Source organism: Propithecus coquereli, unplaced genomic scaffold, assembly GCF_000956105.1.
Source record: "Propithecus coquereli isolate 6110/MARCELLA unplaced genomic scaffold, Pcoq_1.0 Scaffold14, whole genome shotgun sequence".
In the NCBI taxonomy this organism is placed as follows: Eukaryota; Metazoa; Chordata; class Mammalia; order Primates; family Indriidae; genus Propithecus; species Propithecus coquereli.
The window spans coordinates 15,737,739-15,879,538 of NW_012138302.1; the positions used below are offsets into that span (position 1 = coordinate 15,737,739).

Genomic DNA, 141,800 nt, shown 5'->3' on the forward strand with positions numbered 1-141,800 from the left:
AGGTCTGACATTCACTAGCCATGTGACCCTAGGAAAGTTACTTAAACTTCGTGCCTCAATTTTCTCATCTGTAAAATGGATTAATAAGAGTATCTACCTCATAGGGTTGTTATAAGGATCAATATTTGTAAAGTACTTACAATAGTGCTTGGTATGTATATTAATAGCAAATACTTATAGCAATTCTCAAGTCCCATATACTGTTTTGAGCTCTTTAAGATATTCATTTATTTAATCCTTGTAGCAACTCTATGAGGCGGGTGCTATTACCCTTGTTTTACAGTGGAGGAAACATTTCACAGGTAGGGAAAATTGCTTAACTTGCCCAGAGTCACAGTTAGTAAGTGGTAGAACTAGGATTCAGGGAGTCCAAGTCCAGAGTCCATGCTCTTAACCACTACATGATACTGCTTAATAAATATTTATTTATTGAAATAATAATGAATAGTGAATAACTGATGAAAGAGAAAAATCTCTCAGTTTATCTATAAATGTCTATTTTGCCCTTGTTTTTGAAAGATAGTTTTGCTGGATACATAATTCTAAGTTTAGAGTTTTGTGTTTTTTTCCCCAGCATTTCAAAGATGACATTCTGCTGTCTTCTGATTTCTATTGTTCCTGTCAGTCTAATTATTGATCATTTATAGGAAATATATCATTTCTCTCTGAGTGCTTTTAAAATCTTCTCATTGTTTTTGTTGCCGTGCAGTTTTACAACACTTAAGTGTTCATGTATTTTGTTTTTATAATTTATCTCAATTAGTACACATTATGAAGAAATCTGCAGATTCATGTTTTATCTTGTTCTTGAAAATCGTCAGCCATTATCTCTTCAAATATGTCTTTTTTCTTCATCTTTTCATTCTGAGACTCCAAGTTTATGTTTATTAGACTTTCTCAATCTACTCCATATCTCCTGGCCTCTCCTTCATAATTCCCATCTCCTTGTCTCTTGGTGTTGCATTCTGAATAACTTTTTCTGATCTTTCTCTCTACCTCTCTCTTTTTTTAAAAATTCAAACTATCCATTGAATGTTTAAAAAATTGATAGACTTTACAGCTCTAGGTCTACAGAAAAATTAAGTAGAAAATACAGAGTTCCTGTATATGCCCTTCCCCCATCCCTCCCCCACTTCTCCTATTAACATTTTGCATTAATGTGGTACATTTATTATAATTGATATGTTATTATTTAATATTAACTCAAGTCCCTAGTTTACATTAGGGTTCACTCTTGGCGTTTGTGCATTCTATGGGTTTTGACAAATATATAAGGATGTATGTATTAGTTTGCTAGAGCTGCCATAACAAATACCATAGACTGGATGGCTTAAAAAACAGAATTTTATTTTCTTACAGTTATGGAGGCTGGAAGTCCAAGATCAAGATCTTGTTTGGCAGAGTTGGTTTCTTCTGATGGCTGTAGTCTCTCTGTGTCTTCACAGGGTCTTCCCTGTGTGTATGTGTCTGTGTCCTAATCTCCTCTTCTTTGAAGGATTGGGGCTCACCCAAATGATCTCATTTTACCTTAATTGCCTATTTAAAGTCTCTTATCTTCAAATACAGTCACATACTGAAGTACTGGTGGTTAGGACTTCAACTATGAATCTGGGGGTTTAGGGGACACAATTCTGGCCATAATAACATATATCTACTGTTGATATATATGGTATCAGACAGAATAGTTTCTCTGCTGTAAAAATACCCTACGCTCCACTTATTCATCTCTCTCTGTCCCACAGACCCCTGGCAACCACTGTCATTTTACTATCGCCATAATTTTGGTTTTCCAGAATGTCATGTAATTGAAATTATATAGTATGTAGCCCTTTCACATTGGTTTCTTCCACTTAGCAATGTACATTTAAGGTTCTTTCATGCCTTTTTGTGGCTTGATTGCTCATTTCCTTTTTTCACTGAATATCTATTCACTTTGTAGTTCAACAGTTCTATTTTTAATTTCTAGAAGTTCTATTTGGTGCCTTCACAGATTTGCCTATTTATTTTGTATATTGCATGCCTGTTTTTGTGATTCCGTGTATTATTTCTTTAAATATTTCATGCATAGTTATTTTTGTATTCTGTGGCAGATAGTTCTAATATCTGAAGTTCTCAGAGTCTAAATATGTTTGTGGCTTCTGCTCATGTGGTGACTTGTTTTCTTACATTTTTGGTGCTCTAGGATTGTGAGTTCATAATGGTTGTTCATCATCACTGGCTACTATCCTGGAGGCCTAAAGTGAAGAATGCTTTCCTCCAGAAATATTCGGCATTCGATTCACATAGAAACCAGGGGGTTCCACTGGCCTGGAATCACATTAGTCACTTTTGAGGGTTGGGTTAATATGGGAGTGTCAGGTTCATCTCCATTTTGCCACATCATAATGGACGTTGGCTTTCAGGGCTGCCTTACCTTTTGCTTGTTGCTCACTGTTTTTCATCTGGTTTTAGCTTACTTTGTGTAAGCTTTCTGTTATTACTGAGTCTAGTGAGTACATTCTGAAAGTCTGTTTTATCTAAGACTTCATTATTTTGTAGGTGCATATCCCTTTTAAACTGTATAGTTGGGCATCTCACCAAAGCAGGATTCAGTTGCCCAAGTTTAGGTATTGACGGATAGAATGATGTTGATCATGTTAAACACCTTTAAGTTCTCCTGAGCATCCTCCCATTTTCACTCTCACTCATTCACTCTTCAGGATCAAACTTTGAGCCCTAGGCAAGTGACACATTTTCTCTTGACCAGCAGCCCATGCTGTTGGGAATGAAAAGTGGTGATGGTTAGTTTGGCTGTTGTCTCTGTGTGCTAAGCTGGATGACCTTTTGTTTCCCTGTGGTAGCACTGCTAAAAATCAGATTTGAATTTACTTCTGGGAAAGAAAGGTCTGGAAGACAGGTATAGTTACTGAAAAGGCACAGGATTGATGTTTACATCTCAGCTTGGCCATTTAGCAATTATGTGATCTGCTACAGATTATTATGTAACTTCTCTTAGCCTCCGAAGTCTCATCTGTAAAGAATAACAAAAGCTTCTACTTAACTGATCACTTACAATATACTAAACATTATGCTAAGTTTTTTGCATATATTTCTTATTTAATATTCAGTAACAACCTTATGAGATATAGTTATTATGCCTATTTTAATGATGAGAAAACTGAAGTGTAGAGAGGTTAAGTAAAATTGGGTTAATATTAAGGCCAAATTAAATACTTATTTACTTATTTTTAGAGATGGAGTCTCATTGTGTTATCCAGGCTGGCTTCGAACTCCTGGGCTCAATTAATCCTCCGCCCTCAACCTCCTGAGTAGCTGGGACTATAGGCACGCACCACCATGGCATGTTAAGACCAAATTTAAATGAGATAACACGTGTAGTATGCTGTGTACATATAAAGTGGTCAATACATAGCAATTGGGATTATTATGATTATTAACATTTTTTGAATATAAAATTAAGTCTTTTATATAATATGGCCTAAATAAGATTCATTCGCTAATAAATATTTTATGGAGCACTTACTATGGCCATGTGTATTGCTAATGCTAGAGAAACAGGAGAGAATAAAACAGATATGGTCCCAGCACTTAGGGAACTCCCCTTGGAGTGAGGGAGATGGATACATAAACATTTACAGTTTAGCCTGGGAAATGCTGTGATGGAACAAGAATAGGGTGCTTTGAGAGTCAAGGAAGATAAACCAGAAGAAATGCCCTTTAGGCTTAGACCTGAAAAATGAGTTGGAGGTAAGAGTGGGGAGGAAAGGCACAGGTAGCAGTGATAATGAAAGTCTGGAGGGGAGAGAATGCATGCTGTGTTTAAAGAAGTGAAAGTATTTTTGTTTATAGCCTCTTAGGAAAAGTACAGAAAGTGAGGCTGGAGAGGTGGGCAGGTGCCATATTCTGAAAGGCTTTGTAGGCCCTGCTGCAAGAGTTGGACCTTTGTACTTAGGGCACTGGAAAGCCTCTGAAAGTTGTTTACCTAGCAGTGATGTGATTTAAAAAGATCATTCTGGCTGAATTGTTGGAATAACAAAAACAATAGCTTTAAATCCTTACTTGGAGGTAAGTATTACTATCTTGATTTTATAGATGAAGAAATTAGAACTTAGAGAGCTTACTTCACTCACAAAAATTCACACATTTAATAAGAAATGGAATCATGGAACCACGTCTTTCTAAATCTAAAGCTGTATTTTGCTGTATCACCTTTAACTAGTTATGATTTGTTATTGCTTTATTTTTAGTCTGTGAAAAATTCTTACTCTTATAAGTATTGGCATACTCTGTGATAGTTTACAAAGCATTTCACATCATTATTTAATTTAATCTCCTTAAAACTATGAATTAGGTGGTGTTATCTCCATTTTACAGGTATGAAACTGAGGCTTGAGGTACGGAACCATCCATGGCCCCACATACCTAGAAAGTGACAGAGGTGGGACTTGAACACCAGGCTCTTAAAAGATGAAAACCTTTTTAAAAAAATTTTTTTTTTAATTTGTAAGAAATTTTTTTTAGTGGGTATCTTGTGAACATGCCACACTTTTTCTTGGGTTTGTGCGAATGTTTTATAAGGTTCTTTATTCATTGTGTGAATGTTTATAAGGTTCTTTCCTTCCAGGTTTTGGAGATCATATTCATTGGAGGACACTAGAAGATGGAAAGAAAGAAGCGGCTGCCAGGTACAAAACATGGTTTTAGGTCATTTATGGTGGCAAAACACTTTCCAGTTACCAACTTTAGATTAAGTTTAGGTGAAGGGCTATGCCAAGGCAGAGTAGGAGCTAAATAGTTGCCTGATAACAACAATAATACTAGCTAACATTTATAGTTGATGTTTGAACAATACAGGTTTGAACTGTACAGGTCCACTTATATGTGGATTTTCTTCAATAAATATATCGAAAAATATTTTGAAGAATTTTGGCAATTTGAAAATACTTGCAAGATGAACCATGTAGCCTAGAAATATAAAAAACATTAAGAAAAAGTTAGGTATGTCATGAATATATAAAATATATGTAGAAAATAGTCTATTTTATCATTTACTACCATAAAATATATACAAATCTATTATAAAAAGTTACAATTTATGCACACAAATACTTATAGACCACATATGGTGCCATTTGTAGTTAAGAGAAATGTAAACAAACATAAAGATATAATATTAAATCATAACTGCATAAAATTAACTGTAGTATGTACTGTACTACTGTAATAATTTCATAGCCACCTCCTGTTGCTATTGCAGTGAGCTCAAGTGTTTCAGAGTATCTGCTTAAAACATCATGTGATACTAATCTCCATGTGAGTAGTTTCTCTAGTAAATAGAATGTCACAGTAAAATGTGATCTCTCTCAGTTTTCATGTATTTTTCATGCTAAGTTTAGTGAAATACCATAAACCTAGAATAACATCATAGAACCCACACAAAGTGCCACCAGTGATGCCAGAAGTGCTCCCAAGAAGCAGAAAAAAGTCATGACATTACGAAAAAAAAGTTGAATTGCTTGATATGTACCATAGACTGAGGTCTACAGAGGTGGTTGCCACCCACCATTTCAAGAAGAATAAATCCAGCGTAAGGACCATTGTAAAAAAAGAAAAGGAAATTCACGAAGCTGTCACTGCAGCTACACCAGCAGGCACAAAAACCTTACAGTTTTTACGAAGTATCTTTTTATCTCATATTGAAAATGCAGCTTTTATGTGGGTACAGGATTGCTATAAGAAAGGCATACCTATAGACTCTAATTTGAGAAAAAAATGAAGTCATTATATGACAAAAAGAAGGTGAAGTATCTAAAGCTGGAAAATTTAATGCCAACAAGGGATGGTTTGGCAATTTTAGAAAGAGGATTGTCTTAAAAAATATCAAGATAAAAGAAGCAGCTTCTGCTGACCAAGAGGCAGCAGACAAGTTCCCAGACACCATTAAGAAAATCACTGAGGAGAAGAGATATCTGTTTGAACAGGTTTTTAATGCAAATGAAAATGCCCTATTCTGGAAAAAAGTGCCACAAAGGACGTTTATTAGTAAGGAAGAGAAGTGAGCACCAGGATTGAAGGCAGGAAGGGATAGGCTAACTCTACTGTTTTGTGCAAATGCAGTCAGGTTTATGATCAGAATTAACCTTATCTGGAAAGCTGCTAACTCCTAAGCCTTGAAGGGAAAAGATAAACACCAGCTACCAGTCTTTTGGTTATACAATAAGAGGACCTGGATGACAGGAACACTTTTTCTGGATTGGTTCTATCAATGCTTTGTTCCTAAAGTCAGGAAATACCTTGAAAGTTCTTTTGATATTAGACAATGTCTGGGTCCTTTAGAGCCCTATGAATTCAACACCAAAGGCATCAAAGTGGTCTACTTGCCCCCAGACACAGCATCTCTAACACAGCCTCTACACTAGGGGTCAAAGGACCTTTAAGGCTCATTACACATGGTACTCTATGGAAAGGATTGTTAATGCTATGGAAGAGAACCCTGATAGAACATCATCAAAATCTGGAAAGATTACACCATCGAAGATGGTGTCGTTGTTATAGAAAAATTTGAAAGCCATCAAGCCTGAAAGAGTAAATTCCTGCTGGAGAAAACTGTGTCCAGATGTTGTGTGTGACTTCACGGGATTTATAACACAGATAATCAAGGAAATCGTGAAAGAGATTGTGGCTATGGCAAAAATAATGGGGGGTGAAGGGTTTCAAGATATGGATCTTGGAGAAACTCAAATGCTAATAGACACCATACTGGAGGAATTAACAGAACACAACTTGATACAGATGAGTGCTTCCAAAATAGGGCCAGATGATGAGGAAGAAGACATAGAAGAAGCAGTGCCAGAAGAAAAAAAAAGTTAGACAAACCTAGCGGAAGTGTTCCTATTATTCAAGAGTGCTTTTGACTTTTTTTTTTTTTTTTTTTTGAGACAAAGTCTCACTGTGTTGCCCGGGCTAGAGTGCCGTGGCGTCAGCCTAGCTCACAGCAACCTCAAACTCCTGGGCTCAAGCGATCCTTCTGCCTCAGCCTCCCGAGTAGCTGGGACTACAGGCGTGTGCCACCATGCCCGGCTAATTTTTATATATATATTTTTAGTTGTCCAGATCATTTCTTTCTACGTTTCAGTAGAGATGGGGTCTCGCTCTTGCTCAGGCTGGTCTTGAACTCCTGACCTTGAGCGATCCACCTGCCTTAGCTTCCCAGACTGCTAGGATTACAGGTGTGAGCCACTGCGCCCGGCCAACAGTAGGCTATTAGTAGTTAAGTTTTTGGTGAGTCAAAAGTTATTTTCAAGTATGTGGGAGTCAACACCCCTAACCCCCACATTGTTCAAGGGTCAACTGCCCTAAGTGCTTACTGTGCACCAGACATTAAATTACGTGAATTAACTAATTTAATTCACACAACTCTCTGAAGTGTTACTGTTATCTTCATTTCAGAGATGACAAAACTAAAGCAGAGTTTTCTAAGGTAACTTGCCCAAGATCACATAGCTAGTTAAGCGGCAGAGTCAAGGCAGACCCAGGCACTCTGGGTTTGGAGCCTGCACTCTCCACCAGTATACCATACTGCCTGCTAGACTCATGTTGAATAGTCTCAAGTCCCAAGTAGGTTTAGTGTATGCACAATTTAGTGCGTAAGGAAAGGGAAAAGGCAGGGGAGGGGAAGGAAGGCTAAGCACTAGTCTAAGTGTTTTACACGCATTGATTTATTTAATCCTTACAACAACCTATTAGGTTGGTACACCTATGAAGTAATTGCTGTTATTTTACAGAAGAGGAAATTGAAATACAGAAGAGTTAAATAACTTGCCAGTATTTACAATGTTAGCAAGTGGCAGAGCCAAGATTTGAACGTTTTCTACTATACTGTCCTGGAGAGATACAAAGACCTACACCCCAATATATATGCAACTACATTATACACACACATACTTGTACGGACACACTCACACTTCTGCATTTACCAAACTGAAGTGCTTGGTGTTCCCAGAACAGAGCCTACAATTTCATGACTCTGGGTCTCAAACCTTCTGTAGGAGTAGCGTTGCCAAATTTAACAAACAAAAATGAAGGATTCCCAGTTAAATTTGAATTTTAGATAAATAGCAATTTTAAATATGTCCATGGGACATTTGGGACATATTTATACTAAAAAAACTTTTTGTTGTTGATCTGAAATTCAAATTTAACTGGGCATCCTGTATTTTATCTGGCAAATCTAGCCAGGGGAAAAATTCCTGTTAGTCATTCAAGCTCTAAATCAAATGACTATTCCTGGATTATTTCTCTGGGCAGTTTGTTTTTCTCTTCTGTTCTTTTATAACCGCACCTACATCTATCCGTTATAGCGTTTATTACTCTGATTGTAGGAGCTTGATTCTTCCCATTCAGACACTTGATCTCCTGTGGGAAAGCTGTTTTATGTTCATCTCTGAATTCCCAAACGTGGGAGATGTTCAATGATTGAAATAGTTATTGAATAAACATTTACTGAGAGCCAGTAAGTTTAGGAGGAGGAGTGAAGAACTAGCATTTATGAATTGCCTTCTGTATGTTAAATATACTGCTGATTGTTGTACAGTATTTAATGCTCACCAAGGCCTCAATAGGTTATAGTCTTTGGCCGCAGGGAGATCACATTCTCCTGAGGCCTATAGCCATTTGGCACAAATAACTGATGGCATTTCAGTCTCTGCATCTCTTTCCTGAGAAAGCTGGACCTGGGCCTAGTAGGCGTCTCTTGTTTCTATAGAAACAGGAGGTTCTGTACGAGTGAAAGGAGGCAGGAAGTGCAATGTGCACTTCCGGCTTACGCCAGTGTCGCAGGCAACCCGGAAGTTGGCGCCGCGCAATTGCATATGGTGGCTCCCTGAGAGGATGCCTCTCGTGGTGTTTTGCGGACTGCCGTACAGCGGCAAGAGCCGGCGTGCTGAAGAACTGCGCGAGGCGCTGGCGACCGAGGGCCGCTCGGTGTACGTGGTGGACGACGCAGCGGTGTTGGGCGCGGAGGACGCAACCGTGTACGGCGACTCTGCCCGTGAGAAAGCGTTGCGCGGAGCGCTGCGAGCCGCGGTGGAACGGCAGCTGAGTCGCCAAGACGTGGTCATCGTGGACTCGCTTAACTACATCAAGGGCTTCCGCTACGAGCTCTACTGCCTAGCGCGGGCGGCGCGCACCCCGCTCTGCCTGGTCTACTGCGTACGGCCCGGCGGTCCGAGCAGGGGACCTCAGGTGGCGGGCGCGGAGGAAAACAAGGGCCGGAATGTCAGTGTGAGTTGGAGGCCACGCTTTGAGGGCCGGAGACCTCAGGCGGCGGACACTGGTGTCCTCAGGGAACTGGATGCAGCGAACTCCGTAGTAAACGGGAGAGCCCAGACTGACGTACTTAAGGAACAGGTGCCAGACGAAACTGGGGCAACAGATTCTCCAGCTTTCGTGACTCCGCAGACCGAAAAATCTGCAAAGCCTGTGTCTAGTAGTGCCTTTTATCCTCCCGAACTGCTGGAGGCCCTAACGCTGCGCTTTGAGGCTCCCGACTCTCGGAACCGCTGGGACCGACCTTTGTTCACCTTGGTTGGCTTAGAGGAGCCGTTGCCCCTGGCGGCGATCCAGGCTGCCCTGTTTGAGAACCGAGCCCCCCCACCCCACCAGTCTACACAGTCCCAGCCCCTCGCCTCGGGCAGCTTTCTGCACCAGTTGGACCAGGTCACCAGCCAAGTGTTGGCCGGGCTGATGGAAGCGCAAAAGAACGCTGTCCCCGGGGATTTGCTGACGCTTCCTGGCACCACGGAGCACCTGCGGTTTACCCGGCACTTGACGATGGCAGAACTGAGTCGCCTCCGTCGCCAGTTCATTTCCTACACTAAAATGCATCCTAACAATGAGAACTTGCCTCAACTGGCCAATATGTTTCTTCAGTATCTGAGCCAGAGCCTGCACTAACCAGTGTGGGTAGGGGAAAGCCATGACTCCTAACTTCCACTGTGTTTTGTATCTCTGGGAAGAATAGTATGAGGGTCTGCAGAGCATATTGATATAGTACTGTACTAGAGCTGTTGTGAGTGATTCGCACAAACTTTCCTGACTGTCTCTGTGCTAGGCCTTGCGTTTACAGCATAAGGTGAGAATGGAGAACTAGCTTGGAGTATCCTGGCAAATTCCTTCAGAGGACAGAGTTCAGGTGAACAGAGGTTGCTTAGAGTGGATTCTACTTGGGCTGTCACACGCCATTGTTTTCCCCTGAGTTGTGGGAGAGCAGACTGGATGGATGAGAATTGCTTTAAAACAATTGTAAACAGAAACTGAAGATGGCGCAGTTCTGTGTCTGCACCTGCCCTTTTTTCATACCAAACATTTTTTTAGTACCATACTTTTTGCTAGTCTCTGTCCTGGGACTGAGTGCACAGATAGATCCATTGGTTTCTGTCCTTGGGAGGCTTTGATTTTGTGAAACTGAAAACATAACCACCAGATTATTTCCTCTAATAAAATCTTTTAAAGTAGATTGTGTGCTGGAATCTCTTTCATGTAATGTAACTTAATGTTCTCCATGTTACTTATTTAATGAAACATTTTAGACACATGTATCATTGTTATGCCTTAGAAATAGTATTTTGATAGTGCTCAGTGAAGACTAGCACTAGTTTTGGTCTAACCTAGAGTAATTATATTATGACAACTCCCATAACTATTGTGCTTCATTCTGTATTTCAAGGCAAATGTCACTAAGCTTGTCTTTCATTCTTCATTGATTTCTAGTGCCTGTGATTTTCAAAAATTGGGTACAGTCTTTGCCTTTGAGGAATTGCTGAGAAATACAAGTAAACAGATGATTATAGGATGAAAAGGGCTGGTCAGAGAATGATGACAAAATGCTCTGGGAGCCCAAAAGAGAGCAACATGGTTTTGGAAAGGCTTTAAAGGGAATTTTAACATGGGAACCATCACTCTAGAATAATGGTCAGCAAAGGGCCAAATAGTAAATGTTGTTTAGGTTTTGTGGGCTATAGGGTCTCTGTTGCACTTAAAGTAAGTAAACAAATGAGCATGAATGTGTTTTAATTAAAACTATGAATTACATTTAAGATTAACATGTCACAAGGAGTCTTTAGATTTGCTTTTCAACAACGGAAAAATGTAAAAAATATATAATGCTTTTAAAAGAGCCAAAAAATAAAATATTTGTATATCATGGGCCGTACAGAAGCAGGCAGTGGGCTGATTTGGCTCACAGACCACAGTTTGCTGATCCCTGCTGGAGAAGGATAAATAGGAGTTTGCCAGGGAGGAAAGAGGAAGCAAAACATTTAAAAATGTGCATGCTCTGAAACTGCATGGAGCTATTGGGTAGATAGGCTGCCTTGCTCGATGGTGTATTCCTTGTTCATCTGGTAATCTGGACCACCTTTTGTTTCTGGTAAACAGAGAGGATTGATGTGTGGTACGGAGATTTGGACTAGGCAACCTCAAAGGCCTTTTCTAACCTTCACTTTCTGATTCTAAGCTATTAATAGTTGCTTATTGGTGGAGCTGGGTTTAAACCCATGGACTCTGGACTTCCATTCTAAATTGAAGTCGACTGTAATGGTTAGAAAAAACATTGGTTTTGGAGTTAGACTTCTGAGTTAGCTAGTAAGTGGCAGAACCTGGATTCTATGTGGCTAAATATTTAACCTCTTGGGACTCTGTTTTCTCATTTCCATTGTGAGACCACTAATAGTATCTACCTTAGGGTTATTTTGAGGATTTAATGAGATAATGCATGTAAAGCATAGCACAATGTCATATAATAAACATTGACTACATTTTGGCTATTATGGTTACTTAGATCCCACTACCCACCTAAACTTGCCCTGCTCATTTGATTTGCAAGCTTTCACAAGTATCGGAGACACAAATCTATCCTAGTTTTGAGGTAGGCGTAAGATGAGGTAGCTGAATAATTTATTTGACACTTACTGAATAAGTTAATTTATGTATATTTAGAATAGTGCCTGGCCAATAGTAAATGATATATAAATAATATATATATAAAATGATAAGTGTTTGCTATCAATAATACTGTATACGTCAGACATAAGAGATACAAAATAGTGAAGAGTTCTTTTTCTTAGGAAGCTCCAAGTCCAGTGGAGGGAAATGGATAAATAATAGATACGAATCAATATGCCGAATGCAGTAATAGCTATTATACAGCGTATGTTGTTATGGTGATACAGGGGGTTGTGTGATGGAGAAAGCCAATGGCTAAGGGCCCTTCTACTAGTTGTCATGTGAGCCTTGAGAGTTTAAGAGCTTCATCTGGCCAATCTGGTAAGGTGGGTTATGTTACTCATTATTTTTAAAAACACTTTCTTCCCTCATTATAAAGATTATATGGTAGAAAAATTGGAAAATACAGAAGTATAGGAAAACATCCACAGTCCCAATTGTTAGATAACTGCTATTATGTTTTGGTGCATTTCCTTTTATCTTCTTTTCTCTATACATATTTGTATAATCAAAAGCAGACTATACCAGCCTGAGCAAGAGCAAGACCCTGTCTCTACAAAAATAGAAAATTTAGTTCCCATCAATACATGAGTGGATTAATAAAATGTGGTATATGTGTACCATCTCAGCCATTAAAAAAATGGTGAACTAATACCTCTTGTATTAACCTGGATAGAACAGGGGACCATTCTTCTAAGTAAATATCACAAGAATGGAGAAACAAACACCACATGTACTCATCATTAACTTGGAACTAATCAATCAACACTTATGTGCACACATGAAAATAATATTCATCAGAAATCAAACAGGTGGGAGGGGGGAAGAGGGGTTAGGTAAATTCACACCTAACGGGTACAGTGCATACTATCTTGGTGATGGGCACACTTATAACCTTGACTCAAACGGTACAAAAGCAATTTATGTAACCAAAACATTTGTGCCCCCATAATATTCTGGAATAAAAAAAGAAAAAGAAAATTTAGCTGGTGTGGTAGCTCGAGCCTGTAGTCCCACCTACTCAGGAGGCTGAGGCAGAAGGATTGCTTGAACCCAGGCGTTTGAGGTTACAGGGAACTATGATGATGCCACTACACTCTAGCCCAGGGAAAAGAGATCCTGTGTCCAGGGGAAAAAAATAAGCAGCCTATAGATAATTGTGTACCCTAGTTTTTTATATAACATTATACCATTGAAAATTTTTCATTAACATTTTCAGTGATCATATAATAGTAATCATTTAGAAGTACCATAACGTTTAGAAGTATTATAATTTGATGTTTTCTTCTATTCTACAATCTTTTCTCCCTAGCTTTAAAACCCAAATGTGTGGAATTTACAGAAATGTCAGACTTTACCAATAATTTTATTAGGGCAATAATCTATTATTATTGAATATTTAGGTTGTCTTAAGATTTTCCCAGTTGAAATTGTACTACGTGAATGTACGTTAATTAAACTGGTCATTTTATTAGAATAGATTTTAAGAAGTGGAATTACTAGATTATAACTTCTTTGTTTTGCTTTTAAGTGGATTGCCCCTGATGGTGATTATCCACAAGTCGTGGTGTGGAGCTTGCAAAGGTAAGTGTAAGTGCTCAATCTAAGTTCAAACCTCAGATATGTTGTCAAATGTTAATATTTAACAAAAGTTAGCACTGACTCTGACCTGGTACTACTGATTGCTTTAAGGAATACCAAAGAAATACAGTTGTATTTTATGGGGTGAGCTGATTAAGATACAGTTATGTAGAGTATGAGATTAAGTGCTAAAATGCCATATGGACAATAAATATTAGAGGAAGCTGAAATCATGTACAGAGAGAGACATGAGGTTAGGGCAGTCTTCCTGGAGGAGGTGGGAACCAAATTATTAGAATTATTAATAGAGCCAAAGGTTATCTGACACTGTGGCATATGTTCTTTCTGCTGTACCACCTTGACATTTTCCCAATGAGTTTTTTTCCTTGCATTTGGTATGTTACACTTAAAAAAATTCTAGTTGGAAAAAGAGTGTAAAATTAATGGAAATTATTAGTGTAATTTTATATACATTAGTGACAGTGTTATTACTGTATTGTCTATTGCTTCAATAGAAGTTATTAAAATGTAACTATAAAAAGCAAATAATAATACTTTAAAAAAATTTGTATGGCATTATCCTTATTTTATAAATGAGGTAAAAGCTTCGGAGAAATGAAGTAAGTCACTCAAGGTCACATAAGTATGCAAATAAGTGGCAGAAGCAGGATCAGAATTCAGGTATCCAGATTCTGGTTTTTTAGAGTATTAAAAAAAAAGTTATATGAATAAACACAGCCTGAACTACCAAAGAGAAATAGTGATGCTCATGTTAATTAGGCTTTGGGTATGATAATGATGTTTTCTTCTATTTCAAAATCTTTCTTTCCCCCTCTAGCTTTAAAGCCCAAGTTTGCAGAATCTACAGAAATTTCAGAACTTTCCCATAATTTTGTTATGGTGAATCTTGAGGTAAGATTGAGAGTTTCTCCTTTTTGCTATGATTTTAAGACTTTACTGTTTTAGAGTTAGCATTATTAATGATATAAAATCATATTCAGCAGAGCTGTTTACTTGTATGTATGTGTTTTTCTCTTGACCTCTGATACTAAGGCTTGCGTCAGATATTTTAGAAAGCCATCCAGCATCTACTTCAGGGTGGTAGAAGGAAAGGAGAGATTGAATATAATGATGAAATTTTAAGGTCCTTTCATCCTTAGTTTATGATTATGACATGTTTTACGTCTTTGTATAGCTGGACTAAAGGTATAGTTATATATTCAGGTCAAAACTCCCTGCAAAATGTGAGTCAGTTAAGCACCTGCTCTGTGCTGAGCTTATATGGACCACCTTCCTGTTTCCTCATGAGATATCCTTTATAGACTTCATATGGACTCCAGGTCTTGGAATGCTGAGTCATAGAATATCAGATCTTAGAATTAGAAAGGATTTTTAGGCCATTGGTGCTATCCCCATTTTACAGAAAAGAACATCTTAGGCTTGAAGGAGATATGTGATTTGGTCAAGGTCGTAGAGCCTAATAAGTGATAAGAATAGGTACTCTGACCTAGCTGTGCTCCCTTTTAGGTGCTTTATGATGATACTTCTAGCCATAAGTTTCCGTAAAGATAGTGTTTACTTAAACCTAGGATTGGGAATCTTCCAAACACATTAACAGTTAACATTGAGGCACCTAAACAGTTGTTTACATAGGTAATGGATAGCCTGAATGCTAACCACTCACCAAGGCAAAGTTATATTACAGTTCGAAGAAATGACCCCATTTATCCCCTGAAATGGGAACCACACCATAAATTATAAAGTTATTGTTGATTTCCCATGCACATGAACTGCTTACGACTTTCTATGATAAATTAGGATTCCTCCTCAAAGGAGACAGAAATAACATCTTTAGTGAGCATTCGCTAACTTCAGAAATTTCTTAAAAAGAAAACCAACTGTGTGGTTTTATCTCCTGGGAGGACCATGACTTCACAAGTGTAGCTAGAATGCCAGTCTTGTTAATTCATTCATTCAAGAAATACTACATGCAAGTCAGTGATGTAGGTACTGACAATACAGCAGTGAGCAAAACAGACAAAATTCCCTCATCAAAATAACAGACTAATGTGGGGAGACAGACTAACAAATAAGTAAAATAAACCACATCAGATAGTGGTAAATTCTGTGGCTAAAAATGAAGGGTGGAGGGGATGACTACAGCTTTAAATAGGTGGTTAGAAAAGGGCCGGGCGTGGTGGCTCACGCCTGTAATCCTAGCACTCTGGGAGGCCGAGGCGGGTGGATTGTTTGAGCTGAGGAGTTCCAGACCAGCCTGAGCAAGAGCGAGACCCTGTCTCTACCAAAAAAATAGAAAGAAATTATCTGGACAACTAAAAATATATAGAAAAAATTAGCCGGGCATGCTGGCGCATGCCTGTAGTCCCAGCTTCTTGGGAGGCTGAGGCAGGAGGATCACTTGAGCCCAGGATTTTGAGGTTGCTGTGAGCTAGGCTGATGCCACGACACTCTAGCCCGGGCAACAGAGTGAGACTCTGTCTCCAAAGGAAAAAAAAAAAAGAAAGAAAAGAAAGTGACATTTGAACAAAGGTCTGATGCTGAAAAGGGAGTGAGCCATGTGGATAATGGGGGAAGTGGGTGCAGGCAGAAGGTAAGAGCAAGTCCAAAAGCCTGAGACAAGGGGGAGGACATGCAGTTAGAGAAGTGACTAGGTGGCAGATCATGTAGGGCATTGTAGGCCACTGCAAGGACTTGGGGATTTGGCCTGAGCAAGGAGGAAGCCACTGGAAGGTTTTGAGGAAAAGGAGGACACGACCTGGCTTAAGGTTTACATTTAACCTTAATAGGATGAAGAGGAACCAAAAGATGAAGATTTCAGCCCTGATGGGGGTTATATTCCACGAATCCTTTTCCTGGGTAAGGCACAAGATCTTAATTTGGGGATCCATGATGTGGATGGAGAGAGATATGAATGACGGCACTCATTCTACCTGGTGAAACTATACTAGGATGGCCAAAACCAAAAACAAACGAAAACCAGTTTCAGGAGAGAGTGGGGGAGGTGTGAATGCCAGAATTACAAGTTTGAAGGGAAACTTTTCTCATTAACTAACTACTTTTGTGAGCAATGACAAGAATTTGATCATCTATTTATTCATTCAGCAATCATTTGAGCATCGCCATATGTCAGGCACTATGCTAGGCACTACAGGGACAGAGATGACCCACAATTCCCACCCTGTCCTATGGTGTAGCTGAGGCAATGGAATAGCATAACCAGACAAATGTCTTTCCATGAACAATTTTATAAGATATTTAATGACCAGTAATCTTTGCTCAGTATTCTGCTAGATTTTATGGGGGCTATAAATAAAAATGTATGATCCCACCATTATCAAGTAGAAAAGGAAGCAGAAATGCAAGGGGTAGTAGGGTGGTGATATGACGGGCTGCAAAGAGGAGGAAGCCTCATTTCCCATAGGGCCTAGTGTACCATATAGTGTTGAAAGTACCTGTCTATTGTAATTACTGCAAACCCCTGTGCCATTTTGTCTATAACAGATCCCAGTGGCAAGGTGCGTCCTGAAATCATCAATGAGAGTGGAAATCCCAGCTACAAGTATTTCTACATCAATGCCGAGCAAGGTACAGTTATGCTGAGAGAAAGGAGGATGGGTTGTTGCTAGATTTAACTAGGATGGACAACATGCAAAATCTGTGATAGGAAACTCAATTCAACATGCCAGCTGAGCTTCTCCTTCCTGTCTAGTTTTTGGCTAGATCCTACGTAGGATATAGGAGAAAGATAAAACTGAGCTCTTTCCCCCAACCACTTACAGTCCAGTGGAAGAGCTGACTGACCCACAGGAAACTGAGGCTCACAGAGAAAGTCACTTGCCCATGGTCTCACAGTTAATAAGTCGCAGAGCCAGGATTTGAATCCAGAACTTATACCACTGCAGTAATACTATTCTTCCTATATGAATTCAGAGGAAGGGGGAATACTGTTAGCTGAACAGGTCTAAAGGTTTCATAAGTATTAAACTTTAATTGGACCTAGAGGAATAAGATTTTGTCTCTGGATGGATATGAGGAGGACATTTCAAGCTATAGAAGTGAGAAGGAAGGGGGATGTAGCCCAACAGAGAGCTGGTCAGGCTTGCTAGAGGAAGTGATAACTGGATTGAGTCTTGAAGAATGAGACCTAGTGAGCAGCAGAATGGGGAAAGCATGTTCCAGACAGAGAGAATAGCATCAGCACAAACAGGTGAAGGAAGTTGAAATCACATCAGTTGTGCTTTTTGTTTTCTAATCCTTGTGCACAGTCATTCTGGAGGCAACGGTTGGAATTTATGCCATGTATTGTCGCTGTTTTTTTTCCTTTTTCCCCTAATCGATAAAAAAGAGGGGTGTTTGCTAAGTTGCTGTATGTCCTCTATTACTATGCTGCCGGGTTGTCGATCACTTTATGTTTTGAGTCTTTGAAACTCCTATTTTCAGAATGGGGGGGGAAGAGATCTGGAAATGTTATCAACTCTTTCCCATGGATAAAGGAATGTCATGTTCCTTAACCAAATGCAGATCACTGTAGACTGACATTAGAGGGAAATTTTCTGCATGGAGAAGGGTAGCTGGGTTTTAGGCTCCCAATCCTTGTACTTTGAGATTCACCTTCCCTTTAGAATATCATCCAAGTTAGAACTGCCATCTCCACACTGGCATAGTCCTGATGTGAACACAGGACCCTTCCCTGAATCCCCCACAGCTCAGCTGACGTGAAACTAGAACATTTAAACCTGACTTTACTAAAGTCATAGGCAAAACAAAAGGGAAATAACAGATGATATTATCTGGCTTTTATGAGCTTATGGGTTTGTTTTTCAAGATTTACAGACTCTGGCTCAACCCAGCACCTGGCCTGCCATTGATAGGGGTGCTGTTGCAGAACCACGACTCAGGAGCCTATAGCTGTCCTTCTTGAAGTCTGAATCCATAAGAGGGATGCCCCAAGATAGACAAGAAGTTTCATCTGCAGTTCTACCTAAGGCCCTCCTTCTAGGTTTCTCCCTTTTTTTGCCTAACAACTTGGCTTCTCCCATGTATAGTTGATACTGGAAATGACCAACCCCACTCCCAGGACAGACACACACACACACACACACACACACACACACACACACACACACATACACACATACACATACACATCATTGTAACCTGTAACCACAGGAAGTGACATAAATGTAACATTCATCCAAAAGATACAATGGGATGATAGGAATGGGTTCCCTCTTCCTTAGGGTCAAGTGAGTATCCATAGTTGGCCAAGATCAGCTCTAACTTAGAGGGTAAGCCAAAGCAACTGCTAACATTTTTATAGGACTTCATAGTTAATAAAGCACTGTTGTTATCCCTTCTCTCATTTAATTTTTATAATAATCCAGTGTGAAGCAAGTCACATGATCTCATTTTATAAATGACACAAATTCAAAGAGATAAATGACTTGCCAGGGCTAAAATCCAGAACTAGATCTCGAGTCCAGATCTTGCACTCCTCTCATATTTCTCCTAAAACATTTAGAAGTCTACACTGGTTGGCAGATGTCAAATATTAAAGATGTCCTTCATACTTTTTCCCCCCCAACTTTTATTTCACAGTTGTTCAGGGGATGAAGGAAGCTCAGGAACGGCTGACGGGTGGTGCCTTCAGAGAGAAACATCTTGAACATGAGTTGTAACATGAATGTATCCCTTCTTTCATCAAAGTTAGTGTTCTGGAAAGAAAGCAGCAGGGGAGGGAACATTGAGGAATCACCCAGAACAATTAAACTGACCAGGAAACTTTGCTCCTGTCTACACCAGAAGGAGCTCTCACTGTGGAAGAGTTCTGCTAACGGAAGCTGGTCTACATGTTCGTGGATCCAGCAGAGTGTGGCAGACTTTCTTCTCTTGCTCCCTCTCACCTAAATGTCAGTTTGTCATTGAATGTAAAGAATGAAACCTTTTGACACAAAACTTGAGCCACTTGGAGGTTTACTCCTCAGAGTTGAGTATTTGAGTCTTTTCCCATTTCCTCCCACTTTATTCACCTGAGTGGTGAAAGGGAAGACCAGTAGCATCTTTTCTACAATGTTGAAATTGCAGAAATACCTTATCAATTTTTTTTAAAAAACAATAAATCCTAAATGTAAATCAGTAAATCTATTGCCTACATAGGAGACCAGCCTGTTTTTTCTCCTGGGAATAATTGTGCACTTCTTTTCAAATCCCTGCAACCCCCCTCCTCTCCTCCTGCTTGGGCTTCCCTGTTTGCATGCATGGCTGTGTGCTTGGACTCAGCTCCAGCTGGAAGCATGCTTTCCCTTGTTAATGTTGGAGAATCTCACACCTTCAAGCCCTAGGTGTAGCCATTTTGTCAAGTCATCAACTGTATTTTTGTACTGAGGTTAATAAGAAAAAAGATAAAATATTGTTCCATTAAACTTTAATAAAACTGTAAAAGGAAGTGTGCTGTGATGGCCTTTTTGTTATTGCAGAATGGAGGGAGGGATGGAGATCACTTCAGGAAGAAAACTAACTTAGAGGTCCTAAGATAAGAGTCCTAACCCGGGACTCCTCCTCCTCCTGGACCTTCCACGTTGAAATGAGCGCCAGGGCTCATCTCTTTTACCTTTTAAATACCTGAATTTCCTCTGTCCTCACTATCACTGTTTTAGGACGAGACAGGTTTTTTCTCTTTCCTAGACCATTTATTGCTCCAGCCCCTCAACTGGCCTACTGCCTCTAATAATCTCTCCTCCTAAAATCCATCCTCCTTGCTCCCTGTGGAGTAATCTTTTCAAAACACAAATGTGACCACATCACTCCCCTGTTTAAAACCTGTCCTTGTACGTTTAAGATAATAATGTTAGGAAATTATCAGGCCTTGGTATGTGCCAGGTGCTCTTCTAAGTGCTTTCTATGTATTATCCTATTTAGTTTCCCTTTAGTCCTCCTCACAGCCCTGCGAGAAAGGTACTATTGTAATCCCCATTTTACAGAAGAAGAATTTGAAACGTGAGGAAACCAAGGTGCAGGATAAAGTCAAGGTCTTTGCCATGGCCTTTAAGAAGCTGCCTACTTCTTCAACCTCATTTTTCCCATTCATGTCTCTGCATTTTTGTTGTGGTGACACCAAATTGCTTTGAGTTTCCCTGAAAACATGCTGTTTTATGCTTTTGTGTCTTGCTCATCTGTTTCCTCAGCCTAAAACATGTTTTCTTTCTATTCTTCCTTCACAACCCATTTTGAGCCACCTCTTCCAGAGAGCCTTCCCTGACCTTCTCATGAGGGTAAAATGTCATCCCCAGCACATCTGTCCCAGCCTTGTACCACTTGATGTTGAAATAACCTAGTTGCACATCTGTGGCTGTCATCAGGTGGCCATTCTCCTCTAGGGCAGAGGCTACTCTTCTGTCCTGTGTATCAAGGTCCTGAAACTGTACTTTCAGGTGACTTGCCAGACTCTATGCTAGTTTCTTGTTTCATCTATTTTCTCAGTACTATCAATAAGGCCAGGCATGGTGGCTTGATCCTGTAATCCCAGTAGTTTGGGAGGCCAAGATGAGAGGATCACTTGAGCCTAGGAGTTTGAGGCCAGCTTGGGCATCATAGTGACACCCTGTCTCTGCAAAAAATTTAAAAATTAGCTAGGTGTGATGGCGCATGCCTTTAGTCCTAGCTGCTTGGGAGGCTGAGGCAGGAGGATTGCTTGGGCCCAGGAATTCAAGGTTACAGTGAGCTATGATCAGGCCGCTGTACTCCATCCAGCCTGAGACACAGCTAGACCCTGTCTCTTAAAGAAAAATTTTAAAAAATAAATACAACCAACCAATGGTCCTGTGATAGGTATTGTTACCTCATTTTATAGAAAAGAGAACTTCAGAGAAGGAAGTGACTAGCCCTTGGATTGGAGACTAAGTAAATACTGGATTCTAACCACTGTCTGATCCCAAACTCATGCTTTCCCCACCACATTACTTCCTTTAATGTTCCGAAGTGTGATTTGCTGGAACAGAAGTTTTAATCCGGGGTACATAAAGACTTCACAAGGAATATATAGGCACAAAAACTTTAATGAATTTATTTCTAGATCTTCATCTTTCTTCAAGTGATTTCCCAGGGTTCTTCAAAAAATTAAACATAGAATTACGATATGATGTGGCAATTCCACTTACAGGTATGGACTCCAAAGAATTAAAAATGGGATCTTGAACAGATAATTTGTACACCCAAGTTCATAGCAGCATTATTGACAATAGCCAAAAGGTGGAAGCAACCCAAGTGGCCATTGATAGACAAATTGGTAAATGTAATATGTATGTGCAATGGAATATTATTAGTTTTAAAAAGGAAGGAAATGCTGATACGTGTTACAGCGTGGATGAACCTTGAAGACATGCTAAGTGAAATAAGTCAGACACAAAAGGACAAATATTGTATGATTCCACTTATGAGCTACCTAAAATAGAATTATAGAAAGTAGAATGGTGGTTGCCAGGGGCTGAGGGGAGGGTAAATGGAGAGTTAGTGTTGAATGGGTACAGAGTTTCAGTTTGAGTTGTGATGGCTCACGCCTGTAATCCTAGCACTCTGGGAGGCCAAGGTGGGAGGGTTGCTTGAGGTCAGGAGTTCGAGACCAGAGTTTCAGTTTGGGAAAATGAAAAAGTTCTGGACATGGAAGATGGTAATGGTTGCATCATAATGTGAATATATTTAGCACCACTGAACTTACACTTAAAAATGGTTAAAATGGTAAATTTTATATATATTTTACCAAAATTCAACTGATTTCCCAAAAAATGTCATGAAGAGAGTTCATTCCCACCCTCCTAGTCACTATTCACCTTTTCCCACTTTACAGAAAAAAAGGCATACTTCTTACCCTGAATTTTAATATGGTGCATTGCCCCATTATGTAAAAACCTCTGGGCGTCACAGGGAAACTGAAATATTACCATGCTTCCTTGATTAGAGGCTTTTTGTCTTGCACATAGTTCTGTCCTAAGCATAGTTCTGTGAAGAGCAAAACCTGACATTAGAAATGGGGCAGTTTGCATCATTTGAGGATGTTTCAAATTCAGACATAGTAAAGTGGAAGTGAGGAAAATTTGCTTCTTCCAATCCCTAACTATTATTTAAGAAGGCATCTCTCCTGAGGGAAAGTTCTAAGAGGGCATAGAAAAAATTTTGAAGTCATCCATTTCTGACAAGGCTTGACCTCCTAGAATTAGAATTTGGAATATTTTAGGATTAGCATTTGGAACAAAGTTATCATAGGGATTCATGTTAATGTGTTTATTTGCACTGAGAGATGAAGTGTTATGATGTTGCCTCTGGGCAAAATCTTGAACTTCCCAAAACAAGATATATGATTGGCTAATAAGCACATGAAAATGTGTGATATTATTAGACATCAAATAAATGCAGATTAAAACTACAATGAAATACTATTTCCCACCTATTATTAGAATTGCTAAATTGAAAAAAAAAAACCTGATGATACCAAGTGTTGGAGAGGATGTGGAACAACCGGAACTGTATATTGCTGTTGAGAGTGTAAAATGGTTCAGCTACTTTGGAAAACAGTTTGGCAGTGTTTTGTAAAGCTAAATATACACTTACTAGGTAACCCAGAAATTCCAGAATTATATGACTATGTGGATTATGTGAAACATAGGAACACACACACGCACATGCACAAGCTTGTATAAGAATGTTCATGGCAACTTTATTCATAATATCTGAAAAACTGGAATCAACCTAAATTCCTATCAACAAATAAATGGATAAATTGTGGTATAGTCACACAAAGGGGTACTACTCAGAATAAAAAAGAAGAAACTGCTGACACTTGCAACAACATGAATGAATCTCAAAAACAAGCTGAGTGAAAAGACAGGCTAAAAAAAGTACATTTATAGAAGATTTTGGAACAGGCAAAACCTATCTATAGTGTAAGAAAGCAGATCAGTGATTATCTGGTGTTGGGGATAGGAGTGAGAAGGAATTAACTGCAAAGACACAGGAGGGAACTTTCTGTGGTGATGGAAATCCTGATGGTGATGGTTACACAGGTAACCATTTGTCAAACCTCACTGAACTGTAAACTAAACATATGAGCATTTTATTATATGAATTTGTGCCTCAATTTATTTGATTTCAAAACACTTATTTCAACTCTCCAAAATGAAGTCTTTTTGAAATAAACTCTAACTTAACTAATTGATTTTACAGTGAAGACTGGGTTGGCCAATTAGATAATATATAAAGCTTTTCCATAAATTAAGTGAAAGCCAAGTATTGATTAACATATACTTAAAACACATGATAAGATAAATGCATTTTGTCAAAGCATATTATATTGGCAAAGATTTTCTTAGCACTTTCTGAGGAATTTGGATTATACAAGGTACCTCTTAGGCAAGTAAAAAAGTCTGAGATGCAGTTAATAAGTTTTTGATAAGTTTTTGTGATATACTTGCCAGAAATTGAAAAAGAGAATGACTCTAATGAATGGGTAGCAAGTTCTTTTACAAATTAGAAGCTTTCTATTTCTTTGCTTACAATGTGATTGAAAGAGGACCTAATTGAATTATCAATGAATATATCATTAAATTTTTTTATATTAGATCATTGTGATTTTTTTGGCATATAACTCAGAAAATTTGAAGAATTTAATGCCATTGCAATAATGAAGCTCCTTCCATCCCCATATACTTATTTATGTGAACATTATTTCTCAGCACTTATATCTCTAAAAGTAATAACTGGCATTAAGAAAAATTGTTCAGAACTTTGAATGTCATTTTAGAGCACTGTTGTAACAGGCTTGCCTAAGGAGTTATCTGACTTTCCAAGAAAATATGACTTAATTTGATTTACTATTTACTATTAATTAAGGTCCAGACATTTTACAACTCCATAGAATTGGATGTTAACTTGTAGAAAACTGGTAAGAGGCAAATGATTTCTTTCCCAATGAGAAGATAATCTCAAAGATTATGACTTTATTGCCCAGAAGTCATTAATCACTTTGTTTATTTGTTTTCTGAGACAGGGTCTTGCTCTGTTGCCCTGGCTAGAGTGTAGTGGCATCACCATAGCTCACTGCAACCTCAAACTCCTGGGCTTGTGTGATCCTCCTGCCTCAGCCTCCCAAGTAGCTGGGAGGTGTGTGCTACCACACCCGGCTAATTTTTGTATTTTTATGGAGACAGGGTCTTGCTCTTGCTCAGGGTGGTCTTGAACTCCTGACCTCAAGTGATCTTCCCGCCTCAGCCTCCCAAAGTGCTAGGATTACAGGCATGAACCAGCACGCCCAACCCATTAACCAGTTTTATATCTGATTTAGCAATCTTATTTCAGTATTCCTTTTTGTCACTGACAATGTATAATGTATGTAAGGTTTTTTTATCCTCACTTGAATTGGTTTGTTATCCTGCTGGTCCTCATTATGAATTAATCAAAACTTTGACATGTGCTCAGAATCTGACAGTGAAGTTTTTAACATTTTGAGAATTACTTTTGACATTAAAAAAGGGGGTTGGCTGGGTGCGGTGGCTCACACCTGTAATCCTAGCACTCTGGGAGGCCAAGGTGGGAGGATTGCTTGAGGTCAGGAGTTTGAGACCAGCCTGAATGAAAGTGAGACCCCATCTATACTAAAAATAGAAAAAATTAGCCGGGCATGATGGTGCACGCCTGTAGTCCCAGCTACTTGGGAGGCTGAGGCAGGAGGATCTCTTGAGCCCAAGAGTTTGAGGTTGCTATGAGCTAGGCTGACACCATGGCACTCTAGCTCAGGCAATGGAGTGAGACTCTGTCTCAAAAAATAAATAAATAAATAAATAAATAAGAGGGTTAACGCTGAATCCTATCTCTTTCTAGCCATAAGGAACATTCTTGACATGAACCAAAATTTTTAAAAGCCTCATGTCATTAAGAGATATGTTTTCAATATAATTTTACTTTTTATGTTTAACAATTAACATTTGTAATGTTTGTTGTTTAGATTGGCATAGTAATAATTCTTGCGATGATAACTGAATCTGGAAGAAAAATTTTAACTCTATGCTTTAGCTTAGGTTCTCCAAAAAGTAGGGGCTTAGATAAGGCCTTCTGTACAGGTCGTATATTTTGGGAAGACCTTCTAGGAGGGAACAGAGTGAAGGACAGGGAGCGTGAGCCCAGGATGGGTAGCCAAAATAGGGTTTATTATTGAGCTGGTTATCCTGATTGGTCAAGGAATGCCCTAAAGGAGTTAATTTCCTAAGAGAACATACACACAGAGGTCAAAGAGAGCCCCTGAGCCAGAAAGCAAGAGATAAAATAGTGTAGCTATAGGGAGGTGTCCTTAGGATACAAATGTTGTTGGTTACCACAGAGATGGCCCAAGCTAGGGGGAAAAGCCAAGAGATTGGAAAATAGGGTATGAAATTGTTGTCCAACATAACTTAGATTCTTATAGTAAAAGGAAATTTTAACATTTTTATTCCAATTAAATACATATTTTTACTATAGAGAGTATGACATCATGATCAATAAGAGAATTTTGAGCATATAAATGCTTTACACTAGGTTAAAATTCTGTGGCTAGAGTGAAAAAAATACAAGTTCAAAGAGAAACAGAATGATGTGAAATTTTCAACTATTAGGAAGAGCTTGTGCATGTATTAGTTTTAAATGGATGATGTGGGTATCAAATTTCTATGGTACTTAGATCATAGCGGATACATTTTAAAAAATGACGTAACAGTTTTATTTTAAATGTTAATATTTACAGCATGCCAGAAATTATGTTCTTTGCAGTTATTTAAATGATGAGACTTTGAAAGGTCAACTTAAAAGTGTGTGAAGGGGTACATAGCTTTCCAAAATTCTTTCTGGGATCATGTAAGCAAAGAAGTTTCAAGACAACTGATTTCAAACATTCCTCACTTCATAATGCAAACATTTAAATAGCACTATGTGCCAGGAATTGTTCTAAACCCTCCACTTTTATTAATCCTAATGAGCTGAATGAATTTGGTTCTATTACCATCATCATCTCTGTTCTACAGATAGGGAAACTGAGGCACACAACAGGTAAATAATTTACCTAAGCTAGCAGGTATTAGAGCTAGGATTTGAACATGGACAGTTGGCTTCTAAATCCTTTTTTTTGAGACAGGATCTTGCTCTGTTGCCTGGGCTACAGTGTAGTGGCATCACCATAGCTCACAGTAACCTCAAACTCCTGGGCTCAAGCAATCCTCCTGCCTCAGCCTCCTGAGCAGCTAGGACTACAGGCGCATGCCACCGCGCCTGGCTAATTTTTGAAGTTTTTTTGTGGAGATGGGATCTTGCTGTTGCCAAGTCTGGTCTTGAACTCCTGGCTTCAAGCAATCCTCCTGCCTCAGCCTCCCAAAGTGCTAGGATTATAGGTGTGAGCCATGGTGCCTGGCTTGAATCCATGCTTTTAACCACTATATGCAATTTGTATTCAAATCAACTAACTGAGGAATAGCCTCAATGCCTTATGCTGGGTAACAGGCACAAATTTTCAAGTCAACTAATACAATTACAAGAAAAGAAACATAATTGTATATTTCAATAACAAATCTTTTCAAACGCCTACTGTGCATGAAGACAGAGAAACCCTTTGAGTTACTTGAGGTTTAAACTCAGTTGACTTCAGGATTTTTTCTCTACCTCCTCCTCCTCCTCTGCGTGGTGTTTAAATCTCAGAGAATTGTACAGTATCATGACATCACCCAGGAGACATTGCCCATGCTGGTGGCATCTGCTGAGATGTAATGTGTCCTACTTAGTCCTGGCACATCCTTCCATGAGGGCACCCGCTGAGATGTATGTTTTTCTATCAATCTCCAGTGGTCACTCCACTCACTCTGTCCCTTTCTCCTGCCAGCAAGGCTCTCTCAGGTCTCTCAGCCCCTCTATGCCACTTCTATTCCCTTCATCGGGCAGGAAAATTTGACTGTTCTCTTGTGCCCCTCTGGGCCATGAGAAGCAGTACAGCATCAGGACCACCCACTCACCTGGTGTCATTTTGTTATAACTTAAAACTGTTCCACATCTGCAGTCTCAAATTCAGAAATTCCATTCTCTGACCACAGCTCAGCTGATTAACATCCTCCATTGCACTGACTATAAGCAGATCTAATGTAACTCCTTCAATTTTCCACTGGTAAATCTACAGACATCCCTATATCTGTCCCATCTTCTCTCTCTTTCCTTTCGCCCCAGTGGAGGAGATGCCTCCTACTTCTCAGAGGCTGATCCTTCCACTGAGCTCCAGAGCCATCCCCTCCTTGTCTTCAGATTTTTTTTTTTATCACAAATGTTCCTTTCTCTCTCTTTTATATCACCAACTATCTCTATTAGATCATTTCTATGCAAATTTAAACAAGCACTAAGATTTCTCATTTTTAAACAAACCATTTATGGGCTTTATGTGTCTCTCCAGCTTGACCTCGCCTCTCACTCTTTCTTTAACCTTTTACCTGCTCCACTCTGGCTTCTGCCTCCACACCTCCACCCACATGGTTCCTCTTACGGTAATGGGAGAAGCTACAGGATTTGGAAGTGAGTGAGAGAAGTTTGGCTGGTAAAATAATTTTTGAAAGTTCTCTTTCTAATTCACACTTGCATGGATAATGCTTGATCCAGACCCCCAGACATATTGGATACCATATGCCAATTAATATCCTGATACGCTGCTGGCCAAACTATGTATTTTTGTACATTGTTTTGGGACCCCTAAAGGACAACTAGTGAAAAAGAGGAAATGGTCCTGGTGGTCCTATCTGTGATCTGTCTTGCAGCATTTCTTATCAAGTAAGCAAATACCACCACCTCATATGCCAGAAACCTGAGACCCATCCTTGACATCTCCTTTTAGCCTCATCCCTTAATCATCAATTACTGTTCATTTTTTCTCCTAAATATTTAAAAAAATTCACCCACTCCTTGTTATGGATGAAATGTGTCCCCACCCCATTCATATGTTGAAGTCCTAACACCCAGCACCTTCGAATGTGACTATATTTAGAAGTAGGGTCTTTAAAGAGGTAATTAAGTTAAAGTAAAGCCATTTAGGTGGGCCCTAGTCCAATACCACTAGTGTCTTTATAAGAGAAGAGATTATAACATAGACACACACACAAGGAAGACTATGTGAAGACACAGAGAGAGGATGGTCATCTAAAAGTCAAGGAGTGAAGCCTCAGAAGAAACCAACCATGATCTCAGACTTCAAGCCTCCAGACTGTGGGAAAATAAACTTCTGTTGTTTAAGCCACCCAACCTAGTCTGTGGTACTTTGTTATAGCAGGTCTAGCAAACTCATTCACTCCTCTTCATTCCCACCATCACTGCCATGATCTAAACCATCACCATTTGTTGCCTATACTTCCACAGTGCAGGGTCCATCAAGGCAGGGCTTTTATCTGTCTTCTGGTTCACTGCTGCATCTTCAAAGCCTACTATAGAACCCAGTGTGTGCTCTCTCTCTCTATATATATATGTTTGTGTGTATATAAAATTATATATGTATATATATATATGTATAGTCTAAGGTCCAGAAGTAGTATAAAGGAAGGAGTGATTAAATTCTCTCCAAGTAAGAAGGATGGGATGGCAGGATAAGTAGGAAGGAGTTTTCTAGATAAAGGAAGAATATTGAAGAAGGCACCTGAGGAAGAGAAAAAGCTGGTGCAAAAATGCTGAGGTATAAAGCAGTTTCTGGAAACTCTAAATCATTCTGTGTGGCCAGAGCACAAGGACCAAGGGGGTTAGTGGTTGGAGATAAAGCTGGAGATAAAATGATTTGATCAAATCTGCTAAGGAGGTTGGATTTTATCTTGTAGTGCAGTAAATATCACTGATTTTTCCAGTTCTTCCCTTGGTTTAGGTCTGTTTTGTCTCTTACTATCCATGGATACTTGGAAAGTTCACTTAACCTTGCTGAGCTTCAGTTTTCTCTTTTATTGAATGGTTGAGAGACATGAGATAATGTATGGAAGTAACCTCAGAAAGTTCCTGGAATAAGCCATGCATAGCGGCTGCCTGTAGTCCTAGCACTTTGGGAGGCCAGGCCCAGGTAGGAGGATTGCTTAAGGCCAGGAGTTCTAGACAAGCCTGAGCAAAATAGCGAGACCTCATCTCTACCAAAAATACAAAAATTAGTTGGGCGTGGTGGCACGCACCTGTAGTCCCAGCTACTTGGAAGGCTGAGGCAGGAGGATTGCTTGAGTCCAGGAATTTGAGGTTGCAGTAAGTTATAATGATGCCACTTCACGTTAGCATGGGAAACGGAGTGAGACTCTGTCTCAAGAAAAAAAAAAAAAAGTCCTGGAACATAGTAGGTGCTTATCAAATGTTAGTTCCCTTCCATTTAGCCCCTATACCCAGGCTGATTTCAGCACCATGGCTACCGGTCAGTCCAGAGGGTGCAGTTCCCATTTATAACACAAGAGGGAGGATGAGACTGTACCTTTGCCAAAGGTCACGTGTTTGAAGGGGACCTCATTGGCAAGTACGATGTACTTAGTTCTGAGTTATCAGATGCCTTAAAGTAGCTGATGTTATTGAATATTCTATTATGCATCACTTATTTTATATACATTATCACTGTTCATTTAACTCAAAGAGTCGATGAAATAATTCTCATTCCCATTTTACACATGAGCAACCTGTAATCTAGAGAAATTCAATCATGTAATTAACACACGGTGAAAATTGGATTTGAACCCAGACCTGTCTGATTCCAAAGCTAATATTTATTATATTCATTTTAATTCAGTTCCCTCATTTAACAGAGGTGGTCCAGAAAGGGGACTGACCAGTGTTAGGTGATAACTTATGAGACCAAGGGAGAACTTTGTGCCTAGGGTGAGCTCATGGACACTGAGGACCCTGACCACAGACCATAGTTGTGTCTCAGCCACTGCGGTATAAACACACTGCAAGGGAGGAAAGACTTGAACCATTGTCTCTAATTCATTTAACCATTGTCTCACCCTGGGAAAGTCACCTGTCCTTTCTGCACCTTAATTTCCTCATCTCTAAAATGATTCCTTCTCATCCATCAGGTCTCAATTCAAATGTCACTTTCTCAGAGAGGGTGTCCCATTTTACTAAAATAGCCTCCTCCCCTAGTCATTTTCTATCCCATCATCTTGTTGGAATATTTCCTTCGATATGCTTATCTTATGTATTTGTGTACTTATTGTTTGTCCTCTCTCCTAGGATACATAACTTCTGGGTGAGCAGGTGTTCTGTTTAGTTCATGTTTGTGTACTCTGTGCCCAGAACAATGCTTGGCACATACTAAGTGATCAAATCTTTGTGGAATGAATGAAGAATGATATAATGATGAAGAACTCAGAGGGCAGAAGCTACAAACAGGCAGATTTTAGCAAAGAGAACTTTCCTAACAAGAAGAGTTATCCAAAGACAAAGCAGTCTTCCCTATAGGAGGTGATCTCCCCATCCTTGGAAGTGAGCATGTCTTGCATTGGTGGGGGAGAGATGATTTGAGATTATTTTGGCTCCTCAGTAAAACCATAATTAAGTTTTTTTAATCACTTTAGTGAGGTCTGATTGACATACAGAAAGCTGCATATATTTAATGTATATAACACAATGAGTTTGGAAATAGGCATACATCCATGAAACCCTCACCACAATCTATGTCACAAACATATTCATCGCCTCCAACAATTTCCTCCCACCCTCCTTGTTTATTATTATTCTTTTTATATTTCAAAGTATTACAGGGTACAAATAATTTTGGTTACATGAATTGTTTTTATAATGCTTGAGTCATGGTTATAAGAGTGCAGGTCACCCAGGTAGTGTTCATTGTACCCATTAGGTAGGTTTTTGCTCTTCCCCTCCTCCCCCCTCCCCATAATTAAGTTCTGAACTAAAACCCTGACAACAGGGTGCTGGCTAGTTATTGTCTGTGTTGAATTATGGAATGGGCATTCTCTCTCTTTAATAACTGGATAAAGACAGGCCCAGAGAGTGGGGTGGGCAGAGACAAGGGAACTGACAGTGCTAGTTTCTGCTTCTGGGCTCTGTGGGAGAGGCCTAATTGAGATGCTTGTGGGCTTGATTAGATTTGAATAAAATAAATGAAGACAATTATGAATAGTCATTGCCAGAGCAGTTACTGCTTTTGCCACTGTTCCCCTTCTTCAGGGCCCCACTGCCCCTAGGACTATCTCTTCTGTTCCCTTTCTCACAGGGAATGCCACTGCCCAAGTTACAAGGCTCTCCTAGTTGCCTCAATTTCCTTTCTCCCCATCTACATCCAATCAGTCACCAAATCTTTTCCCTTTCGTGTCCCACTGCCTCTCCCAGTCAGGTCTTATAATCTCTTTTGAGTCACTTGCCAGCATTTTCTCTGGTCTCCCTCCCCCCAGTGTCTTGGACCTCCAATCCATTCCCTATTGTGCAGGTTAAAATCTTTCTAAAATATAAATTTGTCCAAATCTTCCCCCTGGATAAAGACCTATAACAGCTGTGCACTGCCCTGATCATGAAGTCTATCATCCCTAGCATGGGCCCACAGGCCTCGGCTGACCTCTGGCTCTGATCTACCTCTCCCACCTCACTCATCACCTGCTACTCTGCCCATTATGCCTGCAATTCCAGAGGCTCAAAGTTCTCTAAAGTTCTCTGAAGACTTATCATTTGACACCTTTGGGCCTTTGCTCATGCTGGTCCATCTCCCTTCTGCATGCGTTTAACTCCTACTTATCTCGAAGGCTCAATTTAAGTTTTAAGTCTGCATCCCAGGACCTAGCAGGGGGCCAGGCTTAACATCTCAGGCTCCTTCCTGCTGACCTGTCCCACAGTGAGAAAACAGCCATTAATGTGGCTTGCCAAATCCATTAATGTGGCTAATTCGAGTCCTGGCTTTCCCTGCTTTCAATAGCTAAGAAACCATGGGCTAGTTCTTTCTTGCTCATATCTAAGATGATATGAATCAGTCCCCACTTCATAGGTTCATTGTGAAAGTTAAATGGGATGGTGGATGTGAGAAATCCTTTGTTAATATTTATATATCTGTTTTTTCAGCAAATATCCCCCGAGCCCTTCTAAGAATGATTCAGGAGGCACCATGTTGGGTAGTAGTGTAGCCTTTTCTCTTGTGGAGTTCAGATTAGTAGATCTTATGGTTTGATATCCTGCACCAGACACTGAGTTCCTTTGGGTCAGGGACCCTAGGTTATTCACCCCTGTGCATAGTAGGTGCTCAGGAGATATTTGCTGGTTGGGTAAGAGAATGAAGGAGTGAATGAGTGAATAGCATTCGAGGTAGAGAGAAAAACTGATGCAAATTCATGAAGATGTTATGGAGCAGGTCACATTCAAAGGACTGCCAGTAGTTTAATGTTGTTGCATCTCAGAGAATGAGGAGTGTGTGACCAGCAGTGAGGCTGGAGGGTAGATGGGGCCAGACAACCAGGGGCCATGTGTACCTATTAAACAGATAAGCTTCCAAGAAGGGAAATGGGGGATTGTAAATTGGGTTTAGGAAGAGTCCTCTGCTGCCGTGTGGAGTGTGGATTAAGAGAAGATTGGAGGCTACTGTGGGAGTAGGATGGTGAGGAGACTGTGGCTGTGGAATGGAATGGAGAACTCCTGGGAGGAAAAATGGACCAGTATTGGTGAAGGACTGGCAGGGTGGGTGAAAGAGAGGGAGGAGTGGTGGCTGGTACCTGGGTTCTGACCACTCACATGTTGAATATTTCCCATGTGTGTGTCTCAGATTCCACTCCTGCTGACAGTGGTGTGCCCTGGTGATGGGGCAGTGTCCTCAGTGTGCATTTTTTTTTTGGGACAGAGTCTCACTGCTAGAGTGCAGTGGCATAATAATAGCTCACTGCCGCCTCAAACTGCCCCGGCTCAAGTGATCCTCCTGCCTAAGCCTCCCCAGTGGCTGGGACTACAGGTGTGTGCTACTGCGCCTGGCTAATTTTTCTATTTTTAGTAGAGATGGGGTCTCACTCTTGTTCAGGCTAGTCTCGAACTCCCGAGCTCAAGCAATCCTCCTACCTTGACCTCCTAGAATGCTAGGATTACAGGTGTGAGCCACCACACCTGGCCTACCCATTGTTTATTTTCACTAATTTCACCTCATAGAAAGAGGCAGGTGTGGGGAGTGGACTTGCATGTTTGTTCATTTTAAAAATGAAGAAACTGAAGCACAGAGAAGAAAGAAGAGATGATTAGTGCATGAGGTGGTATTTGAGATACTCAGTTTTTCTCATTACCTAAATTTGTTTCCACTCCTGTAGTAGTTTGGTTGAAGGCCATGGATTCCTTCCTTTCCTCTATCTGTGCCTCTTGGTGATGTGACTTTGTTTTTCTTCCCAATCAAAGGTGGAGTTTATTTCTTCATCTTCTTGAATCTGGGCTGAGCTTGTAACTTGATTTGGTCACTAGAATGCAGCAAATGTGAAGTTATATGATTTCTGATGCTTGGCCTTAAGAGATTGTATTTTTTGCCTTTACCCTCTTGGAACACTGCCCTGAGACCACTGTGAAGCTGGTCTAGCCTACTAGTGGATGAGAAGTCATGTCAAGAAAAACCATAGTGTCCAGCCCTCAGCTAGCACTGACTGCCAGACCTATGAGTGAGGACATCTTAGACCTCTGTGCCAGCTGACCTTCCCAATGAATGTAGCTCATAAGTGATCCCATATGAAACTAGCAAAGGAGCCATTCAATTGCCCAGAGAAATGTGAGAAGTAATAAATTATTGCTTTTTTGAGCCACTGAATTTTTGGGAGTGGTTTGTTTTTCAGCAAGAGATAACAGAAGCAACTTCTGTGCTCTGTATATCAGCACATGGCTTCACTATTTACCTGTGGTGTGCATCTATAGTCCCAGCTACTCAGGAGGCTGAGGCAGGAGGATTGCTTGAGCCCAGGAGTTTGAGGTTGCTGTGAGCTATGATGACACCACCACACTCTAACCAGGGCAACAGAGTGAGACCCTGTCTCAGAAAAACAAACAAACAAAAAAACATCAATTTTATACTTCACGTAAAAACTAGGAGCTAGACAAGGCTTATTACTCTGGCGATTATGAGAGGAAATTTTGTTTGTAGGAGTAGGACTCTTAATCACAATGGTGTTCACTGAGCAACCAAAATACTGAGGTCTAATAGAAAGACCCCGGCCTCGGAATCAGACAGACCTGGTTATCTGGCTCTGCCAGTTACCAGATGTGTGACCTTGGGCAAGTCACTTAAACTTTCTAACCTCTGTTTTCTTATCAATAAAAGGGAAATATAATCTATACTTTGCACGATTATGTTAAGGATTGAATGAGATAAAAGATGTGAATGATCCTAGTATATTTTAAGGACTCAATGATTATAATTGTTAGCCAATCTGACCAAATAAAAGGTAGAATTTTCTCTTCTTTTCCATTCTTACTTGGGCATCTGGATCTGGAAGTGAAGACAGTCCAATATAACTTGATATTTTTTGCTCTTCCCTTTGATGGCCACCTGATAGTCAATAAAGAGGTCGCTATTGGGGGTGTAATGATACAATCCAAATGTCAGAGGTGACCTCTTTGCCCCTTTGGGATCTAAATGCAATGGGCTTGAACCTCGACATTCACATTTCCTAACTCTTGTAAGTATAAAGTCCTCCCTAAGATTTTTTCAAATTCTACGAGGGCTTGTGCTTTCAGTTCCCTCTGCCTCATGTCTCCTGTTTTAACGGAGACCTAACAAAGTGCAGTGCTCAACTCCCTGCACATGCACTCTCACATTTCCTCTCCCAAAAAACATGCCTGGGTGTAATAGCCTTTTCTGAAGTCTTGGGAGTCACAGAGGTGGTCAAATCATATGTATGACAAACAACTTATCCCATTTTAGACATTATAGTGTTTAAACACCCTTTAGTCCATCTACCATGGGCAGATTTCTTCCGACTCTTATGCATGTAACACTTACCCTTACACTGATTTTCCTGCTCATCTTTTTCCTTTCGCCTTCCATCTCTCTTATTAACTCTCCCTCCCATTTTGCCAAGTAAATTCCAAATTTTTCTCCCTTTATTTTTACATAGAGCAATTAGGTGCTTTCCCTTCTCTTCCAAAACTTACATATCCACATTCATCAAGACCCAAATCAGACAAAAGGAGCTTTTGTTCCTTAGGATCTATTCTTCCTAGAAGGCAGTTGTGGTTAAAAATAGCATTTTTCTGTTATAATAACCACAGTGTTTTGTTTTTCTTTTTTTCTTTTTGAGACAATCTCCCTCCATCACCTTGGATAGCGTACGTGGCATCATCATAGTTCACAGCAACCTCAAACTCCTGGGCTCAAGCGATCCTCCTGCCTTAGCCTCCCCAGTAGCTGGGACTATAGTCGTGCACCACCACACCTGGCTAATTTTTCTATTTTTAGTAGAGACAGTGTCTCGCTCTTGCTCAGGCTGGTTTTGAACTCTGGAGCTCAAGCGTTCCTCCCACCTCGACCTCCCAGAGTGTTAGGATTACGAGTGTGAGCCACCACGCCCAGCCTAACCAATGTTTTCTATTTATTGAGTGCTTACTGTGTGCCTGGCACTCTATCATGTGCTTTCCAGTAACTCATTTCCTTACTCAATCTTCACAAGTCTGGGAGGTAGCTCTCATTATTACTCTTTCTACAAATGAGGAAGGGGCATGTGTGTCAGAAAAATGAGGTAATTGGCATAAGATCACACAGCAAGCAAATGGTGGAACACGGATTGAAAACCAGGTCAGTCTGGCCCCAGGCCTGTGCTCTTTCTACTTTACCACATGGCCTTTCAGGGGAGGGAGAAGGAAAAAGCAATCAGAAGACCTGAGGCTACATAAAAGCAATGCCATCTGTTCTCATATTGTTTCACAAATGTAAAAGGATAGTTTTACAAGCTATCTTATTATTTCTGTGAAGAATGAATAATCATTATCATCTCACCCATTTTAAAATGAGGAAACTAGGGCCTTGTGGGAGAAGGGGAGTGAGGGAGCAGTTCAGTGTAGGATGTTTGATTTTGTGACTACAGAGGCACCAGCAGGGAGTGATGAAGAGGTTCAAGAGTGACCATGCGAACTGGTGGCCAAGGTGATGTGAAATGGAGGCCGAGGACTGAGGGACCAGGAAGCCCCGTAGCTACTGAAGTCATCAGGAGGATGGCAGGACAGGGACTAGTGAGGATGACAACGAGCCAGAGCCCACAATCTTTAATGCATAAGGAGCAATTGGGGGTCAGTGATGAGGAGGGGTAGAAGGTGGATGTCTGGAGAACAAAGGAGAAGGAATTTTTGTACGAGGGTGGAAGTGGCAATGCTGACCCCACCCCATGATTTTATAGTGTGTGGGGAGTGGGAAAATGAGAGGCCTTCTTCCAGAAGGCTACCAGAGAGGCAGGGTCCTGGAGGAGGGTCAGGTTTCAAAAAGGGCAAGGAAGTAACCTGGGTATTCTGAAGAAGCAGAGGGTGTAGAAGAGTTTGTTGACAAAGGAACAGGGTTCTAGAGGGCACAGGGGAAAGGGCTGGCAGCGTGGTGGGTGGTGGGATGATAAGTGAAAGGGCTAGGCAAGAAGCTCAGAGCAGTATAAGGATGAGTCTGAGGGAGAGGCCAGAGAAGCAGAAGAGCTGTCAGTCTGGGTGCTTTCTTAGGCTGGAGAGACACACTGTAGACAGGGTCATAATTGAACTTGAGGAAAAAATGGTTTGGGCATCTGATTCAGACCAAGATTCGTGTTGGGGGAGGAGTGTGGGGAAGGACAACAATTTTAGACCAAAGCTGTCAGCCAGCTCCTGCGACCTCAGGAAGACTGGAAGCAAGGTCGACATCAGAATTTGAGGGTGGGGTGCTAATTACGTCCTGTACCTGCCTCCCCGGCAGAACGGGGACTTCCTTATGCCAAGTGGGAACATTTCCCCATTCCACTTGACGGCCTCCGAGTTACTACTGGTAATGGGGAACCATTGAAGGCTTTTTTGGTTTTTGTTTTGTTTTGTTTTAAACAATGTTGATGGTAACATGGTGACATTTAAAAAGGTTACTCAGGCTGCTGCTGTAGAGGATGGATTGGAGAATGAAAGCAGGAATTGGGAAGCTCTTGCATTAGTCCGGGCAAGAAGTGACGAGGCCTAAACCAGGGTAAGGGCCGTGGAGACAGAGAGGACCGGCAGACAGGCGGCGTTGTTACCAGACTGATGGGATGTGGGTTGTGAAGGATAGAGGACAATGCCTAGGTTTCTGGCTTAGTTTGCACTTGCAGTCCGCAGTCCAGGTTGGGCTCCCAGCCTTGGGCTTTTGTGAGGATGTACCGCACAGGAAAGCGGTTTGGAAATGGCAAAGCTGCTACCCGTCGTAATCTACATTATCATCAAAGCTCTCTGATCACCCCAGTAAGTTCGGTCTATGGAACGAGGTGTGAGAATTAAGATAAATCACGATAGTCGCCCAGATATGGGGACCTGGGGGCCCTAAGGTACCTCGGATTCCCCGCACCTGCCCGGAGCTGGGGGGCGGGACGAACACAGACCCCGCCCCTGGGCGGGGCCCGGACGCGGCCAGAGCCGAGCCCAGCTGGAGCCCGAACCTCAGCGCCAAGTCGCCTCGGCGAGGACCAGACCCGCCCCGCCCAGCCCCGCACCGCCCAGCTCCGCGAACCCCGCCGCGCCGTCCCGCCGCGCTGTCCAGGAGCGAGCCCCTCGTGCCGCGCTCGGGGTCCGAGGTAAGGGGCGCGGCCGCGGCATTCGGAGGAGCGGGGACCGGTACCGAGCGGGCGCTGGGGACAGTGAGCCGGCTCTGAGGAGCGCCGGGCAGCGGAGGGGACGCGTAGACGGGGTTGGGGGGGGCCGCAGCGGCGAAGGAGGCGCTCGTCTCGGGAGGGGGCTCAGAGGGTCTCCCCGGGCCGCGGGCCGCAGGGGGAGCTTCAAGGGCAGGGGGCAGCGGGAGGGGGAGCAAGAAAGAGGGCGCCGGGGCTGGGGGGAGAGGATGGGCGCCAACTGGAGGGCGGTGGGGGGTCGCTGGGGAAACCGGGGCTCCGGGGGCGGGGGAGCTGTGAGGAACCAGCTGAGGCGGGCGGTGTGGGAAGAGGGTACCCGGCAGTGAAGGGGGTGCTGAAGGGAGAGGATTCGCGGGGAGCGAGGGCAGGGGGAGGCGCGGAGGGGAAGAGCTGAGGGGAGGGACTGGGTCGGCGGCGGTCGTGTGGAGTTGGAGAGGGCAGGGGCGCCCGGCAGGAGGGGCATCTGGTCGGGGGAGGGTCGGGAGGCGGGGACGTGAGAGCCGGGAGCGGGGAGCGGGAAGGTGCGGAGCGGAGCCCAGCTAGACACCAGCGCGGTGGGTAAGCGTGCGGGGAGGGCGACGGGCGGGGCTCGGGGCGGGAGCTGGGAAGGATAGGAAAGTGGGAGCCAGGCTGGGTCTGCCCCGACTGCTCAGGAAGGGGCGGGAGCTGGTGGAGGGAGGGTGCCGTGGCCCTGGGTGCGGGCAGGGGGCGCCTGCGTTCTGGTCGGGCGTGGGAAGGAGGCGCTGGCAGAGGGCAGGGTCTGGTGGATGAAGTGGAGGAACCATGAGGGAACTTGGAGAGTTTAGTTAGGGTGGGATGCTGGGTCAGGTTGGGGAGGAGGTCGGGTGTGGGTCGTGGCGTGAGGGTGGAAAGATAACGGGGGCTGGAGTGGAGCCCAGGTGCTCGCTGAGTTTTGGCTCCTCAGGAGACTGAGGAGAGGGCGCAGCCCCTGAACCCTGTTACACTTCTACCTGGGATCACAGACAAGAAGATAATCTGGACAGAAAATTCATCCACAGGCCGACTCTGTTCTGGAGTCCAAGCACGGGAGGAACTTTGGGGCGGGCCGAGTGGCTAAGAGAGATACCGTGAGGGGTGGGAGAGAGATGGGCCCTCTACCCAGCTTTCTGGAATCCGGTTGGAAGGGGGTTGGGGACAGTGAAAGGGGTGGATGTGTGTGTGTGCATGTGTGTGTGTGCACAGGTGGAGGCTCACCTGTTCTGTGCCTATAAACGGAGGAAGACAATGGAAGTTATGAAAGGTCCCATCTATAGTAGTGGGAAGCCCTGATGCTGTGGAAGCCAGAGGAGTGGTATTTTGGAGAAGGTGGGTGGATCACTGAAGGCTTCTTAATCATGAAGGATTAAGCTAGCCCTGGAGGAAAGTGTGTTCCTATCAGAGGAAACAATATGGGAAAAGGCAAAAATCTAAAATTATCTCCAGTCCAAGAAAGAAATCTCTAGTTTATTAAGGATTACAACATGAAGGGAGGCATCAGTAATCTATCGAGAATGTTCACATAGGTTTCCCCTCTAAGCTTGGAGCGCCTTAGGGTTTCTCTCCATCTCCGCAGAGTATAGCACAGGACCTGGTGCATAGTCGGTGCCTGGTGCTCAGTAGGTGCTTGGTGAATGTTGATTAAATGACTAATTGATCTGTGGTGTTGCTCCTGCCTCGATCTCTTCATCCACTCCCAAGAATTGTTGTGAGAATCAAATAGGACAATGTGGGTGAAAAGAGCTTTGTAGATTGTATAACACTGTACAAAAGAGAGAGGCCACAGATGTTATTATACAGGTATGCCTCCATTCTGTCAGTGGTCACACCCATGGCTATCTCTTTTCAATCTGGAGAAGGAAGGAAATGAACATTTTTTAAGCACCTATTGTGTGCAAATAGAATGCATCGAAAGCACCTCAAAGAATGATTGGCATTTAGTAGGTGCTCAATAAATGTTAGCTGTTATGATACTGTTTCTGTGGCACTTAGAGACCTGGGAAAACAGAAGATGGGCTGGGATGGGCTGGTGGTGATGGGCTAGCAGTGGGGAATAGTCTAAAGAAAGATTGAATTAGAAAAGTTAGTAGAATGTGGTTTTAGGGAGGAGGGGCATATGGTAGGGTGAAGTCTACATTTGCCCAATTCCCTCCTTATACTCACTGACAAATGCTCTCAGTAGGAAGATAGGGAATTACATTTATTGAGCACCTGCTATATTCAATAGACACTGACCCTTGAACAATTGGGGTTTGAAGGGTTTTTTTCAAACAAATGCAGGTGGAAAATACAATATTCAAGCCAGGCACAGGGGGTGGTTCATGCCTGTAATCCCAGCACTTTGGGAGGCCAAGGCAGGAGGATCATTTGAGCCCAGGAGTTTGAGACTAGCCTAGGCAAAATAGTGAGACCCCATTTCTACAAAAAAATTAAAAAATCAGCCAGGCACAGTGGCTCACACCTGGAGTCCTACCTACTTGGGAGGCTGAGGAGGGAGGATCACTTGAGTCCAGTAGTTTGACGCTGCAGTGAGCTATGATTATGCTACTGCACTCTAGCCTGGGTGACAGTGAGACCCTGTCTCAGAAAAAGAAAAGAAAAGAAAAGAAAAGAGGTTGGTCTGAGTGCAGTGGTATTTACAACTAATTGATCACAACCAGTTACAGATTCCTTTATTCCTTCTCCACTCCCACTGCTTCACTTGACCAGCCTTTAAAAAAAAAAAGAAAAGAAAAGAAAATACAGTATTCATGGGATGTGAAACCATGTAAATGGAAGGGCAACTTTCAGTACACGCAGGCAATCCTGGAACCAGTCCCTTACCAGTCCCTTACGTATACAGAGGGGATGACTGTAGTATGCTAGATGTGTTACCCACATTACCTATAATTTTCCCAACAATGCTTGTTTTGCAAACAAGGAAACTGTATCTTAGTCATGTAAAATTTCTAGCCAAGGTCTCACACCTAAGAAATGATATAGCTGGAAATTGAATCTAGTGAACGCCAAACTGTTTCCACTACTCAGGATCACTTGCCAGGAGAAAACATGAAGCACAGAGACAAAAAAAAAAAAAAAATTGGAAGGGATTTATAAAGCACTCTCCCATATCTTGGTTTTAATTCTTGCAACAGTTTTGCCAGGAAGCCATTTTATTAACTCATTTTATAGATGAAGAAACTGAGGCCCAGGATCTGATTTGTCTAAGTTTACAGAATTACTGAGAGAGCCAAGACTCTGCCCGGACTCAGTCTTGTGCTCTTTTCATCAAAAGAGAAGTATGTTCATTTACTTTTCACTCCGTTTATTCAATAGATCTCTTATTGCTGGATTTTAGGGCCCTCCCCTTCTCTCCTTGCTGGAGTTGGCTTCTTCCTTAAGGTGCTTATTTCTGCCACCTATCAGACTGAAAGTATTATTTGCTTTTCACAGCAACCCTTGGAAGGGCCATTTCTTTCTTTCTCCCTCCCAGCCTGGGACCAGGCATGACTTCCCAGATGGTCCCTGGCTTTCATCTGTATTGCTTGTCATGGAGACAGTGAGCTACCCAGCTCTATCATTTTATGTGACTGTTACAAAAGAGAGGGAAGATTTGATTGATGCTTATCTTACAAATGTGATTCTGCATGCACCACTGTGCAGTGACCTGTCTGCTCAGATATGCCTCCGGCAGCTGTCTGCAGGGATGCTTTTTGCCTTTCTCTTCCAAATATCTGAGTAGCCCCTGGCCCCCTCTCCTGAGAAGATCCCCAGGGAACATCCATCTGAGTGTGCCTTCCAGCTGACCTCCTCAGCTTTCTGCCCCTCCCTTTTCTCACACCACCTACTGGGAAAACCATGCTGTGTGCACAAAAGCAGATGTTGACATTACAGTATGGCAAGTAAAGTATGGTAGCAAGACACTCAGGGTATTGGGGATGTTTCTTTCTTTGTTTTTTTTTTTTTTTTTTTGAGACAGAATCTCACTCTGTTGCGTGGGCTAGAGTGCCGTGGCATCAGCCTAGCTCACAGCAACCTCAAACTCCTGGGCTGAAGCAATCCTTCTGCCTCAGCCTCCCGAGTAGCTGGGACTACAGGCATGCACCACCATGCCTGGCTAATTTTTTTCTATATATTTTTAGTTGTCCAGCTAATTTCTCTTTCTATTTTTAGTAGAGACAGGGTCTCGCTCTTGCTCAGACTGGTCTGGAACTCCTAAGCTCAAATGATCCGCCCGCCTTGGCCTCCCAGAGTGCTAGGATTATAGGTGTGAGCCACCTTGCCCAGTTGGGGATGTTTCTTTACTCACCCTAAAATTGTTACTATTTTTGTTTTCCTTAAGCCCAGTCAAATCTGGGAGTCATTAGGTAACAGAAGTTCTAGTCAAGACCCTCCAATTTACATGCTGTGTGAACACGGACAAATCACTTCTCTTTGTGGAGCCTCGATATTTTACCTATAAAATGAAAGGGGGTGCATTAGGCCAGGAATTGAAACTGCTTTTTACTCTTGCCTTCACTCCCCAGTCTCACACCTGGGGCAGTCATAGCTAATAAAGGCAGGCGAATTTCCCCCTGATTCTACACAAGGCCACATGTATTTTCTCAACACTGTGTATGAAGCGCACTTATGTACATTCTCTTATTTAAAATTTGTAGGACCTTCCGAAGTAGGTATTATTATCAGATAAGAACACTGAGGCTTAAAGTTTAAGTGACTTGCCCAAGTTTATACAGTGAATTACTGGGAAAGCTGGGACCAGTTGCTAGGCTTTTTGTTTTGATAAAGCTTTCATTCCTAAATCCCTTCTATCAATTTAAGAATGTAAAGCAGACTGCATCAGAAAAGTGTAGACCAATAATATGATACATTGATAGTCTAGTACATGAAAAATGTTCATGAATATTTCTTTTTTTAATTGATGCATAATAGATGTACATAGTTTTAGGTACATGTGATAATTTAATACATTCCTATAATTTGTGTGGATTGAATAAAAATATTTGTCTTCTTTATGCTCGAATGATTTGAATTCTTCTCTTCTAGCTGTTTTGAAATATACGTTAGATTATTGTAAACTATAGTCACCCTACTGATCTGTTTAACACTAGGTCTTATTTCTTCTATCAAACTGTATGTTTTTACCAATTAATCAACTTCTCTGTATCCCCCTTGCCCACTACCCTTCCTGGCTTCTGGTAACCACCAATCTATTCTCTTTCTGCACGAGATCCACTTTTTTAGCTCCCATATATGTGAGAGAACATGAGACATTCGTCTTTCTGTGCTTGGATTATTTCACTTAATATAATGACTTCCAGTTCCATCCATTCTGCTGCAAATTACAGGATTTCATTCTTTTTATAATGGCTGAATAATATTCCATTGTGTATATATACACCACATTTTCTTTATCCATTCATTGATGAGCACTTATGTTGAGTCTATATTTTGGCTATTATAAATAGTGCTGCAATAAACATGGGTGTGCAGATGTCTTTCATTTATTGATTTCCTTTCTTTTGGATAGATATCCAGTAGTGGAATTGCTGGATTATATGGTAGTTCTATTTGTAGTTCTTTGAGGAACCTCCATACTGTTCTCCGTAACAGCTGAATAAATGTTTCTTGAAAGAAGTAACATCCTCTAAGGATGTTATAGGTCAGTGTTGATGGGGGTGTAGGGATGGATAAAACTCCCTTGAGTCCAGAAGGGGAAGCAGACAATTAATTGTTAAATAGGCCCAAATAATGGAGCCCAGATCAAGGAGAGGGCAGTTGAACAAGATTTGAGTGCAGAAGTGAATTAAAGGGGCCAATGAAGTAATATTTTATTTTATTTTTTGAGACATGGTCTGCTTTGTCACCCAGGCTGGAATTCAGTGGTACAATCATAGCTCGCTACAGCCTTGAACTCCTGGGCTCAAGCGATTCTCCTTCTTTAGCCTCCCAAAGCTCGGGATTACAGGCTCCTGGCCGACGAAGTAACGTGGAGTACCTCCATGGGCCAATAAACTGTGCCAGATTGTTTACATGTAGTACTGTTCATTCTGTTTGTACCATAGCTCTGTGAAGTGGTATTTTCTATATTTTAAGGTAAAAATGCTGTGGTTTAGAGAAGCAATCTGACTTGCCCAAGAATTCAACTGAGGGGTAGAACAGTGATTTTAAACTTTTCCATGACACTGCAGGGTACTAAGTCTCATCTTAACTGTTAGCTGTGAGACTTGCGCAAATCCTTTTAATTTCTGGCCCTCAGTTTCCCCCTTGGTCAAATGGGAATAATAACTCCTGTACTTCCAACTTTATTTTCCAGATTTATTTAGAGGATAAAATAAGATAAAGGACCTGAAATTGAAGTAAAGATCAAATCTGTGTTTTAGTAAAGTTACTCTCTCACCAGCAATTTCACTTCTACAGATCTCTCCTAAGGAAGTAATTTGGAAAGTGAACAAAAATTTATGTAAAGAAATGTTCATTGTAGTTTAATTTATAATAATTAAGAATAGAAAAACAACTTAAAATTAAAAACAACTTTCGTTTTAAAGAGAGTGACAACATTAAAGAATTGATCATGTGACACATACATAGGATAAAATGTAGTGAACTGAAATGATATTTATGAACAGTTTTAAAAGTCTCAATATTTTTGCAGTACTTTTTGAATTATTTAAGTACAGTTATACATTGCTTAATGACAGGGATATATTCTGAGAAATGTATTGTTACATAATTTCATAGTTGTAGGAACATAATAGAGTGTACTTACATAAACCTAGTATAGCCTACTACACACCTAGGCTATGTGGTATAACCTATTACTCCTAGGCTACAAACCTATGCAGAATGTTACTGCACTGAATACTGTAGGTGAGTGCAACATAATGGTAGGTATTTGTGTATCTAAACATATCTAAACACAGAAAAGACACTGTAAAAATATGGTATAAAAGATAAAACATGGTATACTTGTATAGGGTACTTAGCATGGATGGAGCTTGCAGGACTGAAAATTGCTCTGGGTGAGTCAATGAAGGAGTGGTGAGTGAATGTGAAGGCCTAGGATATTGCTGTACATTATTGTAGACTTTATAAATGTGGTACACTTAGGCTACACTAAATTCATTAAAAAATATTTTTCTTTCCTTGATAATAAATTAACCTGAGCTTATTGTAATTGTTTTACTTTTAAAACTTTTAATTTTTTTGGCTCTTTTATAATAACACCTAGCTTAAAACACAAATACATTGTACAACTGTACAAATTTTTTTTTCCCAGCTAAAAATTCTTTTATTAGGGAAGAGGAAGAAGAAATATATTTTAGGTGATAACCAACAATCTCTCCCACCACCACCTCTTTAGTTTTGAAACAGAAGCAGTCCCATCTGGCAAAAGTACCAATCCCTGGATTTGGAGACAAAATTCATAACGGACTTCTCTGACTTTATCAGACATTCTACATCCATATGTAGATGTAGTCGTAGACTGTAACAAATCAGCACCAGAGGGAGGAAGATCCAAGCTTGATGACATGTGTCAGAATGTTTACCCAAGCAAATTCCTGAATTTTCACTCGAGTGAGGTGTTGGAAGAGTAGATTATTCTATTGGTCAAAGGCAGGCAGCAATATCAAAACTCCATGTACATACTCCAGTTGACTGAATACAATGACACAGTCTTAGCACAACAATACAGAGAACCTTCAAAGATGGCCTGAAACCATCTTATTAAACTACTTGTTGAAACTCCTCATTCTAGATTTGTTTGGTGTTGCCTTTGCATTCAAGTCTTGTTTTCCAGAAGAAGTACAGGCACAATCCAGTTGTAATTTCATCATCATGCATCTTGGATGCTGCAGTTAGCATCAGATCAAATAGACTTGAGCCGAAAACTCTGGCCTCCTGCCTTCTCCTTCAACCATAGGCATTGCTAGACCCGGCCGCAGCCACCCCCTGACACCTCAGCTTCCACTGACATGAGCCTCAGCTTCTGCTTCCCCAAAATATTTTCTTTATATCCTACTCTATAAGCTTTTTTCTATTTTTAAAACTTTTTTTTTACTCTCTAAACTTTTTTGTTAAAACAAAGACACAAACACACATGTTAGGTTAGGCCTACAGGTGAGGAACATTAATATCACTGTCGTCCACCTGCACACCTTGTCCCACCGGAAGGTCTTCAGAGACAATAACATACATGGAGCTGTCATCTCCTAGGATAACAATGCCTTCCTCTGGGATACCTCCTGAAGGACCTGCCTGAATCCATTTTACAGTTAACTTTTTTTCTATGTAAGTGGAAGGAGTACACTCTAAAATAACAGTAAAAAGTATAGTAAATACATAGACCAGTAACATAGTCATTTATTATCAAATATTATATACTGTACATAATTGTATGTGCTATACTTTTATAAGACTGGCAGTGCATTAGATTTGTTTACACCAGCATCACATCAAACATGAGTAATGCATTGTGCTACAACATTACTATGGCTATGATGTCACTAGGCAATAGGAATTTTTCAACTCCATTGTAATCTTATGGGACCACTGTTGTATATGCAGTCCATCATTGACTGAAACTTTGCTATGCAGTGCATGACTGTACTTTTAAGTACTTTTGTCAAACGATGACATACCATGTATTCTAGTCTATACCTTCTATGCATGTGATCTCTGCTATTAAAATATGCATAGAAGGTATAGACTAGAATACATGATATGCTATCATTTATATATAAATAAAAAGTATAAATAGACCTCTATGCTTATATATGCAAAGACTGTCTCTGAAGGATATATAAATTGGTAACACATTTGCCTCTGGGGAAAAGATCTGAAGGTTGGGAGTCTGGGATGGGGGCAAGACTTACTTTTCAATGTAAACCTGATAATATATTCAGTAGTATTTTCAAATAGTATAAGAGTTGTTTGAATTATTTTCAATGAATGTGTATTACCTTTTAAATTAACAAATAAGATGCTATTTAATGATTGTTTCAAAAAACTAAAAACTATTGACAAGATATAATTTTAAAATAGATGGCATTCTTTTGCATGAAAAAATATTTGAGGAAATACACTAAAATGTTAATAGTATCAATGGTTTCTGAGTGAGTGGAATGTCAGGTAATTTTACATTTTCTTTTTTACACTTTTGTATAATTTTCAAATTTTTAGTAATGAGTATATACTTTCATATTAGAAGTTTTCTCTTGTAAACAAAGAAAGATGATTGGCAACAGAGTGAAGAATGGTGTGAGGTCGTTGTGGTTGCTTCCCTTGTTTTAGGTAGAAAAAGCACAATTCCTTTGAATCAGCAGTTCTTGCAACAGGCTTTGCATCTTGTACCATGAAAAACTGAAAAGTTAAGGCTATGAGACAGTTTAAACAGGCAGCGGTACCCTTCCCCTCAACGTTACTTTCTTCCTCTGTGCAAATACCATGCCTCAGTCTCCAAGTGTCCCGGGCATGTTCCACACTGGCCTAGTGAGCCTTGTCATGAGGCAGATTGATACAGAGATGGAGCTGAGGGTCTCAGATAAAGACTTGAGAGTTAGGAGCAAAGAGAAGGAAGAACAGAGACCACAGGAGGCCAGTGGTGACACATTCAAGGAAGTTTTATTAAATGGCTGCTAGGCTGGGCCCAGTGGCTTATGCCTGTAATCCCAGCTACTTGGGAGGCTGAGGTGGGAGGATCACTTGAGCACAGGAGTTCAAGGTTGCAGTTAGCTATGATCACACCACTGCACTTGAGCCTGGTTGACAGAGTGAGACCCTGACTCTGAGGGAAAAAAAAAAAAGCTGATAATGGGAATAATCCTACAAATCTGACCTTTCTTCAAGAGAGCTTTAAATCTTCTACATTCGTCAGTTCCTTATCTTCGTAGCTCACCTGAGAGGCCCAAAGAGCCACATCCACCAGTCTCACCCTCTTTCTTTTCCTCTGAGGTGAAAAAAAGCAAGAATTCCTAAAGAGAATGAAAACCCAAACATTCTCTCACATTAGGGCTGTCCTTCCTCCCTCCTCCAACCACTCACTCAGCCAACTGAGTGCCCAGTGCTGAGCACAAGGAGAGATTTCAGGTGCAGAAGCAGGGTACCTGAGCCTTCCAACACATAGGAGGAGCAATGGAAGACTGAAATAAGACCGTGGGACCTGGTGCTGGATTATGAGGTTCATAACTCTCCTTGACCATCATGCCTCCAGGTTGGGTCAGATGCTTCCTGTGGAAGTCCTCAGCCAGGACTTCCCTCTGTCTTATCACTAATCTGCTGCTCTGTTACTCTGTGTTTACCTGCTCTTTTATTTCTAGCCTGTGGCCACCCAGAGGTCAGATACCATTTCTGATTCATGTTTGTATTCCCCATGCCCAGCACAGGGCTTGCCCCAGAGTAACGTGCTCAGTAAATATTTGCTGAGGGAATGAATGGAAGGATCTGGGTTCCACCCTGATGCTGAGACAACATTTGGGGCAGGTGTAGGGATGGGGTCATTCTGAGTAGTGTGCATTTCCTCAATGATGCTGGAGTATGCGAATGGCAAGTTGATCATTAGGAGGTTGGTGACTGAAGGTGACACTGGAGGTGTGTTCTCGAGTGACTATAGGCCTCTCTTGTAGATGGCTTCCGTGACTGATGGTAAAACTGGAGTCAAAGATGCCTCTGACCAGAATTTTGACTACATGTTCAAACTGCTTATCATCGGCAACAGCAGTGTAGGCAAGACCTCCTTCCTCTTCCGCTATGCCGACGACACCTTCACCCCGGCCTTCGTCAGCACTGTGGGCATCGACTTCAAGGTGAAGACAGTCTACCGTCATGAGAAGCGAGTGAAGCTACAGATCTGGGTGAGTCCAGGGCATCTTGGGCAGGATCGTCCTGAGAAGTGACTAGTTTGCCAGTACAAGGGCTGGGAGATGGGGCCAGCTTGGAACTTCTGGGCCTTCCAGCACTAGGCATTACTGCTGTTACAGGTCTGCCCCCTGGGCTGCCCCATGCTAGCTTTATACAAGTTTGCTTTCCTCTAGGGGTTCAGTTGCTTCTGCTGTTTAACTGTACAAGAGACTTTATCCTGGCTTGAATAAATGAGTGACCAAGGAACTGGGCTTTGGAGTTAGAGACCTGGGTTCAAATTCTACTTCCGCCACCTACTAGCCATGGAACTTAACTAAATTACTAAACCTCTCTGGGTCACCCTTTCTTCTTTAGGGATTATAATAGCATCTACATCTTAGGGCTGTTGGGTACTTGGCTAGTTCCTGGAACATAGTAAATGCATGAGAAATGTTCATTATTGTATCAGTTATCTATTGTTACATAACAGATCACTTCAAAGCTTGGTGGTGTAAAACAACAATAATAATTCATTGTATCACAGTTTCTGTGGGTTGAACATTTAGGAGTGTCTTGAGGCCTTTCATGAGGTGTAACCAGATGTTGGCTTAGGTTGCTGTCATCTGAAAGATTGAGTGGGGCTGGAGGGTCCAATTCTAAGGTGGCTTATTCACATGTCTGGTGCTGGCTGTTGGTAGGAGGCCTTACTTCCTTCCCATTTGGCCCTCTTGCAGCGTCTTCACAGGGCTGCTTAAGTGTCTTTTTTGCATGGCAGCTGGCTTTTTCCAGAGTGAGTTATCTAAAAAGCCAAAGTGGACATGACAATGTCTCTTATGACTTAACCTTAGAGTATTCTGTTGGTTACTGATTCGGCATGGGAGGAAACTACACAAAAGTGTGGATACTGGGTGGAAAGGATCATTGGAACCATCCTAGAAGCTGGCCACCACACCTACTATTATTGGTATTACCCAACGGCACTAATAAAATATGTACATATTTTAGATGATATAGCAACATGTAGAAAAGCATATAATTATGCTTTTCAATAATTAATTAGTATCAGGATTGGAAATTTTGAAAATTTGTGATTTAAAGTATTCAAAACATGTGAATGTACATTAATACATTACACATAAATCTTATTGGGACAGTCTGAATACAGTATGTTTCTTTTTATAAATTATTTCCCATATATTAATATTATCTCACAATTAACACTATCAGATAGTTACTATTTTAATACACCCTGTTTTACAGAAGAAAAAACTCAGACTCAGAAATTAATTAACTTGCCTTAGGTCATCCACACTGCTATAGAGTGGGATTTGAACTCACATGTTCTGATTCTAAATTAATGTTCTCTTTACACTGTGCATCTGAGGTCTTAGAGTCCATATTTCCATTTGTGATAATGTTAAATATTAATTTATATAGAGATAAAAGTTCATTGTGTTCATTTACTCTCTATTAAAGGCATGAGGAATCAGAAGTCATTAGAAATGGGAGAAGCTATACAGGTCATCTAGTTCATTGATTGTCAAAGTGTGGTCTCCAGACTAATAGCATCAGCATCACCTCAGAATTTGTTAGAAATGCAAGTTCTCAGGCCCATCTCAGCCCTATTGAATCAGAAACTCTGGGGATGGCGCCAACAATCTGTGCTATAAAGAGTTTTCCAGGTGGTTTTGAGACAGGCTTAAATTGTAGAGCCACTGATTTATTATAGTTAACTACCTTGTGGTGGGAGAACAAGCATTTATTAAAAGCACCTGTTCTGTACCAGGTGCTTTCACTTGTGTCATCTGACTTCATCCTTGCAGTCAATGCACAGCAGGGTGTGAGAGAACAGGATATTTGGGGCATGGTGAGCAATACAGTGAAACTGGATCAAGGCTGTGAAAGAGCAGGGAGCAGGTGCTGAGGGAGAACCTTGCTGGAGAGGCTGTAGGGGAAGACTGGGGGTCAGAGAGACCTTGTACAGCAAACAGAAGGTTCTTGCCATTGACCAGCAGGTACCCGCTTGAAGACTCCTTAGAGGGCTGAAGAAATTATTAGGGCTTATTTTTAACCTATAAATATAAAATAAATTAATTTTTGCTAATATTTACTATGTGGATTGATACATAGTCATTTGATCCTCATATCAGATTGTCATATATCCTATACTCCAAAAATCTCGAGGTAGGAGGAGGCATTCCACCTTTCCAAGAGGTTGGTGGAGGTGACTCTCACTCCTTTGTTCATTTTCAGCCTATTTTGAGCTTTTGCAGTTTTCCTGTGCCTGGTTAAGTGGATTTGTTGATTACACTATCTAGTTTTAACTAAAGGAAACCTCACAATGGATATGTGGTTTTTAAATTGTCCTGTAAAGAAACCTCTGATTGAAGACTACACTAATTATAGTGAACCCAAGTGATCATAAGAAAATGGCTGAACTGATGTTTCTCTGACTCCCAGCACAAGTTCATTGTCAGCCACATTTCAAGGTAAAATCAACAATGATTTAATTAGATCTGACATAGTCAATCACATTGCTTTTACTGGAAAAAAAATTAGCAAAGAATTTTTATGTGTATATGTGCTTTTATGTAGCAAAAATAAAGTTTTCTGTACTGTTCATAAATACATTAAAATTTAAACATTTAAATATTGTTTATTTCATTTTTATGTATTTTAAATCTTTTGTGTATAGAAGTAGATATATGTGTATATATACGCTATGTAAATATACATATATTGTGCATGCTGTACCTAAATTTTTCTTATTTAAAGAGATATAAGTTTGGAGACCACCACCACAGGCATTGGGGAACCATAAAATGGTTTTAATAAGTCAAACTTGCATTTTAGAAAAATCTCTGGCTTCAGTTTGAAGGTTAGATGGAAATTTGGCAAAGAAACCAGTGGTTTGGATCCAAACTTATCAAACTGTATACATTAAATGTGTATATTTTTTGTATCTCAATTATACCTCATAAAGCTGTTTAAAAATAAGCAAAATATTGACCAGCTATAAGGAAAGAAAAGAAAGAAAGAACAATGAAAAGAAAAAAAGAGGTCTGGGTAAATTACACAGGCCTGAACTAAGTGTGTTAGTCTGCTTGGGCTGCCATAACAAAATACCACAGACTGGGTGGCTTAAACAACAGAAATTTATTTTCTCACACTGCTGGAGACTGGAATCCCAAGATCAAGGTGCTAGCAGGGTTGATGTCTGGTGAGGGCTCTCCCTTGGGTTGTCTTTTCACTTAGTGCTCACATGGCCTTTCCTTGGTGCTTGGATATGGCGGGAGAGAGAGAGAGAGAGAGAGAGAGAGAGAGAGAGTGAGGATTCTTTGGTGTCTCTTCTTATAATAACACTAATTCTATTGGTTCTGGGACTCACCCTCATTTAACCTTAATTACTTCCTTAGAGGCCTTATGTCCAAATACAGCCAACCCGGGGGTTAGAGCTTCAACATATGAATTTTGAGGGGAAATAAACATTTTAGTCCATAATGTTAAGAGCATGACAAAATGACCTAAGGGATGAAAATAAGGAAAGAGATTTGACAGAGACTTAGGACTAGAATTTATAGATTTGTTGATCAATTACAGTCCCCCTTTATCTGTGGTTTCACCTTCTGAGGTTTCAGTTACCCATGGTCACCTGAGGTCCAAAAATATTAAATGGAAAATTCCAGAAATAAACAATTCATAAGTTTTAAATTGCAGACTGGAATAACGTGATGAAATCGTGTGCCGTCTTGCTCCTTCCTGCCAGGTTGTGAATCACCCCTTTGTCCAGCATATCCATGTTGTATATGCTACCTGCCTATTAGTCGCTTAGTAGCCATCTTGGTTATCAGATTGAAAAAGCATAGTATGTGCTATACAGGGTTCGGTACTATCTGCGGTTTCAGGCATCTACTGGGAGTCTTGGAACTTATCCCCTAAGGTTAAGGGGTGCTACTGTAACTGTAAAGGGAGAGGGAGGAACTTACGTATCTACTTCTGTACACAAAGTTCTGTGATTTTTCTTTTTAAGTTGTGTGAGTTTTGGAAAAGTCACTTCATTTCTATCAATAGATAATGTCTTCAACTGTAAAAGCCTCATAGGTTTGTTGAGGGGGAGCTAAATGTGGTAACATAATATTGTGTCTGGCACATATTAGGAATGTGGCAAATATTAGGTTCCTTTCTTTCTCTGCCTCCTGGTCCACATGCAGAGAGTCACTGGGTCTCCTTCCAAGGTTTCCCATCTTATAGTTTCAGGAGTGTTGGAACAGCACCCAGTGAACTCACCAGCATGGTCTGAAGTGTTCAGTTAAATTCCTCCATCCCATTTGATATCTCCTAGGGGATTTCAGAAACCATGGTCAGGGTGGAAGGTAGAAGGGGAAGAGGAGGTTATAAGCGGGACCACCCGCAATAGGAGTTTCTATCATTTCTGGGGGATGTTGGATGATGAGGGCATTGAGAGTTCCTTATTCCCTGGGGTTCCTTGCCACATAGGTCCCTGGGAGCCCCCTCTATTTCCTGAGAGGTTAATTACTGTGGTTCCGAGAAGAAAATCTTGCTGGGGAGGCAGGGTTAGGGGAGAAGTCTCATTAGTAGGGAGTGAGAGCCTGCACAAATGTGAGGGGGGATTTGGTAACTCCACAGCAACAGACCTGACTAGCGGACACTTACTGCTAGGTGCTGGTTGCCAAGCAACCCCTGAGACCTGTGGGCAGAGAAGAGCTGGAGAGGGCTGCCACCACCTCCATGTGGGGCCCACTGCAGAGGCTGTCAGGTCTGCTGCTGGTCAAGGAAAGAATCCAGGGGCCTGTGGGAGGACTGAGCTAACTGAGGACTCTGGAGTCCTAGGTTCTAATCCTATCTCTGCCCTATAGTCACTGTGTGATCTGGAGTGGCCCTCCATGGCCCCATGGCCTGTTTCCCCAACTATGAGATGAAAAAATAATCTTTGCTCTCTTTGCCTCATGGGTTGCTGTAAAGATCAAGTGAGGAAATGGAAGGGAAAGCCCATGGAAAACTATGAGACCTTGAGCACAGAAAGACTGTGGATATTGTCAGCCATGCATATTCTTCTTGTATGTGCTTTAAATCATTGTTTGTGTCTTTCATACCTTCCCTCTGACCTAGGGAGGTAACACATGGCTTAATTCCTCAGGAAAGTGGAACTTGCTAATACTTTACTCTGGAGTCAGATAGACACATAAACCCAGTCACAGGCCAACATGGGCTGCTAGCTACAGTTAGCACATACAACATACACTCAAGGTCAAAGTCCATTTGGGGGAGGGAGGGGAAAGGGCTGGGTGCAGTGGCTCAGGCCTGTAATCCCAGCACTTTAGGAGGCTGAGGTGGGAGGATCGCTTGAGCCCAGGACTTCAAGCAGAGCCTGAGCAACATAGTGAGACTCTGTCTACAAAAACAAACAAACAAACAAAAAAGCCAACGTCCATGTGGCCCAGATTTACTAATATTTAAGGCCTAAAGCATTCTGCTTAGGTCTGCAGTAGGAGCCTCTGTCTCCATGGACAGCCTTCCTCATGGAAGGGGAAAGGAGGCTCCCTCTGCCAAAAGTTTTTATGATAATTAAAGATATAGATAGAAGTAAGCATTAGCTACAAAGAGGGGTTGGGCAGAATGATGAAAGCTGGGACAAATAGGAGGAGTCTTAAGAGATTTCCTGGGAATCCTGAATTCCACAATGGTGAGAGTGACTCCCTGTGTAATTAGGAGCTGAGGACAAGGCCAGGGTGGGATGAGGGTGTTGGGCAGTCAGCTAGGTTCACTCATTAGCTAATTGTCTTATTCCTGCATAGCAGCCTCAATGAAATTTTAGGTTGCCCCATGGCTTTGGAGTCATTTATAAATATTAAAGCTAGTCAACATTATATCTTGGAATGTCAAGGACCTATCTCTTAGGACCAGTAACATAAGAGTACAATGAGTCATAAAGGAGCTTAGGAATGTGGGAAAGCTAATCATACCAGAAAGCTAGACTAAGGAGGACTGTGGCTCTTGAGCAGCCATTTAACAAATATTTACTGGGCCAGACATTGGGTATAGAGATATTAATATGAATATGACACATTCTCTGCTCTCTAGGAACCACTGAGACTGAATTTACCTCTGAGCTCCAAAAGTAAAATAAAATACATATCCTAGTTCCTTTGTTCTGATTAAAAGAAGCAAACGAGGACATCAAGAGAGCCTTTTCCCTAGAATTTAAGAATTATAATAATGGATTATTATATGAGATTTGGTGGCTGTCTAATAGATATCTGTGTTAGTTTCCTATTGTTGCACAAACAAATTACCACAAACTTAATAACTTAAAACAATACAAACCTATTATCTTATAGTTCTGGAGGTCAGAAATCCAAAATGGGTCTCACTGGGCTACAATCAAGATGTTGGCAGGTCTGTTTTTCTCCTGGAGGCTCTAGGAAAGAATGTTTGATTTGTCTTTTTCAGCTTCCAGAGGCTGCCTGCATTCCTTTGCTTGAACCCCTTCCTTCATCTTCAAAACCAGTGGTGTAACACCTTCCGACCTTTCTCTTTCTCCAGCCCTCCTGCCTTTCTCTTAAAAAGACCCTTGTGATTATAATGAACCTACCTGGATATTCCAGGTTAATCTTCCCTTTCAAGATCCTTAATTTAATCACGTTTGCAAAGTCCCTTTTGCCACATAAGGTAACATATTCATAGGTCCTAGGGATTATATCTTTGGGAGGCTATTACTCTGACTACCACAGCATCTATTAATAATATGGAAAAGACATAAATTCTCCTTGTCCTTCAAGGCTCCAACTCAAGTTCCCTCTCCTTTGATGATAGCTCCCTCCACTAACTGCCTGAAAAAGGTGACGTCCATGTCTTAGGCTCACAATGCCTGTTTAGATTGCCCGTCACCTTGTTAGGTGCCAACAAGCCTGTGAATTTAGAGCTCAACACATCTCAGTCTCTCATTTTAGACATGAGGAGGCTGAGGCTCAGAGAGAGATAGGACTTTACTGAGGGCCCATGGTGAGATCTCCTAACACGTTCCAGTGCTCCTCCTGCCACCTTTAGGAAGGTGCAATCTAGTCACCTATAAGCTGGAGACCTATAGAGAGATTGATGGGCAGCACAGAGGAGTCTGAAGGCTGAACAGGGAGAATGGGGCTCTGACAAGTCCCTGTGATTCCAGGAATGTGGAGACAGTTCCTGAGTACACCATCCTCTGCTCAGCTCTTATGAGAATTGGAATTGATTTTTCTGGGCAGCAAGTTTCCTGGTGTGGCTGCAGAGACATGCTGACACTTTTATCTCCCCAAAGCTTGTAGAAGCCAGCTGCTAGAAGAGATTTAATCTGATTTTTAAAATCACAACAAAGACTACAGGAAGTCAATTCTTGTAGAATTGCAGGCATAGTCTGCCTTTGTAATTTGCAAATGAATTAACCAGCAGTCCTGATTGACTATTCAAGGGGTCTCCAAGACACATTATTTGGGGCCACAACCCACTTCCCTCTACTCAAATTGGTGTGGAAGAAAAACAAATAATCTACAAGCCATTTGCACATTCATTCATTCAATAAACATGTGTCATGTACCTATTATATGCCAGGCACTGTCATAAGCAGGCGAATAAACAGCTATAATACAATATAAATGATGTAATAAAGGGATGAAGAAACATTGTGGGAACATAGAAGGCAGCAGCTACCTCTGTCTGGGAAAGTCGTTGAAGGGCTCACAGAGGAGGGGACATTCGTACTGGATCTTGACAAATGAGTATGAGTGTTTCAGATTAATGTAGGGGAAGGGTTTTATAGGCAGAAGGAAAGCAAAAGCATGATTGCTTTTGAAGGCCCTTTGTATGCCTGGTTGTGTAGGCTCTGCAGGGTTTGGTGAGATGAAATCCCTACCTCTGAGGGGCACTCAGTGAAGTGGGGGAGAAGGGGGATATACCACACGTATATAAATATTGATGACATTGAGACATTGAGCAGTGGAGTGACATTCCCTAAAGTTAACATGTTACATAACCATGGTAAATTTGTCAAAACTAAGAAGTTAACATTGGTACAATATGATTAACTAAGCTATAGACTTTTACTAGTTTTCACTCATTTTTTTCACTAATGTCCTTTTACAGTTCCAGGATCCAATCCAAGATACTATGTTGCATTTAATAACATATTTTTTCAATTGACATATTTATATACCACAAAATTCACCCTTTTAAAGTGATTTCAGTGATTATGCGACCATTATCACTAATTCTAGAACATTTTTGTGACTTACATCTTAATGTTTAATAGGATTTCTCTGAGGCAGGGTTATGCCTGTTTCAAGAATAAATTATGAAGAGCAAAGGGCAAAGGCAAGGAGAATCAGTTAGGATTTGCAACAACTGAGGCCAGGAATGATGGTGACTTAAACTAGGATGGTAGTAGCATGGTAGCGAAAGTAGTCAGATTCTGTGTGTATGTTGAAAATGTAGCATATTGAATACGATGTGGAGGGAGAAAGAAGGGGACGAGTCAAGGATGATGCTGAGGGTTTTGTCTGAGCGGCTGGAAAGTTGGAGATTCCTTTGACTGAGATGGGGAAGACGGCAGGGAGAACAGGGTTTGGGGAGACAGTTGGGGACTCCGTTTGGTTATGTTCAGTTGGAGACACCTGTTAGATAACCAAGTAGAGACGTAGAATAAGCAGTTGGGTAAAAGAGTATGCAGTTCAGGGCAGAGCCCTGGCTGCAGATATAAATTAGCAATCATCAGCATATAGATGGTATTTAAAATGATGAGACCAAGTAAGACCAACAAGGGAGAGAGCAAAGACAGGAAAAAGAAAAGGTCTGTGGAACGTCTGAACCCAGAGACATTCCAACACTAAGATGTTGAGAAGATGAGGAAGAAATAGCAAGGAGACTGAAAAAGAGCAATTGAAAAGGGAAAGTGTGGTGTCCTGGCAGCCACATGAAGATAGTTTTGCAGAGGAAGGAGAAATCAGTTGTGTCAAATAGGGCTGCTAGGTTACAAATATGAGGACTGAGAATTGACCACTGTATTTAGCAACGTGAGGCACATTGGTAACCTTGATACGAGTTGTTTTGGTGTAGTGTTGGGGGTGAAATCATGGTAAGAGTGGGAGAAGAGAAATTGGAGACACTAAGTATTACATAACACTTTCAAGGATTTTTGCTGTAAAGAAATAGAGAGAATGGGGTGGCAGGTGAAGGTGAAGGGGGAAGTGAGTCAGAAGAGGTTTTTGTTTTTTTAAGGTGGGAAAAGTAACAGGATATTTGTGGCTGGTGCAACAATTCAAGAAATCAACAAGCCAAGTAATCAACAAAGAGCCAAAAATACGAAACTGGTGATATAGGAAAGAGAGGAGAATTACTAGGACGATATCCTTGAATTGGAGAGAGGGAATAGGATAATGTGCAGAGGGTAAGTCCTTGCTAGGAGCACAGACTGTGTATCCACATCAGCAGGGGAGAAAGCAGGGGGTTGGTGCAGCTTGGGGTTACATGTGCTGGTGGGAGTTCTCTTGGATACAATTTTCTGATGAAGCAAAGTCATCAGCTGCAAGTGAGGAGGGGAAGTAAGTTTAGAGATTTGAGGAGAGAGGAGAATGTCATCTAGGAAGGTGGGAGAGTGAATAGGGAAATGTAATTTGATTGCTGATTAGCATTAAGGCTTCACTTGAAATTAGTGATCATAAATTTAAATTCATGAACTCATAAATTTGAAGCATGGTTGTGTGTTTTTCTCGAGCTATGTTTTGCTCTGTGAATATAGGCAGAGAATAGGGCAGAGTTGGCTTTCATGAAAGTGTGGTTTTGCTGAATGAGTATGATAAAGCAATAGAGATCCTGCGAAGTCAGGGGTGTGTGCAGGGAAGCCATCGTCACAATTGATCACAGAATTCAAACTGGGCAGAGAGGGAGGTAAGGACACAGGCAGGAAGGACAGTGAAAAGATGATTGGGGATAAAGGCTATTGAAGTGGGGAATCTAGAAGGAGTGAGCTGGAAAGAGCATAGTGGCTAGAGTGTGGGGTCCTGAAATTATTGATAATGATAAGGTCCAGGGCGCAACTGTGAGAGAAAATGGCTGAGGTAGGTTAGAGATCGACATCACTATAGGAGAGGAGTTTGAAGAAATGACAGTCCAAGATGTTGGAAGCCTCGTCTATGTCGATATTGAAATCTCCAAGAATTATGGAGAAAGTCACGGTGAACCAGGAGCTATTCACTGGTCAGTAGAGGGATTCAAAGCTGGGAGTGTTTTGTTCTGTTGAAGGAGGGAAGGAGAATGACATGGAAAAGGGGTGAGAAGCAACAATATCTATCCGACCTCCTGGCCCAGTGATTCGAGGGTGATGAGAGAGGAAGCAACCAACAATGTAGAGGCTTTAGGGAAGTCGTGTCCTCAGGGAGAGCCGAGTTTCAATTACAGCACGGAGGTGAAGGAAACAGATGAGAAGCTGAGCAAAAAGAGATTTTTCCGAAGACTGAATGGGAGTTTCAGAAGGCCCAGGGAAAGGATTCAGTGTGGAGGGGAGGAGATCGTGTTAGAAAAGACCATGTACCAAGCTGTGTGGGAATCAGAGTGCAGTGATCGAGGATGACTTGGGTTTCCTGTCATGACTGGCATGAACAGAGGGATGAAAGGTGTAACAAAACAAGTTGTAATGCAGACAGGTGGCCCCAGGACAGACAGTGGGTTGCACGGTGGGTGTGGGAGGATCCCTGCTTCCTCTTAATCCCTGCTTTAGAGGCCCAGAGTCTGGCAAAGGTGCCACTCTTACTCTGAGTGCCTGGCATCCCTCTTGACTTCACACATCAATAATTGTTGTGGCAATAAACAGAAGCTTCCATTTATGTAAAAGACCCTCACCTGTAAATGGTGCCAATAATGCTCACAGGGCTGATGTGAGCTGGCAGTGGCACTAGCTGTCATGCCCACACTGTGCTGGGTGCTTTCATCAACTCATTTCATCCTCACAATAACCCTGGGAGCTGGGTACTGTTATTATCCCTATTTTATAGATAAGTAAACTGAGGTCCAGAGGAGTTAGGTTGCTTACGCAAGTTCACACGAATAATAAGTGGTAGAGTTTAGATTTTGGTCTATCTGACTTCAAAACCCATGTATGCCCCATACCCTGTCCCCCTCCCCTCCTTGTTATATTTTCACATAGGTAAAGACTTTGGTAAAGTACTGAATACATTATGAAAATGTTAAGAATTACAATTTATTGGGCAGCAACTATATATTTTGCAGGTGTTTTACCTGCATTTTAAAAAATAATTATCACAATGATGGTGCACAGAACAGAAGAGGTTAAGGGACTTAACCAGAGAAGTTAAGGGACTTGACCAAATCTTACTAAGACTCGTACATGGCACAGCTGCGATGCAAAATTAGGGCTCTCTGCCACTAGCACCTGTGTTCTTTTCACACCCAACATCCTTCCCACTCTTTCCCCTGCCCTGTGATACCCCAGGGACCTCACAAGTGGTTGAGAGTCAATGTCACAGCTAAAATTTGTAAACTCCCAGCAAACACTCTCAGAAAGAGATGGGTTATCTGTTGCAAACTATAACCTATTAGCTGTCCAACTTCCCTCCCTTTCTGCACCCGCCACAACTTCACAGGTGAGTCTAACGGGTATCCCAGGCTGAGCGATACTGGTGTATAGCTATGTAATTAAGTGACATGGCACATAATGTAGTGGTCTCTAAGGAGCCACTGCATATTCTGGCACAGGGTGGGAGGAGGGATTGGGGGTTTGGTTAATTCAGCTGTGGTATAAGTAGAACGAACACATAGCCCCAGCAGTGTGTTAAGTAACAATGTCTCTGAAGCTTAGTTTCACCAGCTGTAAAATAGAAAGAATGTTAATGCCTACTTCTTAGTATTGTAGTAAAGATTGAATGAGACAATATATGGAAAGGAGCTAGCATCATGCCTGTAACATACCTGTACCTGCCTATAACATGCCTGTCCTCGATAAACTTACCCAAAGTCACACAGTGAGGGAGAGAGCCAGGATTAGTTCATGAATGTTCCATTGAGGCTCCATTATACCTCCAAAGGCTGGATATTCTCCCAGCTTGCTTCAGTCCTGCCTGATGAGTTGCTAGGGTAGGGGTGGGAGTAGGGGAGGCCATTCAACTGAGGATTTATAATTGCTTCCTTGTACAGACTCCTCCTTCCCCCATACCATTGCCCAACACTGTTGCCCCACACCTTGGGTTGCTGGGTGACAGCTGGGAACTCTTACCCTCTCTGTACTCCTGTGCTTCTCACCTTCCTTTGTGAAGTCTGTCAACTCTGTGCTAATGACGCAGAGGCTCAGAGCTCAGGCCCCAGGGGCTGGAGGTCAGGTCCACTGGGGTGTCTGCACATCCCATCTGATAGATGTCTGAGTGCCCCCACCACTGCCCCAGCTCAAAATTGAGGGTCCGCATTCCAGGTGGAAGCCGGAGGGGCCCCAACAGCTGCCACTCAGGGCTGAGGCCCCTTGCTGGACTCTGACTTGTGCCGTTCCTGTCTCCTGTGGGCACGGGGTCAGGTGGCCTGTCTGGGAGCACCTTCCTGGTGGGCTGGGAGCAATAAATGTGGCAGTGTTTCTGTAAAAAAAAAAAAAAAAAAAAATTGAGGGTCACCTTTTATTCTTTTCTGTTCTTGTCCTGCTCTTCTATTTGGGAGATTTGGGAAATTTGAGAGCTGGAACTACCAATTCCATCTCCCAGATTTCTCTCGAATGCATGCAGTCCATGCCCCACCCAGCTGTACTCCAAACCCCAGCCCAGACACAGGATGCACATACAGAAAACAATTTTATTTTTTAGAACAGTTGTAATTTATAGCAAAATTATGAAGATAATACAGAGTTCTCACTTATCCCACACCCAGTTTCCCCTGTTATTACCATCTTACTTTAGTACAGTACCTTTGTTATAATTAACTAATATCAATACATTATTATTAGCTAAAGTCCATTGTTTATTCTGTTTTTCTTACATTTAATTGTCATGGCTCCTTAGGGTCTTGTTGGCTGTGACAGTCAGGATGCACTTTTTTGCTTCTTGCTTTGCCCAGGTTATTCACTCCTCTCCAGAGATTACCCCTTCTCCCCATTTCTATAAGCAAACTCTCATTTGACTTTATTTTTAAATTTTTAAATTTTTAAATTTTTTTGAGACTTCAGGCCCAGGCTGGAGTGCAGTGGCCTGATCATAGCTCACTGCAACCTCTAACTTCTGGACTCCAGTGATCCTCCTGCCTCAGCCTCCCCAGAAGGACTATAGGTGCACCACCACGTCCAGCTAATTTTTTTTGTAGAGACCGGGTCTCACTATGTTGCCCAGGCTAGTCTCAAATGCCTGGCCTCAAGAGTTCTTCCTACCTCAGTCTCCCAAAGTACTAGGATTACAGGTGTGAGCCACCACAGCTGGCCCCATTTGACTTTAAAGACTCAGTTCTAGTATCATCTCTTATGGGAAACTTTTGCTGACCCCCAGCCCCCCAGCCATGGTTAAGGGCCCCTCCTGAACTTTTCATACTTACCAGCTGTATTGCAAGTGTCTGGAACTTATCTGTCTTCCTCCCAGACTGCAAGCTCTCTGAGGGCAGAGGCCAGATCTGACTCATGTCTACAACTCTGGCATGAGGCACAGGGCCTTTTAAATAGTAAACGGTCAATAAAGCCTGGCAAAATGAAAGTGAGCATTCAGGCTATGGCTTCATACCTCTCAAAGTCAAGGCCAGCTCTTCTCCCTGCATCTGCAATGTCTGACCCTTCTTTTGGCTCTAGATCAAGTTTTTTACCCCTCCTTTCCTTCTCCATCGGTTCTTCCCCTCAGTGGCTGGGAGGTCTGAGGCTTCTCTTGGGTTAGCCTCTTTGTAGAATGGGCATGCTGCTTTCTTTCCTGCGTTCCTCTAAGAGCTACTATGGACACCAGTCTAGTCAGATCATCTGATATATCCACGATCTCATTTGATCACAAGAGGAGGTCTTGTCATCCTCGTTATACACATGAGGAAGTGGAGGCCCAGAGAGGTAAAGTGTTCTTTACTAGAGATCACACAGCAGGCTTTTATGACTCACTCCCAAGCCTAGGCTCTTCCCACTGGACTACACTGTTTCTGCACAAAAAAAGTGAGACCTAACTGCAATCAACAGTTAAGTACTAAGCTAGAGCCATCCCAGTACATCCCAGCTTCCTTTGCTGGGAAGATTTTAAATAGGGCTCCAGGATGAACCTTTCAGTTTTCTCAGCTAGAATTTGGAGAGGAAGAAATAAGGAAGGTAAGAGAGAAGAGAAAAAGTAAATAGAGAAAATCAGAGGTGATTCTGAGCTTGAACATTGTGTTCAGGCTGCCATGAGGTGCCATTTTGTAAGGAGAGAAAATGTCCTTTAAGGATACTGTCCTCCCCACCGATGTGTTGCTGTGTCAACTGATTGAGCCAAAAGGCTAGCCTGGAAATTTACCACCAGCAGAGGCATAATTAGCCCTATAATTTCCTTCCAGCGGAAGTTTGCTCAGGCAGTTATCAGCCCTGCTTTCTTGGGCTCCCTCCTCCCACTTTCCTACACCTCTAGGTCTCTGGGAATCTCTAGGTCTCTGAGGCCTGTGCTGGGTGTGACACCAGGGGGAAGAACAGCAGATTATTGAGGGCAAGCTACAAATGGAATGATTTATACATGGAATAATGTTTATACAGAGCTTTACAGTTACCAAGTCACTGTCACAATACTTATCTCATTTTATCCTCCCAATAATACTGAGAAAAGGATATTAATATCAACCCCATTTTGCAGCTAACAAACCTACAGCTCAGGAAGTCAAATGTAGTAACTGGCCCAAGATCACATGCCAGGAAGTGGAAGAACTGGAGTTTGAATTCAGAGATGTGAGATCTCAAAATCCATACTCTTTCTGCTGCTCCTCACCGTGCCTGATCATTAAGTGCTTATGGTGTTTAATTAAATGACACATAGGTGCTGAAGGGACACTAAAATTAAGGGGAGGATGAGAATGAGGGTAATTTTCAGAAGCTTCTTGGAGGAGGTGATCCCATCCCTGAGTGGATGCCAACATACAGAGAATTTTTTAAAAAAATATTTTTGTCTTGTTCCCAAAGGGATTTAAAGCAATTAGACAGAGTGAGAGACTTCACCTTTTTCTTTTCTTCTGGTTTGGTCCTGACTCTAGCCCAATATTTCCCGCAGGTATGCTGCTGCAAATTACTCCCCAGCAGTTCATTCAATCATCCAAAAACAAACAAAACCACTAAAAGAGTTCGCACTGAGTTTACATACAAACCACTAGCAGAGTTTATAGTCTGGTGGAGGAGACAAGCACCTTGACAATTCATATAGTGTTTCCTTAGAGAGAAGGTATTATAGAACAGGGGTTTGGAAGCCTGCAAGGTCCCACTGTCTGGTTCACATCTTTACCAGCTGTATGACCTTGGTCAAGGTATTTAACCTCTGAATCTCAGTTACTCCATCTGTAAAATGAGTGTGAAAATGGAACCCCTGTGAGAAAGTTGTAAGAATGAGCACAGTGCCTGGCACACTCTTGTCTCAACAAATGGCAGCCAGTCATTACTTCTGCCTCCGGGTATTGGGGGAAATGTGAGTCATAGAGGAGGAAGCATTTGAGCTGAATTCTGAATGGTAAGTAGCAACTCGTTCAACAGGGCAGAGGATAAGGCTATTCCAGGCAGAGGGAACAGCATGAGCAAAGCACAGAGACTTTGAGGAACACAATGTTTGGTACATAGGGAGTAGGCCAGGGTGGTCAGAACCTGGGAGAAAAGAATGGAGAGGAGTAGCAAGAGCTTAAGGCAATGAGACTATTAGGTTAGAAAACCAGGAATAAGTTTAACGTCCTAGCATCCTGGGAGGCGGTAGAACATAGGGGTTAAACTCCCAGCTCCAATATTTGCTAACGTTGGCAGGTTCTTAACTTCTCTTTGCCTCAGATTCTTTGTCTTATCTCAAGGACCTAGTTGTGAGAATTGACTTAATGCGTGAAAAACACTTGTCATAGTGCCTGATATTTAGTATGTACTCAATTCATGTTAGCAATTATTATTATTTGATTATAATTATTATTACTATTCATCCTGACTCCTTAGAGCTAGAAGGGGCCCTAAAAATCATCTAGTCTAATATCCCTATTTTAAAGATGGAGAATCCAAGCCAGGGGTGGACAATATTCATAAGCCCACAAAGCAAGTTAGTGATTAAACCATAACCAGGCCTCCTGACTCCCAGCCTGAGTTGTGGGGCTCCTTTGTCAATGTCAGGCTGCCTCTGGCAGCTTTCTCCTCCCTCCTCAGATGGTTGTCCCCTCTCCCTTATAAATAAATTCAAGGTGTTTGCTTTGTGGAACTGAGTCTTGGTCCTATTTTTAGAACACTCTGGCACCTGTATGCAAATGATCCTCAGGGACTTGTCTGCTATGGTGACTTGGGCCAACTCCCAAAAGCAAGCAGCTATGAGACCTGAGAGCAAGCATAGCCCAGGGCGGAATGGAGATCCTGGACTCCTGATTTCTCTTTCTAGTTAAGTCCCAGAAGTCCTGGGGAGATCAATCTAATCTTTCACCTGCTCTGTATATGTTACCCCTTGTGTCTCCATTTGGAAAGGAGTTCAGAAGTAGACCCTAGGCTAGGCTCCAAGCTGAGGTTTTGGCTTTGAAATTCATGTCAGAAGGTGCCGTGGGACCTAGAGCTGTGGACATTCACATCAGCCATGGTACTAGCTCAGATTCTGGGGAGATATTTATTGTTTTCAGGAAAATAGTAGCAATGTGGGGGTTTGGAGGGAGAAAGACCACTTTAACAGACAACCCAATGGTTCTGCCCTGCAGAGCTGGAGAGACCTGGGTCTCGTAAAATGACAAGAAGGAGGGGAGAGCAGGGGGTCAAACACTTGCCCCTGGCACTTGGCATAAGCAGCAGTGACCTGATCCTCAATGGCCTTACCATTTAGCACACACTGAGTGTCCTCCAGGTGACAGGCTGTATGTTGGACACACTAAATCCCTCAGTGGCTCCTTGTTCTCTTCAGGACAATGTCCAAGCACCTTGGCCTGCTATTCAAGACCTCCATGATCTAGTTCCAGCCTCACTTCCTACTTCTTCTCTCACCTACTATTTTAAGTACTTTGTTTCAGAGAATCTAAGATACTATCACTTGTAAGATACATCCTTATTTCAGAGATGCTAAAATGTGAAAAAGTAGAAATCTTAAAATCCATGAAATATGGTATTTTACACTCCAGTGAAAATGGAACTGCTTGCATCCTCCCCAGATGCTGTGCTGTTTCAGGCTTCCCATTTTTTTTTTTTTAGCTGTTTATTATGGAAAATTTCAAACACACATTCAATTCAAGTAGAAAGAATAAATAGTACATGGACTCCATCATCCAGCTGCAATAATGATCAACGTATGGTTGGTGGTCCATGTTTTTCCTATATTTCCTTTTCTCTGGACTAGTTATAAGAATAGCAACTGCCAGTACTCACTAGGGATTTAGTTTTTTTCCTTAATTATAGAAGTAATATATGCTCATTTAAAAATATTTTGAAATTACAGCTGAGCATAAAAAAGAAAATGTTACTAACATTTTGGTTGGTTTCTTTCCAGCTTCTTTTCTATGAATTTTTAACATAGTTGAGATCAGATCATATATTCAATTTTATATCCTGCCCTTTTTTTAACTTAACACTATAACATAAGTATAACTAACATTGCTAGAAAATCTTTATGAATATGTTTTTAATGACTTCATTGTACTTTATAGGGAGAATGAGCCATAACCATTCGTTAATTCATTCATTCAACAATATCTGTTGTACCTACTGTGTGTCAGGCATTCTAAACCAGTGGTAAAAGAATGAGGCTCTGCCAGGTGTGGTGGCTCACACCTGTAATCCGGCACTTTGGGAGGTCTAGGCAGGAGAATTGCTTGAGGCCAGAAGTTCAAGACCAGCCTGAGCAACATAGCGAGACCCCATCTCTACAAAAGATAAAAAAAAAATTAGCCAGGCCTGGTGGCCTGTGCCTGTAATCGTAGCTACTCAGGAGGCTGAGGCAGGAGGATTGCTTAAGCCCAGGAGTTCGAAGCTGCAGTGAGCTATGATCATGACACTCAACTCTACTCAATTCTGGCCTAGGCAACAGAATGAGACCCTGTCTCCAAACAAAACAAAACAAAACAAAAAAGATGAGGCTGTCTCAATCTCCAGCCTTTCAAAGCTTAGTTTTCTCCCATTGTTTGACATTTAACTACTTTCTAATTTGGTGTTGTTATAAATAATGTTTCAATAATCATCCATGTTTGTAAAACTTTTCCTAGGTTTCTGATAATTTCCTTTAGACAGATTCTCAGTAATGAAATCCCTGTTTTACTTTTACCTTTGTGAACGTTGAATATTATCTTAGTTTTAGCTTAGCTAATTCAATAGGCAAAAAATGGTATCTCATCATTTCAAATTGCATATCTCTGATTACTTACTGAATAATCATCTATGTATTTATTAATCATTTATTTTCTGCAAATCGTCTGTTTAAAAAGAGTCCTATTTTTATCACCTGTAATTTCTTAGCACAAGACCCAACTCTCTTCATTTCCTTTTACTTTCTGTGACCTGGGGATGTATTAAGTATACTCTTGTTCCAAGCTTCTTTTTTTTTCCTCCTGGCTCTCTCCCACCTCACTTCTCTCCCCGCATCTTCCTGTCTTGAAGGGGAGTTGGGTGAGTCACATAAAGGGTACAGCAGCAGGTGGCAAATTAAGCGAATTGCCCAGAGAGACTTCTCAGGATTCTGTGAATTGTGCTGATGTCAATTTGGAGGCAAAAAGAGTGAAGAGGAAATGGATTGGCAACTCTGATGCTAAATTTGTCCTTGCCAAAACATGGGGGTATTATGGATGAGGTTCATTCAGCAAGCTTCTTTAGAATACCTGCTATGTGCCCAGATATGTGCAGGGTGCTCATGAGGACTTAGTTGCTGGAGAAGACACAAATGAAATGGATCGTAATTTATAGTAAACCATGTACATGATGGAGGGCTTCAGACCAAGTGGAGATATCTAGGAGACAGTTGGAAATTTCCATCTGAAACTTGGAAGTCAGGGCCCAGGGGAGAATAAGGAGCCAGTGTAGGAGACAGAGCAGGGGCAGACAGAGAAGAAGGGAGAGAACTGTTGAGGTGAGGTTTCACAGAAGCCAAGGAAAGAGGGTGTTTCAAGAAGAGGGGTGTGTGTTTTGGGGATGTTATCTTTGTTATTTAGGGCAACAGAGATGTTTAGGGCAATATTATCCACCCTTCCCTCATTCATTCATTTCTTTGTTCATTCAATATTTTTGGAGTACCTGCCAGGTTTCAAGTATTGCTGTGGACATTGAGGGCACAGAAATGACAAGGCACAGCCCCTCCTCCACAGTCTAAATGAGAGAGAGAGAGATGGGAGTGGAAACAAATTCCTGATATAGGTGCTGTGATCCATTCATTCAAAGAATATTTATATGCCACATACATTGAGGAACAATGAAAGGAAGCCCTATGACCTTCAGTTTACCTGCTTGAAGTAAAATGTGGTACCTGTATCTTAGTGGAAATTGTGGAAATCAACAGCCACATCCATGAGAGTTTTTGAGTTTTGAGTTTTTGAGGGTTTTATGAGACCAATGCCAAAAATAATACAGGACACTTGTCCCTCTGGTGTGTATTTCCCATCTGTAAAATAAGGGAGTTGACCTTGTGTGTACCTAGCATGGGATTTGTCCCACGCATGGTAACTTCCCCACTAGACTGTGAGAGTCCTGAGGGCAGGGATCACATGGGTCTTATTCACTGGCACAGCATAAGCTCAGTAAATACACGAGGAATCAATTACCCTTAAAAGGACCTTCTAGCTCTAATATTCTGAGCTCTGCCATGGCTAAAATAAAGGCTCAAGTACATGCTGTGGAAGCCCAGAAGGAATGATGATGAATTTTGACTCTGGATCCTGAAGGATTTCCCAGAATAGGTGCACTTTGACCCGGACCTCAAAGGTTAGATGGGATTTCAGAGGGCAGAGAAGTGCTTTCTAATCCTCAATCCTGGATTCCGATGACCCCTTTCCTGTCCTCTGCCCTCAAGGTTCTAGGCAGTTACTACCTATGTGTCCTTGGAAAAATCAGTAGTGGCAATGATACATGGTGTGCTGGAAAGAGCACTGGATGTGGAGGCAGAATATTTGGATTTTAGTCCCAGACAAGCCAAAAAGTAAGTAGCTGTGTGACCTTGGGAAAGTCACTGAGTGTCCAGGTCTCAGTTTCCCTATCTGTAGAATAAAGGAGTCGGAATTGATGAGCTCTAAGACTGACTTCTTCTGGCTCTGAAAAGTCTGCATCACAGGGTCATCGTCAGGATCCAGTGAGGTGATGTAACAAAAGTGCTTGTAAACTGCAGGGTACTCTGTAATGTGGACTATAGTGCTGAGGACAGAGAGGTGTAACATTAAGCTAGCTGCAAAGGACCATTTTTACCACTCCTCAGTCCTCTGCTTCTCCTAGGCTCCACTGAACTGCTCTCTCCTTCCTGAAGAGCTCTCTCCTTCCAGTTTCCTCCCATTCCCATGGGACATAATGCCTTGGCTCCCAGCTGCTGCTAAATACAAAGGAGCGGAGCTGAGCAGCTGTAGGTCGGAGGGTGGGGTGTGGGGAGAGCCAGCTTGAAAGCTCTAGTTACCTGCCTCCCTGGCGCTCATCATCCCAGCCCCTAATCTGGCCTGGAGGAAGTGAATTGAAGAAAGAGAGGAGTCTGGCTGGGGGAGCAGCCAGCCCCCAAGATAACCTCCCACTCTTTGTGTGACCTCCCAACTTGTCACTGCTCTAGGCCTTCCTCTCTTTGTCTATAATTTGGAAAGTGTCCAGAAAAAGGAGGTGATATGTATGGTCTCACGGACCCTATTCCAACCAGCCCTGAAGTTCTAAATGAGTTTTCTCTACTCAGCATATAGTCAGCCCTTGAGTTTCATTCACTAGCATTCTTACTAAGTTCCTACTATGTGTCAGGTGATGGCCTGGGATTTAGCTAGATATGATATGGTCTCTAGGTGCTCATAACTTGAAAGAAGAGACAGATAAAACCAGTAAGGCTGGCCACAGTGGCTCACATCTATAACCCTAGCACTCTGGGAGGTTGAGGTGGCAGGATTGCTTGAGCTTAGGAGTTTGAGACCAGGCTAAGCAGAAGCGAGACCCCTTCTCTACTAAAGATAGAAAAATTAGCCAGGCATTGTGGTGTGCACCTATAATCTCAGCCACTTGAGAGACTGAGGCAGGAGTATTGCTGGAGCCCAGGAGTTTGAGGTTGCAGTGAGCTATGATGATGCCACTGCACTCTAGCCAGGGGGACAGAGCAAGAAGATTCTGTCTCAAAAAAACAAAAACAAGAACAAAAAAACACCACCCCCGCCCCAGGTAACTATAATAAATGTGATATGTGCAATGATATAATGCCAAACCATTAAAGAGCAGGGAAGGAAGTTACTTTGTGGGGTCAAAGGAGGTCAGGGAAAACCAGAGAGGATGTGACCTTTGAATAAGGTTGTGAATTATTAAAGGGAAGGGCCTTCCAGGCAAAGATCAGCATATGCAAAAGCCCAGTGAAGGAGCAGTGTGTTTGGGAAACCACAGGTAGTTAGGCAAAACTGGAGTTCATTGGTTCAGTCAAGGAATGAGAGAGAAAGAACTGGAAGGAAAGCCTGAGCTAGATCCTGAAAAAGTCTGTATCTAATGAGAAGCTTAGACTCCATCATATGGGCTATGGGAACCCAGGGAAGGGAGGTAGACATAGAGGGTGATGATGAGATTTCGATTTTAGAAAGAACTATCTGACATACTGTGTGCTCCATCCAAAATGTTGCAGACACCCAGTAAATCCATCCTTTCAACAAGTTTTAATATTTATCGGAGCACTCTAGCCTTATGTTCCAGGTGCTGTGCCAGGTACTGGAGACACAATAGTAAGTAGAACCAGACATCCTGTTCTCGTGGCACTTGCAGTTTGGCAGGAGAGACAGACCTTAATCAAATAATTACACAGCTAAATACAAAATTACAGTGGGGGTGAGAGCTACCAAGGAGAAGCACATGGTGCCAGAAAAGCATATAATTGGGGCATTTGACTTTGCCAGGATGGTCAGGGAAGCTTCTCTGCTGAGCTGAGCTCTGAAGGAAAAATGTTACCTTAAGGAAAGGCACTAGGAAGGCTCTATGGGGATGGGCTTCTCCTGCTTCAGAACCCCCATCCAGCTCCTGTGTACCTTCTACAGTAAACATACATTGTAGACTTTAAACAAGTACCGTGTTGTATTCATGTGTTTATCTTCAGGACATAGCCAATGCTTGGCATATATTCAGTGCCAAGGGAAGATTTGAAAGAAAAGAAAGAAGGTAAACCCTTTAGCCACTTTAGATATTTGAACATAGCAGAACTACTCCGCCGAGAGCTAAACATCTTCCTTCCTCAGTTGGTTCCCTTCAGTGTTCTGGTCATTCTGGCAATTGTCAAGGTCCCTGGGACAGGTGATTTAAAACATCAGTGATGTAGCCTTGTGAAAAGAGCACTGGTCTCTTGGAGACAGAAAATCTGGATTTATTTAAGCCCCTTTTCATCATTCCCTGTCTTTTACCTCTTCAATCCTCAGTAGCCCCTTTTGTGGAATAGAGATATTGGTCTTTCTCTCACAGGGTTTCTCTAAGAATTAACTGAGATAATAAGAAAAAAACTTTGTAAACTCTGAGAGTGAAACAAACATAAGGATTTAAATATTTGGAAGTCTGCCACATGAGTGAAGAATTAGATTTATTTTTTGTGTCTCCAGAGAACAGAGTTAAATCAATGGATAGAAATTACCACATGTAGATTTCAGCTCAACAAAAGGAAGAAATCTAACAGGCAGAACTACGCATCAGTGGAATGGCTGCCGTGCGAGGTGGGCGTCCAACATTGGAAACACTCAATACAAGTATGCTTTGGAAGGAATTTATATTTTGAGTGAGAGGGTGGATTCAATAACTTCTAAGATTTCCTTTTAACTCTAGAATTCCTCAATCTGATGGTCAAGACAAGCAGAGAAGCTGGGAGAGGGCACATGTGGCAGAGAGTATAGCATGAACAGAAATATGGAGCAGAAATGAGTGTGGCATTTATAAATGACCATGAGGAAATACCACACAGAAATGAAAGGTCTGTGCTGGACTGAATAATAGTTGAGCACCTGTGTACCAGACACATGTGATTTCATGTAAGCTTTAAAATGAAAGCTGGGGCTGAGGAGGATCTAGAATACTTTAGGCTGTACTGGAAATGCATCCATTGAAAGACAGAATTTGAATTCTAATTCTGCCTCCTTATCGCTTATGACTTTAGCAATTTAGTTGACTTCTAAGACCCTCTGTTAATTCATATGTAAAATGGAGACTCAAATTTGTTCTGCTTCAGGCTGGACACAATTAAGAGAAATGACGTAAAGGGAATCCTGGAAAGAGCACAGGCTTTGAAATCAGACAGACCCAGGTTTGAATTTCAGTCTGCAATGACCTGGCTGCAAGATCTTAGGCAAGTTACTTAACTTTTCCTCATCTGTAAACAGAGGTAATAGTATTTTAGAAGGCTATTTTGAAAATTAAATAAAATAGGAAAAGTGCTTAGCATGTGCCTGGCACATAGCAATCCTCAATTAACAGTTTTGTTACTACAAATAATAAATGAATCTCATATATAAAGCACTTGTCAAAGTGCCTGGCACATAGTAGGTGTTCATTTGACATTAGTCCCCTTCCCTCTTGCCCATGTGTCTGTCTGCCACACTGACGGGGCTGTGGGAGGCAGGGCAGAAGCTTGCTCCTGCTGTTCTCTGACACAATGCTCTGCCGATATGAAGAGCTCAATGAATGTCTGCTGTGTAAAAGTGAATTGATTGCTCTTGATGACATGGTCTTCTGCCTCAAGTAGCCAGTGAGTCATTCCTCTTTCTTTCTCCTCCTTCCTGTCTCTTCTTTGGTTCTATTTCTGACTTTCATCAATGGGAGGGGAATCAATGTTTGTCAATGTGATTTTTAAAAATAAAAGATAGAGGGAGGTTCAGAAGCAATTCTCTGGGCTACTTTCCATTGAGCACAGGATGGTGAGAGCTGGATGGTTGTGTTTCCAATCTTGCTTTTGTTTAAGTGAAATAATGACAACCATATCAACAGTAATAACAGCACCTACTATGAGCTTTATTTAGCACCTACCATGTGCTCAGTGCCTTGACAGGCTCTACCCATTCATTATCTGTAATTCTCACACAACCACTTCAAAGTTGGTATTATTATCACCACTTCACAGATGTGGAAACTAAGGCTTAATAATTTTTTTTTGAGACAAAGTCTCACTCTGTCACCTGGCTAGTGTGCAATGGCATCATCATAGCTCATTGCGACATCAAACTCCAGGGTTCAAGCCATCCTCACACTTTAGCCTCCTGCGTAGCTAGCTGGGACTGTGGATGCGCACCACCATGCCCAGCTAATTTTTCTGTTTTTTGTAGAGACGTGGTCTCGCTCTTGCTCAGGCTGGTCTCAGACTCCTGGGCTCAAGCAATCCTCCTGCCTTGGCCTCTCAAAATGCTAGCATTGCAGACATGAGCCACTGCACCTGGCCCATATTGCTACTCTTTAAGAGAAACATCATATTGAGACTCTGGGTGGTGGCAGCTCTGGGCCGGTTTGAATGGACAAGGAAGGGACACATGACATGAGATCCATCCACTCCAGCCAGGCAGATCCTGGGACACTGGCCCTGCTCTGGGGGCTGACTCTGGAAGTGCAAAAACAGTAACTGATGCCTATACAACATTTACTATGCACCAGCAACTGTTCGAAGCATTTTACTTATAATAACTTTCTTAATCCTGACAAAACTCTGTGAAGTAGGTGCAGGCATACGTTGGAGATATTGCAGGTTTAGTTCCAGACCACTGCAATAAAATGAATCTTGCAATAAAGCAAGTTACATGAATGTTTTGGTTTCCTAGTGCATATAAAAGTCATGTTTACACTATACTATAGTCTAGTAAGTGTGCAATAACATTCTGTCTAAAAAACAACGTACCTACATTAATTAAAAAATACTTTATTGGTAAAAAATGCTAACAATCATCTGAGCTTTTAGTGAATGGTAATCTTTTTGCTGGTGGAGGGTCTTGCCTTGATGTTGATGGCTGCTGATTGATCAGGGTGGAAGTTCCTGAAGATTGGGGTGGCTGTGGAAATTTTTTTTATTTTTTGAAACAGGGTCTCATTCTGTTGCCTAGGCTAGAGTGCAGTGGCATCATCATAGCTCACCACAACCTCAAATTCCTGGGCTCAAGTGATCCTCCTGCCTCAGCCTCCCCAAAGCACTGGAATTACAGGCACAAGCCAATGAGCCCAGCCTGTGGCAATTTTTAAAAATAAGACAATGAAGTTTGCTGCATCAACTGACTCTTCATTCCACAAAAGATTTTTCTGTAGCATGCAAAGCCGTTAGACAGCATTTTACCCATGGTAGAACTTCTTTCAAAGTTTAAGTTGATCCTCTCAAACCCTGCCACTGCTTTATCAACTAATTTTACATAATATTCTAAATCCTTCGTTGTCATTTCAATGATGTTCACAGGATCTTCACCAGGGGTAGTTTCCATCTCAAGAAACCATGTTCTTTGCTCATCCATAAGAAACAACTTCTCATCCTTTCAAGTTTTATCATGAGATTGCAGCAATTCAGTCCCATCTTCAGGCTCCACTTCTAATTCTAGTTCTCTTGCTGTTTCCACATCTGCATTTACTTTCTCCACTAAAGTCTTGAACCCCTCAAAGTCATCCATGATTCCAAAGTTTGGAATCAACTTGTTCCAAACTCCTGTAAATGTTGGTATTTTGACCTCCTCCCATGAATCACAAGTGTTCTTAATGGCATCTGGAATGGTAAAAACATTCCAGAAGATTTTCAGTTTACTTTGCCCAGATCCAAATAATAAGACTTGAAAGTCAAAATTACTCCTTGACGTTGTGTTAACAGGCATGGAAACAGCACTCATCTCCTTGTACATCTCTATCAGGGCTTTTGGGTAACAAGGTGCATTGTCAACGAGCAGTAATATTTTGAAAGGAATGTTTCTTTGTTTCTTTTTTTCGAGCAACTGTTCTTAACATTGGGCTTAAAATATTCAGTAAACTATGCTGTAAACAGATGTGCTGTCATTCGTGCTTTGTTGTTCCATTTCTAGAGCACAGGCAGAGTAGATTTAGCATAATTCTTAAGGGCCCTAGGATTTTCAGAATGTTAAATGAGCATTGGCTTCAACTTAAAATCACCAGCTGCATTAGCCCCACCTACTCATTCATGAACTGGAGAAAACTGTATTTGTCAGAACTCTTAGGGAGAACTGCTATATGTTGTCAGAAGAAATATTCCGATAAGCTAATTGAGATGAAGAGTAAGATACTCAAAGACTTTGTTTAATGAACAGGAGATGGTGACTCATGTGTTCTCCAAGTAGCATGGGTATGTTAAATGCAGGTTTTGTTTTGTGCAGTAAGGTTGTGCAAGTCTGGACAGAGCTGAATTGCTGAGGACATGGAGAAGCTGAGCCCTGACAGAAACATAACTGTTATCTTTAATTTTTCATCTCTTCACATCTAATCAGTCACTGTGCCCTATCATTTTTACCTCTTAAAGACCTCAATGAATCTATTCCGGCTCTATCCCTGTTGCCACCACTCTGGTTTAAATCCTTACCTGGTCTCATCTAAACCACTGCAAAGATCTTCTAACCATTTTTCTTGCCTCCCATCTCTTTTCCTTCTGATCCATTCTCTACACCACTGCCAGAGTGATCTTTCTAAAGCTCAGATCTAATTATGTTAATCCCCTGCCTCAAATCTTTGATCTCAAGAGATAGAGTTTATACCCCATAGCATAGCATTCAGGGTACTTTCTGGCTTCATCACCTACCCATTTCCCATCTCCTACCATTTCTTAAGTTATTCTGGAGTATTCACTGTCAAAAACTCTCACTTCTGCTAAAACACTTGTCCTTCACTTTTCTGCTTGGAAAACTCTTCTTTAGAAAAGTTGTTCTCTTTATGTTGCCAGATAAGCCGGTCTTCAGGTGATGCTCCTGGGCTTGGTGCAGATTCCACCCATGGGAGTCATTGTGCTGTCTACCAGATATTTCTGATTTTTTTCTGGGCATATTACAGTATTGCACTTTCTTACTCCTTGGAAGGTGGCTGTGGGTATGTGACTTGCTTTGGCTGGTGAAATGGGAAAAGTAACAGTTTTAAGAGCCAATATAATTCTTTCCCTCTGGTAGCTGCTCTGTCAGTCTTTATCCTGCAATAAGGAAGACAAAAAGCAGAGCACTCAGTCAGCCCTTAATGGATATGTAATAGTAGTGAAAATAAAACCTGTTGCTTAGGTTGAGATTTTGGGATTGCTTGTACCCGAAGAACCCAGCCTATTCTAATGAATACACTATCTCTACTTTGACGTCTTCCATACCTACCCCAAACAACAACGTTTCTGCCTTACCTGAACTTGTGTGACACATTTTCTCTGTACCACTTATCTGGTACTGATGACATATTGCCTCATTTTGCTAATTATCAGTTTGCTGTTATGTCTTAGCCACCTCCACAACTCTACTGAGGCTTCCGATGGTGCTTGATCCATGTTTATATCACACAAAGTATGTTTCATGGCTGAGCCAGTATATTATAATGGGTGTAGGAGTCAGACAGATTTGTTTTGAATGAACCATATTTTCCTCATCTGTAGAAGAAGAGAGTAACAGCATATATACGACAGGGTTTTTCTAAAGTTTGTGGATAATGGGTACAATGTATGTAAAAATAATGGCATGCTGTACTTATTATTGTTCTCACTATTTACTTTTACTATCATTATAAATAGTTTTCAGTAGACGCTTGCAAATAAATCAATCTTCCATTGATTGAGGTGTAGTGGTACATGCATTGGACGTGGAATCAGAAGTCCTAGATTTAAGGCCTAGCTTCTGTCACCAGCTTTGTGACCTTGGGAAAGTCACTTACCCTTTCTGCATTTTTTTTGCATTCTCAACTATAAAATGTGAATAGTAATGACTTACAGGGATTTTATAAAGTTTAAATGAGATAATATGTGAGGAAATGTTTTATGCATCCTCAAGCATCACACATTCTAAAACTGTAATGATGCAGAGAAGATTGGGTGATTCTCACTGTGTGGGCATTTGTGAAGCATCCCAGTGTGCTCCAATAACTTTGCTGTTGGGCTTGTCTTTGCTGCTTTCTTACATGTTTATCTTTCCAACTAGACTGTCAGCTGCTTGAGATCAAGAATTGTCTTAGTCGTTTTTAAAAAAAGTGTTTCAATGTTAGTTTATTTTTCCTTGTATAAGAGTAATACATGCCCATTGTAGAGAAAATAAAGATACATAAAGAAAATAAAAATCCCAGAAAAATTCTTGTCACTTATTCAGATATAATCTCTATTAACATTTTCACATTTTTTTTTTCCAGTTTTCTTCTGGACATATATAGTTACAAAACTGATCTTATATCACACATGCAAGCATTGTCTCATGTCATTAAATATTCTTACGTATATAAACTTACATAAAAAATTCTTTTTTGCGGGGGAGGGGAGACAGAGTCTCATTCTGTTCCCCTGGATAGAGTCTCACTCTGTTGCCCTAGGACAGAGTCTCACTCTGTTGCAGTGGCATCATCATAGCTCACAGCAACTTCGAACTACTGGGCTCAAGTGATCTTATTGCCTCTGCCTCCTGAGTAGCTGGGACTACTGGCATGTGCCACTGTGCCTGGCTATTTTTCTTTTTTTTTTTTCCTCCCTGCTTCTTTTTTTATTTTTCTATTTTAGTAGAGATGAGCTCTCACTCTTGCTCAGGCTGGTCTCGAACCCCTAAGCTCAAGCAGTCTTCTCACCTTGGCCTCCCAGAGTGCTAGGAGTATAGGCAAAAATTCTTACATTTTAATCATTCTCCTGTTGTTGAATATATAAGTTGATAATACTTTTTATTGTCTAAATAAAGCTGTAACAAACATCTTTATGTATACATATTTGTCTGATTTTCTATTTTTATAAGAGAAAATTTTAAAAGGAATATTTCTGGATCAAAGAGTATGCTCTGGAGACTTCTATTAATAAATTATATTTCCAGAAAGGTTGAACCAAGTTCCACTCCCACAAGCAAGGTGTGAGGTTGTGCATCTCAGTACATCATCATCTATAATGGAAATTATTATTAAAAATAAGGATAAAACTTTTTTTTTTTTGAGACAGAGTCTTGCTCTGTCCCCTGGGCTAGAGTACAATGGCATCAGCATAGATCACTGCAACCTCGAGCTCCTGGGCTCAAGTGATCCCCCTGCCTCAGCCTCCTGAGTAGCTGGGACTGCAGATGTGCACCCACCACACCTGGCTAATTTTTTCTATTTTTAATAGAGACGGAGTCTCATTCTTGCTCAGACTGGTCTCCAACTCCTGACCTCAAGCGATACTTGCAACCTCGGCCACCCAGAGTGCTAGGATTACAGGTGTGAGCTACCTTGCCCGGCTGATAAAACTTTTATATAATAATGATCCACTTACATTTCTTCTGTGACTTGTTTATACCTCTTGTCCATTTTTCTATTGGGATTTTAATTATTTTCTTATTGATTTCCATGAGGTTTTAAAAACTACTTTATTCTAGTCACCAAGCACAATACAAGACACATAATAGGTGCTCCTTACATATGCCTCAGATTTTTACTTAATTGCCTTAGGGACTTTTTAGGAACTAAAGGAGACTTTCTAAGAAACTAATTCTTTCCTTTTCCCCCCAGGACACAGCTGGGCAGGAGCGGTACCGGACCATCACAACAGCCTATTACCGTGGGGCCATGGGCTTCATTCTGATGTATGACATCACCAATGAGGAATCCTTCAATGCTGTCCAAGACTGGTACAAGACTCATTCACTCATTTATTCATCAGACTGCTCGTAAAAACCTATCATGTGCTAGGCCCTGTGCTGTGTGCTAGGGAAACCCAGATGAATGAGACAGGGCTCCTGCCCTCAAGGAGCTCACAGATGAGAGGAGAAGACAGATTAGTAAGCAGGCAATGAAAATATCATGGGATAGGTGTAGTGATGAAGAGAGACATCTGGGTTGTGGGAACCCAGCAGAAGGCTCTCTGAGCCAGTTTAGGGAGTCAGGGAAGGTGCCTTGGAGTTGCTGACACAGATGCTGCACTTTTAAAGATGAATAGGAGTTAGCCCAAGGCACAAATGGGTAAGAATGTTCCAGAAAAAGAATACAGATGTGCAAAGGCAAGAAAGTAGGAATGACATAGATTGTGAAGGATTTTGTGTGCTGGCATAAGGAGTTTGGATTCTATCTCCTGACATTTGAATGGAAACCAATAGGTTTTAGGAAGATTACTCAAGCTATAGGGGAGAGTGCATCTACATAGCACTTCTCTATAAAGTTTATTCCTGGGCTTCGCTGGGGGTTCAAGAGCACATCCAGTTCAAGTTCATAAAGGTTTAATATACAATGGAAATTAGTACAGCACCCCAGAGGTACAACCTCTGAGCAACCGAAGTCTTCCTTCCTGGGGCATTACTCATGGGAGAAGGGAGCATGAGGGGAAGACACATGAGAGGGAGGGGCCAGGAACCAGTGCCCCCCAGATGAGGATGGCAGAAGGTGGAGCTTCTGTGCGGTGGCTGTTCTTAGAATCAGAGAGGCTGAGCGAGCCAGGCACACGGCAGCAGTGCTGGCCAGTGCCAAGCTTGTCTCCTACTCCCTTTTGCCCGACAGCTATTCTTTGAGGACTTCTCTTCTCCCAAGGAACAGTTGCTGTGAGTATGCGAAGCTTTGTTGGCAACTTGGAGCCTTGGCCGAGAGTGACCTGCAGGCTGCCTGCTGCACTCTCCCCTCTTCTGACCAAGAGCCCAGGGTGCCATCAGTGTGTCTGTCATTCAAGAGGGTCTGTATTCTCCTTTTCTGCCTCTCAGTCATCCTCTTCTTCCTCCTTTCTCCCCCTTCCTTTTGAACTTCTTCCCTCTACATTCCTTCTTTCTCCTTTCCTTCTTCTCTTTTCTCTTCCCCTTCCCTTTACTTTCTCCATCCATAATTTCCTTCCCTCACCTTTCTTCATCCCCTCTCTCCCACCACACCTCCCCTGGTGTGATGTGCTCCTTCTCCAAGTGTCTCCACACTGCTCCCTACGTGTTGGGCTTGACCTCTTTCCTTTCTCCATCAGTCTCTATTCATTCTGCCTCAGGAACACAGTGACTTTAACACCTGGTGACGATTCCTCCAAGAATAGCCTGAGCACGTTGCTAATCTGGGAGCTGAGAGGGAATAGGGTAGGAGGAAGGAGGAAGATGAAAGGAAGAGTAGTAGCATGTGGAGATAAGGAGAGTTGGCTCCAGTTACCTGCCTTGAGTGTGAAGACCAAGTGTCCATCTCTCACAAGCTCTGGCCTTTGAGTTTAGCCTCTGGGCAACTTGGTCCCAGCCTAGTCCCTACCTCTCATGGAAACTCCAGAACCCAGAAGGGGGGACCTGGCTCTCTGTGGGCCCACAACAAATGGTGGTTGAGTGAATTCCATCCTTTGAATGGCTTCTCACCACAGATGAGAAGGTTGGTGATGGGATCAGCAGGTCAGTAATAGGTCCACGTTGCAGTTAGGGTTGAGTTAGATTGAGTGTCAGTAAGGGTAGGGTCAGATTCAAGATCTATTTCAGGATTAACCATTCCCTGGCTCATTCATTCATCAGACATTCATTGACAGCTTCTCTGCTCTGTGTTCTGTGCTGGGTATTGGCATCCCAAAGATGAATAGGCTGCCTGTCCCTGTCCTTAGGGAGACACAGATAAATTCAGCTAAGTGTAATATGTGTGAATGTTCAGGGGGCCAAAAGGTGAAGTAAGGTAGGTAGTTGAGGGACAGAGTTAGGCCCATCCCCACAAAAAAGAAGTCTCCACGATGTAAGAGTCCTTCTGTTAAAATTTTGTTTTTAATTATAGAAGTAATAAATGCTCACTTTCAAAAATTCGAGAAGTACAAACATTTGAAAAGTATTTTTAAAAAGTCTCGTAATCATCTTATGTGAAGAAAACCACTGCTGACACTGGTTTCTGCAAATAATCATTATCTAAGGCTTCAGTGAAGGTTTATGCCTCACAGAGGAGGTGGAGGCTGGCTAGATCTAGAGAAGCTTGAGAAGGCTCCCCCCAAGGCATTGAGGGATCAGCACTGGGCCTTGGAGGGTGAGTTAGTTGTGGGGAAGGGATTCCCAGTATAGGCAAAGGCACAAGCCATGGAAGAGCTTTGGGGGAATGAGTGGCAAGGTTTGTGAGGTGGGAGGAAGGATGATGAGGCTGCAGAGACAGGACATGAATGGTCTTGAACTGAGGAATCTGGACTTGATCACACAGCCAGAGAAGCCTTTTAATGAAGGACACATTGTGATCAGATACATGTTTTAGAAAGAGCACTCTGCCCAGGGAGGAGAGGGATGGCCAGACACATTGGAGGCAGGTGAGGTGTGCAACCATGGCTTAGGGGTCAGCATCTGTGACAGCCAGCAGGGGCAGATGTCTGTCTGTCTGTCCTCAGTTGAATTAATTGGCAGTAACTTAGATGTTGCTAGCCCTGTGGGAGAGAAACCATTTCTTTTCCTTTCTTTCTTTTCTTTTCTTTTCTTTTTTTTTTTTTTTTTTTTGAGACAGGGTCTTGCTCTGTTGCCCAGGCTAGAGTGCCATGGCATCAATCAGCCTAGCTCACAGCAACCTCAAACTCCAGGGCTCAAACTCCTCCTGCCTCAGCCTCCCGAGTAGCTGGGACTACAGGTGTGTGTCATTGCACCCGGCTAATTTTTTCTATTTTTTCAGTAGAGACAGTGTCTCACTCTTGCTCAGCCTGGTCTTGAACTTCTGAGCTCAAGCAGTCTCCCCACCTCAGCCTGCCAAATTGCTAGGATTACAGGTGTGAGCCACCGTGTCCAGCTGAGAAACCATTTCTTTGAACTTCATAGTTCTCTTTCTGACCTAGGAGGTTGTGTGTCTTAGTCAGTTTGGGCTGCTATAACAAAAATACCATAGAATGAGTGGCTTAAATGACAAACATTTATTTCTCACAGTTGTGGAACTAGGAAGTCCAAGATCAAGACTCCAGCAGCTCCAGTATGTGGAGACAGCACCTTCTTGTTGTATCCTCACATGGCCAAGAGAGAGAGAGAACTCTAGCCTCTTTCTCTTATAAGGACACCAATCCCATTTATTAGGGCTCTATCCTCGTGACATAATTACCTCCCCAAAGCTCCACCTCCAAATACCATCACATCAAAGATTAGGCTTCAATATGTGAATCTTGGGGAAGGGAAACAGCATTCAGTCTATAAACATTCAGTGTGATTAACATATCTCTCTCTGTCTCTTTTTAGGGCTACTCAGATCAAGACCTACTCCTGGGACAATGCACAGGTTATTCTGGTGGGGAACAAGTGTGACATGGAAGAAGAGAGGGTTGTTCCTACTGAGAAGGGCCGGCTTCTCGCAGAGCAGCTTGGTATGTACATGACACATGTGTGTATGTGTGTGTGTGTGTATGTGTGTGCACATGTGTGCATGGGAGTGGAGCAAAGAGAGGGGACAAGTGTGTGTTTGTATTTGTGATGTTAGGGTGTGTTGTGATTGTGAATTATGCACCTGTGTGTTCTGTGTGTACTCTTTTATATTTGTATGATGTACATATGGGCTTTATGCTTGTGAATTTTAGATAATTCATCATTTATGACATGTATATTACTTTGTTATATTGAATATGTAAGTAAATTTTAAATTTATGAACCTTTTTTTTACCAGCTCCTTCCACAAAGAATTTGAGGTGTTTTATAAAAATCATCATAGTTCAGCAATAAAAAAATAAATAAGTGAGAAAATTGCAGCAAAGAGAAAGCAAGGGTGGGAGGAGAATAAGAGGAAACCAGGGTGAGATAAGTATATGTGTCATAAATTCTTGGGTACCTGCAAGAAGTGGGCAAAAATATTGCCTTTGAGCTTCCTAGCAACTATTGCAAAGAAGGAAACATAATCAGTTACACGGTTCAGAGTACCCAGAATATAAAAACAAAGCCATTATTCCGGAGAAGCACTGCTCTTCATTGGCAACTGTAGAGCAGACTGTATGCTGAATGTAATCATGTCCTTAATATCAAACATCCTTGCAGCAGCCACAACACTGGCTATTATATGCTGTTTCTTACAGTTGCTCTCAATGCACACTGATTCTTCTCACCAAAACACAATTCACAGCAAAGTTATTGTATGAAAGAGCAAAACCATGTGGTACAAATATGCAGTTCATTGATGCTCTGACTTTTTCCAAGGTTAAAGAATTTTGGGCCGGGCGCGGTGGCTCACATCTGTAATCCTAGCTCTCTGGGAGGCCGAGGCGGGCGGATCGCTTGAGCTCAGGAGTTCGAAACCAGCCTGAGCAAGAGCGAGACCCCGTCTCTACTAAAAATTAGAAAGAAATTAATTGGACAACTAAAAATATATAGAAAAAATTAGCCGGGCATGGTGGCACATGCCTGTAGTCCCAGCTACTCGGGAGGCTGAGGCAGGAGGATCGCTTGAGCCCAGGAGTTTGAAGTTGCTGTGAGCTAGGATGACGCCACGGCACTCTAGCCCGGGCAACAGAGTGAGACTCTGTCTCAAAAAAAAAAAAAAAAGAATTTTGATCCCTGTGTTCCACTGAGGCCCAGGTGCTCAGGTATGTCTCAGTGGTTCTAGAGCGGAACCTCTACCTACTTTTGCTTTAAAAAGCAGCTTTTATTTTATTTTATATATTGGGGTTCAATGTAAGATTGCCTTACAGAAAGAGTTCCATGCCTATAGAAAGTTAGAAATCCTCTAGAATAGAGGTTAGCTTAGCTTTTAGCCAGTCTCCTTAACTATGTCTCACATCCTAAGTGTTGTCAGCATTGAGGAGTAGAGAGTTTAAAGTTATATTCTCTGAAGTATAACAGTTTCTGAAGTGCAGATATTTGGGCTTGTAGGTGGGTAAACTGTATAATATACAAGTGTGAATTGTGTGTTGTATATATTTGTGTCATGTGTTTTGTGAATATGTGTGCATGTCCTATACTTCTTTCTCCCCACCTCTATTCCCCAAGATGGCCTGGACTAGAAATTAGCAAACTAAGTACTTAATAACTAGGGAGGTTGGGTCACCTTGGGTCTCACTGTTCCTACTATTTCATAGAGGTTCTCAGAGTCCAGAAAATGCCTCCACTTGGTTCACAGAACAATAAGCATGTGATGAAACCCACGCTTGGTTAACTTCTGTTTGCCCTCAACCCGTAGTCCCCAGGGGGACTCCCATCACTCTTCCTGGACTGACTATATCCCATGTGCTTGGAATGCTCTCTTCTTCTCCCCAACTTCTACCCTCATCCAGCTGGTGAGCCTCCACTCAGCTTTCAAAACGCTCAAGCTTCAGATCTTCTATGAGGCCTTTCCTAGGCCCCCAGCACTCTTTTATTTGTGCCCCCACTTCATGTACCCTATACATACAATAGTCACAGTACTCATCACACTTGGGTGCACTCGTTTACTTGTCTGTCTCTGAAAAGCTCGTTGAGGACAGGAAATAAGTCTTGTTTATCTTTGTACCCACAGTGCCCAGCACACGATCTGGCACTGAGTAAACATGCAAAACCAGGTTTTGATTAAATTTTATGATGTCAGGTGTTTGGCTACTTCATTTTATTGCCTAATGAAGACTTCCTGAGCACCTACTGTCTGCCAGGTACTGTGCTATGAAATAGGATACATTCCCTGGTCTGAAGAAGTTCAATCCAGTGAGAGAATAAACAAAAACAGCAATAGCCCACATGATCAGGGCTGTGACTGAGGGGTGTCCCAGGGGTTAGGGGAACATAAAGGAGACACCTGATTCAGTTGTGGTCAGAGAACATAATGCCCAAGTGGAGTCTTGAAAATAAGCAGGAGCAGCCACATAAAGAAGAGAGGCAATGACTTTCTAGGCAGGGGGCATAACCCTGGCAAAGGCAAGGAACAGCCCTGTGGTTCAGGGAACCATAAATCACTGGATGGTGTGAGCCTGGAGTAGTGTTGCCCAAAGAGAGGGACTCATGCCACTGAAATTGTGCAAGGTGATTTTATGTATTTATTTTGATGTGTATTAGAAAAAATATATATAATCAGCATGTCAAGACCTTAGAGTTAAATAAGACTAAGGTTTTTAAAGGTGAGTTAGTTTCTTATTAGGAGAAAATATAACTAGCATGCCAAGTCCTTATGACTAAGATTTTTTTTAAAGGCAAGTTGGTTGAACATTTATTAGGTGCTTGCCATGAGTCAGGCACTATTCTAAGTGTTTTAAAGTACTGTTCATTTAATTTAATCTCCCTAAAACCCAAGATATGTACTTTTCTTATCTCCACATTTTGTGCGGTTTTTTTTAACAGATTAGAAAAGGAGGGCACAGAGAAGCTGAGTAACTTCCTCAAGTCACACAGCTAGTCAGAGGGTAGAGCCAGGATTTGAACCCAAGCAGTAGTCTGGCTTCAGAGCCTGTGCTCCTTACCACTTAACGTTACTATACAGAAAATATGGTAATAATAGCTGATATATAGTGAACCAGATACTATGTGAAATATTTTGCGTTAATTATCGCATTTAATTCTCTCTGTAGTCCTTCAAGTTGGGTACTAAAGGGCATGTCTAATACTCTGAAAAATGAGGTTCAGAGAGGTTAAATAACTTGCTCAAACTTATACCCTTAGAAAGGTGGTCAGTATAGACCAAATTTATGTAGAAACTCAGAGAGAAGTGAGATTAAACCTTAGTGCAGAATTTAGGGAGGCACTTGAAGAAGGCCTTGACAAATTGGTCATCTTTGGGCAGATCGAGGTAACCCATCTCTGCCCAACACAACTTCCTGAGCTTTCCTGTACTGATTACCAAAACTTACCTATTTACATGCTTATCTTTCTTCATAGGCCTCAAGAGCAGGGATTATGTCTGATTTGTTTCATTATCCCAAGCACCTAGCGTAGGGTAGATATTCATTAATACATTTTAATTATTCAGCGAAAAATATTTATTGAGCACATACTCTGAGCCAAGTTCTGTCCTGGCAGTTAGGATCTAATTAATGGTGAACAAACAGCTGTGATCTTTACTATCATGAAACTAATGGGGAAAGAACTATTAAACAAATACACAAATAAATATATAATTAAAAATTGTGTAAATGGGCAAATTGTATAGTATGTGAATTATATCTCAATAAAGCTTTTTAAATTGTGATAAGTTCTGCGTGAGTTAGGACTCTTGTTATTACAAGTGATAAAATCCCAAATCAAACTAGTTTTAATAAAAAACTAGAATTTATTAGCTCTTGTAACTGGGAAGTCCACTAGTCCCAGGACTCAATTGCCTTCTCCATTTCTCAGCTTTACTCATCCCCTCAGCCTCCTTCTACAGCCAGACTCTCTGCATGGGGAGTTAGATGGGTGATGGCAGCTCCAGATTCTTAGCTTCCCGATTCCTGCAAAAAGAGGCCTTCTCTCTCTCTCAGCCACCATATATCAATGCCAGGGAAGACTATGATTGGTCATCTGTGAGTCACATGCCTATTCCAGTGGCTGGGGGAGGCAAATATGGTAATTTATAGTCCCACTATAACTGTTTAAAATGGTGGTCCCCTAAAGGAAGGAATAGTGGGCAGATAAAACTAACATAGATCTACCACAAGTGCTATGAAGAAAGTGAAAAAGAGAAAACTAATTTTAGGCTGGTGAGTCAAGGTCTTGTGAGAAAGTAACACATAAGCTGAGAACTAAAGGATGAGAAAAAGTTAGCCAGGCAAAGAATGGAGTGTGAGGATGGCAGTGTTCCACTTCAAGAACAGTCTGAATGTGGGTTAGAGCTTGAAACACTCGTGAGATTGAAAGAAGGCCATGCCACAGAGACTAAAGAATGAAGGGGAGAGTAGTGTGTGATGAGGGTGAACGGACAGGCAGAGGTCAGATCATGCAGGATTTTGCAAGGATATGATCAGCTCTGGGAACAGTGAAGGAGGATGCTCAGTCTTCCTCACCCTCACCCCAGTGCCTATCCCTCTGCTATCCCAGGTTTTAAGTCAGTTTCAATGGTCTGCTTGCCAGTGCAGTAGTGCCATTCTCTGCTTTATGGGATCCCACCTCAGGACTCCTTTTCTTTTAGCCTTTCTTAGCTCACTCCACCAAGACTATCGATATGGCCAGCAACTAGCATTTATTTATTAAAGCTGTAAATAGCTGCAGGCCTTCTACATCCTCAAAGTTCTTGGGATCTAGGTGAGATCATATAGATGCTGAGGCAGGTGCATATTTGGGAGGGCAGATGAGTTTCAGGGACTCCTATTCCAGGAAGCATGATATTTTAGGATCCTGCCTTCATGTGCTCCTCAGAAAGGGGCTTCTTGGCTGGGCCTGGTGGCTCATGCCTGTAATCCTAGCACTCTGGCAGGCCCAAGTGGGAGGATCACTTGACCTCAGGAGTTCAAGACCAGCCTGAGCAAGAGTGAGACCCTGTCTCTACTGAAAATAGTAAAAAAATTAGCTGGGTGTGGTACCACACCTGTAGTTCCAGCTACTTGGGAGGCTGAGGCACGAGGATCACTTGAACCCAGGAGTTTGAGGTTGCAGTGAGCTAGGCTGATGCCACTGCATTCTAGCCTGGGCAACAGAGCAAGACTCTGTCTCAAAAAAAAAAAGGAAAGGTGCTTCTTGTCCCTTTCATGGATCTGATTTGGGATGGGTCTCGCCAGAACCCAGAGAGGCTAGTAAAAGGGAAATGTGCTTCTGTCTACAAAGGAAAGAGAGATCATTAAACATGTGGCTTTGAAACACGCATACACCAGCATAGTGTAGTGGGAAAAGCACCCCAGACAAGGAGTCAGGAGATTAAGGGTTTTATCCTGCTTCTGCTACTACTTACTATGTGACCCTGAGCATCTCATTTCCTGTCTCTGGATCTCAGTTTGCCCATTTGCAAAACAGAGGGTTTGATTAGTTGAGTGGGAAGGTCTGTTTGGCTCTATCCCACTTTGATTCCATGAGTACAATTTACCCAATTCCTCACTCATCATTCAGACCCCACAGACCCTTGTACATTGCCTTGTTTATTTTAGGTGCTCAATAAATGTTTTTTGGATTGAGATGAACTATGGAAACCTGGCATCATTGAGCCTGGTTGCAGAGAAACAAAGACTTAGTTTTCATTGATAATAACGAACAATGTGCTTCCACAACAATTCTCTTATGACCTTCACTCTCACTCCTAGCCTATAAGGCAACATTATCATCAGCTATAGTAGTACAGTACCTGTATTTCTGTACAGTAGATTATCAGTGCCGTAGATAGGTGATTTTACCGATGAAGAAGCTGAGTCCAGATCACTTGTATTTTCTTGTACACAATGAACTGTACCACACTCTGTGTCTTTATTTTTTCACTTTAAGATTATGGAACTTTTCTAAGCCATGTAAGTAGTAGCGGCAGGCCCAGTACTCAAGCTCAGCCTTTGGACTCAAAATTCTAATGCTTTCATTATATCATCCAATGATGTTTTCCCAAAAGCCTGTCATAATTCCTCTTAAAATTTCCACCTTCAGCCACAATGTTAGTGACACAATGTTCGTGAAATTTCTTTAGATTATGTTGTGGTAACACACAACCTGAGTCAGGGGCTTAGAGAGTAAGGATTTATTTCTCACTTGCATTATATGCCAGCTGCAAGTCAGCAGCAACTCTGATCCGGCTTTCTTACTTCTTACTCTGGGATCTGACTGGGATGACTAAACCACACCAAGTCTCTTAAAGCTTCTGTTGAGACTTAGATCATTATCATTTTTGCCCACATCCACTGGCCAAAACAAGTCACATAATCAAACCTGATGTTGATGGAGTGGGGGGATCTAGTCTTTCCATAGAGAGGTGCTGCAAGCCAATGGCAATGGGTGGGGAAATAAAAACTCTTGAAGGGAGGGCAGTAAATAATCTGCCATGGTCACTAAACCGTACGCTAGACCCTGAGGACACAGAGATGAAAGGTGCTCATGGGGCAGGGAAACAATATCATAAACAGATACTTCCAACATTCTTTGGGGAGATGGCTATGCCGGTCCTTAACCTGTTTGCTATCATTCTTCACCCTTCCCTGTGTCTCTCCCACCACCATCTCTGGGAAGTTTACCTTTGCAGGCTGTGTTTCCCAGACTGCCGTGGCAGTGGCTTCTGGCTGGGTTTAGCCAAGGGAAGACACTGGCAGGTGACTGGAGGTTGGCAAAAGGGAGAAATCCCAGTATTTCCCCACATGGTGGCTGGCTCCTCCAACAGGGGCTGCTCCTTCTCTCTGACTGCTGCTCCCATGGATCCAGCTTCCTTTAGCTCTAGTAATAGTAATTTTTGCTGTTGATAATCTCTGAGTTTTCTCACTCTTCTGTTTAGCTTCTCAGTTCTTCCATCACCTATATAACCAATTTTCTCTGGTTTAAATGATAGGAATAGTTCCCATTTTCCTGATTGGAATCTGACTGAAACAATCATGCAAAGTGCCATGGGAGTACAGAGGGGAGGTACATTTTGTATTTTGAGGTGTAGAGATGGGGTGGAAAAGAGAAAGGGAAGGCATTCTGGCATCAGTAATTCCACAGGTGAGTAAGGAAGGTGATTAGGAGTAGGAGCTAGAGAGTAATAACATGAGCAAAGAAAGGCACAAAATGGGAAAGTGTTCATGTTTCTGGAGCATACTGTGAGCCAGGAAGATGAAGCTGGGGAAGTAGACAGAGACCAGGCCATGCAAGGTCTTGGGTATTAAGTCAATGAGGCTGGATATTGAATTAGTCAGACCTCTTCCAATTCCAATGGCACTAATCCAAGTCAAAATAGCTCAAGTTATAAGGATGGAGCAAACGTGAAGCAAAATAGAAGAGAAGGTCACTGGATATGAGACGGTCAATACATTAAGAGCCCAAGATATTGGATGGATTGTCCACATGGCACTCAATGTTCCTGAGAACACGCCTGGGGTAGAAAGGAACATGATGTCCAGAGGGGTGTGAGTTGCCGGTTGATAAATGATGGAGATGAGAGGGTGTCAGAGCAGGATGGAGACAGGATTTGAACATAATGGTAGACGAAGAATGTTCTGGAGCAGTGTTTGGATGAGGAGAGGTGGGTTTAGCTGGTTGCAAGTTTCTAACTAGAAATCTGAGGTCAAATTCAGAAGAAGACAGCGTGAACACAGTCTATGGGTGTGTGACAGCTGCCTTTGAACAGGATAGATAAACGTGATCATCTTGGGGGCGGTGAGTGAACATCTCAGATTCAGTTAAGAATTGAGCCCTGGGCCCGGGTCTCCTACCTCTGGCTTGTGCGCTGAAGGCGCTGGAGCCGAGCGGAGCTGAGCAGGATGATCACGGACGTGCAGCTCGCCATTTTCGCCAACATGCTGGACATGTCGCTTTTCTTGCTTGTCGTTCTCTATCACTACGTGGCCGTCAACAATCCCAAGAAGCAGGAATGAAAGTGGCGCTTTCTCTGCCCCAGGGTTCCAGGACATAGTCTGAGGCAAGATGAAGGGTGTGAGGGGCCTTCACACTTCACTTCATCCCTTCTACCCATCACAACATACAAAGCAACTACACCTGGATTTTTCCAAACAACTTTTATTTCCTCAAAGTCTTCCTTAACCCTATGGAACAAGAAGCTGCCACTGAATAGGGCCCAGTATTGGGGCTGCTTTCTTTTCTACTCCTTCCCCCCAATATAAAAATATAGATAATAAAAAAAAAATTGAGCCCCATTAAAGACAGCAGAAATCTCATCGTTCTGAAGCCAATTAGAAGGAGGAAAGGACTGGGGGCCAGTCTGCTTAATTGGTTGTCATCTTCCTGGCCTCTAGATTATCAGCTCCTGAGAACCCTTATTAATGGACCTGAGGGAAAGGTTACCATCTGGGCCCACTAATGAGGAGCCTTCCAGGAATATGACAGTAATTGGGTGGGGGTGCATTTGGTGTTATTCTGCTAAGCAAAAGAGACCCTCGAGCTGGCTAGACCTACGAGCTGGTAACTTGAATTAGAGTTTTCATACTTTGGATATCTTTGAGATGACTGTAAAGACATCTCCTTAGCATGACATATGAGTTCTCCATGTGTCTCTCACCACTTTGGGTTTTCTGCTGCAATGATAACAAACTGCTATTGTCCTTCTAGCATATACCAAGGCTGTTTTTTGCCCCCTTATCTGTGCTCATGCTGTTTCCTCTGCCTGGTGTGCTACACATTTATGTACTCACACTTAACACTCACAGTCACATGTCTTTGTCTAAGTGATAGCTGCTTAGGCATCAGCTTCTCTAAGAAACTTTCCCTGGCCCCCAGGCCTGGTTGGACGCCTCCTCTGTGCTCTGACAACCCCCTGGCTTCCCTCTGTTCCAACACTTATCACTATAATATTGTCAATGTGTCTGTCTTCCACACTAGACTAGGACCTCCTCAAGGGTAGGAACTATCTGATTCACCTCAGTGTCCCCAGTGCCCAGCACTTGTGGAGCTGAGCTTTCATGACCCTATCCACATCACCCCAACCACCCATGCTCAGTCCCACCTCCTTCACTCAATTATTCATTCAACCAACACTCACTAAGCACCTGCTCCTCTGGCTGGTGCTGGGGCTCAGATGAATGACATAGTCCCTCTTAAATGGACTTCTGCCACACAGGGTGACAAGTGCTATGGCAGATGGAAGCACAGAGGAGAATGAAAAGACCCTATTGAAGCTGACTCCTGAAGAATGAGAAGAAGTTAGTTAGGTGAAGAGTTTTGCTCAGTTCTGACTTTAAAGGCTCACCTCCTCACTAACTTCAGGAAGCTTCCTCCCCATCTCCTCCCCTGCCACTCTCTCCCTCTCCTGCATTCCTGCATGGCCTCTGGTTTTCTCTACCTGGCTTAGAATATTATAGCTTGTTCTGTCACTGTGCCGACTGAGAGTGAGACAAGGAGGCATAAGGGACAGGGCCCTAGCCCATCTCTGAGCCTCAGTCTTCCTATCTGCAAATTGCAAGTGATAACCCTTGCCTTGCCCCACCTACCTCACAAGGCTGTTTTAAAATTGTATTTGTGAAGAGTTAAGAACTATGCAGATGTGAGAAATTGACACTCTCATTAGTGTGTCTTCTCCATATCTAGATTTGATCTTCTTGTATCAGTGTGTCTTCTCCATATCTAGATTTGATCTCCTTGTATCCCTGACACTCAACACAAGATCTGGCACAAGGTCAATGTTCAATAAATACTTGGTTTATTGATTGACTCTAAATGATGAAGAAAAAGGGGGTTTCTCCAAAGGCCCTGGGAAACAATGGAGGGGCAAGGGAACTGGGACTAAGGTGGGCCAGGAACATACGGGAAAGAGAATTGCCATGTATTTCACATGCCAGTCACTTCCACATACGTTTGTGCATTTTTAATTCTCATTACCACCCTAAGAGGTAGGTAATATTCACCCCATCCTACAGATGTGGAAACAGACGCTGAAGGTGAGTAGGCAAATTGCCCAAGGTCACACAGCTAGTAGCTGATAGAGACTGTATTCAACTCCAGGCTGACCCCCAGGCCACTTCCTGCTGCCCACCTGCACAATGTGGCACGTCCTCCCCTGGGTGCCGCTCCTCAGAAGGGATATGGGGTTTGTGACCCTGGCCCTGACTGTGTCCTTATTGACATCCAAACCAATGGTTAAAACCTATTGACTAGGCCGGGCGCAGTGGCTCATGCCTGTAATCCTAGCACTCTGGGAGGCTGAGGTAGGTGGATCGCTCAAGGTCAGGAGTTCGAGACCAGCCTGAGCAAGAGCGAGACCCCGTCTTTACTAAAAAATAGAAAGAAATGATTTGGACAACTAAAAATATATAGAAAAAATTAGCCGGGCATGGTGGCACATGCCTGTAGTCCCAGCTACTCGGGAGGCTGAAGCAGAAGGATTGCTTGAGCCCAGGAGTTTGAGGTTGCTGTGAGCTAGGCTGACGCCACAGCACTCAATCTAGCCAAACAGAGCAAGACTCTGTCTCAAAAAAAAAAAAAAAAAAAACAAACCTATTGACTTCTTCACCTGTTGTCCCTTTCCTAGACAAGCAATACATCCCCCCACCTTTCCAAACATTGCCTCTTGTGATAAGGCAGTCAAAGACCAGGGAGTTGATTTTTGTGATATTCATTAAGGAAAAACTATATGCTGGAGGATCTCTGAAGCCAACAGGGTTTCCATGGCCTGAGGATAATGAGCCAGCAGCTGCCTCCCTCTTCATCACACGTCTGCAATTAGCAGGCACTTCTGCAGCTTGCCTTTCTCAGGTCAGGAAATGGGCCACAGGAGGGGCTTTCAGCTAGAGGTGGGCTGGCAGGAACAGTGAGCGCCTTCAAGCTGGGAAGGCCGGGAGAAGAGAGGCCTGTTGATACCTGGGGCTTCAGCCGTCTCTGTGGATGGGGGAATAATAGGGAGAAGGAGAGAGGAGGAAAGAGATCCCCTCCTTTCAGAGAGAAGATGAGAAAAGAGGGAGAGAGAGAGATGAAGAGGAGGTGGAAGGAGCAAGATGAAAGAAGAGCAGAAGAACTGTCATTATAACAGGCAACTTTTGTACAGCAATTTAGCCACTGTCTTACTCCTCCCACTGCTCTCGGTAGGAAAACACTGTTATTATTCCTATTTGACAAACAAAAAGTCTGAAAATCAGTAAGGTTAAGAGATTCAGAAAGGTGAAGTGACTTGCTCAGACTCAGACACTGTGGTAGTCAGATAAAAGCAAAAGAAGCCAAAGAGACTTGTAAAGGAAAAAAACATATAATTGGGGAAAAATGCAAAGTGAAAGAAAAAGAAATGGGAGGCAGAGCTGTGCATGGACTTTGGAGACAGCCAAACCCAGGTCTAAACCCAATTTCCACAGATACAGCCACATGACCTCGTGTGAGTTATGCAATCTCTTGGAACCATCATTTTCTTATTTATAAATTGGAGTTGATGATATTTACCCAACAGGCTGTTGTGAGGATTACAAAAGATGGTATTATTTGTAAAGCTCCTAGCATAGTGTCTGGTATATAGTAGATGCCCAATAGATAATAGGGATCCCAAAGAGAAAGTGTAAGAAACATAAGGGCAGAAGAAGGAACTAAATGGAAAAAAAAGGAAAGAGAGAGGCTTTTGAGGAGAAATGAAGAAAGGCTCCGAAGGAAGGGAGGGAGGAAGGTGGAAGGACAGGAAGGAGGGAGTAGGCTGGGCAGGGATGTGATGGAGAGGGCCGCTTGTGCTTCCAGGGACTGCCACCAAGCTGGTCAGGATTCCTCAGGTGGGAAGCAGCCTCTTTGTCTGAATCAGGAGGGCCTTTGCTGTGTCTCTCGGGACAAGCAAGTCCTGCTCATTGTCACAGAAAGTGTTGTTAAGGATCTCAAGATATAAAACAGACAAGAACATCACACACCTCAGGCGCTCTGTCCCCTGGGCCTTTTGTTGGGTTTGTGGAGGAAGGGAGAGAGCTATCGGATTATTTCAGCAGAATTCAGGGAGGAGGAACCCCACTGAGTGGTGATAACCAGAGTGTCTGTGGGTGGAAAAGGCAAATATGGCTTCACTTATTCAGTGTGAATCTTGAGCTGCTTCCCAGAGCCCAGATGAGATGAATGGGCAGCACAGGGAAGAGGAGGGAAATCCCTGATCAAAAAGTCCAAAACCTGGGCTTCTCATGCTGGTGCCTTTCCTCATCTTGGGCAAGCCAGTTTACTTCTCTAAGCCACAGAGTCTGCATTAGCGAAACAGAGAGGATCTGACACTCCTTCCCCAGGGGTGATATGAAGATCATGTGAGATAATGGATGTGATAAATACTTTGGAAACTGTGACGTGCTCTGCACACATATTTACATATTTATTTATTCTTTCAGCAAGCAAACACTCTTGACCCCTCTCTGTGTCAGGCACAGGGTTATACATTTCACATGTATTATCTTGTTTAATTCTTGAAGTGACTCTATGAGGTAAGTAAAATCATCCCTGGTTTGTAAACTGTAAAATTTACAAACCAGGCAGTTGATTTGTAAAGAGAATAAGTGACTTGCCCAGAATTAAACAGCTGGTTAATGGTAGAGCCAGGATCTGACTGACTCCGAAACCAGTGCAGGAAATTCCTGCCCTGTACCGTCTCCTTGAAGCAGAATGGAATTGCTTCGCTCCTGAGCACGGGCCATATTAATCCAGTGCTGGGGCTGGGGGCGCAAAAGAGTTCCAGCTGAAGAAATGCGGAAAAATCCTTATCTGTTTATCTTCTCCCCCCAGGCTTTGATTTCTTCGAAGCCAGTGCCAAGGAGAACATCAGTGTGAGGCAGGCCTTCGAGCGCCTGGTAGATGCCATTTGCGACAAGATGTCTGATTCGCTGGACACAGACCCCTCCATGCTGGGAACCTCCAAGAACACGCGTCTTTCAGACACCCCGCCACTGCTGCAGCAGAACTGCCCATGCTAGGCAAGGCCCACCCTCCTAAATTCCCCTCTTTGTGGCCCCACACCCACTCTGCTTCTCCCTGTTACACACTGTCCACTCCCAGCCCCGAGCAAGATGAGTTGCTGCTGTTCTTTGCCTGCCCTTGGGGTTCTCTGCAGATGAACTCAATGATTAGACACTCAGCACTAGACTTAACAGGTCACTACCTGGGTGGAGATTCACTTTCTAAAAGAAGACTCTGTTTTATGAAGGGGATTCACTACAGGGACTTGGAAAGTGAGTCCCTTTTCTGCCTTTAAAATGAGAGTTCCTCCATTTACCAAAATTTGACACACATACACACACACTTGTCAGGGACTGGCTAACTGTGTAAAGTGAGGCTCACCCACACAGCTAATCCTATTACGGAAAACGTCCCAAAGCACGACATGCTTGTTTCATAGCAGGATCCCTGTGGAGCCTTCTCTCACTGCAAGTCAAGCTCTGGCTCTCAAAGCCTCGTGCCTCTTACCACGGATGCCCGCAGGGCCCGGGTAGTTGCTGTGGTGACAGGCCAGAGCTAATCTTCAGAGAGCCCAGACTCTCTAATGATGCCGAAGGAGCAAAGGCTGAGTCAGAAACACACTTAAAAGAGAAAGATTATCCCTTGCAAAATGTCAAAGGTTCCTACCATACGAAAGAGCAAGCAAGTGAGCTCAAGAAAGACAAAGTGGAGAATAGAAACACAAGCAAGATAAAGAAGCAGATCACGAGTTTCTGATTTTGCTGCTTTCCAGCTGGCTCTTAACTATGGGAACTTCATGAAATTGGTCATTGGTGCTTAGACTCCTAGAATATGAAAATTTTAGAGTTGCTGGGACCCCCCAAATTTACCTAGTCTGACTAATCACTTCTACCTCCCTATCTCTGACTAGTGGCTATCAGGTCTCACAGCCAAATCCCTTCCTTCTAAAGCACACCTGTAGGCAGGGACAGGAGCCCATTGTTCACACCATCTTTGGGCAGTTCTCATAGTCAGAAAGTTTTCCTTGATTCAGGCTCAAACCTGCCTCCTGAAAATTCTTCTTCCTTTTCCCACCCCCTTTGCACTGGCTCTGCTGTCGGAGACCTCTGCCCTGTGACACCATTAGATGATTTGAGAACAGTAATTATGACCCCTGGGACCTGCCTTTTCTCTCGGTCAAATATCTCTATAATTCCATCTGCCATCTTCATAGGGTCTTCTCCCTATCCTACCCCTTTCCTCCAACCCGTCTTTCAATTACCCTTGAGCAGTCTAACTGGAAAGTGTGATTTGAAGCAGAATAAATCTAAAGGGGGCATGATCCTGAAAATATTGGGAAAAATGAACTCAGAGGTCCCAATCCCAACCCTATTCTCCTGGGAGTAAAATTTTAGTTTATACCAAAGATCAGATGTGAAACCACTTCTGGTAGAAAACCCTTAATTAAACACCTAAAGATAAAAAGAAAAGAAACTCTAAGACCGGAATGGATTAGCTCATGATTCTAGCTTGCTTGGCCACAGGCACATATTTGGGTTCTGGCTGAAATAATGAAATGGAACTGGCTATGATTCCAGAAACTCTTTCTTCTCAACCATGGCCTGAATCCCTAGCCTCCCCTTTCACTAACACGCCACCTCAAAAGTCCGTGTGGTAGGGGAGTCTCTCCCCAGTTTTCTCTCCCTTTCAAATGCAGCTCGTTGTCCTAGGAAAGAGCATTAACTAGCAACAAGTCCAGTGACTAAATAAAAGGACCATCCAGAGTCAACTCTATGGAGATGCTGCTTTTTTCATGCAGTTCCAAGGACAGAGCTTTGGACTTGGAATCAGGAAACCTGGACTCTGCCATTAAATCAAGGGTGATTCTGGACCAGTTATTCCCCATCTCTTAGTCTTGATTTCCTGTTTATAAAATGAGGCAGTTTGTTTGGATGATCTTTAAGGCCCCTTCTAGCACTAATAACTCTGTGACTCTTTTTTTTCCACCTTTACTATTTCAGTTGATTTGCCAAACAAACCCAAGAGATCAGGATCACCATCTCAATGTTATTTTAGCAAACACTAATGTTATGCTTACTCTGCACTAGACATTGTTCCAAGTACTTTACATGTATTAACTCATTTATCTACCCAACATCTTTGTAAAGGAAGCACTACAATCAGCCTCATTTAAAGATGAGAAAACAAAGGTGCAAAGAGATTATAGCCTGCCTAAGGTCACATAATGAGTAAATGGTAGAGCTGGAGTTCAAACCCAAGCAGCAGGCTCCAAAGTCTGTGTCTTAACCGCATTCTGTAGTGCATCTTTTATAGATAAACTATGATCTGGACAGGTTAAAAGACTTGGATCACATCACTAGCGCATGTTAAAGACACATTAGAATTCAATTCTAGGGACGTCAGACTCCAAATCCACTGGAGAAGACTTGTATCTCTAATCTGTTAACAAATCACTCCACTACTCAGACTAGTCTGAGGTGATGTCTAATGCTTAGGAAAGGACAGTCAGTTTCTGAGGCAACCCCATCCCGTGGGCCTGAGCAAAAAAATGCCCAGTGCCTCTCAGGCCCAAACACTGGCTTTCCCAGGATCTGCCTGTGCTAGGCAATACTAATCAGGCTCCCAAGCTGTGCTCTGAGCAGCCTCCATGCCCCAGCAATGGGGCATTTTGGGGGAGTGACTTACTTAACTTTTCTGACCATGGAAGAATAGAGTCCCTTCACAGGGCAGTGCTTCTGAATGTGCTTTTTACACTGTAAAGTCACATACGGTGTCATGGATAATAACTATTTTTTCTGGATAGTAACACCCATCTACCCCAGTACTAGAATTTCAGACAGAGGTCTTCATAACCCCTGGTTATGTACCTATATCAAATAATCTTTTCTCTCCTACTGAATATCTAGACAAAGAATGAGTCTTTTTCTTTAAAACTGTCAGATTCTTTAAAACTCAGGAGCCAGTTCAAGGGAACAAGCATCTTCACAGCAGATGGAATCAAGAGTTAAAGGTTATAGTGGCAAACTCTTCTCCTGGGCACCAGACCACCAGACCTGCTTGTTGTTTGCTGGCAACTCCCCCAGCTGTGCTCTGTGACCTCATTTCTGTCGAGTGGAAGGCAGCAGCTTCCAGCTGATTGCAGCATAATGTTCATCAATCACGGTAATAGTGCAATTAGCCACCAAGGTTCAAGCTGCATAATATGTGTTAGTGGCAACTTGTCCTGGATTTCATCTTCCTAAACAATCCAAATAAAAGAAGATAAAGAAAAAAAAAAAAAAACTCTTGACCTCTAAAGAGGCAAAAGTAGGCCCAAAGTGCAATACAGTGTTGTAGTTATTTACAGAATCTGTTTTAAATGCATGTGTATCTGTAAATACAAAGTGATTTGTGACTTATTATTGTCTCCTCAGTCTGTAGCATTATTAACTTCCAGGAGCAGCAATGGCATAGAGTGTACTAAATGATCACAGACTTGTTGAATATTAAATGTGGAAGGAAACTTAGAGATCTTATCCAGGCTCCTATTTTACAGAAGGGAAGATTGATGTCCAGGGAGTGGGAGGAAATCTCCTATCACTCTGAGAGTACATTAGTGATGGAGCCAGATCTAGGTCTTGGATCACCTCTAAGAAGACATTCACTTGTTTGAGAATCTACTATAGGCCTAGTAGATGGATAATCTACCATATATAGATAAAAACAAATGGTACCTACCTGCAAGGTACCTGTAATTTAATGAAGATTCTGTTGCTAAAATATCGTTATCCCAATTTGGCAAGCAAAGAAACATTGCCCTGAAAAAGTGAACATGCCCAAGTCACTCATTAGTATTATTTGACCCCATCTCAATCTGACTCATGCTCTTTCAAATTTTTTCTTTAGATTATCTCAGATGAAGGGTAGATGGAGTTGTGTTAGTAACAGACTCCAAAGGATTCTTGGCGTAAATTAAATAACCTCACTTGGGCCACTGGTTTCACAACTGCTTTGTGACTGAAGCCTTATAACATCCACAGAATGACATGGCCATCCTCCAGACCTGACTCTCCCATTCACATCACCTGCTCCTGTCTGCCCCAAAGCTCCTTGCTTGGATATCAAGTTTCCTGGAGTGTCTTAAGGAATGTTTGTTTGACTTTGTTTGCCAACAGTTTGGGGGAAACAGAAGGAATTACAATAATCAGTGTCCTGGGATCTCATTGATTTCAGATTCTCCATCCCAAGCTTACACCCAATTACCTTCCTTAGCTAGAGAATCAAATAGCAGCCTGTGGCTGGAAATGCATACAAAAAACTGGCCCATGAGATATAAATACTGTTAAACCATGGTTTTTTAAAGCTTTTATCCCTTATATGAAGTAGGTAAAACTCAAATTTATTCATTCATTTATTTATTCAACAAATGAGTATCTAGTAGGTGCCAGGATACAATCAGCATCAAATTAGACACAGTCCTTGCCTTCATGAAATGTATAGCTTTAGTCTAGACATTGCCAAGTCATCACCCAAATGTGATTACAAAGTACTCTAAAGGAAAGCCACTTGATGCTATGAGAACGCACACTGAGAAACCTGAATCACTTTTGTGGAACGGGCCCTAGGAAGACTCCACTGCCCCCAAACACCTCCGCTAACTGCTGGCCATTGCTTTACATTCCTCAATTAAGCTTTCATCTTTTAATGCAAACCTTTGATGACTGGTCAAATACAAATCCCCCAAGAAAAGTAGGGGTGGGAGAAAGAATATCTGTATGTGTGAAACATTTTTAGACTGCCTGGTTAAAAGTTAATTGTTGTTCTCTGAAGGACATAACAAGCCTCTCCAAAACTTAGTGGCTTAAAACAACAAACATTTGTTATTTCTTACTATTCTTTGGGTTGGCTGGGTGGTTCTTCTGGCTGAAGCTGGATGGTCGAGGATAGCTACATTCACATGTCTGAGGGCCCAGCTGGGATGCCTGGGGCTGTTGAGACCTCTCTCCATGTGGTTTCATCCTCCAGAGGCTTCCCAGATTTGTTCATATGGTGGCAAGAAGTTTTCCCAGCAGCGAGAGAGGGCAAGCTCCAAGGCAGAAGCACTTTTCAAGCCTCTGTTTGCATCACGTTTGCTAATGTCCCACCGATTGACACAAGTCACATAGCCAGGCCCAATTTTAAGAGATGGAGAAATAGATGCCATCTCTTGATAGGAGTAGATATACAATATTGTGGCCAATTTTTTCAGTCTACCACAGGAAGCACCCTAAGTCATCTGAAACTAAGTCTGGTAAATTTCCTGGGGTCTTAAAACATGGCTCTGAAGATATCCCCAAAGGGGACTGTCAAAATGGTTTAGGGCAGAGCAGTATCATTATTTGTTTAGTTGTCCAAAGAGTCTACTTTGGAGGAATCAAGACACATGTAGATGAAGAATTTTCGATGCTTGTCAAACCTTCCATTTGGTTACTTCTTAGCTCTCCCTGAGGGACGAATCAGGCTTCTCATTCTCCATGATTCACTGTAGGTAATGGCTGTAATTCCAACCTGAAGTTGCTGGTCAGAAGCCCAGCAGAAGGATTCAGTATAAGCAGAAAGGTGGCTCAAAGAACAGTTGGGTCCTCCGCTTTAGCTGTACATTCTTCCTTGGAGTACTCATCTGGTCCCGAGATTTTAGATGCTGAGCTTTGGTCATGACATGTATACCTACATGCCTACTGGACATTTCCATGTCTAAAATTAACATGTCCAAATCGAAATGCTTGGTTCTGCCCCAAACTTGTTTCAACCTCAGTCTTCATAGAAACCTAGGTGTCATCCTTAATTCCTTGACTTTTCCTTTTTCTTAGCTTCCACATCTAATCCAGCAGCACTTCTAAATATACCTCAAATCTGCCCACTTTTCTCCATGTCCATTGCCATGACCTTGGACCTTATTTCTTCCCTAGAGAGCTGTCAGGGTTCCTAATTGGTTTCTCTACTTACACACTTGCTCCCCTGTAGTCCACCCTCCACACAACAGCAATCTTTTTTTTTTTTGAGACAGAGTCTCACTGTGTTGCCCGGGCTAGAGTGCAATGGCGTCATCCTAGCTCACAGCAACCTCAAACTCCTGGGCTCAAGCCATCCTCCTGCCTCAGCCTCCCGAGTAGCTGTGACTACAGGCATGCGCCACCATGCCCGGCTAGTTTTTTCTATATATTTTTAGTTGTCCAACTAATTTCTTTCTATTTTTAGTAGAGACGGGGTCTCGCTCTTGCTCAGGCTGGTTTCGAACTCCTGAGCTCAAACAATCCGCCCGCCTTGGCCTCCCAGAGAGCTAGGAATACAGGCGTGAGCCACCAATCTTTTAAAAATGGAAATGAATGAACAGCTCAGTAACACTGAGGTTTATTTCAATACCATTATTATTAATAATAATTATTTAATCGATTCTGATTCTAGCCCTGAATCTGTCCCTAACTTGCCATAAGGTAAATCATTTCTCCCACGTTTCTTCTAGAAATAGCCATCTCTTCTTTTGTAGGCCTACTACTCCCTCACCCAAACCAGGTGAGAGAGAGAAGACTTTCAGTAGAGGGAGCATGTATGTGATCAAGCAGAGCCAATCAGAATCCCTCCCTAAGATTTTTATTAAAAAGCTGGAGTTATTCTCTTCTTTTCGAGTGGCAAATATGTGAGGATATGTGGTCTAAAACCATGATGGCCTTTCCTCAACCCATGTGTAAATTCTGGTCTATAGTAAGAGAAAACAAGACCATTATTCAGATAAAAGCAGAGACATAAGATGAGAAAAAGTATGGCCTATGGCTTTCCAGGCCCTGATTCTGCCTTCTTGAGGGTTGGCCGATCACCTCTTCCTTCAATTCTGTTAGCTCAGTATATCTTTCTAATAAAGTCCCATTTAGCTTTGTTCTTTGGAGTCAGGTTCTTATCACTTGCAAACAAAAATATATTGTCTCCTTTGGTTCTCAGTTTTCTCATTTATACATCCTTCCAGCTCCAAAGTACAGAGATTCTAATTTTCAAAAACTGTGTCTTTCAGAAAGTCCCACCGACGTGGACTTTCTGATCAAGCCTGTATAATCTGGAAGAAGCCTACCCTCTTCACCATTCTTTCTTATTCTACCTGAATACATGAGGAAGAGGGATTCCTGACGGTGAGAAGCAGTTCTCCTCAAACACTGATGACAACACAGGAGAAGGTTCCTATGACTAGGGATCACTAGTCCACACAGAGTCTGGCACCCCAGGTATTCAGAAGCTAGTATTCCCTGGCCAGCTAACACTATTACCATTCCTTTCTCCACATCTGTTCCTATTTCTCAGCCATCTCAGTGACAGCCCACCATCTTGAGAGTCCACTACTTACTGGACTGAGTTGTGTGGCATATACTTTTGTCTACTTCTCCTCCATTATTTTAAGTAGCCAAATAGCAAATATCCAAATAGGAAATCTCCGGGAGACTTAAATATAAGACTTCCCTTAGCTTGGTACAAAACCATGTCATAGAAATGATAATGGAGAGCAAAGTAAATCAGCAAGTCCCTGAGGAGTATGATTAGGATTCTTGTCTCCCTTAAGATCCTAATGCATCTCTTCCTGGAGTCAACAATGGACTGGGATAAAGCGAATAGACTGTGCAGCTTTGCTTAAGTCACTCCCTATCTCTGGGCTTCAGGAGCTTAGGCCAGATGGTTTCTACAGACCCTCTTGGTGCTAATGCTTTGTGATTCTATGCCCATTTTCTGTTAAGAGCTGCAAGTGGCAAACAGGGTTTTGGCAGGAATCCTTTCATTGTTAAAGCCTCCTTCTTTTTGGGTACAATGAAGACAGTCAAGGCTGTGCAACCCCCTCATCACTCAGCCAGGCTTATGGCCCTGGTTTCTGAGGCTGCCAGAAAGCATTTTAGCAATTAAGTGCTCCTAGATGGTCCATGCCTAACTTTCCTAGGCTGGAAGTTCTTAAAAAGTAACAAGAGGAAGAAGGAAAACAAGAATCTCTGAGGAGATTTGTTAAGAATGGAGCACAGACCTGTGTGTTTGACAAGAGACACCAGGCACTGGTGCATTTAAGTGCCAGAAATGCATTCCAACTCAAGGAAGACTCAATTTATCAAGAACTGAACAAGTGCCAAGCTGAGCTGGGCAAGATCTTTCTGAGGACAAACTATGCCATGCAGCCGGAAGCCTGGAAACTAAAGGGCAGAGAGACTGCCTGTGGTAAACCATCTTCAGATCCCTCTAAACATTAGAGCACAGGATGAAATTTGAGAAGTTAGTAAGGCAGAGCTAAGTGCATAGGGCTTACAGTCAGACAGATCCAGGCTGAATTCTCGAGTCTTCATCACTAACTAGTTTTGTGACTTTGGGCAGATTACTCTTGGAGCCTCAGTTACTTCATGTGTAAATGGAAAAATAATTGAAAGGATTAAATGGGAGAATGGGTGTAAATCCCTTAGTGCAGTGCCTGGCACACATAGTAGGTGCTGAATGTGTGATGTTGACTATTGCCCTACATAAAGTCATCCCAATCAGGCAGAGCCAGGAGGACAAATCTAATCTAGGGTCTTTGTAAGGGTACTGAGAACCAGAGACTAGAGAGAGCCAGTGTAAACACCACGAGCAAAGAAGCAACCGAAGCAGGGTTATAAGTAGGAGATGAAGCCTGGACTTACAAAGCAGATCAAGGGCAGAAGAACCCAGTCATGCCCAAGGGAGGAGAGTCTAGGAAAATGGCCTTACACGGCTCTATAGCATGACCCTGTTGGGCTGACTTAAAGTAGGGCGTGCCACCAGATACCTGACAGAATGGTACCTAGTGTACTTCCTCTTTCCCCCAGAAACCATCCTCCAGGAGTGAGGAATGAGCCCAAAATGAGAGTTTAGAGTGTTTTGAGCATTGGAGAGCATGCCCTCCAGTGCTCAGAAAACCAGGATTCCAGAGACCTGGGTTTGAATCCTGCCTTTGTAGCATACTAACTGTATAATCTTGAACAAACATTTTCATCTATAAAATAAGATTAATAATTTTGCCTACTTTACAAGACAGTTATGAGAGTCAAATAAAAGTGCAGTTTAGAAACTGAAACGTGTGCATGTAAGATAGATCCTTTGTGAGGGGCTGGAGGGTAGGTGGCTTTCATCTCAGAATGATACTGAACACACCCCTCCAGGAGGCATTTCCAAGGATCCCTTTCTTCCTCCCACCCCTACAATACGCATTCTGGTCCCGGGAACCTAACCTCCCCTAGGAATATCAGGGCCAACATTCCTTATATCCAGAGGTTTGGTTGGCTTCAGAGAGATTTCCAGAGGCTACAGCCAAGAGGAATCAGCCACTGAATGCTGGGATTACATGAACAGAGCAGTGAGCTGTGATGGGGTTGGGACCCAGGAGGAGCAGACAGGAGAGTTTTATGCACTATGATAACCACATCATAACAAAAATCATAAATCATGTGTTTGGCACTTTATGGTTCCCAAAGCACTTTTTCATCCAAGCCCTGATGATGTTTGACACAACCCTGTGATGTGGGTTTTATTATTCCCAGTACTCAGATGAGGAGAACTGAGGCCTGCTTCAGTGAAGCAACCTACTCAAGACTACATAGAGAAGGCAGGAAATGGCTTGGTTAGTCTCAAAGCAGGATAAGGTCTGTCTCCAGGAGTGGACAGTCCTAATCCTGAACTCAGCCTATCGGGGTTGGGGGTTTGGGGTGGAGGGAAGTAGGAGGAGGGCAGCCGAAGAGAAAACCTAAGCATCAGTTGTGCCTACACCTGGCAGCTTCTCTGCTTGTGGAAGAGAAGGAAGGAGAGGAACACAGTCCCCTCACCACCCGTACACACCCAGCAAAATTAAACCCTGAAGCAGGGTTGAGCAGCAGAGGCTTTCCTCATCACAGAGCCAGGGACAGATGATCTTTGCAGCCACACAGGGAGATGTCACCTTACCCAGTTTGCACACCATCTTCAATTACCCCAACTGCTCTTTCTAATTTATTCAACAAGGGACCAGGTTGGTCTCATGCCTGCCTAGGAGATATACCATAACAGGACAAGCGAAATTTCTCAGGAGGAGCAATTAGCAAAAATTGGAGTTGTCCTTCTATAGGACTGAGCAGAGAGAGGAATGATAACTCTCACGTCTCTCCCCATCAGATTCTAGCTAAGCAGATGTTTTCATGCTTTTTTATCCTTCCTATGTTCTGTATACTGACATCTGTTCTCAGTGGCACATAAAATACAAAATGTCATGTGAGTTTTTACAAATATAAAGAGATGTATGGATATACAGGGATATACACAGTGTCAAAAGGGAAGATCTCATATGCAAATATCTATGGTATCTCCTATTCTTTGTTGATCTATTTTATTGATACGAACTGCATTTTCTTAATGTATCTCCTATACTTACTATAGTGACAATGATGGTATGTACATTAAAGTTCATCTGAATTATGTATCATTTATACAGCCAATCTTTCCTGAGTTTGGGCTAAAAACTTTGGGCAGAGACTCCTGCCTTTGGAGATCTTAGAAAGGAACTGGTAAATCAGGTCTAGCACCAATGCAACAAAAGCCACAATATAATGCAGTGGTTCATGATGAAGTCAGAAAAGAGGGGAGATCAGGGTGGGCTACAATAGTCAGGGAAGGCTTCATGGTGGAGGAAGGACAGGCACTGCAAGAGATCAGGGGGAGCCAATCAGCGTGCACTTCTGAGACCCACGGGGTTGTGGTTCTGTGCTGGGTAGTACAGAGGATGCAGAGAATACAAGGTGCAGTGTGCCTCCCAGCAGCTCTGCTCAGGATTAGCTCTCAGCAGAGGGTGAGGAGACACTGCTGAACAGCATGTGAGAATAAGGCTGCTGAGCTGGAAAGTGGTGAGCCCACAGGAAAATGAAACAAAATGTAGACAGAAATGGCAGCTCCAGGAAGGGGCAAACCCACTCTGTACCTGTTACTCCTCACTCCCTCAAAAGTATAACAAGTCTAAGTAGGCAGCAGATCCAGTCCAGTTTTACACCCATCCCTGCAATAGTGGGATAGGAAACCCTTTCCCTTTCTTTAGCCTAGTTAACTCCTACTCCTCTGCCGGGACTCAGGCACTGAGACTCTGGTGGCCAGGGAGGACACAGAACTTTGGAAGCACAGAGCAGAGATGATGAAAGTGTCAGAGACTGCATTTAGTCAGGATTCTTTTGATTACAAGGAACATAAACTCACTTTTAACAATCACAAGGGAGAAAAAGAGGGGGTTGTGGTGGGAGGGAAATTTGTTAGTCATGTTACTGTCAAGTCCAGCCTACCTCTAGTATTCCGCATAGCTGGAACCCGGTGATTAAGTTATATTATCAGGATTCTCTATCTCTCAGCCTCCCTCTCCTCTGAGTTAGCTTCATCCTCAGGCCACTCTAGGCTTATCCTGTCAATACAGCCATCTGAACAGAGAGAATGCCTTTCTTCAATAGATTTGGCAAAAGTCCTGGGTCAGGTATAGAATAGTCTAGGATCAATCATTATGCCAGGGGATGAGGTGTTCTCATTGGCCAAGCCTGGACCTTGTGCTGATCTCGGGAGGTGGGGAGTAGAGTCAGTCCCACCCAAATCAGATGAATTGCAAGTGGGAGAAGGGCAGTTACCCCAAAGGAAAATTAGGGTGCTGTTTCCAGAAGAGAAGGGAGTAGATGTTGGCCAGGCAAAAATACTAGCTATTCACAGTAGATACAAAGTCAGATCATTCCACAAAAGACATCCAAAAACTGGCAGAGGAGAACAAGAATGGGTTTTACCCCCAGGATATGGGAATGGAAGGAACAAGATGGGTAGGGATGGCGGGAGGGGCAGACCAGAGGCAGCCAGTTGAGTGCAGAGCAGTCAAGCGTCAGTACGTATGATTAAATAGGTTGTGTCCTGCTGACGGGCCAGGGGAGCTGAATTGGGGGTTGAAATCCAGCCTAGGCTTCAGGTGCAAAGCCTCGTGTCCTAGTGTGGAGCTGCCACCACTAGGAGAAAGGGTTCTTTGCTGTAATTCACACAAGGGTGCTCTCTGCTCACTAAGCCATGAGCAGAGGGGCAGCATCCATCTCTGGATGCTGGACAGTACAAAGGTACTGTCATGGGTTGAATTGTATCCACCCCCAAAAGATATGTTCAAGCTTTAACCTCTGGTATCTGTGACCTTACTTGGAAATTGAGTCTTTGCGGATGTAACCAAGTTAAGACGAGACCATAGTGGATTAGGGTAGGCCCTAAATCCAACGACTGCTGTCTTTGGAAAAGAAAGGAGAGGGAGACTCTGACCAGAGATGCAGAGAGACACAGGAAAGAAGGCTGTGTGATGATGGAGGCAGAGATGGGAGTGAAGCAGCTACAAGCCAAGGAATGCAAAGAGTTGCTAGCAACCACCAGAAGCAAGGAGATGGGTGTGGAACAGATGTACCCTCAGAGCCTCCAGATGGAGCCAACTCTGCTGACATCTCAATTTCAGACTTCCAGCTCCAGAACTGTGAGAGAATAAATCTCTGTCGTTTCAAGCCATCCAGTTTGTGGTGCTTTGTGACAGCAGCCCTAGGAAACGAATCCAGGTGCAATGTGGGCTAGCAGCAGCCCTGAGAGTATGGTTTCCCCTACCCTAGTGTCCTGGGAGAAGCAGATATAGATATCCAAGGTACTCAAGTGAGATCAGCAGAAGCACTTGGGCCTCCTCCTGGGTACTACTGCCTAAGAATATCCTGGAAGTGCCTGTTTTTCCACCTTCACACAGAAAATAAAGAGTATTTTCAAACTATAGTGGTTCCTAGAGTGAGGGCTACCAACACAATGAGGGCAACCTCTCAGTTGGAGAAGAGGACTAGGGCACACCTTAGGTCAGACCCTTTGCATATGCTGTTCTTTGTACTCCTGTGTACCCCAAGCTCATTCAGGTACCTGCTCCAGGAAACCACAGCCCCTCTTGCTTTCCTTTGCCATAGAACTCACTGTGCCATATTGTAATTTTCTGGGTACTTTGGAGTAGATTGTCCAATGATGCAGAATACATCTTTCTGTGAAATAAACCCAGCAAGCAGTAGGCAAATGTATGCAAGGGGCCTGGGGACCTACTTAAAGAAACACAATGAGACTCCAATAGTTTCACTAACAAGAGTCAGAGTTATTAAAGTGTGTTGAGGTGAACCAAGGTGGCTGACACAGGCCAGTAACGGGGAAGGGTAATGTGTCTCTGGAATGTCACTTCATTAGAGAAGTGTACCATGACTGCATCACATCCCCTCATCTTATTTTTTCATTGCGTTCACCATCATGAAATTATTTTGTTTAATGAAAGTTTCATGATAACAGAGACCTTGACTGTTTTGCTCACAGTGTATCCTCAGAGCCTTGGGCCAGTTACTTAACCTCTGTTTTACTTACAACCTCTGTTACAAATCTCTCATTTATAAAACGAACCAACCTCATAGGGTGATTGCGAGGATTAAATGAGTTAGTGTAAGAGCTTAGCTCAGTGACTGGCATAGGGTCAACAATCAATACTAGCTAACACTTATATTGTGCTTACTAGGTTCTGGGCACTATTCTAAGCCCTTTACATATACATCAATTTAATCTTCACAACAATCTATGACATAGGTACTATTATTATCCTCATTTCATGCTGAGAAAACAAAGAAGATGGTTAACTTGCCTAAGGTCATACTGTTAGTAAACACAGAGCTGGGATTGAAACCACAGAGTCCTCCACCCCCCAACCCCTTAACTATACTGTACTGCCTCCTAATATCAATTTCTTTTTGAGACAGGGTTTCACTGTGTCACCCCAGCTAGGTGCAGTGGTGTCATCATAGCTCACTGTAACTTCAAACTCCTGGGCTCAAGCAATCCTTCTGCCTCAGCCTCCCAGTAGCTGGGACTACAGGCATGCGCCACCATGCCCGGCTAATTTTTTTCTATATATTTTTAGTTGTCCGATTAATTTCTTTCTATTTTTTTTTTTTTTAGTAGAGACGGGGTCTTGCTCTTGCTCAGGCTGGTTTTGAACTCCTGAGCTCAAACAATCCGCCCGCCTTGGCCTCCCAGAGTTCTAGGATTACAGGCGTGAGCCACCGTGCCCGGCCCCAATTCTTCTTGAATGAATAAAATCACCAAGAAAATGGAAAGAGATGGAACCAATGCACTGGCTCAAGAATCAAGACAGGTTTTAAAGGGGAATAGTGGTTTGGGATCTGTGAGACAGTGATACTGGAATTTGCATCTATTCTGTGCTCTTGTGGGCAGGCTTGTGTCTGAGGAAATGGCTGTGAGGGTCCATTCATAATGCAGTAGGGAGCAAGGTAACTCTTGGCTGAGTGTAGCACTGGAACGGGATATTGTCTTCCTTCACATCCTGAAGCCTGCTCAGGATTCACACTAGTGGCAAGAGCATTAACTGGTGCTGGAGATGCAGCCTCCATCACATTTCATGGGACACACTTAAAGTAACACACTCCAGCACCGGCGGTAAGAGAAGCAGAGAACTATCCATGTTTCAGCCCCCTCTGATTTAGACAGCTGCACCCAGGGTTTTATGGGACACTATTGGGAAATCCTTTGAGACTGTGGTACCCAACCCCTGGACCACAGAACGGTACTGGTCTGTGGCCTGTTAGGAACTGGGCCGCACAGCAGGAGGTGAGCGGAGGTGAGTGAGCACAGCTTTGTGTGTATTTATGCCATTCCCCATTGCTTGCTATCCCCCCACTCCCAGTCCATGGAAAGATTGTCCTGCATGAAACCAGTCCCTGGTGCCAAAAACATTGGGGACTGCTGCTAAGACACAAAGTGTTAGGTGGCCCTGCCAGTTATGAGCTCCTGGAGGACAGGGAAGGATTTTTTTTCTCTCTCTCAATTCCCAGATCCTGCACAGGTTCTGGCACGTTGAAAAATGGCCTTTTATTGGACAAAGAGAATTGAATGCTCATCTGAACAGATGAGATGATACCTGGACAGGCAGTTGCTGATATCTTAGATTTTTTTTTTTTTGAAATCTTAGATTTTTTTCACCTGAAGGGTGGTGATTGTGATGATATTTTGGAAAGGATTGAGAGGATAAAGAAATCACAGTCAAGCTAGTTCTGCAGAGGGCCATGAAGGAAATGGTTTGTCGAAGTGATCACACGTTTAAAGGCGTTCACGGCCAAAGGTCTCATTTAAATCCTTTCCTAAAACTTCTGTAGTCTGCTTAAGTTAGAGAATGCTTTTCCCTGTTTTTCTTCAAGAATAAGTTGGCAGTAGTATCCAAAGTCCACCACCAGGCACCTATGGGGAACTGTTTTTCCAATCCCAGCTTTTGCAAGAGCTGCCTGAATCAAAACTGTGCCTAATAAAAGGGAGGTCTCTACCCCTTCCTTAGTGGTGTGCTTCTGCCTTTCACAGCAGATATATAGGATGCCTTTGGATCAGCTGTTAATTGTCTAAATACTTGGGTTGTCTCTGCATAACTCAATTCACTGATTCTCTAAAAGAATAGCCACTAAAAAGAAGTAGCTATTTTCAATATAGGGGTGTGTGTGTGTATGTATATACACATATACATATATATGTATATATTAGTATTTTACCCATGTGAGCAGATTTCTTTATATTATATAAAAAATATGGTTCTAGAAATACTTCTCCTCCACAACCTGCTCATCTCCAGCATATTAGATCTGCGTAAATACCCCTTGGCTGCTAGGATCAGGGACACTCCTCTTCACCTTCCTTCATCTGCTCCCCTTTGCAAAGGACACTACCTATCTCAGTTCGTTTGTGCTGCTATAACAAAATATCTGAGCCTGGGTAATTTATAAGGAAAAGAAATTTATTTTATCATAGTTTTGCAGGCTGGAAAGTTCAAGATAAAGCCTCCAGCAGGACTGGTGTCTGGCGAGGGCTGCTCCCTGCTTCCGAGACGGCACCTTGTTGCTGCATTCCCTGGAGGGGAGGAGTGCTGCATCCTCACATGGTGGAAGAAATGGAAGAGGCAAAAAAGGGCAAATTCTCTCCAGCTAGCCCTTTTATATGGATACCTAATCTCATTCATGAGGTAGGGAAAAGATGAACTAGTTGGGAAAAGATGGACTACAGTGGTCCCCCTTTATTCACAGTTTCACTTTTTGCAGTTTTAGTTACCTGCAGTTAACTGCAGTCCAAAAATAATAAATGGGAAAATTCCAGCAACAAACAATTCTTAAGCCCTTTTCTAAGGGCACCTAATCTCATTCATGAGGGTGGAGCCCTCATGACTCAATTACCTCCTGAAGGCTACACCTCTTAATAATTAATACCACCACATGGGGATTAAGTTTCAATATGAATCTTGGAGGGGGACCATCATTCAAACCATAGCACCACCTTTAGGTAACTTGTGTCTTTCTGCTGCCTTGGAGCCTGTTCTTCCTTCCCCCAATACTAAAATGACCATATTCTCAAGTCCCACTAGATGATAGATGCTAATAAATTATCCCTCTGTTGAGATGATCTGAAAAATAATGGCTTAATATGTCATTCCTCCAGGGGAACTGACATCAAATAGGAGTCTTCAGGAGCTGAAGTCCTTTGTGGTAGACTGTCAGGCACTGTGGCAGGCTAGCAGAAAGTAACAAGAAAATCCCCTATCGATACTGCATTAATTCACTCAACAGTGCACTACGTGTTTGTATTCATTAATTCGATTAATAAGTATTTCCTGAGCACATACTACTAATACGTGTTAGGCCTGGGGCTAGGCGCTAGGGATACAGTGATAAACAAAACAGACAGAGTCCTTTTTTCTTTGAAGCAATTTTTTTAAAGATGCAATTTAAAATAGCAACAAAAAATATGAAGTCTCTTGGAATAGATCTAACAAGAGATATGCATGTTCTTTAAGGAGACTATTACACAACCTTATTGAAAGACATTAAAGACCTAAATAATTGGAGAACTGTACCATCTTCCAGACTAGAGACTCAAAGCTATACATTGTCAGTTATCATATGATCAAATAAAGATCTAGAAGGATGTATTTTGCTAAAGTGTTAGCAGTGGTAATCTCACATTCTTATTTTTGTTTGTCTGCATTTTCTTACTTTTTACAATGCACATTTATATTTTTGTAATAACAAACATGAAGGCATCAATTACCCTTAAATTTATGCATAGATCCAATGCAATTCCAGTTAAATTCCAATAGTCTCTTTCATGGAACTTAAGCTGGTTCCTGGAAGAGCCAAGGCATTCTTGAAGAAGACTTAGGTAGAGATTTCTGCCCTACCAGAGAGCAAAGTTTGTTATAAAACTAAAATAATTAAGACACTGTATTGTCGGCAAAGACATAGAAAAAATACACAGAGAATATAGGACAAGACTAATAGATAAATAAAAACAAAATTCATGTCACAGGAAGTATTTGTAGATGAGTTGGGAAAATATGGACTAGAGTGGTGTCCCTTTATTCACGGTTTTACCTTCTGCAGTTTCAGTTACCTGCGGTTAACCACAGTCAGAAAATAATAAATGGAAAAATTCCAGAAATAAACAATTCATAAGTTTTAAATTGTGTGCCATTCTGAATAGCATGATGAAATCTCCATTCCATCTCTCCTGAGACATGAATCATCCCTTTGTCCAGCGTATTCACACAGTTTACTCTATCCTCCCATTAGTCACTTAGTAGCTGTCTTGGTTATCAGATCCAAAAAACACAGTAGAGTGTATATAAGGTTCAGTACTATACATGGTTTCAGGCATCAACTATAGTTTGGAATGTATCCCCACGCATAAGGGGGGACTACTGTATTCAATAATTGGTTATCTGTATAAAAAATTAAATTTGATTCCTTCCTTACATTATACACAAATATCAATTCTAGGTAGATTTAAGACATGTCTCAGTTAATTTGTGCTGCTATAATAAAACACCTTAGACTGAGCAATTTATAAATACTAATAATAGAAACTTATTTCTCACAGTTTTGGAGGCTGGGAAGTCCAAGATCAAACTGTTAGTAAATTTGGTGTCTGCTTCAAAGATGACACCTTGTTGCTGCATCCTCACATGGTAGAAGGGAACAGGGACTAGGGTGCTCCCTCCAATCTCTTTTATAAGGGCACTAATCTCATTCATGAGGGGAGAGCCCTCATCACCTAATCACTTCCCAATAGGCCCCACCTCCTAATACTATCACATTGGGTCGTAAGTTCCAACACACAAATTGGGGGCAGAGGCTACACACATTCAGACCATGGCAAGACTTAAATATGGAAGGAAAAATAGGAAATATCTTTATGACTTCAGGGCAGAAAGGGATTTCTTAAACAGGATCCAAAAATGCAAACTATAAAGAAAAAAAGGATAAACTCAATTACACTAAAATTAACTTCTGTGCACCAAAGATACCATATCATGAGTAAAAAAGCAAGACACGAAGGGAAAGAAGATATTTATAACACATATAACTGACAAAGGAAAGGCGAAAAAGTCAATAGGAAAATGAGTAAAAGAAATAAATTTCTCAGAATAGATCATATAAATGATTACTAAAAAATATAAAAAGATATTTGACCTTGTTAGTTACAGGGAAATGCAAATTATAACCACAAGATATTATTTGTTACCCACCAGATTGACAAAAATTAGAGCTTCGTACACTATGTGGATGACAGTTGTTAAGCCTTCACTATGAACTCATTTAGTTCTCACAATAGGTTTATGTCTGAGAGATTCTATTATCCTCATTTCACACATGAGGAAATTGAGGCACATTGAGAATATGTAACTTGCCCCGTGTCTCACAGCAATAGAGTCAGACTCTGAATCCAGCTAATCTAACTCTACAGCCTCTACTGTACTAGGCTGCCAATTTACTGTAATTGCTTGATGTTAGTTCATTCGTTTAACAAATATTTACTAAGCACCTAGCAGGCTTTGTGAATAAATAAGAAAAGTAATCAATAATGCAGCAGAGTAATTTTCTCATCTACATGACAGCAGGAAAGGAGAACTGAGAGAATAATTTCCTAGGAGTACTGAGTCATTCATTCATTCCACAAATATAATTGAGCACTTACTGTGTGCTACATTTGATAATAGTAATTCAGGATAAGGGTATGTATCAGGATTAGTGGAGCTTGGCAGGGGAGAGAGACATATAAACCAATAAATCTAATATCAGAATTAAAGACATGCCATAAAGTACTGCAGGTATCCAAAAGAAAGGAGGGGCAGGTTTGCTCTCAGGGAGGGTCCTTAACCACAGAAGATGGCACTTTGGAGCTACATTCTAAATTCCAACAGGTGTCCCGTGTCCCTCTTGGTTGATTTATTAATAAATATTTATTAAGCATCTTTATTTATTTATTAAATATCTTATTTATTAAGCATCTACAATGTGCCAGGTATAGTAACAAATGAAGTTATCTTGTTTAATTCTTATAGCAACTCCATGGAGTAGGTGTTATTGGTCCCATTTTACAGATGAGAGAACTGAAACCCAAAGAGGTAAAATGACTTACTTAAAATTGCTCAGCCAGTAAGATCCAAATATGAACCTGGGTCCATCTCATTCCTAATCTGTGTTCATAACCAAAACATCTCATTGCCTCTTAATCCCAATCGATCCTCAGAATTACACTGGGATTAGCATCAATTTATCTTAAATTCCTTCATTTTCCTCCATTCCATTGATATTGCTGCAATTTACGCCGTCAGCCCTTACCTCAACGGAAGAGCATAGTGGTTAAGAACAGACTCGGGAAACAGACTGTGTGGATTTGAATTCTAGCTCAGTCCCTCGCTAGCTGTGCAAATTTGGGAAGATTACTTAATCGCTCTGTACCTCAGATTCCACATCTGTAGAGGAGGAATACTTTATAAGGTTGCTGTGAGTATTAAATGAGTTACTGCATATAAATTGCTTAGAAGAATGACTGGGATATAAATTTTAGCTATCATATATTACTGGTTTCTTTCTATATCAGTCAGAGTCTGGCAGGAAACAGATGGCACAAAAAAGATAATTTGAGAAGTGTTTAATAAAGGGACTATTTACAAAATGCATGCACGGTTTAGGGAAACCAACAGGGGAACAAAGTTCCCTCAGTGCTGGCAACAGTGGAAATCATTATTACCCAAAGAGCTATAGGGGTAAGGGGAGGAAGTGATTATGAGCATCTGAAGAGGGCAGTTGTATGGAGGGTGCTGCTTGCTAAGAGCTATAGCCTTTGGTGGAGGGAAGTATCCTCACACAATGACTCATAAGGAGGGAGCTGGGGGATAAATGCTCGGACCTTTCTCCGCCCCCCAACCCCCGCCCCGATCTCTCCTGCTGCTATCTGCCAATGCTGGACCCAACCAAAAGCGAGAGGGCAAAGGAGCCTGTTGGGAACCCACATAGGTCAAACTTCTGGGACCTAGAGTAGGTGGAGGAGGGTAGAGAGAGCAGAGCAGGTCCCGAGTAATGTAGTTTCTTTCAATGTTTCATTATAAGGTTGATGAGGAAAAAAAACTGATCCCCAGTAGGCGCCACTGTCTATGTGGAGTTTGCACGGGCTCCCCATGTCCGCGCAGGTTTTCTCCGGGTACTTCGCTTTCCTCTTACAGAGGTGTTTTGGGTCTCTGTTTAGAAGACTGGCGGTGTTTTGTGACTAGACATATGCCATAGGAACTTAACTCTTGTTTAGATTAATTAGCCTATGGTCAAATTGGTTTCATTATGTGTTGTTTCGCTTAAAATTGCAGTTTCCAAGAACCTCTTGATCATGTTAAGTGAAGACTTACTGTATCTGGAGATGCAAACAGAAAATATCCAGCACACCTTCCACCTAGTCTTGCCTTCTTCCGTTCTTTATCTTGCAGCCAGAATGATCTTTCTAAAGCATGAAATGATCATGTCTTGCCCACCTTGATGCCCTTTGTTGCCTTCCCTTTGATCTCAGGATAAAGTCCATACATACTTTTCAACATAAAATGCAGGGCCTAATGATTTATCTCCTGCGTACCTCTCCAGTTTTAACTCTTGCTATTCCCCTTTCAACCTCTGCAGTCAAGTCATAGGTAATTACTTGCAAACCTACAAGAGCATTGCTTTCTTTTCTTTGACCCTTTTCATGTCCTGGAACTCTGCCTGGCGTGGTCCTTACCCCTTTCATTCTCCTTCACTTGACTAATCCATACCTATCCCTTATTTATACACAGAAATGAAGGGGTTTCTCTTATCCAGTTAGACTGTGGGGGGATAGAAGCTCTGTTTCTATAGCAATGCTCTTCTGAGTCCTGAAAGCAGTGGCACTTTGAGGCAGGTATTTAATAGTACTTCCATCTTTTAAGTGGATTTATGTGATTTTCATGAGGTTCTAATTATAATAGGTACTTAGCCTAGAGGATCATGCCTGAAAGTAATGAGAGTTGAGTTTTTAATGAGCTTATCAAGATATGTCTTCAAAGTGATCCTTTGAGAACAACTGAAACCTAATGTACATCCTTGGAATCCTGGGATGCTAAGATAGACTTCTAGGAGTCCTATTTGCATTGGGACTCAATGGGCTTCTTGGGAGAAATGATAAGTATGCCTTTTGGAAAGATGATTGGGCTCTGAGACACAGGAAGTCAGTCACATGAGTGTAGTGTAGACAAAAGCTGCCTCTGGCCTCTAGGCTGAGGAAGGAGAAGAAAATAAAATGTATTAAAGGTTTTCTCTCATAACTATATAGTCATCTTTTATGTACCAGATACCATATTATCTCCAAGTAGAAGTGAAATTCACATTATTAAAGAACATCTATTGAATGCTCCTTTGTTTATCTTTTTTTGAAAACAAACAAACAAAAAACCCAAAGGGTCTCATGACAGAGGAACATGGGCAGTGGCTTAAAGGGAAATAGGATTTGTTTTAACAAAACCCAAGTGGAAAGGCTCCTTCTTTTCCCCCCTTAAGTCCAAAGATTCCTGTTGAGGAACAAGACATCCACTCCTGTGTCTCTAGCTCCATCTTGTGGTTGATCAAGAAATCACTATTCCAGCATTAACAAGTGAATTAGGTAAAGAAGCCATCAGGATGGGTTTTTTTTGTTTTTTGTTTTTTTTTGAGACAGAGTCTGGCTTTGTTGCCCTGGCTAGAGTGCTGTGGCGTCAGCCTAGCTCACAGCAACCTCAAAACCCCGGGCTCAAGTGATCCTCCTGCCTCAGCCTCCCAAGTAGCTGGGACTACAGGCATGTGCCACCACGCCCGGCTAATTTTTTCTATATATATATATTTTTTTAGCTGTGCAGATAATTTCTTTCTATTTGTAGTTGAGACGGGGGTCTTGCTCTTGCTCAGGCTGGTCTCGAACTCCTGACCTCAAACAATCCACCCGCCTCGGCCTCCCAGAGTGCTAGGATTACAGGCGTGAGCCACCGCGCCTGGCCCATCAGGATCTTTATAACGTACTTTTTATATACAGCAAATAGTTACTGAACATATACTTTGGCCTCTGTAATAGGTGCTCTTTGAGCATAAATTCATTTAATCATCACAACCTTGTGAAGGACGTATTTTATAACGAGAAAAATCAAAATTAAGGGAGCTTCCAAGAGTTTAGGACTTGTTCAAGATCATGCAAGTGGCAGAGTCAGGATTTGAACCCAGCCCCTTCTAGGCATTTCCTTTCTTTCACAACTGTCTGCTTATACACTCATGCACACACCTATCATATGTGTTTTTCTTTTCCTCTACAACACATTCGTACATCAGTCATTTTATTTAATTCTCACAACGACTCTACTAAGTGGGAATTAACATCCCTTTTTAGAAGAAGCTGAGGATTAAAGAAATAACATAATTTTCTCCAGGTCATATGGCTCTTAAGTCCTGAGTTTAACTCAGCGCTCCCTTCTCTCTTATACCATTCTACTTCTCACACTGACTTGGGACCACCTATGACAACTTCTTGTCACTATAACAGATCCTCGATATTACCAAAGAATTCATCTGAAAACTCTCACAAAATCTCCTACCTTAGGAATGTCATTGTAGAATATAATTTCCAAATAAGACACATACACAATGAGAAGAGCAAAGTTAGGACTTGGATGCTAGGAGATTGACTAGGCTGATTTACTAAGGGACATTTTCCCACATACCAGCATTACAGGGACTGATTTAAACTGACCTTTTAGCAATGTTAAAAAATATTCCAGGTCAGGGACCACTGGGGTTCATAACTTTTGATTAATGGAAACTACAAATAAATGCCAAATATCTTCTGTAATGGTTTTGGCTCTACTGCAGGGATTTGCATTTTCAAGACAGTCCATAAGAAGTGGATGATCCAAAGGAACAAATTGATGTTTAAATCACAGGAATTTGAAGTAGGCCCTAGGAGTAGCTATTATTGGTGAGAAAATGGTGTAATAGAAAAGCTGTGAGCTTTGTAGTAGGACCTAAATTTGAATTCCTGCTCTGCCACTTACTAGCTGTGTGCCTTTGAGTAAGTTACTTAACATCTCTGGCCTTAATTTCCTTATTTCTTGAATGAGGAGCCAGTGGATTCAGAGGATACTAATTTTTGTAAATCTAACTCTGGCTTATTTTTCACAGAAATTAATTGCTAAAGGTTAATATAACAGTTGTCCTGTGGGGAACTAACCATTGATTTTCAGTAGATGGAAGAACAGTTCACATCATGAGTTAAGGTGTGAAAGTGCTCAGTAGATCTCTAGGAAGTGAAACTTCGAAGAACATCCACATAATAGGGAGAATAATGGCCTCCCGAAGATGTCCACATCCTAATTTCTGGAATCCGTGAATATGTTAGGATATAAGGCAAAGGAGAATTAAGATTGCTAATCAGTTGACCCTAAAATAGGGAGATCATTTTGGATTATTGGAGTGGGTCCAACATAATCGCAAGGGTCCTTAAATGCGAAATATAGTCAGAGGAGACGTTCAGAGGAAGATGCAACTATGGAAGAAAGACACAGAGAGATACAATGTTGTTTGCTTGGAGATGGAGGGAGGGGGCATAAGTCAAAGTATGTGAGCAACATCTAGAAGCTAGAAATGGCAAATAATCTGTTGAAGAAAGATTCTCTTCTAGGGCCTTTGGAAAGGACCGCAACTCTGCTGACTCCCTAAGTTTAGCCCACTGAGACCTGTGTCAGACTGCTGTTCTACAAAATTGTAAAATAATACTATTGTATTGTTTAAGCCACTAAGTTTGTGGTAATTTGTTACAGCAGCAACAGAAAGCTAATACAATACATATGTCCATCAGTTCGTCCAGACTTGTAACCTGTTTCCTATGGTGGGGTGGAAAAAGCACTGGACTTGGAATCTGAAGACCGAGGTTGGCATCCCAATCCTGCTATTCAATAGCTGTGTGACTTTCAGTAAATCACAGTTCCTCTCTGCGTTTTTATCATGAGCCTCACAGAATTGTCATGAACAACAAATGAGATGATGGATGTGTAGGTGTTTCATAAACTGAAATGCATTCTACACATGTAAGAAATTATTATTTACAGTGCCTGATACATAGGTGGTATGCAAAAAATATTTGCTAAGAGAGAATAATTATTATTTGAGAGTCCTTGGGATGTTGAAATGTGATTGCAAAACATGTGTTAGGTTCTTTGGGGAGAAAAAGAGATCATGTATGGTATCTTCTCCTGAATTGATTACAATGTAATTAGGGAGATAACATTCATGAGAAGATTTAAACAGGAACTCAAACTTATATAAGACACAGGAGAAGAGACTGAGTACAAGAGAAGTCACAGGTTATATATGATTAAGTGCCAGAGAACTGATACCGACCATATGTATCCTGAACGCAGGTATGGAATGGATGATGAGTATGGGCTGTGATAGTCAAAGTAGGCTTCTAGGAGGAGGTAGGTCTTCAGCAGGATCTTGGAGGGTGTGGGTAGATAAAGAATAGTTACTACTATTACCCCTACAAGCACTATTTTTCTGCCTACAATTCCAGAATTACATTTTACATTTAAGACCTTGGTAGTTCATTCCAATGTTTCAAATGGTACTTTTTGCCCCCATCAGTAATATTTTTTCCTTTTTATTTTGAAACAATCTCAGACTTATAGGAAAATTACAGGAACAGTACAAAGAAGTCCTTATCCCCTGCACCCCCCAAACTTTCTGAGAGTAGGTTGCCCATATGATGCCTCATCACTCACACATTCTCAAAATCAGGAAATTAACATTGATGCATTACTATCATCTAATCCTGCAGTCCCCAACTCCTGGGCTTGCACAGCAGGAACTGGCTGCAGAGTAGGAGGTGAGCGTCAGGCAAGTGAGCGAAGCTTCATCTGTATTTATAGCTGCTCCCCATCGCTTGCATCACCGCCTCAGCTCCACCTCCCGTCAGATCAGCAGAGGCATTAGATTCTCACAGGAGTGAAAACCCTACTGTAAACTGTGCATGCGAGGGACCTATTGCGTGTTCCTCATGAGATTTTAATGCCTGATGATCTGAACTAGAGCTGAACTGGTGGTGCTAGCGCTGGAGAGTGGCTGCAAATACAGATTATCATTAGAAGAAAGTTTTGACTGCACAGTGACCATAAGAAATCAATTGCTTACAGATTCATATCAAAACCCTATCAGTGGGGGGCAGATTTGAGATAGTCTTCCCACCTCCCAGTTGGCATCCTCCACAGTAAATCTCCTTTCTTCCTTGACAATTCTCATTGTCTCAGTAATTGGCTTTCTGTGCTGCAAGCAAGAAAAGGAAGCCCCCCCCTTGAGGATTTTTTAACAATTTGTGAGCTCAACTGGACCCGTTGCTCATGGCTTGGTAGCCACAGATAAAGTCTCTCTAGCAACTGCCTGGCTGAGTTTCTGCCAGAGGTTGGTTTTGGTTTCTCCCACTGGCTTTGGTGTCACCAGCCCCAAATGCATCCCTGATTATCAGGGAAGAATGGACTTTTGACCTTTGGACTTTGGCATCTGCAACTGGATGAGTGAGTGCTAACTGAGGGTACTATGCAGTGGAGAGCTCCTCTCTCAATTTGGGAAATTCCAGAGGAATTCTGGTTTGCATTTGGGTTGGAAGCCTCAACCATTTGGGAGAGTAGGACCTCTGACTATTTCTATTTGGCACTCCTTAGGCTTATTGGTTGGAACTGCAGTCCACGTGCTTGGATTTTGGTGTAAGGCCATGGGAAATTAGAATTCAATCCCTGAATGTAGCTCTTTTGGCTACATTCTCTAAAACTGGAGTGCACGCTGATAATCCTCTGTCTCTGCTGTTTAGGCTTTTATGCCATTGGACCGAAGACAGGTCATTTGTGGTACTGGTTGGTTTGAGATAAGATTCTTTTTCTTTCTCTTTTTTTTTCTGAGACAGGGTCTTACTCTGTCACCCAGGCTACAGTGCAGTGGCGTGGTCGTGGCTCACTGTAGCCTCAAACTCCTGGGCTCAGTCGATCCTCCTGCCTCAGACTCCTGAGTGGCTGGGGCTGCAGGTGCATACCGCCATGCCCAGCTGATTTTTGTGTTTTGTGTTTTTAGTGGGGTCTCGCTTTTCCTCAGGCTGGTCTCAAACTTCTGATTTCGGGTGATCCTCCTGCCTCAGCCTCCCAAAGTGCTAGGATTACAGGCATGAGCCACCTCGCCCAGCCATGAGATATGATTCTTAAGAACTCTCCAGTCTCCCTTTGCAGGAATTTGTTTGGAAGTACTGTTTGTTTTGAGTTTTGTTTTGTTTGATTTGTTTTTTTTTTTTTTGTGGGCTTTTGTTTGAAACCTCTTAAATTTCTCTTTGTAGTGAGTGTTTATCTATTATATATTGGTAAGTGGTGTGTAAATGTACTGTCTATGAGAAAGTTCAAAGACATGCCAGGTTCTCTAAGACTCCAGCTGTCTCTACATATGTTCTGTTCTTGTGTACATGTTCAAACTGATGGGCAAATTACATCAAGAAAAATTAAGAGCTCAAGTGATCAATCTGCCACTATAAGAGTTAAAATGTAGAGTCTGTTAAGCTCTCTATCTCTCTATTTTCTTTTCTGCCTACTTTAAAACTGTGGTTGCTAAGTTACTGGTATTAAGATAAAACTGATTGTCTATGATATCACTAATTCAAGGTTACTTGAAACAGCCAGTTCTAGCAACAATGTGAACATTGAAAACTAATTTGAAACTGAAGGGAAAAAAAGGGTAAAAGAAGCTTTTTAAAAACTTAAACATAGCTGGGCACAGTGGCTCATGCCTGTAATCTCGGCACTTTGGGAGGCCAAGGTGAGAGGGTTGCTTAGGGCCAGGAGTCTGAGGCCAGCCTGCAAGAGACCTCATCTCTACAAAAATTGCAGAAGTTGGCTGGGTGTAGTGGCTGGTGCTTGTGGTCCTGGCTGCTTGGGAGGCTGAGGCAGGAGGATTGCTTGGGCCCAGGAGTTTGCAGTTGCAGTGAGCTATGGTGACACCACTGCACTGTAGCCCAGGTGACGGAGCAAGATCCTGTCTAAAAACAAAGTAAAATAAATTAAAAAATAGAGAGAGAGTGAGTTAAATTCTTTTATGGTAAATTTTTGTGCTAAAATAAACTTTTTTTTTTAATTTAGGACAAAACAGAAAATCCAGTCATGTCTATAAATTATAATATATAAATTATATTATATAAGTTATATAAATCTATGTAAATTATAATAAGGTTCATAAAAGAGAATGAATTTATAAAAATTTTATACGTGATTGACTATAATTTTTAAACACCAGTTAAAATAGCTTTGCACAGTGGTAGTATTGTAGCCAATGTGGTTTATCCAAGGCATGATTATTGCTAATTGAAAACTTCTCCCAATACCCCACCATGACGACTTGCAATATAGTCAGGATTGGCAATTTTTCATGGTCCCTACAGGGATTGAATAAAAAAAAATTGGTTAAAACAACAAAATTTTCTTAAAATATTGATTTGATCTTAATACAATTACAAAAGTTTTTATTTTAATTCTAATAATCTACTTCTTTTAAAACTTCTCAGATTTATATCCCAGAAGTTCAACTTTTGCTATGTCTTACTGCTTTTAGCTTTTTCTCTCTGGGATGTATTAATGGGCACTTGGGTTGTAATATTCTGAAATAAAAATAAATAAATAAATAAATAAATTTTTTTTAAAGGCTGGGATGATAACTCTCTCCTTCAACCTTTTTCATCAGCTCCTATAATTTTCTCCCCTCTTGTTTTAAGTTATGGCCCGACACTAAAATGTTTTATCTTAAAGGTTTAAAATAACACCATTTTCCTCCAGTATAACTTAATTCTATACTCTTCTTGATATGTCTGAATTATTCAGTGTGGTCAGAAAACTTTTTGTACTGTTGCTAACGATCCTTTACTACCCTACTCAAGGTAGTAGTTTTTCTTATTCGTAATCCCGTATAACAGCAGTCCCCAAGCTTTTTGGCACCAGGGACTGGCTTCATGGAAGACAATTTTTCCACAGATGGGCCAGGGGATAGGAGGCAGAGCTCAGGCAGTGATGCTAGTGATGGGAGTGGCTGTAAATGCAGATGAAGCTTCCCTCATTGGACTGCTGTTCACCTCCTGCTGTGCAGCCCAGTCCCTAACAGGCCAAGGACCGGTACCTGGGGGTTGGGGATCGCAGCTCTGTGATATACTGTATACTCTAGACCTTGGATGCTCTCCTTATTTCTAATTAATTCAAGTACCCTTTCATCAAGTTCGACTTCCAAGTTGTCTAAATGGGCTTCCTATGAAAAAACAAAACAAAACAAAAACAATCACACTACAGAAGGTTTTTCTTTACCTTTTATTAATAATAACTGGCCTGGAAACAGAGATTTTGTGTTTTATTAAGATAATTCTTATGTTGTCCTTGTTAGATTTTTAATTGCTTAAAAAACTGAAAAGTTAAAGTTTTTATATCCATATAACTTTCTATATTACCTTTAAAGTCTTTTTATTACCTCTCTTGGTTAAGTGAATTGCTATTATTCTACAATGACCTGTCGTTCTGTTTTGATCAGGTGTTTTAAGCCTTTTGACATCTTTGAAAAACATCCTCAAATCAAATCAAAGCTATATCAAATATTGTTAACTAACCCTTATACCATTAATTTACAGGGCCTTGACTCCTGGGAATTTTACACCAAACTCAAGTTAACCAAAATTTCATTTTCAGACCCAGGAAAGTACAACAATCAAAATAAACTGCTTTTATGAGACAAAGGACCAATCCTATATTCAGAGACATTAAGACTCATTTAATAATTTTGCTTCTATCTAAATTAATATAAATTTGTTACTAAATATAATAATTTAAATGTTTAGCTACCGGTAAGCTTCCTTTTCCTGTCATTATCAGAACTAGACATCATTTATAAACTTTTTGTTTAAAACATAATTAATCTTTAAAAAGACCACAAAAACATTCCACTACAAGTCTCTAAATCCTTAGGCTCAAATGGTTATGTTTTATATAACACAATTCTGACAAGTCTACAACTAAAAACAAGATTCTCAATGTTTATAGGTAAGTTAATTTTGTAACCTTGCCTTTGGCATTTTATTTTTTACTCTTATCTTATTTAAAGGGTTTTAAAAAATTAATAATGACCAAGATTCCCATTTCACAGGACACGACAGTCAAAAATGCACAACAGAACAAAACACAGATTAGAGATTTCATTTGCCATATAATCCAACAAGGGCAGGTCTAATTTTTAAAAAATGATATGTTAAAAACTCAAATCTGGATGGACACGCTTGAAACTCAGACTTGGGGGGTAGGGGGGGCAAGGGCAACATATGTAACCTAAACATCTGTACCCCCCCATAATATGCTGAAATAAAAAAAAAAAAACCTCAAATCTGTGCACTGCCCAAGGATAGCTTCTTAAGGTCCTAGACTAGGAATCTCCCAGAGGCTATACAGGTTTTAAATAGGTCACCCACTGCCACACATGGCATCACTCCTTATGAGTTGTTGGCAAGGCCTATAAAACAGGCCCTAAAGACTCTCAGAGTTACATCTGAGATGCCAATGCATGTCCCTAAAACAGACGGCCTAACTATGCTCCCCCAAACCCCAACAGATCTGATAAGTGGTGATGGCTATGTAGACCTAAAATTATAGAAGGTACCTCCACATTGGATTGATGTTATAGTACTGGAGGAGGCATAAAGACAGCTAAAGGTGAGATGACCCCAAGTGTGCTCCTTGACGGAGGTCCGAAAGCCTTGTAATACCATTATGCGAAGACATCAATACCAGGTAGAGCCATTATAGTGCAAATGACATAGATAAGGCCAGAAACTTATCAATTGGATGTTATGCCTACTCCTGAGGAGGGTATCCATGTGTAATATTATAAACCAGGCTCAAAGTCTATAACAGCCTCCCTAATAAGGTCTATGAGAAAAAATACATCAATAATGATGTTACTAGGAATAGATTAGCCCTTGAGAATTTCTTTTAAACACCTGCGTTTGTGCCCATAGGCTATTGCTCCTGCTATCCATGGCAAATGACAATGTCTTTTAAGATAGGGCCACAACAACAGCAACGGTCTACAGCCAGTCCTACTGTGGGGTTTACAAATATCTACCTTTGTCCAGTGGGAGTAGGGATGCCACAGAATATGTTTCCCTTAATATCACAGAATTAAAGTAATTAAATGAGCTCTCTGGGGAGCAACAACTCTACCCAGTCTGGCAACATCAACTCCACCATTCTTCCTTGATGGCTACCTATACCTCAGAATACTTCCCACCTGCCAACTGTTGGTAAAACTAAAAGACATATCTTTACATCAGTAAGACAACGCATAAACATTACACACAGCCAACGCTCATCAATTTGAGAAAGATTAACGCAGATATTAACTAAACATGGGATGACTACCCCCTTTGATATATATCCACACTGTCAAAATATAGATGTCTGACTAAAAAAACCAAAATCACTTCATAAGAGCCAGAACTTATATACTTATGTTGTACATTTAGGGGCTAAATGGCTGTGCAACACACACTTATGGCCATACCTCCCCCATAATTGGAATAGAAAATATACCATAGAGTGTCCTTTCCTGACAGGGATTATATATAAAACTCTGCCCATGGTACCTAATAATATTAAGGCCTTAAGAACTCATTTCCCCAGGCTTTTGACTTGATAAAAATGGCCCCTAAACATTCTAATGCCTGGAGATTCATACCCAGGTCACTGCTCTAGACCAATATACAGCTAAAGCACTAAGCCACACACAAAAAACTGTGTACCTCTTAAGCCAAGAAATTACCCAAATAAAAAAAAATAGTTTTCCACAATAGAATGGCCCTAGATATACTCACTACAGCACAAGATGAGACCTATGCCTTAATGGGAACCACCTGTTGCACACATATTCCAGATAAAAAGGTAATATAACTAATACTTTAAATCATTTAGACACCCAGATCAATAACAGAAAAACTGGGAGTCTTTGATTCTTTTTCTAAATGATTACATTTCTTTGCCTGTATATTGGGACTATATTTTATTAATTGACATAATGATTGTAATTAGTACTTGCCTTTATTATTATTGCCTATATTATAAATGTGGGTTATATGCCATAAAATATAAGTCAATATAAAAATCATAGATATAATGTCCTCTCATTTCCCACTCAGAAAATATTACAGAAAAATAAATTTTAAAATTTTAAGAGCTAAAAAATTACAGATTTTTAAAAACACAAATTCCCCAGCATACAAAGAAAAAGCTAAAAATTATATATTCCACCATGTCAAACTCTTTCATTCCAAAGTTCCTCACATTCTAACTACAGTCCATTTCAGCAGAAAACAGATCAATCAACACCCTAATTCCCCAAGATTCAAAAATAAACAAAGAGAAGGAGGTAGTCATAACTGGCTTCCTAAATAAAAACACCTTTTTATAGTTTTCTTATGTTTCAAGTTTCCAGGCTAGTAATATTTTTTGACCAGAACTTTGTAATTTTCTGTTTCACTGATCTCCTCCCTTTTGAGTTGTCACAAATAGTGGACCCTCCTTACAGTAACAAGGTAATCACAAGGCTTTACACTACCCAATTGTTCAGAGAAGTCAGGATAAGCAGCATTCCATACAAATCTTGCCCAAGGACTTGCTGAGCAACCTACTCCCATAACCTGCATGCACACAAGACTGAAGGGATGACCCATATTACCTTCTAGATCATTACACTACTAAAATCTCCAACCTGTAAAGGGCATATCTGCCATTTTTTTATTATGCAATGTATGTGCCAGTATGATTTCTCACTGCGCTTGCCTGCTTTGTACTCCACCCTAAACATGTAATGATGCTCACTCACTTCATGAATTATTAATTTCACTTCTAGAAAAAACCCTGACCCTCTCTGTCAGAGAGGCAGATTTGAGATAGTCCTCCCACCTTCCAGTTGATGTCCTCCACAACAAATCTCCTTTCTTTCTTGACAAAAACAAACAAATAAATAAACAAACAAAAAAACCCTATCAGTGAATGGCAAGTGACAATGTAATAATAATAGAAATAAAGTGCGCAATGAATGCAATGTGCTTGGATCATCCCAAAACCATTCCCTCCCCACTGGGTCTGTGGAAAAATTGTCTTCCATGAAACTGGTCCCTGGTGTGAAAAAAGTTGGGGACCGCTGTTCTAATCCACAGAAACCATTCAAGGTTAGCCAGTTGTCCCTATAATGGCATTAATAGTGATGCATTTAGTTATCACATCTCATTAGTCTTTAATCAGAACAGCTCCTTAGTCTTTCTTTGACTTTCAAGACCTTACCACTTTTATGGGTGAGTTATTTTACAGAATGTCCCTCAGTTTGGGTTTGTCCGATGTTTTTTCTTGATTAGATTCAGGTTATGCATTTTGGGCAGGAATAGCACAGAAGTGATGCTGGGTTTTTCCTCACCATGTGCTATCAGGTGGTAGCAATTCCAATTTGTCCCATTACTAATAATGTTAATTGTGTTCATAGATTAAATGGTGTTCACCAGGTTTTTCCTCTGTAAAGTTATTCTTTGTCCCTCAATTCGTAAGTATTTTTGTGGGGAGGCATTTTGAGATTATGTCAATATCCTATTCCTCATCAAATTTTCACCAAGTAGCTCAGCATACATAGAGGTTTCTTGGTTGAATTAATTACTAATATTATGGCTGCCGAATGGAGATTTTCTAATTCCACCATCCCTTCTACACTCCTTGTTGGCATTGTACTGTAACAAAAAGCTCTCTCCTCTCATTCATTCATCATTTTAGAGGCATGAATTCCTATTTTATACAATGAGTTATAATCTATCACTGTTGTTTATTTTGATGCTCAAATTGTCCCCATTCTGGCCCTTAGAGTGAGAACTCCTTCCAGCTGGCCTCTGTGTCCTTTTGACATGTCCTCATCATTCTATGAACTCTTCCTTACCTTCTGACATAATAAGATGTTCCAGGTTCATCTTGTACCTTCTCTGCCCTAGCTCCTTCTAGTGGAAAATGGCCTTTTCGTGGAGAAGGGCATTTAGAAACCAAGAAGGAGGTATTAGGTATGTTCACTGCCATTGGGAGTGTCACTGTTCCTAGGCCCTCTCAGTAAACATAGAGAATATAGCATGTATATACATACTCACACACACACACACGCACACACACATCTATATTTATTTCTATATCTATCTATTGAAAATCATGAGTTCACAATGATACCTGCAATTCCAATCCAATACCACAGAGTTCATTCTAATTTTCTGCCTTTCCATATTTTTAACTCCCTTCTCCCACAGTAAGAAATCTAGCTCCCATCATCTTCAATACGTTTACTTATTTGATAAATCACCCCTGTTTGTAAACAATCTCCCATTGCCACTGTTGCCCTCACCACTCCCCTCCTTACTCTGCTTGGACTCTGACACTTTACACCATGAGTCCACATGGTCACCCTCCTTACACTGCTCATGCTCTATTAATACCTATCATCATGCTGCTCCCGCACACCCTGGGCACAGGTGCCTGGCTTGCTTAGCCCCAACTAAACAAGTGACTTTTCAACATAATTATTCAGAAAGGAAGGCAGGCTGTTGCAAAGCCAGATGGTTTCTTAATGATAGTTATGAACTGTCCTTTTGTTATATATAAATTATAATATTTTTTACTTTGAATATTGTATTTAAAGATTAGACTGGGAGTTAACCACAACAGGAAATATCAATGACCAAACTAATGAATTAGAAGTCTGTTTATTCTAGGTGTTTGACAGGCAACATTTAAGAAATGAAAGAACACAATCTTTGGAATCAGACACACATGGTTTTCAATTTTGGTAGTCTCACTTTCTTGTGTGATTCTGTGCAAGTTATCTACCTTCTCTGAACCTCAATTTCTTCATCTGTAAACTGGTGAATAACAGACTTAGATTGCTGTGACGATTAAATTAGTTAATGAAAGTAAAAGGCTTGGCACAAAGTATTATAGTTACTCAGGAAATGAAAACTACCAACTGGGCTTGGCTTCAAGATATGTGAAATTTAAACAAACAACAAAAGTAAATAGTTTATTTACTAATTCCCATGAAAGCAGGACCCATCATACTACTTATCATCTCAGTTCCAGTATTGAGTTTGTAACACATTTCAAAAAGAAAATAGAGGCTGGGGACTGTGAGGTACAGAAACAGCTGGATTGGTTACCACTCATGTTTGCCTTATCTGAACACCATTTGAACAGCTGGCTGCCTGTGACTGGCCAAAACTCAGTGATTGGAACAAAAGTAGGTTACAGTCTATTTACATGTCCAGTTAGGTTTACTAGGTACAGAGAAACTTTTAGGTCAAACTTAAAATATGTAAGGAGGCAGCTTTAGGCGAAATTTAACAAAAGTTTGAGTTCTAGGAACTTTGTTTATAATATAGGAGAAAATTATTTTTACAGTCACAGAATCTCCTTGGTATATTGTGCAAACATTTAGTCTTCCAAGAGAAGACTCCATAAGAACACACCTACTTCTTGACCTAGATCCAAAGTTGCCAAATGTGGACAGTAATCAGTGCGTGCGCCACTTAATAACTAGAGCTCCAAAGGTATAATCTCTTAGTGCGTGGGCCCTGGATAAACTTTTGAAGTAGATAATATTTGTCTCGTTACCTACTTCCTCCTTCCGTGCCTTTTCTCTCACATTTAACCACCTCCTTCACCCATCCCAGGTTCATAGTGATCTCAAGTTGCCCAGAGTGTGCTTCAGAAGAGAGGGAATAAAATATATCCATTCACAAAATTGAGTTAGTTTTTCATTCTTTTCAAGGGTGTTATTGGCATTTAAGAGGAGTTATAAAGAGGACAATGAATCACTAATGAAGGAATTTTAGACACTAGAATAAGGAAGATAACTTGAGACTTGAGACTTTAATGGGCTCATAACACTCTCAATATACCCATTGTAGAATCAACATTCCACATTTCTGTCTTATCCTGACTTTCAAATATAAAGGTAGATAATGAGGTTAAGAATAATTTACCTTTGAATTTTAAAAGTAAGGCTCAGATTTGTCCCTTTGGTAGGTAGACAGACATCACATTGACTAAAATAACTTTCAGAGATAAGCATCAAACATAGAAATGAGATTTTTTTTCATGATTTCTGAACTTTCATCAGAATAATAGGGATTGGTACCAAAGTTATCAAAAAAAAAAAAAAAAGAATAGGGAGACAAGGGTCACCAAATTTTATGGGAGGGAAATCCTTGAGGGTGGCTTAAGATGCAGTGGAATTAAAAAAAAGCACTTAAATACTGTACTGTAAGAAATTCTTCTGGGTAAATGAGGTTAAAAATTATAATCTTGTGCCCTTTAACTTTCTTGGGGATATCAATATCTTTTTAACTTTCTAATGCCTCCATTTGCTATAAAATGGTAATAGCTTAACTTACCTATTTATTCTGAGGAATACTATCTACAATAATTATGAAAATTCAAATGAGGGGTGGCAACTTTCTAAATTATTTTCAATGAGAAAACAACACTTTTGGCTTGGAAGTCCTGGCTATGCCATAGGTCACTTGTGAGCTTCACAGGTAGGTGTTTATCTTTATATCCGAAGAGGCCAGACTAAAGTACATCTAAGATCTCTTGCCAATTTTCATGTTTTATACACCTAGTGTGACACTTCTGACATTTGCTATGGGGTCAGAATTGTGTTGGACCCCATCAAAGAGGCATTTTTCCTGAGATACCACATTCTTTTGGTTTTCCTTTACCACTCTGGTGGTTCCTTCCCAGTCTCTTGTGAGTTCTTCCTCTTCTGCAAGCTCCTCATGGCTTGCTCCTTTTCTCTTTTCATTTCACAATCTCAACATAGGTGATCTCATACAAGAGGCTTTTGTTGTCACCTAGAAATTGATAAACCTCAAATTTTTATCTCCAACATAGGTCTCTTTTCTGAGCTCCAGACTTGATCTTCATTTGTGTGGCTCACAAATGACTCAAACTTAACATGTCCAAGACTAATGCTCTTCTCCTCCCAAATCTGCTTTTTCAGAATTTGCTGATTACTGAGTTACTGGCACCATCATCTATCCATCCAGAAAACCAGACACCAGGGAGTTATATCTGACACTGCTCTCTTCTTCATTCTCCCACATCAAATCAATCACCATCCAAAACCAGTTAATTCTACCTCCTAAATACGTATGTCTACATCTATCTCCACTATCACTCCTCAAATCCAAGTTATCATTTTCTATTGCCTACACTACTTTAATATCCTCCTAACTCTCTCTTATTTCTAGTCATGCCTGTGCCCCCCACAGCCCCAGCCAATCCTCTTTTCACACATCAGCCAGAGTGGTTTGGAAAACACTTGTGATCATGTGTTCCCTTTTCATTTGTTCAACCATTACTTACCAAGTACCTACAGTGTGCCAGAAACCACTCTAGAAGCTGGCAATCCAGTGATACAAAATACAGATGACACAATGACTTCTTCTTACTCTTAGGAAGGTTCTGTGTGATCTTGGCCACTGACTTCTTTCCCCTTTGCTCCCAGATTACTACAGTTTAGCCACAATGACCTGTTTTCTCAGAGGTTTTGAACAAGTCTATTCCTATACATTCCTATACCAGTTCCTATATCTTTTTCAAATGTTAAATTTCCCTTCTTTAAGGAAACTCTCTGAACAGGCTAGGTCCCTTTGTATATCTCCTGCCAGAACTATCCACAATTATAAATTTAAAATTTGCATGCTTGTTTAATGCCTCTCCCACCAGTTTCCTTGTAAGCTTCAAGACAACAGGAAAATTTCTCATTCATCACTCTACTCTGGGTGTCTGGCACATACTCGGTTTATTGGTTGAATGAATAATGGAATGCCTCACTATATAGGTTGCTATGATATTTCTACAGCCTGGTGACCTTAAAGATTCACAGACCTCTTTCTAAAGGGAAGAACACACCATACTTCAGGATGTGACCTCTCTTTGCTTCTAGTTAGAAACATTTAATCACAAGCTAAATTTTTAGATTTCTTCCTTATGGCATTATTGCTTTAGAGAGAAACAAAATCCCTCAACATAAACATGTCACTTCAGGTATTTATTCAACAATGAACATTTACTGGTGTATGTGTACTGGGAAGCCATGCTAGGAACTGGAGATTAAAAAACGAAACAAAAAAACACTACTCTGAAGGAGGAAAATTTAGTGGAGTTGCTTAGTTTAAAAATTGCTAAGTTCTTGAAAAGATGTATGGAAACAAAGTCGGATTATTTGAACAGTATTTTTCAATTTACCTCATCTACTGCCCCAGTTCAGGTTTCATCATTTCCTCCCTGAATCCTCCCCTGTGCCCTAAGCTGCCACCTTACCCTCCTATCCTGTATTGTCTTTGCAGCATTTCTACTTTTTGAAAATATCATTTATTTTACTGTTTCTTTCTATTAGAATGCAAGCTCCACAAAGGCAAGGGTTTTGTTTTGTTCCTGGTTGTATTTCCTGTGTTTGGAGCTGAGAATAGGCCTTGAAAAACTTAAACATTTAGTAACAATCAATACATTTCCCCGCTTGAAGTCTTTTTCCATTCATTGATGTTATAGCCTATTTCTTTTATGTGCTAGGATCTCTTGCCTCACGGTGTCAATATATTGCATCCTATTAACGTCAGCTGTTTTTTATTTTTCATCTGTGTTTATGTTTTAGTCACATTTCTAATTGCCCTCCAAAGGCTACTGCAAGCAGAAAAAAACTTTGGGAAAAGGGACCAGAAGGCAGCAGCCTGACATGCTGTAGCTAAGTAAAAGTTGGCTGAGGCCGGACGCGGTGGCTAACGCCAGTAATCCCCTTACTTTGGGAGGACCGCTTGAAGCCAGGAGTTCGAGATCAGCCTGGCCAACAGAACGAGACCCACCCCCCACTAAATAAGTTAGAAAAATCTTGTTTTTAGTTGGCTGAACATAACGGCGGGCTAACTGGGGGGTCTAGTCCGTGGAGAAGCTAAAAAATGTCTTCGCAGAGAAAAGCGAGCACATCCACAGCGGTCTTCCAAGCACTTTCTTAAGCCCTGAGCGTGAAAAGCACCAGGGTTTGACAGGCGGTAGAGCAGAAAAGCGCAATTGCTTGCTGTTGCTGCGCTCAGCTCCGCTCCCGAGCGGCATCCATCTGGCGGGGCAGGAAAAGACTTCCGCCGTTCTGCTTTTCTACGTGCTGAGTCACTGCCGCAGGCTCCGCCCTGGGTCTGAGGGGAAGGGTGCACAAAATATTACACGAATGGGAAAAAAAACCCCAACTTTGTAATTCACTTTTACCCTTCGCTAGTCGGTTTTCTCCATTAGGGGAATATTTTCCTCTGAGACGCGGAGCACCATTCTGTGCTCGTCACAAACCAACACCCCACCTACGTCACAAACGCGGCGCAGCCGCCCAAGCACCCTTCTCCCGTCGTCCTCCGCTCCACTCTCTCCGCCTCTTCTCCCTCGCCCCGCCCATCTCGGGTTTCGAAATGCTCCCTGGGTGCTCCGAGATTCCGGCCCGGTCGCTTTGGTTGCTCACCTTCCCTGTTCCCATTGGTTGCTTGTGTGAGTGTGACTGCTTTCTTGCCTCATGATTGGCTAAAATCATTAGCGTCATCGGCGGCCGGGAGGGCTGGGGTATGAGAGAGCTTGGCGTGAGAGAGACCGGATTGGGGGAGGGGTTCAGGCCTGTACTTTCCAGCGGCTGCGGCAGCACCACCGCCGGCCGCCACCGCCTCTGGAACGCGTAGGAGGTGGAGCGGCTGGAGGAGTAGGAGGAGGAGGTGGGCCCTGGGAAGCGGGATGCCCATCGCTCTAGCTTGGTGGTGAATGCTGAGGAAAGTCACGGTTGCTGCAGTCTGTGCCACCGGGAGGAAGTGGTGTGAGACCGGGCGGGAGCTCGCGTCGCTGCGGAGAATCGAAGCGCGGGGTCGCTGCGAAGACTCTGCTGCTGCCAGACCCTTTCTTACTCTGACCATGCCGGGAAGGAACAAGGGGAAGTCTACCTGCAGCTGCCCTGACCTGCAGCCCAATGGACAGGATTTGGGCGAGAGCGGCCGGGTTGCCCGTCTAGGAGCAGATGAATCCGAGGAAGAGGAACGGAGGGGGTCTCTCAGTAATGCTGGAGACCCTGAGATCGTCAAGTCACCCAGCGACCCCAAGCAATACAGGTGAGGGAGGAGGCTTGGACTGGGGAGGAGAACAGGGTGCGGGTCTCTCAGTGGGTGCCACTGTCACTTGTCTCGGCATCTCCCGAAGGAGCAACAGGGCATACTTCTTACCCCAAATGCTTCCTTGGGTGGAGGTGGCAAGGGCAATTAGGGGCCTCCATGTGGTGTCAGCTGGGCAAGTGGGAAATCTTGGGTTCCAAGATGTCAGAATGGGAAGAACCATTCAAGTAATTTTGACAAGCAAGGATGTAGGTTTCTGAGGACGGCAGCATGGATGGTGAGGGAGTCTTGGTACTGTGTTATGAGGAAAGGTTGATGGAGTTGGCGGTTTTAATGTTGGAGGACAGGATTTTAAGGGGCATATTATCTCTATCCAAAAATATTTGCGGGGCCTTTAAGTGAAAGAGAGGGAAAACTAATGGGTAAAAGTTACTAGGGGATGGTGTGTCTTCGGTAAAAGAATTTTGCATCATAATTGGCCTAAGTTGAAGTGGCTTGTTTCCATGGGTAGTTCTCCATTACTAGAATGGTTGGGTGACCTCTTCCAAGAATGTTAGAGAGAACTTGGGTCTCATTTGGGGGAATTGTAGAAGCCTTATAAGGTTTCTTCTAGTCATGAAATTCTTTTTGGTTTATGCAGGAATCCTCTAAACATTTTTAATAATTGGTGACTCAGTCCTTACCTGAATATTTCCTTCAGAGGTAGCTTATTTCATAGAACATCATGACTATGATGAATTTTAAATAGAGTTTGTATTGTCCAACAACTTCATTTTATGGGTTGAGGAAATTGAGACCCAGAGAGTTTGCGTCTTGCTTGGAATTACACAGCTAAATGATAGCAGAGCTGGTATGAAAACCCTGGCTCTTTGACACCAAATCCAGTGCACCATTTGCTGATTTTTATAAAGTTCTTGCTTGTGTTGAGTTGAAAGCCGAAGGATTCCAGCTCTGAATTTGTTGTAAGCCCCTACAGTGTTAGAGCAGGGAAGAACCTTAGAGATAATCTTTACACTCCTCACCATCCCTGTTTGAGAGATGACTGCAACTGAAGTCTAGAAAGAAGTGACTTAGCCCCAAGTTTAAGATCAGCCTGATTTCTCCTTTCACTCCAAGTCTAGAGAGTAACAGTATCCAACTCTTTCTATTATTTTCCCCAGGGTGCCAGGGTCAAGAGATCTTTATTGATGGGCCAGATTTTCTCTTTTTGTCATCAAAGATGTGATTGTACAGGTTGAACATCCCTAATTCCAAAAATCCAAAACTTGAAATGCCCCCAAATCTGAAACTTTTGGGGGGCTGATGTGATACCACAAGTGGAAAATTCGACACCTGAAACCTTTCCTATTTGATGGTTATATGTATCAGGTGTATATGAAACATAAGTGAATTTTGATTTAGATTTGGGTCCCATCCCCAGTGTGTCTTATTATGTATTTGCAAATATTCCAAAATCCAAAAACATCCAAAATCTGAAACAGTTTTGGTCCCAAGCATTTTGGGTAAGGGATACTCATCCTGTATTGGTAATGTGTAAATGAGCAGGTTGAAAACTTGATAAAAGTGCTGAGTTTTTGCCTTGCAAATTAAATGTTAAATAATGGCTTCAGGTTTTCTTTTTGACTATAAAAAGTTACATAATAACTAATGTTTGTGGAATGTACACTGCGTGTGTCACCTGTTCTAACTGCTTTAAGTGTATTATTTCATTTAATGACCTCATTTTTGGTAAACTCATTTGACAAACACTTATTAAGTCCTACTGTGTGCCAGGTGATGAGCTAGGTTAAATTTTCTCTGAAACTTGGTCAAATATAACGTAAAAAACAACATTTTATTCTGGGTGACAAAGATGATTAGGATAGTCCTTGCCTTCAGGGAGCTTACAATGTAGTAGAGGGACGCAGACACATTTAAAAAAATAAAATTAGGGCACTAAAGTTTTATAGAAGCCATAATGGAGGTATGTTCTAGACATATTGGGGAATAAAGTAGAGTGGTAAATTCCACCTTCGGAGGAAGGAAAGACTTCAAAGAGGAGAAAATGCTTAAGAGGTGTTCTTGGAATAAATTGTTACATTTCTGTCTTTATGTGACCTTTGTCAATTCATTGTCCTTCTTGGTGTATCAGCCTATTTTAAGAAGAAGAGAATTGATTGGAATAGCAGTGTTTTTCAATAGCCCTTCCTCATTCAAAAGAGCAGGTCCACATTACCTGTTTTATACACTGTAGTTTCAATTAGACTTTTGAAGAAAAGAGTTTGTTACTTTAAAATAAAGTTGGAAAACCTCAGGACTAGATGATCTTTAAAAACTTAGCTAACTTAAATTCTGTAGATTTTTGTAATCAGACTTAGGAGGCAGCTGCAGCTCATCCAGTTGAATTATCCTTCCAGGACCCGCTCAGATGTTATTTCTGTGAAGCCTTTCCAGGCACAACTAATTCTTCCTTCCATTTTGTTTCAGTAGGACCACTACATTTTATTTCAGTAGGATCCACTACAGTACACAACCATCGTATTATATGTCTTTTGAATGTGTGAATAATCACCAGAGGAGGACCTGTTTAAAGGGATATTATAGTGAAATAATGCCTTGAAAACTTTACCAGTCTGCATTTAATAAGTAATAGCCTGTGGAATTTTAATTCTGTATGTGTAATTTGTATTCAGCTTTTTTGAAATGTGAGCATATTTACAGGACACCTACTATGCATTTTTAGGGATCCATGTTAAATGCTTGCTAAGTGTTGATTTTCTTCCTGTTGGAAGGATTAAAGGACTCCGATTGGGAACTATTACTCAAATCTCTATTGGTGTTGAGTGGAAATTCTAGGTGGGCAGGATCATCAGTAGTGGTGCATTCTAAATATTAAGTTGTTTTAACAATGAAGAGCACTTAATGTTAGGAAGTTTGGATTGACTAAAATAAATATAAACTGCTTTCCATGTTTAACATGTTTGTAAAAAGACCTGTATTTCTATTGGAGGGGGAAGAAGAACAAATGAAAAGGCATGTAAGCTTCTGGAGGGCAAGCTCTTCTATTTTAAATTTTGATCAGACTGTTACAAGTGAGGAGATGGTTATCTTAAGACATTCTCAGTATACTATAGAAAATAGTGGGTATGTACTAAATAAGGCACAGGCTATTTCTGAACATTTATTGTTTACTATTGTATGCCATTACACAGAACAATTCAAGGATGACAATTCAAGTGGGCAGAACAGCTGCCTTGAGACCCCTAACATCTGCTGGCTTCCCTAATAGTTTATTGGCAGTGGGATGGCTTACTTCTGAGAAGCCTTAGGCAAATCTAAGCTATCAGAAGGCAACTATACATCAGAAAACAAGAGAGCATTTTCTTCCATATTGAATGGGAAGAACATGGGTTTATTTGTTGATCTTTTTATCTAAGCCCCCTGGAATAGTAATACTTCATTCAGTATGTCAGGCAGCAATTTCGTTTGTGTGTGTGTCACACATACAAATTGATGCGATCGCAGAATCTTAGAGTTACAAAAGAAATCATTATGTACTTACATGTATATAAATTCTGGGAGCTCGACAACATCCAGTTCCTTGGTCTGAATCCAAATCTTGATTTTTTTTTTTGTACCCTCTTAGTCTTGTAAAGTAGAGGCAAGATTCAAGCTCATTTGACAAAGTTAGTGCTTTTAAGGTTAAAATGCATCAAATCTTCTGAATACTACTATGACTTTAATAAATATATCTTTTATTTATTTATTAATTATGAGACAGAGTTTCACTGTCACCCAGGATGAAGTGCAGTGGCATGATCATGGCTCACTGTTACTCCAAACTCCTGGCCTCAAGCATTCCTCCTGCCCAGGCTTCCTAAAGTGGTGAGATAACAGAGCCCCTAGCCTCTAATAAACGTATCTTTTGTCTCCTACTATTCCTTAGACTGATTTCTTTAATGTGGGCTGATGGGCTGATAAGAATAGAAAGAAGATAAATTGTTTCTCACTAAAATATATGTGTGCTATTTTTTGGAAATAAGATTTAGCATTAAAAAGCTCTCTGTTTTTTGAAGAACTGAATGATATGGTGTAAAGGCTCTTTTGCTTTCAAGGAGTTTATGATCTGCAGTGGGAGAGCAGATACTGAAACTGACATGCATTAAATGTAATAGGTACTGGAATAGAGATATGTATAAAGTACGACATTTTTTGCCATTTGTATGTCTGGTTTCCTATCTACTGGTTATGTGACCTTGAGCAAGTTAACTAATTTCTCTAAGGCTGAAGACCTAAAGGACACAGAAGAGCAACCCTTAATTGAAATTGAAAAGGAGCAGTCAGAAAGCTGGAGAAAAACTAGAGGATAGTACCCTTTTTTTTTTTTTTCAATGAAGAACCAGTGGAGGAGAATGCTTTAAGAAAGGAATCATAGTTAGATAATACCAAGAGGTCTAGTAATAAAAGGACTGAAAACAGACTTTTGGAGACCTGAGAAATTATTCCTCATGAAAGCAGTTTCAAAGGAATGGTATGGGCTGGTGTAGTGGCTCACACCTGTAATCCTAGCACTCTGGGAGGCCTAGACGGGAGGATCGCTTGAGTTGAGGTTCAAGACCAGCCTGAGCAAGAGGGAGACCCTGTCTCTACTACAAATAGAAAAATTAGCCGAGTGTTGTGGTGCATGCCTGTAGTTCCAGCTACTCTGGAGGCTGAGGCAGGAGAATTGCTTGAGCCCAGGAGTTTGCGGTTTCAGTGAGCTGTGATGACACCACTGCACTCTACCCAGGGTGACAGAGTGAGACTCTGTCTCAAAAAAAAAATAAAAAGATCATAATATTGATATTATGATTGTGCGTTGAATGATATACACTGGCACAAATAGTACTGGTCATTCTCTAATTGATGTGGTCCCCTCTTCACTTTTGTTTTTGCTTTCTCCTTAACTCAATTTAACAAATGTTTGCTAAGCTAAAAGCCCGTGAGTATGAAGATCATGTCTGTATTATTTACTCAGTGCCCAGCACATTGTAGATTCTCAAATAATATTTGTAAAATGTGTAAGTTCATGAGTGCTCACAAGCCAGACATTTTCATGGAACTCCTGGGGATATTTTACCAGAAATTTCTTAGATTATATTTGTATTCTGAAGCTGGGTGTAGTAGCATGTGCCAATAGTCCCAGCTACTTGGGTGGCTGAGGTAGGAGGATTGTTTGAGCCCAGGAGTTCACGACCAGCCTGGGCAACATATTGAGACCATGTCTCTAAAAAAATAAAAATATAAAAATTTGCATTCTGGCAAGAATTTTATTTTAAAATAATTTAAGAAGTATTTATTTTAAAATAATTACTTGGTTTTCAGAGAAAACAGGTATGAATAGGCAGGTTACAGAAGAAATGCAAATTATACAAATAGTAATAATGCATATGGTGATACCGTAGTATATTTAATTTATGTGGAAGCTTGTGGTGCTTGGCATATAGTAAGCTCTCATGTTGGCTATTATTATTTTTATATGTTTACAGTTATTGGATAAGGCTTTCTTTGAAGCATTTTTTTGTAGTAGCAAAAAGTTGGTAACAATTTATTTTCCATTGGTTACATAAAGATTATGATACCGTTCTACAATGGAAGTAATACATAGCTGTAAAAAAAAGATGCATGGTTTTATATATTGTTATGGAAAGATGTCCTATAATTTATTGTTGATTGAAACCTAGTGGCAAAACAAAATGTATAATTCCATTTTTAAAAGGAAAAAAACCCACAAAAACAAGACCACTGTTATATGTTTACTTAAAATATAATTTTTTATGTTTAGATATGTATAGAAATGATTAGTAATGACATTTAGTATGCTTATGTCATTGGGGAAAGGAAGGAAGGATTTGACTTTTGTATTTGTTTTTTAGTCATTAAGTGTTAAATAACAATAAATAAAAATATGTGGTCATTGTAGGAAATTTAGATAATAAAGAGAATATTGCAAAATTCCCCATAATTGTTCTACCCAGCATTAACCACTGGTAGCATTTTAAATAATTTTTATGCCTTTTTTCTATGCATTTATAATTTACATGTTTTTTAAATGGTATAATACCATATTTAACAATGTCATGAACATTTTCTTATTAAATGTTCTTCAAAATATTTTATGTCTTGGGACTGCAAACTATTGCAACCTCTGTGGAAAGCAATATGGAGATATCTTAAAGAGATACAAGTAGAGCTACCATTTGATCCAGCAATCCCATTACTGGGCATCTACCC

General features: G+C 41.6%; 5 protein-coding genes across 6 annotated transcripts in view; all 5 read left to right on the forward strand.

Annotated features, from left to right (window-relative positions):
- The window catches only part of TXNDC12 (thioredoxin domain containing 12 (endoplasmic reticulum)), a 27,617-nt gene extending 7,567 nt beyond the window's left edge, over window positions 1-20,050 (forward strand). The window contains exons 2-7 of the mRNA XM_012639467.1: window positions 4,625-4,685; window positions 13,535-13,587; window positions 14,423-14,496; window positions 16,392-16,461; window positions 17,107-17,190; window positions 19,204-20,050. Coding sequence (XP_012494921.1) covers window positions 4,625-4,685; window positions 13,535-13,587; window positions 14,423-14,496; window positions 16,392-16,461; window positions 17,107-17,190; window positions 19,204-19,283 — 422 coding nt within the window. The 3' untranslated portion in view covers window positions 19,284-20,050. The remainder of the gene's footprint in view (window positions 1-4,624; window positions 4,686-13,534; window positions 13,588-14,422; window positions 14,497-16,391; window positions 16,462-17,106; window positions 17,191-19,203) is intronic.
- Window positions 8,751-10,469, forward strand: KTI12 (KTI12 homolog, chromatin associated (S. cerevisiae)). The gene has a single exon (XM_012639466.1). The coding sequence runs from the start codon at window positions 8,890-8,892 to the stop codon at window positions 9,952-9,954; it is 1,065 nt and encodes a 354-aa protein (XP_012494920.1). The 5' UTR covers window positions 8,751-8,889; the 3' UTR covers window positions 9,955-10,469.
- Window positions 20,051-38,283: 18,233 nt separating the features above from the next.
- On the forward strand, window positions 38,284-96,008 carry RAB3B (RAB3B, member RAS oncogene family). The gene is made up of 5 exons (XM_012639396.1): window positions 38,284-38,333; window positions 48,989-49,216; window positions 79,156-79,274; window positions 82,770-82,894; window positions 95,733-96,008. Exons 2-5 carry the CDS (start codon window positions 48,989-48,991, stop codon window positions 95,918-95,920), a joined length of 660 nt encoding a protein of 219 aa, XP_012494850.1. The 5' UTR covers window positions 38,284-38,333; the 3' UTR covers window positions 95,921-96,008.
- Window positions 90,815-91,177, forward strand: LOC105806294 (dolichyl-diphosphooligosaccharide--protein glycosyltransferase subunit 4-like). Its single transcript, XM_012639397.1, has one exon. It carries the CDS (start codon window positions 90,815-90,817, stop codon window positions 90,926-90,928), a length of 114 nt encoding a protein of 37 aa, XP_012494851.1. The 3' UTR covers window positions 90,929-91,177.
- A 39,061-nt stretch (window positions 96,009-135,069) lies between the features above and the next one.
- Window positions 135,070-141,800, forward strand: part of NRD1 (nardilysin (N-arginine dibasic convertase)) — a 109,361-nt gene continuing 102,630 nt past the window's right edge. For both annotated transcript variants that reach the window (XM_012639425.1, XM_012639424.1), the window contains exon 1: window positions 135,070-135,548. In XM_012639425.1, the coding sequence (XP_012494879.1) occupies window positions 135,208-135,548 (341 nt within the window). In that variant the 5' untranslated portion in view covers window positions 135,070-135,207. The remainder of the gene's footprint in view (window positions 135,549-141,800) is intronic.

Excerpts from the sequence above, each read along its gene's own strand:
- KTI12 (XM_012639466.1), top strand. The coding sequence starts at position 8,890 with ATGCCTCTCGTGGTGTTTTGCGGACTGCCGTACAGCGGCAAGAGCCGG.
- RAB3B (XM_012639396.1), top strand. The coding sequence starts at position 48,989 with ATGGCTTCCGTGACTGATGGTAAAACTGGAGTCAAAGATGCCTCTGAC. Across the intron at positions 79,275-82,769 it reads TTCAATGCTGTCCAAGACTG|GGCTACTCAGATCAAGACCT; the intron begins GTACAAGACTCA and ends GTCTCTTTTTAG. Across the intron at positions 82,895-95,732 it reads GCTTCTCGCAGAGCAGCTTG|GCTTTGATTTCTTCGAAGCC; the intron begins GTATGTACATGA and ends TTCTCCCCCCAG.
- LOC105806294 (XM_012639397.1), top strand. The coding sequence starts at position 90,815 with ATGATCACGGACGTGCAGCTCGCCATTTTCGCCAACATGCTGGACATG.